Raw genomic sequence first — 143,688 nt, forward strand, 5'->3', positions numbered from 1 at the left:
GATTAGTGATAATAATATATTTTTTTAATAATATAGAGAAATTAAATTATATTAAAATTAAAATATTTTAATTAAATTTTAAAATATTAAAAATATAAAAAAATTATTAAAAATCAAAACCAAAAAAACCGAATCGAACCGAATCAGACCGGTTCGATTCGATTTGATTTATGACTAAAATCGATTCGGTTCGATTTTTATAAACACTACAATTTTAGTTTTTGATTTATTCAGTTCGGTTCGATTTTAAACTGAACCGACCGAATGCGAACCGACCGAATGCTCACCTGATGTTGCAATCCGGATCGGGTCTATCAGGTTAAAGAATCTGGTTGTATTTGAATGTAAGCTTATGTGGGCCTTGGCCCTGTACTTGGCTTCGGCCATTCTTTTGTCGCAAAATATTATACCTTTGAATTTTTTTTTTAAATATTTTAATAATGAACTGTAAATTATAATTAAAAAAAGAAAAATCCCAAAGACCAGAATAACAAAAGAGCAAAATTGCATGTGTCAACTGCCGAGTTATCTTTCCACGCACATTTATTTTTTGCATGATATCAACAGAAAACTTCGGTATTTAAAAGGCGGACAAACGCTTGCAGTAAAGTTTGAACACAACCCATCTCAGAGCAGCATTGCTATTCAAATCTGAGGCTTCCAAATCTATGCGCATTGTCTCCTTCTGGATTTTTGGGGTGTGTCATACTGCCATTCGATTGATATATTTCTTGCATTCTTTCTTTTATTTTTTTATTTTCCGTTGGGTGATCGATGTGAATGTACTTAGGCTCTTGTGGATTTGAGGTGTTGCTTAAAGTGTTCGGGGTTATGATTCAATTGGGGAACCAATTTCGTCTGGAATTGATTTTACTGGAGTTACTTTAAGAGACTGGATTTTCTGAGAAGTAAAAGCGGTTTCGAGGCCGGTTTTGCGGTTAATGGGTTTGCTCAAAGTTGGAAATGAGTTTATGTTGGGATTTTTTTGATTCGATTTGTAGATGGAGACTAGATTTTGGTTGAAATGAAATGTAGTCTGCATATGGATTTTTGTGGTTCATGTGATTTAAATTGAGTTTGCATCCTTATTTTTATAAAGAGATTAGATTGAATTTTTGGGTTTTGGATGTCCAGGAGCTACATTGGATTTGAGACTACATATTTGATAATTGACTGAAATTGAAGAACTGGGTTCAGTCTTTGGAACTAATTTGCTCGTGAGTTTTCTGTTTAGGCCCTAATTTTTGGGTAACACAGGCTATTTCTTCTTTTTGTTTGGGCATTTGTTCTGATATCACATTTTAGATTTCACGAAAGTAGTTTTTACCTGGTGGGATTGATTTGATATTGCCTTGATATGATTTTGGGTTTCTTTTATGTGAATGACAAGGAGCTTCTAGACAAAGTACAGCAAAGGGGGATGGAATTTGAGATTGCCGGTATTCAAGATCATTGGAAGTGTGAAAGAAGCCGGTTATGATTTTTAAGACTGACATGTACTCGGTTTTCACATTATAGTTTCTGGGAGTCCTTTGTAAGAGGGGAGATGAGAACTATGGTTGTGAGTTTGGAAGTACAATGACTGGAGGGTCATTGGGTCTACGGGGAAGCCATGGTTCGTCACAGCCTTCAGCAAAATTTCCAGCCATTGCTCGGAAATATTCTTCCAAAATGCTGGCGTCAAGTCTGAGAGAGAAAGAGCGTGTTCTCCCTGTCATTTGCCGGTACTTGGGACGGAGAAGGGTTGCAATGATTCTATTGGTTGCACTTGCTCTTCTAGCTTTTGTTTGGGGTTCTCTTAAAGTTAGTAAAGGTTTGTTTCAGGCATGTTTTCTATTTTTTTAAAGCAAGTCAAGTAATTTGTTTTAACCATGTCTACTGTTGTTTTTGCATCAAATTAAATAATTTAGGCATCTATTTGTTCTAGATGCAGTTGTCTTTGGTATCAATAGTAATCAGTTATTTACAAGTCCTAACCTCATTGAAAGATTTCAAATAGCAAGGAAATTAATCGTTCATGGAGGATCAGGCATCTATTAGTTTTCGTTTTTTGAAGTTTTGGTAGGAAAACAAAAATAAGTACATTCCCCTGGTTGAAGTTAAACAAATAGATAGTTATAAGTTGGTTACCAACTGATTTCTTTGCAGAAAGATTTAAATTTGAATTATTATTATTATTATTTTTACCTTGCATCAATATATAAAAGGGTTTAATAGTTCTGTTTCTGTGTGAAACAATAACCCAAAAGCTAGGTCTTTGTTTCTTGAATTTAAAGAGGGATTAACCACTACTTTCAAGTTCCGGCCTGGATTCCAAACTTGGAAATGGGTTTATTATAATTTATATGGTTCTGTGCTGACAAAATCCCCAAAATTCTGGAATAGAATTTAGGCTCGTTTTGTTTTTGGTGCAAGCATGCCAGAATGTAGGATTATCTGATTTACTGTTAGACCATAGTCAGCTAATAGTTTTTTTTTCCCTTTAATTATGTTATTATTATCTTCAATTCTAGGGAGATTTACAAAAGGTCCTTTGGTATTGCTATTATCAATAAGTTGATCCCTATATTTTAAAAAGCTCATTAAGACATCCTTAAGTTTTGATTCCATTAGACACTTTAGTCCTTTCCTTCATTTTTTAAACATATTCTGTTAGTCAAATTTCAAATAAATAATTATTTAATCCATAAATTTTATTATTATTAACACTTTCACTCATTTATTTTTGAAAAATAGATTAAAACATCCTTTTCTACTGGGGTATTTTGGTCTTTTCCTTAAATGTTAACCTCAAAATGGATAGAGGGACGAAAGTACTTAATATAATCAAAACTTAGGAATGTTTTAATGAGTTTTTGAAAATACATGGGTGAACCTATTAATAACGACATTATTCATGGACTTTTTTATAATTCACCCTTAATTCTAGTTTAACTTCTTCATAAGTAGATGGAGGAAATTCTGTTCTTGTTCCTCATTCAATTACGGATTGCAGGGTATATAGAGATAGTGATGTAGAACCAATAAAATTAAGAGGAACAAATGGATGAGAAACAAATTCTCAAAGGTAGAGAAACAAATTATTAAGTGAAAAGACAAACAAATTGATACTTTTTTTTAACTCAAATTAATTGTCAAATATTAGTATTGTGATTAGGAACCCTAAATCCAATATTAATCAGGAATCCCAAATTAACACATAATTCCTAAATTTAATAGAATAAAACTCTACTTCCTATTTTTTTTTCCAAAAGTAGGTAGTCCTGCAATCCTTAGTAAATCTTGCATCAAATAGAGCCTATTTTTTTTTATGTTTCCTTCAACTTAAGAAGATAGTTGATTGTAGAGGGTTGCCTGAGGTCATGCATTTTTGAGCCATATAAACAACCTCTTTGCAAAAGCAGGGTGAAGGTTGTGTACATCAACTCTCCCCAAAGCCTAGAATTGTTAGATTGCTTCATAAATTGGGTCATCAATTAAGATAGTTTGAGTATGATAAGCATTGACTCAAATGAAAGAAATCCTTTTAATTAGTTTCATTATTCACCTAACAGTGTCATGGTTCTGTAATATTTGTTACTTCTTGGATTATTTACTGCATTTTGGTTTATATTTTGTGTGATAATGCAACAGAAGGCACTAGTTCTAATGTTAAGAAAAACAATGTAGCTTCTCTCCATCAACACGAGGAGGCAGGTAGTGGTTCATTAGAACATCCATGCCACAGATTTGCACTTCCTCCTCCCCCTCCACTTGGTGGAAGACGGCTTGGACCACGTCGTAAGTTTTGAGTTGCTTTGACAGTGGTTGTTCATCATCTTGTTTTAATTATCTGCCCGTGATTATAGAATGGACTGCACCACAATTTTGAATCAATAATGGAGCATGAATTTGTAAAAGTAATTAAAGCATGAATTTGTAAAAGTAATTAACTTCATGACTAATAATTCTTATGGCAAGCTCTGCTCCACTTTATCTGAAGGTAAATTGGCATAAATGTGCAATCATATATATTATAGCCATAGTCATTTTTTGCACCATAAATACTAACAATCTATTTATGTGATTTTAATAACTCTGTTGACATCTTGACACAATAAAGTACGTCAAACACCAAAATTTGAGTAAACCTACATTTAACATGTTTGATGATCACATAATTTTCATTTTGTTCATATTTGTATGTCATTCAGCCTGTTCGGTTTGTTACATTCCTGTGGAGCTAGCCAGAGCTAGAATGCCAAGTTCTCTATCAGTATCTCCAGTGCTTCGCAATTTGACATATGTTGTTGATGGAAACCCACGCAAAACCGAACTGCATGGTGGTTCTGATTTTGGTGGATATCCTTCTTTAAAGCAGAGGAATGATTCTTTTGATATACGAGAGTCCATGACAGTGCACTGCGGGTAGGTATTATTCTTTTTGATCTTGTTGCTTAAGTAAACTTACAAGTAATGAAGATATCCTGACTTCTGAGTGAATCATTTATGGCCTTTTTTGTCCATTGAATTATGGTGCTTGCAAGTATGGTTTGTTTATGTCAAAAAAGTGTGTTTTTTTTTGTTTTTTTTTTTGGGGGGGGGGAGATGTTGACCACTGAAAAAACCCATTGGTTAAAAGATGAAATGGGGGGAGGCATGGGGGGGAAGAGTAGGTAACGTTGATGGATTTTTTTTTTCCTGTGGCAAATTCCGGGAAAAACTGTAAAAGATACAAGTGAGAGATAAAGGGGAAAATAAGGTGGTAAGTAAACGATGATGAAGTGAATGGAGTTTAATTTAAGTTGGTAGATAAATGATAATGAAGTGAAAGAATATTAGTACTTGATAGGTAAATGTTGTATAAGTGAGGAATGTTCCTTATTATATACGTGCCTGTCTGCTAATTTATATTCTTTTATCAGATTTGTCAAAGGAAATAAACCAGGTCACCATACCGGATTTGATATTGATGAAGCTGACCTTATGGAGTTGCAGCAGTTTCATGAAGTCATTGTCGCATCAGCTATATTTGGTATTGTTGTGAATAAGCCAGTCTACTTAAATATCTTGTTTTATGCATCCTTTCCTCATCATTGCTCTTCTGACAGGGAACTATGACATAATCCAACAGCCCAAGAACATCAGTGAAGAATCAAGGAGAACTGTTCCTTTCTACATGTTTGTTGATGAAGAGACAGAGGCATATATGAAGAATTCTAGTGTCCTGGATAGCAGTATGAAAGTTGGATTATGGAGGATTATTGTTGTCCATAACATTCCTTATAATGACTCAAGACGTAATGGGAAGGTCAGTTTGCTTTCATCTGATGTATTTTTTCTCAAACTTCTTTAGGCATCAACTGGGGGCAAGGATCGCAGCACGCAGGTCCTTAAAGTGGATCTTTCTATACATATGCATGCATGTCTGAAGTTTCTGTATGGCAGCATTATGATTCCTTATTCTTTAATGGGCTTAGGTAGTCATCTTTGACTATTTTACTGATTTTGAACAAGATCCGAGTCCAAGACAACTGTCTAGGTCTCATCTTTGGCATATGTTTGTGTATGATAAATATGTTACCCTTGGGAGCTATAGTCTGCAGAGGTTAGAAATAAATAAATAATCCAAAATAATAATTTATCAGCAATAGCTAAAGTTGCTGATTTTATTAGAAAGGGGTAATAGATAACTATTAGAAGTACTTGGGATATTGTGAAAGATCATGAGAACACTCTATAAGGAGGAAGTTTTGGAAGTAAGGTATGAGTTTTAAAGTATTGGTTTTGATTGGGATGACGGTTTTGTAAAGGAGGTAAGAACTTTGAATGTTTCAAAACCTGTCAGGATTCTTCAAACGGGATTAGAAATTAATGCGGGTTCTTAGAGAATGTATTGTTTCACTCTTTAACTCCATCAATTGTACAATTAGGAATATTAGTGATCTGTATGGTTTCGAAAAGCGCCCCTCAAAGGGCAAGGTGTATTCTTTTGAAGACAGGAATAAGCTTGTTTATACTTTCCGACTCTCTCAAGCATACCAGAATAGTATCCACAGATCATAATGCAGCCCATGTCAAGCAGATTTGAAAATTAATAAATACTTCAATATAAAAGTCGAATTGTTGGTTTTCTAATCAGGGGAGAAAAAAAAGAGAACTCTTCTGTTATAGACGCTTTTATCGGCAAGACTTATCATCGACAGCAGCAAGTAGATCTCGGTTCAAACACTTAATCATCCTTTTTAGAAAAGACTAGTTTCAGATAAGGATGAGTTTTATTAGACTAAGAATATGTTGTCATTATCTTATCTCTTTAAGTGTTTTTGTTATAGTGCTATTTTCAAGTGTTGGGCTGCTACTTGGTTAAGAAAATTATGGGTGCTGCCCGAGTCCACCAACACCTTCATTGGATAGCCCTATAATTTAGCTATCAGTTGCATGGTTCTGGATTTATGCATATTTTTGGGATTCTGCATGTCTATGATTGCATGCAATGAAATTGCCAGATTGTCCTCAAATCCTTCTTCTTCAGGTGCCACATGAGTATCGTTCGATTCTAACCAAAATAGTTTTTTACATTGATGTCCGGAGCTATACAATTCATCGTAGTTGTAACACAATCCTTTTGCCCTCCTATCTGCCATTTCACTTCTGGATGATTTTTTTATAAACAATGTTGCACTCCACTTCCGGAAATAGCTATGGAGCGCTGCCATCCTGACAGTGCCTTGCTGGTGAAAGGAAACTGCATAAGCTTGTGATTCAGCCATATGTTTTTTTGGTGGCCTATATTTCTATCTAGATGCCTTTTCCTTTCAAAGGATCGAGCAAGATTCTTAACTGTGATCAAATTGGGAGGATTCTGCATTTCGATATCTGTTAAATTTGGATCGGGCCTAACTTACCCCAAAAGCTAGCTCAAGGGGAGGAGTGCCTATGGCCCATATAAGGGGCACATTACCCCTTTCCACAACCGATGTGGGATTCAACACACCCCCTCACGCCCAGAATTTTTACTGGTGCGTGAAACATTTATGGAAGGCCCAACATCGGGTGGGGAGGCTCTGATACCATGTTAAATTTGGACCGGGCCTAACTCACCCCAAAAGCTAGCTCAAGGGGAGGAGTTTCTATGGCCCATATAAGGGGCACATTACCCCTTTCCACAACCGATGTGGGATTCAACAATATCCAATGGCACACTTTGGGTTAACCAACAATAAAAAGATTAAAAGATCAACTTGCTTGCCTGCTTGAACGGTATCAGCTCATGCTAAGAAGCATTGAAATTGCTTCTGATATTCTTCTACACTTCCTGATTGTTTAAGGTCGACCAACTCTCCCAAAGGATTTTCTCGGAGGGTGGTCCAAATTTCATATTGCAATAACCCTTAAAAAGTTGTCTAGGACATCCCAGGTTCCTTCTGATTCAATTTGTAGAATAATAGTTGAGCTTCTCCTAATAGATGGAATGCTGCCAACCCCACCTTAACCTCCTCCAGCGTCATTTTTGCACCTGTGCAACCAGCTTAAAGGATCGTCAGAATCATCAAACACAAGAAAATCTAGCTTGGGACACCTTGGCACACTTCCAGCAATTGGACAACCTTCTGTTGGCTCGGAATGGCTTTTCGAGTGATTGTTATGACTGTTGCCGATCCCTACCTCAAGTTCTTTGCCTCGGGTTGGATTCGAGTTCTCCACCAGCTCCTGTATTTGCTGCAAAAGAGCTTGAATTTGTGCTTCCAAATGGGATTCTTTTAGTGCTACTCGAGCTTCATTCTGGGCCTGAATTTTCTAGAGTAATGCTCGGAGATCATGGGATTTTGATAGTGCTACTCGAGCTTCATTCTGGACCTAAATTTCTTAGAGTAATGCCCGCAGATCACTCCTTGATTCTCCCATGACACTTGGCTCTAATACCAAGTTATTGAGTTCTCTGATTAAGGATTTTGTCACGGATCGATGAACTACTGAATCTTCAGCAGTAGCAGCCTTTCCCTTATTCTTGTTTCTTCCTGGCTTAGCTGAACGTATGATTGCTGTGATGGAGCTTGTTGGAAGGAGCTCCGTTATCTTAAGACTCGTTAAAGAGAGAGCCTCTAATCTCGATTTGTATCTTAGAATATGCTTGCTTTATTAATAAAAATTCATCTCTATAGAAATTACAAATTGAGTCCTACTATAAATAGTCCTAAGCAGATCAGAAGTCCTACTTAAAATAAAATAGCAAAATTCTTATCAGAATAAAATAGCACTATAACAAAAACACTTAAAATGATAAGATAATGACAACATATTCTTAGTCTAATAAAATTCATCCTTATCTAAAACTAATTTTTTCTAGAAAGGATGATTAAGTGTTTGAGCCGAGATCTACTTGCTGTTGTGGATGATAAGTCTTGCCGGTAAAAGCATCTAAAACATCTTCATACTAGAAACAAGTTCTAGTGGGGTACTCATGTCATAATTGGGAACTTTTCTAGATTTGTGTTTTTTCAACTTCTTTTTTCCTAAAGAGTAGCAGGTCATAACCATAAAGGCATGTGTAGACAGTTTGGTGTTCTTCGTGAAATACATGTGTGAGTGTAGGTAGGCTCTGTTCTTGTCAATTTCATGTCTGAACAAGTGTAGTGTATATCTGCTGGTGCATGTTAAATACATGTATGATGTAGGATATTGTCTGAAGGAGGGTTAAATTTGATGGTTTGCACATAAGCATAAACCTGCAATGATTCTCTCTCTCCCTCTCTCTCTTTCTCACATTCTCATTCTCGTGAATGACTGAATGCTTAATGTCTTTGGGCTTGACCTAATAGTATTCCAGATTATAAAAATGAGAAAATCTCAGTGTCTTCTTCCTATTTCTACTTGTTATCTTGCTCAAAATGGAGTGGCCAACTTGTTTTGTTTATTTGCAGAATTCGTTTGTGCGCACATCTGTGTGGGCTAAGACTAAATTCTAATTCTTCTACCAATTATAGCGTAGCAATAGGTTTCTGTTTAAAATTTTCTTAATTGATCATCTAAAAGACTTCATTTTGATTTATTTCAACTCTAAGATATTTATTTTATTCTATAAGACCTCTTTTGAATTGATTCTGTATATCTTATGTGATGGTACTCAGTGGTGGAGGTTGTGTGCTTTCATGTAATTGGGGCAGGTTCCAAAGCTTCTGTTGCATAGGATCTTGCCCAATGTTCAGTACTCCATATGGATTGATGGAAAACTCCAGCTTGTGGTAGATCCCTATCAAGTTCTTGAGAGGTATGACTCATTTTCTGTATGAATTTGCTGTACTTAGATTGTCATGAATAATAATCAAGATTTGTACTTCACTTCCCTCCTTACTGCATATTTCTTTTGAATTTCTCAGTACATTGATTTCACAATCCTAGCTAAGATGCTAATAACTAGGCTTCACTTAAATCTGTCTGCCGATTAGTGTTTTCCAGCTTACTGCTTGACATTTGAGGTTTTGATGCTACCTTTTAGGATTATAACAATCCTAGCTAAGATGAGTTTCCTCTGTTCAGGCTCTGCTTAGTCTCCCTAACACAACAACCTTCACATTCTTTATTTGAAATTTGAATGGGCTCCACAAAGCTTGCGGAGCTTGCACTTAGTTTGATGAGCCCATGGAATCAAATATTTAGATCTCTTATTAAGTAAAATGGCCACTGACATTAGTCCTTACGAGGAAAAATATTGCTTCAAAAAGAACTGGGCCGCCCACTGGGGAAACCCAAATTATGGCTTTTTAAGCCACCGGTATGGTGCAAGAAGGATACCTTCCCTTCATGTAAGAAGGACATCGCCCTCTCTCCCTTGCAGCAAACTGATAAGAGACAAAATCTCACATCATCTTCGTCTTGATATGATGCTATAACCTTTTGGTAGAATCTTTTAGTTTAAAAATTCAATTTTATCTTATACATTGCGGCCACCATTGTAAGATCAAATAGAATACCTTAACTTGAGACTAAAATTTCACCACATTTATCATTAAAATTATCTAAAATATAAATAAAAGTGGTAAGCAGGGGAGGAAATAATCAGATAGCCAAAGATAATTTAGTATTTGACAATGAAGAATTTAATTTAATTGGCTGTTAAAATCCAAGCTATTTTAAATTTTAGTATTTAAATTACTTTTAGAGCTTGTATAAATATAAAATTCTTAGCCTTATTTGTAGTTAAATTCTACTTAGTTAAAATTTTTTTATTATAATTTAAAATAAGATTTTACAAAAAAACTAAAATCTGAATTAACAAATTTAAAAGTTTTTTTTATAAAATTATTTTTTACACTAATGGATTCAACAAATTTAGGTTGATTGTTACAAAAATTAACTAAAAGTCAGAAAATTCACTTTATTAAATTTGATCTTCTATAGGAAAATTTAAAAAATCAGGATTTACTTTTTTCTATTAACTTATTTGTTTTCAAAAAAAATTAATAAACATTGTATTGAATTTAATTTTTTTATAACCTTTTTCTTCTATGGCCATTTTTAATTAATTATTAAAATATGTTACTTTATGATAATATATGAAAATATAAATGAAAAAAGTTTATATTACTAAATAAAATAATATATAATTCTATTCACAAAGTTTATAAATTAATTATAAAACTTATAATTTAATTTTTCCTTTAATATAATCTTACTCAAATTCTATTTATTATTCATAAAGTTAATCAATTTATAAAAAATAAATGATATATTTAATTGGTTGTGTAAATTAATATATTTCAAAATTTAAAATAAAAATATTAATTCTAAAATTCTTATCCATTAGAATACAGCCAAACAATAAAATATACTATTATTTTTCTGAGTAACTATTTAATTAGTAATTTTTAATAAATAGAACTCTAATTATAGTGTTAAATTTCGTCTAAAGATTTGTAACTATAGATAGTTAGTCAATATACAACACATTCTTTCCTAAGGCAAACTTTAATCATCAATTAATAAATTCCTTATTTAATTAATCATGTTAAGCGTTTTAAATTAAATAATTTACTATAAATATTAATAAATAAAATGCAGTTAAATAAAATAAATAATAAAAAGTTATCCAAACTTATTCACTGGATTTGAATTTATGCATATTTTAAAATGATTTGTAATTTGATTAAATCTATGTTTAGTTTAAATTTGATTTATTTATTATATCTATTTTTAATTAATTTCTCACATATCGACTAATGTAAAAATTTGTGAAATTGGAAAGAAAAAATCAAATAAGGAAAAATAATAAGAAGAAAATTTATTTAAGGGTTTATGGACATAAGAAATAATTTTTTTTGTTTTATAGTTCCAGTGCTTTATTATTACCTCAACTTACAAATATGAATAAATCAAAATGAAGCCTAATAACATTTGATGGATCTAATTATATAAAAATATGAGTATTAGTTAATAAAATGGTTATCAAAGAATTATAAAGCAAATAAACAAATAAAAACATATAGAATTAAATTTACACATTCACAAAAAAAAATCTAAAATTATTAAATTATATAATCAAGATATTCGTATTTCTATACTATACTTATTTTTTTATTAATTTAATTAACTGAATTGATATGTTTTATTAATTTTATTTTGTTATAACTTTTTTGAATTCGATTCAAATTGAGAGTAAAATATAGTTATGATAGTTTGCTTCTATGATAATGAATGACTAAATTATTTGCTTATCAAGAATATATTATGCTTATATTGTATTATATCTGAAAAATTAACAGAAAATTTTATATAAAGAATTAACTTATGAGTATGTACAAAAAGTACAACTAATTTGGAATGCATGTTTAAAAAACTATTGAATTTGAAAAGCCTGAAGTTGTTGATAATCAACTTTTGTCAAATGTCAAACTACTAACTAAATGAGCCTAAAGGACTTGTTCACAGACATTATCAAACCAAGCTTACTTGTATCTTCTTTGTCCATTTGATTAATCGAGTTTCAAATTCCCCTTCAAACTTGTCAGTTACCTTTATAAACAATCACAGATGGATTATTATAAAGCTTGTACACTAACTATTCACTGAGCTAGATAGTTTTCTCTCATGCTCTTAATTTCTCCCGAAAAAGTATATCAAATAATTACAAGTGCAGACTGTTTTGTTGACTAAATCAATTTGCTTAACTATACTTCTATATTTATTCATATTTTTCCCCTTTAAAGATGATGGGGGTTAATCCATCCTCGTTCCATAAAACAAGCTCAATCTTGGTCAGATTTGTATGTGGAATCCCCCAGTGCTAAAATCCCGAATTGTAACCTTTAGGGCATTCCTTTGGGGATTCAAGCATATGCTTTCGTTGTGTGGGACTAGAGAATCTGTCATCATTCTGTTATTTCATATGAGTGCACATTCTGGCATTGTGAATTTGTGACCTCTGTATAGTTTTTGTGTAAACATTTCTATCATAGACCACCATAAATTTACATGTCTGGACCCTAAAAGTAGGCTGATTTGAAGTCTAGTTTGCTGACCAAAATACACTAGTGTAACTTCTTTTTCTTGGATTTCAGGTTCTTGTGGAGCCAAAATGCTAATTTTGCAATCTCAAGACACTACAGGCGCTTTGATGTGTTTGAAGAGGCTGAAGCTAACAAAGCTGCTGGAAAGTATGACAATGCCTCCATTGATTACCAGATTGAATTTTACAAAAGCGAAGGCTTAACACCATATTCTGATGCTAAGTTTCCAATAACTAGTGGTATGTGAATGATTATGTCAATGTGTCTTTCTGTTTTCCAGGATTTGTATCTCTGAATTTGTCTCTTAATTTGCAGATGTTCCAGAAGGTTGTGTTATTATAAGAGAACATGTACCCATTACAAATCTGTTTGGATGCCTTTGGTTCAATGAAGTTGATCGGTTTACTTCCAGAGATCAGTTAAGCTTTTCAACAGTAAGGGATAAAATTATGAAAAAAGTTAAATGGAGCATTGATATGTTTCTGGACTGTGAAAGGCGTAATTTTGTGATTCAGGTATCTGCTAAATTTGTCACCAATGACTATTTTATGGGATATATTCATTCTAGATAAGTTGTTTATTTGTAGGCATGGTGAAATAATTATAGTAATGAAACCTAATGTTCGGAAGATCTGTAAAAGGACTTTTGATCTTTTGATCTTGTAGTTTATCATATTAAGTTTTGTTTGTGTTTATTGTTGTATCATATTCTCTTTGTGTTTATGTTGACAACTTAGCATCTTGAGCATCAGCACTTTTTGTCTCAAATGATTTGAGTGCCCCATTTAGCTGTGAAGTGTTTAATCTGAATGGCTCCTCTAGTGGGTGTATGTGACAAAGCTGTCAGTTTGTTTCTAACTTTGGTTAAAACGTGTAGGTGGTTTTTTTAATCTTTTTCTGAACATGAGGGTATTATATATGCATCCTGGAAATTTTACTAGCTGTCTCCTTGTCTTTAGCATTTAAAGCTAAAATTCACCTGTGGAATGCAGATGGTGCAAGAAATGCCAACATGGTGCTTAATAATTTTTTGTTGCTCAGCACTTAAATTTTTGACGTACAGGCTTATCACAGAGACTTGTTAGAGCACATGCCATCCCCTGTTGCCTCTGTTATTCGCGGTCGACCATCCCTGAACCATTACAGTTTAACTGGAAGGACTCCAGTGAAGGATACTCGTAGGAATAGGAGATTTAGTGCAAGACATCACCGCAAGTCTGTTGCTGGTACCAGGAACAAGCAAGCCATTTCACAGGCAAGAAAATTTTACCTTATTTCTAATTATGCAACTTGAGGAAGTACGATTTGGTTAGAGTGTTACGAATTGTCAAAGGGTCAAGAGGGGCTCAAAATTTTGTTTCCGAATTGTTGATATCTGTTGATTCATTCATACTTGTAAAGGCATCCAAGCAAATAATTCTCATACAAGCTGCAATGGTTCCATGACATCTTAACTCGGAAGACATTTCCATTTCTTGATGCACATGTATTGCCTTGGATCTCATTATTGTGAGTTTCTTCAAGAGTAATGTAATTAGCTTTTGTCTCAAATACTATAGGTTGAATATGATAATCTCTCTCTTCTATTAATTTTCATGAAAGGACTGATACAGTTTACTGTTTCCACACTAGGCTTAGCCTGATGGTATATTTATATTCCGCACAAAGCTGAAAGATAATTGAATTGGCAGCAAAATCAAACAGCTTTTCTGGTGGTGCTTTATGGTATTCATCTGTGTTTGAGCAATGATTTCTCATTTGTCTTTATGATAGATATAATACTGTGGCTGTATTAGGGATTTTGGTTGGGAAACAGCACAAAAGGGGGTACCATATAAATTTTTTCACAACACAACGTTAAAATTAATTAATAAATTTTTAAGACTCGATGATGTTTTAATATATTTTTAAAATTAAAAAATTAATTAACTAATAAGTTTATTAATTAAAACATATAAATTAATTTAATATTTTAACTAATATATTTTCAAAATTATTTTTAATAGTAATATCAAACTTATCGTATTTTTTATATATATGAAAGAGAAAGCTAAATCATAATGCACACACCCCTGGTGTGACCCACGATAACTAAATTGGTTAGCAAATGAAGCAGGAAAAAAGAATGGCATTTTGTGGATGGGTGATGGTTCAGTTTGGAGTGTCTATCGATAAATAATAAAATAAATATTTAACATTTTTAAATTTAAATAATTTTGACACCTTCATTCCCAACGTATCTTTTTATTTATTAATGTTAGCATTTAAAAATTATTAAATTCTTGACTTCAAAAAAAAAAAAAAATTATTAAATTCTATGCAGCTACCTTTGAATCTATATGAAAAGTTCTTTGTCCAAAAATTAAATCAGGAGGATTAAATTGTCATGATTTTAAAAAAGTGGGAATTAATTTGTGAGATTGAAATTAATGTTATAATTAAAATTTATTATTATTATTTTTGAAATTTTTACAATCAAGAGAATTTGATAATCAAACAGTATCTATCTTTTGTAGTATGCATTGTTTATATATTGGTATTGCATTTTTTATTTAAATCAAATATTTTATTTATTTAATGTTCAAAGTATAGTTTTAATTTTTTAAAGAGTTAATATCTTCAGTATAATTTATAAAATTCTACAAAAGTATAATAATTAAATATGATTACTTTTATTTTTAAATTCATAATTAAAATATTGATTTCAAATATTCAATTTATAAATTTTAATATTTAAAAGATAAAACACAATACTAATTATTTAATTTCTTTTTGAATAAAATTATTAAATAATATATTTTATTATTTTTATTTATAATATACTGTATATACTTTTCCTCCATTTTATATGTTCTCTCTCACTTTACTTTTTTTACGTCTATTAAGAAATATAATTTTTTATTAAATTCTAAATTATATTTATTTTAAATATATTAAATTTATTTAAATATTAAAAATATTTTTAAAATAAAATAAAATTATAATAATCATGATTATAATCTAAAAAACATTATATAATAATTTAGAAAAAATAAAAAGTAAATAAAAATTATATAATATATTTAAAATAAATATATATTTAATAAAAATATTAAAAAATTACTAATCGATCTCGATTTTAAAAAATATATTAAAATATTTTTTATATTTTAAAAAATTTATTAATTAATTTTAATCATGAAATATTATAAAAAAATTTAAAATATTTCTAAGAGAAATTAATTAATAAATTTTATAAAAATTTAAAGAATTAATTGATAAATTTTTTAAAATTATAAAAATTAAATAGTAAAATATTTAATAATAAAATTAATAAAAAATTAATTTTTTAAAATATCAAAATATTTTAATATATTTTTTAAAATTAAAAAATTAATTAATTAATTTTCTCATATCATAAAAATTAAATAATAATTTTTAAAAAATATTAATTATTAAAAATTAAAAAAAATTAATATTAAAAAATTTATTAATTGATATCTCAATTTAAAAAATATATTAAAATATTTTTAATATTTTAAAAATTTTAATAATTAATTTTACTAATAATTGTTATCGTTAAATATTATAAAAAATTAAAATATTTCTGTCAGTTAATTAATAAGTTTTTTAAAAATTTAAAAAATTAATTAATAAATTTTTAAAATATTAAAAAATATTTTAATATATATTTTTAAATTGAGATCTCATGGCACAGGGAGAAGTAAAATTTTTACCTTGAACAAAAAACATTTCCAAACACCACAGCTATCCGTTTTCATTCCTTAGTCTCTTTTAGCTAACCAAATCGCCCAGTTCTGATTCATTTGTTTCATTTTCATTGGTCTTCAGCTCAGCAGCTGTGATTGTGGGGTTTTGAGTCCGAAGGATTTTTTCCATTGATCCTTCTCTGCAACTGGGTTTGGCTAAACTTGAGGTTAGAGCTTAATTTAGAGCTCTCATCGCTGGAACAGTGGGCTCTTGTTGTCGGCTATAAATCGAAATTTGAATCGTTTGTGTGGGATTTTCGTGTTTGATGAATTCTATTTTTGATTTAAAGCTATGTTACAGTCATTTGCATAGATCTTTTTAATGGGTTTTCGTTCTGGTTTGCTGTAAGAATCCTGGGTCAGGATTTTGATCGGTGATCTCCTTTCTCTTTGTGATCACACATTAGAAACAAGCAGGTTAAGGGTTTTATCAATTGGGTTCCTATTTCTCTTTCAGCTATCTTGATCAAATGGGCTCATCTGGGTTTTTCCTTATATGCATGCTTCATTCTTTGATAGCTCTAACCTGTGGAACTCTCATGATATTTTACACAAACGAGGTCTCTGTGTTTGGTCATGGCATTGAGGTAGCTTCTAAACTAAAAGGATCAACACCCCATGACCAACTCTTGATCCAAACATCTGATTCCTTTTCTGGGTTGCTGTTATTTGCCATTGGTTTCCTGTTATTTATGGTGGCATTTGTCAAGGATAGAGAATTCCAAAGCTTTTTTGCAAAGGGTTGTGTTGTGATTCATGTTTCAGTTGCTTTCTGGAGAATTTACTTTGAGTGGAAGCTTGAAGATCTAGCTCATGATTTGCCAAGACAAGTTGTGGGTGATATTGCATTGGCTCTTTCATGGGTTTTCTTTCTTGTTTACTCATGGAGAGAGAAGTATGATTAGCTATATCACAGAATCATTGTGTCATTGAAAGGCCTTACTGAACTTGATCACGATCCTGGGGCTTCTATTGAATAAATTTCAGCTGGAATTGGTGTAGAGCTGGGTTTCACAGGAGGGATCTTTGGTTTTCTGGTGCAGATTGCAGAGTGAATCTGAAGCTAAAGAACAATTGGTGGCAACTATGAAATCTTGTTTAGGAGAGCTTGAAATGCTTGAGTTCTATGAACAGTGGAGATGGGATCTGCTCATGGCTTATTTGCTTTCATTTGGATACTTAATTTGATGTTTAGCTAATATCATCAACTTCTGAACTTCCCCACTAAATTGATCCTGTTCGTGTACATTTGATGATGACAGGAATTGCAGAAGTTCAAAAGAATTTTCTTTCCTCAGACTATTAATTATCTGAATCTGGGATAATGTAGCTCCAATCCTATTTGATATAGAAAATCTCTTTTTATTTGTCATAAAAAAATTCTAAAATTTTCTATTGTGACATTTTCAATGTGCTTTAATGAAATAGTTAATCAACCAAATCAAACAATTTATGCCATGAAAGAATAGTGTAATTAAACTAGTAAACTCCAGAATTGTTGATGATAAATAACTTTTCCCATTTGATGATTTTGCTATAGTTTGAATATATTCAATACATTTCACTACCCAAAAGAGAGGGATAATAATAAAATAAAAATCAAAATATAAATAAGGATCTCACTTGCAATAGAGGAAAGATTTTTTTTTTTTTAAAGGTTTTTTCTGAAAATAAAGGCTTTCCCATATTTGTGATATTGCTGTAGTCTCTTGTTTTCAAAGTGAAAACTCCGTTGGAAAAGGCTTGGATCAAACTGTGGGTAATAAATTATGAAATTGAAAAAGATTTGAATGGTAGACAACTTACCTTTGCTTTTTAAAATAAAGTAAAATTCGTCACAGATTTTAAATTTTTTTTTTTTTTTAAATATCGGGGGAGATTTTTTAATTAACACAATACAAAAAAGGTGTAAACGATATCGTTTTGTAGGCCACTTAAGGCACAAACCACTTTTTTCTTCTTCAGAACGTGTCTTTTCTTCTTCGAGAATCTGCAGAGAACGTGTCTTTGATCTTCGTAGACGCATAGCCCGCTCCAAAATCACCGACAAAACTTCGCCTTCCAGTCTCTCGCCTCTCCTCTTTCAATCAGGTGGGTATCTAGACCTAGGGTTTCTTATATTCATGTTTATTTTCGCAATGGAAGATTTTGCTTCTTGAGGGATTGCTCTTTTTTTTTTTTTTTTTTTTTTTGAAATGGAACTTTCTATGTGTTATTTTGAATTTTACTACTGCCTTATTGAAGATTCAACTAGAGTTTATTGAGTTTTTAGAGATTATTCACAAAGTCGTTCCTTTGAAAAATCCCTTCTTTTCACTTCTTCTATACAACCTTATGGTTCTCAATGAACCACGCAGACCTATTTCTCTTATGATCTCTTTTTTACATTTATTCTTCGCTCATATACATTCAATCACCACGTAAGCCTTACCCACCTGCGCCTCTAAATTCCTATCCCTGTCCCTACTTCTATTGCAGAAAGAAAATTTCCAACGGTGAGTTCTTCCAAATACCGATTATTAATATTATTGTCGCTGCTAACTCGATATCCTGTTGTTCGATGAAATAGCTAAGCTGTTTGATTTCCAATTTCTGTTTACTTGTTCATAGTTGTTACTTCTCCACAGCAATTATTAGCGTCAGTGTTGTATGTATGGGTCGATTTATTTTTTATTTTTTGTTTTTGTTTTCTCTAGTTTCATTATTTTTAGTTGCACTTTTGTGGAATAATCTTAAAGTTCCCGTCAAATTTGAAAATGACAATTAGTTGCTGTGAACATACGAATGAGTGTTGCAAATTGGAAAGATGAAGTGCAGATTGTGAAAGAGGGAAAGGAAAATAAGATTTTAGAAATACTTGACATGCTTTCTTTGCTATAGATTGCTTTGGGCATGGCTAATTAGATTTTGCTAGAGGTAAATAAAATATTCAAAGTTTTGGGTTTACTTGTCTTAGCTCATTCTTTGCAGAGGTAGTAACTCTTTAAGTTGGAATGAATTTTGTATTTCTAAACTTGTTAGTTGTCTCCACTCTTTACTTCTGGTTGTGAAATTAATTGGTAAAAGGTTGATTAATGGTTTTTTATTCTCTTTGTAAATATCAAAGCTTAGTTATATTGAATCCGAAAGTAGTTTAGAAATTCACTTAAGTTTGACTCGACATGCTTTATTAATTTTGAAAGATACATTTTTCAGGGGTGGTTGCCCCTTGTTTTTTAACCAGTGATCATTAGACATACAGAGGCACTCAGATCAATCTTCCATCTGATTTTATCATATAAGTCCATGTATTTTATTTTAAGATATGCAGGTTACTTTGGAATCTCTTTTTTTTTTTTTTTTTTTCCTTTTTGTTTCATATGGAATTATTGGCAGATAAGACAATTTGCATTACTTTTTATGTTGATGTAGTTGGTTAATGGGCCAAACATGGCTGAAATTTTTTGTTTTGTGAGCTGCATTTGATGTGTGGTTCTTGTAGAATAATTTTGTAATAAGAGGTTAGCAGCTTTTTTATTCCTATTCTGGCCAGAGTTGAGAATTGAGATCTATTCAAATGCTCTTGTCTAGTTGATTTATTAGATGTCATACAGCAGAAATAGTCTTTTAAGTCTAGAACACAAGGAACAGAAAATAAAATTGGAATACATTGTCAGGGATGATGTGTTGTCCTGTCCCGGAAATGAAAAAGGCTTTTGTTTATTTGCGTATTGATGTACGTGTGTTCATCGTGTTGTTTGTCTATTATAATTATTTGCTTTAAATCTTATGTTCATCCTTTATTTTTCTCCAGTTCCCCTCTTTCAGTAATATTTTTTAGACTGTAACAATGGGTGGGCTGCCTTTGCAAAATGCTTCCTCTACCTTAGCTCTGCCAGGATCAGAGCAAAATAAGGGTTCAGCAATGACAACATCTGTAACAGAATCAAAGCCAAAAAAGAAGATATGCTGTGCCTGCCCTGAAACCAAGAAGCTGAGAGATGAATGCATTGTGGAGCATGGTGAAACTGCTTGTGCAAAGTGGATCGAGGCTCATCGTCTGTGCCTTCGAGCTGAGGGTTTTAATGTTTGAAGTTGATTCAGATGGTTGAGTGTTGATATATTGATAGTTTGATACTATTTTGGGGCATAGGATACTTGCTTTTGGAATTACATACACAATATTTAAGGAATAAAACAAGAAAAGGCAGCTTTTCTTACGGATTTTATTTCACCTTGCTCCTTTTAATTTTTCTTCTTAAAAAAAAAAAAACCACACTCGTGCCTTTTGTTGAAATTATGAGGCAGGCTTAACAATTCAAATAGACTCGATTTACATGGATGCAACCTCAATTTTGTGCCTTATCCTTTTGTGGGTGATGATTTTCTGATGTATTCCTTCATGTTAAATAGTTATTTTTTTGGTTGAAAGACTTGGGCCTGCGGTTTACTGGCGCAACGCAGGAATTGCAAGTGTAGGGCTGTTGTAGTCATCGCTTGCTAGTTAGCGAACACAAATGAATTGGTGTTTGGGCCCAGGGTTTCTTTTATTTATTTGACAACCTGGGTTTTGTGATTGGTGAACTGTATTTTAGTTCTTCAACCACGATATTTGCAGGCGATTTTACTTTGTTTTAGGAGGAAATTACTATTTGGTTTATGTAGAATTATAAAATTTATATTAGTTTTTTAATGAATTTTATTAGTTAATTTTTAAATTTTTAAAAATTTATTAAAATATTTTTTATATTTTAAAAAATTTATTAATTAGTTTTATTTTAATCGTTAATATTATAAAAAAATTTAAAATATTTTTAATATGAAATCATTAATTAATAAATTTTTTTATAAAACTGAAAAATTAATTAATAACTTTTTTAAATTATAGGAATGGAATATTTTTTTTTTTGAAATATAAGAATAGAATATTTAACCTTTAAAATTGATAAGTCATATTTTAATATATTTTTTAAAATTAAGTGATTAATTAATAAATTTTCAGAATAAAGTAGTAAATTTTTTTTGTCTCATTTGCGCAGGGCTGGAGACCGTTCCTTCCTATTTCGTGTGCAGCATTCTGGAAATCGTGGGTATCGTGCTGTTTTACACTTGATAAATTTAGGCGTGATTTGCTGTATTGATTGTTGCTTTACTGGTAGGTAGAATATACATAGAGTTAGAATAAATTTTTGCTTTTACAGGGACTATTTTTCAATCTACTTCGCTTGCTGGTGCAAACCATTTTGTTGTTTCAACTTCAATTTGCGAAACTGGATTAAAAACAAAGGTTAATGGGCATATCATATATGCCAGACGCATGTATGACTAGTTCCATACTTTGAATAGCCGACCCGACCCGACCCTATCCATCCTTTTGCAGCCCGGGTGGGTTACACCACAAACAAACTGTGGTCGGCCCGTGAGTAGCACTACTTGTGGCTGTTTGGATTTAATTAAGTTGTGTTCAGCAAAACTAGTTGTATTAGTAGAATAAGTGCTATAACGGAGTGTTTTGATACTAATTAAATACTCCCTTAAAAAGTTGTTGTCGAACATGAGAATCAGAACAGATAGAAAACAAAACTATTGAAATGGAAAAGATGATTAAAACAGATGTATACTAATAGCAATTCATTAATTGAGCCACACAAGGCCATATTAGATATGGCCTGTAAACAAACACAACCATGGAAAGAAACACATCACTCCATAGCCACAAGTATTACAACATAACACACACATTATTTAGCTAAATTACGTTATTAGCAACTCCATCACACTATATGTTAAAGAGTTCAGTGACCACAAGTGCAGGTAGTGCAGGTGCAGTTAGCACCACACTTGCACTTGCCATCGTTCTCGGCAGCAGCAGGAACCTCCATCACAACAGTGGAGACAAAGCTGCAAGAAAATCAAACATTCCATCAGTTCTGTGTAAGATCTCAGAGTCTCGACGAAATATAGCATGGAGTTTCAACTCGCAAGTCTTGAATAATATATTATAATCCAAGTAAAATATTGGATGAAATTGGATACCTCTTCTCAGTCTCAACGATGTCAGCGGTGTAGCTGCTGCCCTTCTTCCTGCAAATATCAAAGTGCATAACATCAATAATCAGCATAGAAGTTGCAGACACTGAAGAAATCTTTCAAGAAATGCAATAACAGGCCTCACAGAAACCAGATTTTGAAATAACTCACAGATTTGATCAGATAGCTAACCCTAACATAACATCAATTATAATGAAAATTTGATACTTACACGCACTGGCTCTTGTCAGCGCAGTCGCAGTTTCCGCAGGTGCTGGACATGGCGGTGGATTAACGTAGAAAGAAGCTCTGAAACTTGGAAATCTGGAGGATTGTAGAGTTGTTGATGCGAATGGCTGTAGCATTGAACGAGACTCGTGCATGAATTTATAGAGGAGGAGGAGATCATGGACTGTGAGGGGAGGGGAGGAAAGTGGGGTCCATGAGGAGATGGGTGGGTGGGGGCCCACGTAAGCATGAGAGAAGCACACGCCTCTCGAGGAAGAGTCCGAAGGGAATCTTGATAATGGAGGTGCTTGGCCCTCTATCCTCCTCTCATGTCTATTTCATTTCTCTTTTCTAAGAAATTGTTTTTATTCTTTGAACAATCCAAGAAACTGCTTCTAATATCCTTATTGGTTTATTCAAGAGGATTTTATTAATTCATTTTTGGTTGATTGGTTCAAATAATTTAGAAATATAAATTTTGTTTCAATTATAATTGACTTGAAACATGAATTTTTATGTGTAGTATAATACAATCTCAAATAATGAATTTAAATAATTTTTATTAATATATTTTATAAATTTATTTATATCTAGCAACAAATATTTTTTATATATTATATTAAATAAATTTTGTTCTTACATAATTTAAAGCTAAATTATTTTTATTTTTCAAAATATCATTAATCTAATTAGTTTTTTATGAGGAACAAGTTTGTTTCAATTATATACATTTCCATTTTAAGCGAATATTATTATTTAGTCCGATATTTTAATAAAATTAATTACTTAATTTTTTATATAAAAAATATATATTAGTAAATCAATATCCAATTAAAATCAAACTTTTATTATATTTAAAAATAGGTAAAATATCATTACAAAATTACGTAATATACATAAATTTAAATTAATTGAATTAATAAATTTTAAATACTGAATATTTTATACTAAAAAAATATTTAAAAAATTAAAAAATAAATGAAAGGAAATAAAGAGATTACCTAATTCATTACTTAAAATAACAGGATCAATAGTTAGTTGTTTTTTTTTAACATAGGCTAATTAAATATTAAATTTTTTCCTTATTTCAAATAATGTACAAAAATTAATTTTTTCAAATAATGTTTTGTGGAGGGATATTTATTATATTAAAACAAAATATTTTTTATACCATTTTTCAAAATAAATTAATTTTGCCATTTTGGTGGTATAAATATAAATCACACCATATCATGCAAATATCTAAATAGGCATAGGTTCCCTTAATTTAATTAGATTTGACTACCCAACAGTTGAATAAGATTCTATTTGACAATAATTTCTTAAGATTAGATATATCTCTCCATCTTTGGAATTTTAGATAAAATAAAAAATATAAATATTTTTTCTTATTTATTAAATAGTTAACTTTTTATTTTTCTTTATTTAAAAGATATTTTTTATAGAAACATTTTCGTATTAAGTCTTTTTTATTTTTAAATAATAATTAATATTTCTATTTCCTACTCAAAAACAACTAAACTAACAAATAGGTCTACTTTTATTATTATAAATTTTTTCTAAATCATATGGTGTTCGATTAATTCAGATTCATGCCGGATAAATTTATTAAGAGACAAAACGCTTTCTTCCAAATTTTTAAAAGCGATCCATACTTAAAATTTAAATTTAAAGATAAACTTTTATCATTATAGATTTTTTCTAAATCATATGATGTTGACTACTTCATATTCACACCGGATAAATTTATTAAGAGACAAAACACTTTCTCTCAAATTTTTAAAAGTGCTCCATGCTTAAAATTTAAACTTGAAGATAAACTTTTATCATTATAAATTTTTTCTAAATCATATGATGTTCGATTAATTCAGATTCACGCCGGATAAATTCATTAAGAGACAAAACGCTTTCTCTCAAATTTTTAAAAGTGCTCTATACTCAAAATTTAAACTTGAAGATTATCTTTAATATTAGTCTTTTTCATAGAATATATTCTAATAGTAACAAACTTTATAAAAATAAGTTATATGAGGCTACAGTAGGAACCAAATTTGATATGAGAGCTATCTTTATGGATAGAAAAGCAAGTTCAAGAAAAAGAATTCATTCTTTTCTTTTCTTTTTTCCTAATAAGAAGAATTAATTCTTAGAGAAGTTTTGATGAGGTGATGTGATATAAAGAAGAAACAAAAAGCTAGGGACTGGCATTTAACAATTGCTTGTTCAAATAGCCAATGTTGTTTTTCATGTCAATAAAGTACAGCCTTTAGCCTTGCAATATTTTTATCCAGATTATACAAGTGGGAATCTTTTAGATATCTTTGCTTGTCCTCCTCTTTCCCTCTCCACTTGCTCTTCTTTCCTTTGCATTTCCAAATTAGAGGTGTGCAAATATTACTTGGATTTGGAATTCAATTGAGATCATTTTTTAAAAAAATATGCAAATTAAATTGGATTCATTAATTTTTTTTAATTAAATTGTGCTATTTATTTTCTTTTTAAAAAAAAAAATAAATTAATATATTTTTATTAGATTATTAAATTTTAATCATTTATAACTAATAAAACTCGTAATTTTACTTGCTAGTATAGAGTTTTGATCGATTGAATAAAAAAAATAGTGTTAAAATTTTAAATAATAAAAAATTGCATAATATTTATTATATTACCATTAATTTCACATGTGTTATTTTCAAAAGAAAAAAAAGGCCTTTCCTTATATGGTAGTAATTGTATTAAAACCTACTATTTTTGAAAAAAAAAAAAAAAAAAAAGAAAGAACATGTTTCTAGTATTATCCTTCACAATTGTTTTTTGAAATGGAAAATTTATGACTTTTTTTTTTGAAATAGAGGTAGGGAGGGTAAAATCTGAAATCTCTCAGATTTACATCGTGAGTGTTTCTTTACAAATTATATCGGTGGTATTTTAAGAGGGTTTTTTATTTTTAATAAAATAAAAAGAAAAACTTCTAAATGAAAACACAATTTTTGAAAAATATAATAAGCACTATTTGAAAATGATTGTCGAGATTAAATATATATGTATAATGTATTATAGATAATAGATTTAAAATATATACTATATAATTATAGATAAAAATAGAAAAATTATACCACTAAAAATTTTAATTTTTAACTAATAAGAAATATTTTATATTCGTGTATGTTATAATTACAATTTGAATAAGTATAAACGTAAAAGATAAATTTTTAATTATAAATTCTTTTTTATTCCCTATTTATTTATTATAAAATAAACTGAGATTTTGAAAGATAAGCAATAGAATTGTATAATAATAATAAGGGTAAACTATAGTTTAGTCCCTCTAGTTTAATGAAATGTTTACTTTATTCTATGTGTTTTTAAAAACCTACAATTTAATCTTTCACATTTAAAAAAACTGCAAAATAGTCCCTATCGTCAAATTTTCAGTTAACCTTCCGTTTATTTTAATGAAAATGACTAAACTATCCTTTAAATAAAAAAATCAAATCAAACACTATTCTTCACTTCCAAATCAGCCCATCTCACTACCTCTCCTTCCCGATCCTCTTCTTCCTTTTCTCCTCATCCTTCTTCTTCTTCTTTTGTATTTGATTTCATGCAATTGGAGAAGGGTGAATAAAAAATTCTCCATTGGCAATTAAGGAAGGGTGAGGATTGGAATGAGGAGAAAAAGAAGGAGAGGATTGGGGAGGGGAGGCAATGGGATGAGGAGAAGAAAAGAAGGAGAGTAGTCGCAACTAAGAAGAAGAAGAAGAAGGAGAAGGATGAGGAGAAAAAGAAGGAGAGGATTGGGGAGGGGAGGTAGTGGGATGGAGTGAATAGTGTTTGGTTGAGTTTTTTTACTTAAAGGGTAGTCAATTAAGGAAAGCTGAGGATTGGAATGAGGAGAAGAAGAAGGAGAGGGTTGGGGAGGGGAGGTAGTGGGAAGAGGAGAAGAAGAAGCAGAAGGAGAGCAACCGCAACTAAGAAGAAGAAGAAGAAGGATGAAGAGAAGAAGAAGGAGAAGGATGAGGAGAAGAAAAATGAGAGGATTAGGGAGGGGAGGTAGTGGGATGAGCTGATTTGGAAGTGAAGAATAGTGTTTGATTTGATTTTTTTATTTAAATGGTAGTTTAGTCATTTTCATTAAAATAAACGGGAGGTTAACTGAAAATTTGATGGTATAGACTATTTTGCAGTTTTTTTAAATGTGAAAGATTAAATTGTAGGTTTTTAAAAATACAGGGACTAAAGTAAATATTTCATTAAACTAGAGGGACTAAACTATAGTTTACCCTAATAATAAATATAATATTGATGATATGAGATCCGGTTAAATTAGAAGATGATAATACGTGGACAAGAGTTTGATTTCACAAGAAAATTAATAGATTTGAGTAAATGGTTGAGAGTATTTTTGGTTCGTGAATATTGAGGTTTGAAAAAGAATTTATGTATACTATGTATTAATGGAGTTGTAAAAATCTATCTGTTTATTAACTGAGCTATTTATACCCTGATCATATTGATACATCTATGGCTGGCATTCCATCAAATTAGATAATAACGTGTCGTAACAAGTGTATCAGACGATTCATTAATGATGGACAGTCTGCTAATAAGTATTGAGCTGTTTGACCTATGTCTTATTCATTATACGTATCATGCCTATCATCCCTATGCCTTATTCATTATATGTGTCATGTCTATTAACCCTATCGTATAGACAATTAGATCTCACTCTGATTTTTTAAGAGGTCGGCTTGCTCATTCTGAGTATTTGAGTGGTTAAAAATATTAGGATCACCTTTCATTATTCAGTTATATCAAATAGAATAGACTATTTATTATAATGTATACACGTGTTATAATTTCAATGATCATATTATTATTATATTATCAAATATATATCTCTTATTTTATATTAATATATAATATAACAGAATTTGAACTTAAATAATAATTAATTTAACAAATTAAAGATCTCCAAATATTTTAAAAGGGAGTTAATAGGCCCAAAGAAAAAGGCCCAGTTTAAAATATTAAAAATCTAATGGGCCTATCCAAATATCCAGCATCAAGAAAAAACATGTCTATTTTTTTGATAAACCATTCTTTGCCACGTCCAAGATTTCCTTACCACTTACAATTCTGTCTCATTTCTTCAAAGCATCCACCTCATCGAGGAAATTCTCAGGTAGATCTGTTCACCATGAATGATTTCATTTAACTTTTTTTTATAAAAAATCAATTTATTTGTGTATATTCAATCACATCCAGACAAATATTTCTTCTTTATCAAATTGGTACTTAAGTTGTCTCAATAATTATGTGGTTTTAAATTCAAATTCCATTAAAGCTGATTATAATAAAAAAATATTATTTAATTTTTAAATATTACTATTATTAATAAATTAATTTTTATATTTTTAAAATTTATTATTATTTTTTTAATTTTTTCCTCCATTAATAAAACAATCATTCTATCTATTTTTATTATTAAAAATATAATAAAAAATTAAATTACTCATTTTTTCTTTTTCTTTTAAATACCTATTTTTTTTTTTAACCTCTTCTTCTTTTTTCTTTTTTTTTTTATTTTCATTTCATTTCATCTTTTTCTTTTTTAATGAGGAGAGGCTATTTTCATAATAAAAAAAAATACACTTTTAATAAATTAAAAAAAAATATATATTTTAATAAATTTTTAAAAATATAAAAATTATTTTATTAATAATAATAATATTTAATGACTAAATAAGTAATTTTATTTGAGAATAAAATTAAATTTAAATTTTTTTTATTTTTTTATTTATTTTTAACATAAAAAATAATGAAAAGACTATTTCGTTGACATAAAAAAAAAATAAAAATGTCTTAATAAATTTATAAAAATATAATTTTTAAAAATATAAAAATTAAATTATTAATAATCACAATACTAAAAAATTAATAATAAATCTTTCATAAAAAATTATTTTTTATTATTATTTTTTATTAAATCTAAAATCGTGTTTGATAATAACTATTTTAATGTTTGACAGTAATTTTAGTAATAATTAAAAATATTAATTTTATCTACATTCAAAATTGTTTGCGAACAAAACCCAAATACACTGTAAAAGGATCGTTGCTTATAGAGTATAAGATCTTCATAGCTTATACACATTATTTTAATTTTTATATAATATTAGTATTATTATATTATATTAACTATAAGCTTAGTTAAAATTTATAAAATACTTATAATTTTAACTAAAAAGTACATTTTTCTTAAAATATTATAAAATAAAATATTTTTGTTCTAATTTTATCAAAATTTAGATTCAATCACGTTAATTATTATTTCTTTTTTAAATTAATATTTCAATTATTTCTTGTAGAAATTAATTTAGAATTATAATAAAAATATAATTTAAGTAAAAACAGGATTAAAAAATTTAAATTAAAATAAACTCTATAATTAATTTAATATATAATTTTAATTAGATCAATTTTAATAGCTAATAAAAAATTTATTTTTATTGTAATTACCTACAAAAATAATGATAGAATTGATATAATCTTAATATATAATTAATATAATTTAATTTAGAAATTATAAAAATTATATAAATTATAAAAATTACAGTGGATCGATGTTATCATATTTTACAACGATATTTAAAAAAACTTAATTAAATAAAATTTTATAAATAATAGTAAATTATTTATTATTTTTAATCAATTAAAATAGAGGTAATTTATAATAAATGTAATTAGAAATATTTTAAATAATTTTATTATTTGCTATTCTTTCATTCTTATATATAATATAAATTATATATAAAATAAAAAATAATAAAAATATGATTTATTATTAATAATAATTCAGTTAAATTAATATTTAATTAAATAATTTTTATTTTATTTCTAAATCTAATATATCATAAAATTTTGATTCTCAGTACTAATTTTTATATTTTTATTTGAATTTTTTTTGTTTAATTCATTATTTAAAAATATAATTTAACTTACCATAAATTAAATAAATAGAATTTAAATGTTAAAAAATTATTCTATAATAAAATTTAATAAAAAAATTTTCAATCAATTTAAGTTTAAATAGACTAATAATATAATTAAATAATTAAATTTAAAATATTTAAATAACAATAAATTGTAATTATATTTTTTAAAAAATATTAATTTAACTTATGATAAAATTTCATATTAAGAAAATTCTTCTATAATAAAATTTATCGACTATAATTTAAATGTTAAATGATTTCTTTAATAAATTTAAATTTAAATAAAATATTAATATAATTAAATTATATATTTTTAATTAACAATAAATTTGTAATTAACAAAACATAATCTTTCAATTTTTATATATAATATAGAAATTATAAATTTATAGTAATTAATTATAATTTTAATTAATGTGTTGAACAAATAATTTTTAATATCAATTAATAAAATATTTTAATAGAGATAATAAAATGTTAAAAAAAATATAATATATTTTTTCTTAAAATTAAAATTAAAAATTGAAAAGTAGAATCTGCGAATCCATAATAAATTTTTTAAATTGAGATAAATTTTAATATTTAAAATTTTAAAATATTTAAATAGAGGGTTGACGTTTAATATGTAAATATAATATTTATATAAAAATATAAATGAAAAAAACATTTATTTGTATAAAAAGTGCAAAAATATTCATACCCTCATAGACTTAATTTCATGACGAGTGTATTTGAATAAATTTAAAATATTTTAAATTTTATTTTTTTTAATTTTTAATTTTTATTTAAAAAAATTATTATAAAAATACTTTTTAAATATAAGTTTATATTATGGGAGAAATTAATGAAATTTTACATAATTGAAAAAAAATAAAATTAAATGCAAATCTCGATCAGCAATGAATATTTCTAAATGAAAATGTTTGTCATATTTTGTTTATATGAGTTGTCAAATACTAATTTATTTTTAAAATTGCAAAATATTACTATTTTTCCTACTTTTTATTCTTGTGTACCCTAAAATCAATAAGCAATGTCTCCTTAATCAATGAACTAACGCTCCTTAATCATAAAATATTACTATTATTTATTGTTAAATTAATTATTTAATAAATAAATACCTGATATTTTAATTAAATAGATTAAGTGAGGCTAAAACTTCGAAGGAATTCATTTATTTATATTTTATATTAAGCAGATAAAATGTGTAATTCGCTTTTTTATTTATTTTATAAAAGGTTATTTTACTTTATTTAGTTATTCAAAAATCAAATAATGAATAATTTAATATTGGATATTTCTATTTTATTTTTAATTATAAGATAACTTAATTTGATGTAATATTCACGTATGAAATGACTTAATCACCTTATGAAATGACTCATTCAAAAAGGTGATGAGTAAATTATATATTTGATATTTTTTTTTTACTCTGAAGATAAATTATGCATACATGTTAAGATTACACATGGCACCTCGTCTGACTGTTTAAATATCAAATTTAAACTTTTTTACTTTCATTTATTTATTCTCAGTGTAGTCAAATAGCCTTCGCCACATATTTATTTCAAGAGAAGTATGATTTATTATTTCAAATTGCATCTGCATCACAATAAGCAATCAGTAAATATATTTTAGAAAATTTATATGGCTTTTTTTTTATCAATATATATTTTTCCCATAATTAAGAACACTATCATATTTTTTTATCATTAATAAATAGTTGTTAATGATGGGCAGATCTCTTAATCTACAATACATATCGAAGTTTAAATCTTTCTATTATTAAAAGAAAGTTAGAAAATTCGATTTTTTTTTTTTGGAAAAAGAAAAAGGTTGTATTTTATAAAATAGATGAAAGTTTGGGGTATTTTAGTAAAATAAAGAAGTGCAAGGAAAAAAGAATAATAAAAAAAGACCAGTAGTCCTTGGCGTGTTGGACTCGAATTCTATCTAAAGTAACGACTATGAGACCTCCCTTAACTAAGAACGCGCGAAGCTAAAACTCCCAAATTCAACTCTCTCTCTCTCTCTCTCTCTCTCTCTCTCTCTAAAACGGAGACAACCCAAAGCCAAACCCAAAGCCAAACCCCTCTTTTAAACCGCCCAAGCCGCTAAGCTTCAGTCACTGCCTGCTGGCCGAGCCGCTTCCCTCTCTCTTTTGTAGAGCCGATCCATCTTATGCAGCCGCCGCCGTTAGCCATTCCCCAGAATTCCAGGTCTCTGTCTTTCTCTCTCTTCTCTTGTCCAGTTTCTGTCTTTCTTAAACATTGCTTTGAGATCTCTACTCTCTGTGTCTGTGGAAGCAGGAAGCGGCTGCTGATGGACCCCGAAGTGATCGAAATCCCCCCTCCGGTTTTTCACACCAGCAAACAGTCTAAACTCAAACAGGTATTTCCCTGAAGTATACTCACAAAGGACGAAAAGGGAAAATAAAAAAAACTCTTTTCTGTAGTCCAGTAGTGGTCGATCTTTCTCTTCTGTAATCGTTGCTTTGTTCATGGAAATATCTGCCGTTACTGTCTACTCTCTATTGATCGCTTCTATGTTTTTATTTTTCTTTTTAAATTTTGACCTTTCTATTATTTTAATAATATTTTATGTGTGTTTTGGGGTTTACTTCAGTGGGCAGTAAGACTCTGTCCAATTGTCTTGCTGATTGTAGAAGTCTTCTGATTTTAATTATTAGGTGATTATGCTTTTTACATTTTTTTTTGTATTTTTAAATTATTTCATGACTGATAGTTAGCTGTTGCTGCAATTTGAAATGTTTTCTTTTTTGGGTTTGAGTAGTGTGAAAGGTATGGGTTATCACGTTATTTAGTTCTTTGTTTTTAATGCATGTGTCATGCTGGAGCTACCTCAATCTCAGCTGATGTAAATAGTCCCAGAAGTTGGTATAATTCAGTGTTCCCTTGTATTTATGTGTTTTGGTAATATAAATGCATTTGTATAGTTGCACATGCTGGTGTTATGTCAAATAGGATATTTGATGTAGAAGCAACAGACATGGATCCTTGTGATATGGATGTGAGGAAAGTTTTATGCTCATTTTATTTACCCAAAGATGTTGAAGGGTAATTAAAATAGTTTGTGTGTGTCTATTATAAAATGGCAAAAGTTCTAGCAAGCAAGAATGAGAATATTGAAACTGATGAAGAGAAAAAGGTGAGTGATAGACTTGAGATAATGAGGGTTGAAGTAGTGGAAAATGGTTTGACAGGTTTTCGACCTTTTTGTAAATGTTATCCAAATAATGGGATACTTTAGCTTAGAGAGGTGTTAATGGTTGACCATTTAAAAGCTAAGTGAAACATTCCTATATCTTCTAGATGATTTAAGGAGGTGTAAATGGATGTTCTGTAATCCCTTACCTTAGAGAGATGTTAATGTCTGACTGTTAAAAATCTAAATGAAAGTTTTTCAAGATGATTTAGTTATTCTGAACTAGCATAGAACAAGTGCCTTATCAATATTATTTACAACTTGTGTTTGAGCCTTCTCCATCTCATTTTCACGCAATTATGAATGTTCTTTTTCCCTGCTTTACTGTGCAAGCATCAACTGGTCGACATTCTCACCTTTTTTTTTTTCATCCTACTCAACCACATCAAATCAACTACAATACATATGCTCCTTCATGTCTTCTCTGTTTGACCATACAATATCTTTCAAACTGTTTACCATATGTTGCAAAAATCTCCCTCTCCTTTTTACTGCAAAAGTTGTTTGTCACATTGTGGTTGATGTGGATTTGCTATATAAACATTCTTCTAGTCATTTTTTTTTAAAGTTCAAGGCGAGAGTTTTATGTGGTTAAATTGTTAATGCATGAGTATTATTGTCAAAACATTTCTGACAAAGAGGTGAGAGAAAAAGAGGGAAAATAGATAGAAACAGGAGAAGATTGATATGGCAAAGGAGTAAATCATTTAACAAAGGGAAAAACTTGTTGGCGAAGTGGTCATAGAAGGGTGGGTGTGTGTTTGACAGCTAAGAGGGATTGAAGAAGTGGAACAAAAAACTAAGAAGACAAGCAAAGAAAGTGAGAGGTGGAGAATGCTAGATGGAGATCAAGCGAGACACTGTAACTTGATTTTTTGAGGTCAAAATGGTCCCTGGTAGTTGCTTCTTTCCTCCCACTGATCAGCTGAAAGCGTCTTATACCTTATCTTCATCCAGACTTTGAAGAACTTGTAATGAAAACGTTTACAAATAAATAGATGCAACATTTCACCCTTGAGGTGTGGCTTCTCTCCCCAAGGCCTAAACATATGTATATTACTTCTTGTGTGCCTAATTGATTGCTGCCTAATTCTGATGTGGAGGAATTAAGTGAGAAATTTATGGAGAGGTAGGACCAGCAACAAGTTAAGCATTTAAGGGAGAGAGGAACCAAAGTGCAGAAAAACAGTGCTGAAGAAGACAACCAGCATGTGCCAGGGTGTGTGCAAGGCAGACTGCAGCTTCTGCCTCCAACACGCCCTAGAGTGTGTTGCCAGGCACTCGGCATGCCCTAGAGCATGCTCAACGCATGGGGCAGCAGCTTCTTTTACTTATTTGACCTGGATTTATCTCCTATACATTCTTATGTTATTTAGACTTCCTGTTTAGCTTTACTAATTAATTCTAAATTAGTTTTAAATGTCCTTTTTCTTTATTTAGGAAGCTATGTTTTAAATCTTTTTGTAGTCGGGATTAGTTTATTCCTGTTTTAGTAAATGTTGTCTTCTTATTTTATAGAGTTCTATTCCTATCTTAATTAGGGGAATCAAAACTCTATAAATCCTAATTAGTGCATTGGCCATAGATTTTAAGCATTACCCCTTACGTGTAATTTTACAAACTTTCCCTTGTTTGCTGATTTCTTTTTGTTAACCAGATGTAAATTAAAAAAAATTTCCTTTAGGTTTTACTTCATGAAGTTATCAATGTTGACAATGACGAAGAGTCTCCTGATGTCATGATCCTTGATGAGAAAGTTGACTCAAAGAATAAAGGGATAGCCATAGAAGATATTTCTGAAGTTCACAATCAAGCTAAGGTAAAATATAAATGCATGTAGTCTCCTTGTTACATGTTCTTTGTGCTTTACTTTTTTTCATTTAATGTTTTCCTTGTTTTCAAGGACACTTTGGCCAATCATCTTATCTGTCCTTTCAAAAGCTCTGCTCCAGAATCATATAAAACTAGCATCATAGATGGTGTTAGTTCCGATTTGTATGACAATGATTATATGGATTTCACTTCTGATGACTACATGGAATTTGATGAGTATGCACTACAAGCCCACTTTGATAATGTGGATTTTCCTCCTGGTGTGGAGGCACCAGTTCTTTGGTTGCTGGGTTCTTCTCATAAGACAACTCGTACTCTTGATGAAAATGCTTCTACGCATCTGAAAAATAAAAAGCATTTGCATATTCAGGGTTCAGGATCATCACAACCTGCTGACGTTAGCAAGAATCCAGCTTCAGTTAGTAATTCAGGTTTCCAAATTACAGTGGATTCTGCAAGTCAGGCTTCTGGAGCAGACACATCCTCATCTTGGTCACTTCTGAAAAGTGTTCATAGTATGAAGCAATTAAGTGCTTCACAACATGGAGGGACCTCTATGAATCCCACAAGTCTCCAGAGGAAAAAGATGACACTCACTTCGAGTGGTTCAACTAATTATGGTTCTGTAACCCAATTGCACAATGTGACAAGTATTGAGCCGCCAGAACTCGGACATTATACTTCATTCAATTTAAATAATCTCAATTTTCCAACTTTCCCTGCAAATACATATGGATTAAGTCACCCTTCTGTAATAGGTCCCTCTATGTCATTAAATCACCCTTCTGTAATCGGAACCTCTATGTCTTGGTTCGAATCTCCATTCATGTCTTCCTACACTAACTATACAAGTTACTCAGATTGCTACGATCCGTTTCATGCTGCACATATTCTCCCTGAAGGTGTAACCAGAACTCCCACAGATGTAAATAAAGATGATATTCTAAGGAAATACCAACTTTTTAAGAAGTTTGATACTGTTGAAGATCATTCAGATCATCACTATACTTCCAAAGGTTATTCAACTAACCAGGTAGCTAGTTTTAGCAGATGCAATATATTTCTTCTTTTATACTTCCTGGTCTTCTATTTCTGAGTAATTTTATTTTTTGTCTTTTGATCTTTTTTTTTTCCAGCCACCCAAGAACTGGTCCAAGAGAATTCAGGAGGAATGGAGAATCCTGGAGAATGATTTGCCTGGTAAGTTTTAAGTTCTCCTTTCTAATTGATTGTTTTCTTATGAATACACTGATCACAAGTGCATGTGAATGATTTCCGTTGAAATCAGTAAACCATGTTAAAACCATCTAGGAATCTGAACATGGGAATCTCCTTAAGGATATTTACATGCCGGTTTCTCCAGTTGGCTTCCTATGGAATAGGATTTTTTCCCTTTTTGGATTTTTGATGTTTCTAGTTCAGGTTCGAAAGAGCTACGCAGGTGGGACGCATAAAATATACCAATGAAAGAAATGAAACCATTTGTAGTAACAGAAGAACAAAGAAAACTAGTTCTATGTTAATGTTTAAACTAATTTTACAAGTGATACCTACAAAGATTCCCCTCTTGAGTCTTGATTCATCATTCATTTGTTATTACTATTCTGGACTTTTCAAATGTTATGGAAATGCCAAATAGCTGCCAGTTATAGGATAGGTTTTTCCCATTATTTATTTCTTTCAGGTGAAAAGAAAGCTTTTTTTTTTTGGGATGACATCATTCAACTTTTGCTTGCTAGCGCTCTCATGTCATTTTGATGAGAGAAGATTCTTTAAACTTATTATGAAGTAATTTGTTTAATAACTTTTTACCCATAAATTATTCAATACATTTTACTTTGTCTTGCATTTGTTCGAATGATAACATGTAGTTGTATTTATGCATTTAATAAGTGTATGTATGCCTCCTAAGATGACTGTGTAACTAAGTAGATGCAATGACTTTGGTGGCCTCTATAAGCTCCTTACTTTTTGCAGTATACAACCTTAAAAAAGTAAATAAATGGAGTAAAAACATTGTTCACATGGTGCAGAAGTACCTTTTTTCCCCATGGAAGTTCTGTTTTACTTCTATATCATTATTGATCTTTTTGGGTCAAATTGTTATTATGTCAACAGATACCATATATGTTAGGGTTTATGAATCGAGGATGGACCTATTGAGGGCAGTAATTATTGGAGCCGAGGGTACTCCCTACCACGATGGTCTCTTCTTCTTTGATGTTTTCTTCCCTAGTAGTTATCCCAGTGTACCACCGGTAAGTGATTGAAGTTGTGTAGATAGTGTTTGCATCTTCTGTTCTAAATCTTTGTCTCATAATTTGGCAATCATCTGTGGTAGCTTGTCTACTATCATTCTGGCGGTCTTCGACTCAATCCAAACTTATACAGTTGTGGAAAGGTATGCCTCAGCCTTCTCGGCACCTGGCATGGTAAAGTGAATGAGAGGTGGCTTCCTGGTGTGTCTACTGTACTACAAGTTCTAGTCTCCATACAAGCTCTCATATTGAACCAGAAGCCTTTTTTTAATGAGCCTGGATATGAATACATGAGCGGCTCAAGAAATGGTGAAATACAATCTCAGCAGTATAATGAGAACACCTTTATGTTATCACTGAGGACAATGGTGTATACAATGAGGCGGCCACCAAAGGTATGTTTTAACCATTCATTCTTGCTGTTGCCATTAGCCATTGTTATTATGGGTTTAATATGACTGGAAATATGAAGAATGCATCCACCTCACCAGCTTAAATTATCATTTTATTATTTTATACTAGTTTCAGGAAGAACATCCTTCTTGCTGCAATTTTCTGTATTTGTTATCTGTTATGTGAATTTGTGCACTGTAGGAAATTATAGCTTGATGGGCTTGAAGCTTTTCTTTTTCTAGATTCAAAACCTAATAATTCAAAATTATGGATGAATGCAGCATTTTGAGGACTTTGTTTTGGGCCATTTCCACAAATATGCTAATGACATTCTAGTGGCATGTAAAGCATACATGGATGGTGCTCAGGTGGGGTGTCTGGTCAAGGGTGGAGTTCAGGATGTTGATGAAGGTGACAAGAGCTGCTCAAAGAGTTTCAAGGATTCTTTACCTGGGTGCATTGAACTGCTTCTGAAAGAGTTTTCACTAATTGGAGTCAAGAACACTGACAAGTTTCAAAATTTGGCAAAAGTGGGGAATAATAAATTGGGTAATTTTCCCAAGGCTGCATTGAAAGAGTTCCTGATCTCTGGATAACGAATGAGTTGGCGATTAGTAGTCGATTTTGAGGATTGATGCGAAAGCATCTTAACATCCCTCACATGAAGTATAGGATATATACTCCTCAAAATTTCATATTGAAAGTTTTGAAATTCAATTATGGAGAATTATATCTTTGTTTCTATAAGATGCTTAGGATATATACTCGTGAAATTGTACAGAGGTGTAGATATGGATCAAGATCATAGATGGTTTTCTTATATAATATTATCTGATTATCTTAGTTGCATCTCTGAAATAGCGCCATGTCTTGGGTGTATTTTACTCTGAAAATGCTAGCTTGCTTCTTCCAGTTTCGGCCTTTTCAGCAAAGACTGGTAGCAAAATTTAGTGAAGAAAAGCTCAAGGGCTTGTAAATTCTCATCTTGTATTGCCAAAGTTAATGTCTACTGTTTTAGTATTTTTCATTGCAAGATAGGGGAGAAAACGAAAGGTCTTTTGCTTCTTTGAGCTGCTCTGTCTCATGTTCACTTGTAAACTGGTGCAATTGAATTAATGGCTTTTTTTTTGGCCCATTTCAACAAGTGTACCATAAAACTATGCTGATCCTAAGTTTTATTGTTGCAATCTTGTCAATCGCTGATTTTGTATCAAACTCTTTACCTGTTGAAGGCCGTTAATCTAGTTATACCTTTCTGCCCTTTTCTTGTGTAACAAACCTGTTGATCTTCCTAATTTCTTATGGGTCAATTGTTGCACGCTCCCCATTGCTGCACTAACACCACAATCATTGGCGAAAGTAGCGTTCATAGCTTAGAGAATTTATTGTCATCTGTAATGGGAAGCGATATCCCTTATTTAAAATAATTTTTTTTGGAGAAATTCAACTCATTTCATTTTATTTATATTAACTTTTTTATTTGAAAAAGAAAATTTTATTTATTTTTCAATTTATATTATAAAATTTTTATTTTCAAAGAAAATGAAATCTATGCATAGTTTTATTGGAAATTTATTTGAATTTTTTTTAAATAAATCATATCAAACAGGGGGAGAATTACTTTTATTTTTCTGAGTTTTAGAAAATTAATTAGTCTGTTTTATATTTTTTGAATTAATTAAAAGACGGTTTACTATTTTGAAATATAATAATTTATATGGAAAAAACTAAATTTAGAAAAACATTTATGATATTTATCGAATATGTAATGAAATTTATCTATATATAATAAAAAGATTAAATAATTGTGTTTCAAAATAACAAGAGATTTTTTAACGGGGTTCAAAAACTATAGAAATAAATTAATAAATTTTCAAAACATTCAAGACTTAATAATAATAATAATAATATTATTATTATAACCCAAATTTTATTAGTAAATTCCATTAACTATATACTCCTTTACTTTCTTTTTTTTTTAAGAAAAACTATTTATATTAATAAAATTTCATGAAATAAAGAAAGATATCATTCTAAACAGAAGGACGATTATACCTAATAAATTCTCTAGCCAAAATATGAACAGTTAGAGTAGCGTTACGACAAACTCATTTAACAGAACTATCAGTTTTAGAGTCTAACAAAAATTTATAATCATTTAAAATCAAACCCATGCATAAGATAGTTTGGCAAACATACTCCTCAAGTGTTTGTCTACACCCCTACATAAAATAATTTAGCAAATATATTCATCATTCTTTCTCATCTCTCCCGAGCATAAATTATTAAAATCTCCCGAACAAAGCCACATAAGATAGTTTCTCCGAGATAAAACTCGAATAAGGTTCTAAGATTAACGTCGTCGTTGCAATTCCGGAAACTCATAATAACAAGTAAACCTCCATTGAACATTGCCTTTCAAAACAACCGAATCAATAAAATTTGAAAAAAAGCTAATCCCATAAACTAACACATGACTCTTCCACATCAACGAAAGGTCTCATCCCAATATTTGTCTATTGACTGAGAAGCAATCATCAAAATGTAAAAAATTATGAAAAAATTTCATATGAAAACTAAGAGTTTTTGTTTCCATAAAAAATAAAATGTTCGACTTGTAACTAGTAACCAATCCTTCAATACATTAACTGTCCGAGGATTGTCGAGTTCTCGACAGTTGACGATAATTGCTTTCGACTATCCCGACCTTTGACGGGATGAGCCGTTTCACTGTTGCCTATCAAATTAACATTTGCAGGGGTGTTGTTAGAGGCATCCTGTTAAGAGAAAGGAAAACTTATAATAACGTTATGTTTAGTGTTTCGTGACCTTTTTTTAGCATCGTCGGGCTGCACTCTTTTTATCAAAATTTTCAAAGTCAACATTATTAAAAAACTGAAACAGATATCTTTTTATCTCTAATCCCATAATAGATACTCTGTAAAAGATGTCATAAATCTGTAAAAAAGTCTGCATATTCTAAAAGTTAATTGGATTGTATGTGAGAAACATCCCACCATATAGAAACATCCACACCATATAAAAATTATAAGTGACGATTGAAATATCTATGAATTTCTTAATAGGGGCAAAAATATCTTTTTTTTCATTGATAGTCAATTAATACAGATAGTTTTTCATGAAAAAGGGAAAAAAAAGTTAGATTTAAGAAAGAGAAAAATATGAAAATATTAAAAATAATTTTATTAATTAATTATTATACTATTTTAATTTAAAAGTAATTTTATTTGAGTTAATTATTATTATTTTAAGTACTAATTAATTGAATCAATTTTTTTAAAATTAATTTTATTGCATTAATTTGATTAAGTGTTGTAATTAATACTCTTTTCGTCTATTTTATTTTTCACACATATTAAAAAATATAATTTTTTATTAATTTTTTAAATTATATTTATATGAAATATATTAAATTTTATTAAATATTAATATATACTTATATTTTCAGAATATTTTTAAAAATAAAATAAAATAAATATAAATATAATAGTGAATTTATATGTTCATATAATTTAAAAAAAGAAAATGGAGAAAAAATATAAAAATAATAAAACTAAAAAAATGTTTATATAGAGAAATAAGGGTTACTAGCACAAGGGAAGTATCAGTTTAGTGAGTGGTTACCAGTTTAAGGATATTATATTTTTCCACATCTTATTTCATAAATAATTATAACATAATTAAAGAATGGAAAATAATATACCATTAAATGTATTTAGTTATTTTTTTTAAATATTTAGAAGAAAATTGTTTAGATTAGATTATTGAGTTATAAAAATAAAGCTATATGTTTATATTGAAATAATTCTCCAATTAAAAAGGTGATTTTTCAGTCAACTTACTCATAGAAAATGAAAATAAATCAATTAAGATTTTACAGTTAAATTCAATTTTTTTTATTATAAATAATTAAATTAGAATACTTTTATTTAATGGTTAAATGAGTTTTGATTTAATATAATATTATTTTAATTAATATAAAAATAAAGAATATATAAAAATAATAAATAATTTTTTAAAAATAAAATTTTATTATCAAAAAATAATATTTTATTATTAAAAAATAATATTATATCACATAAATTTATTTAGATCTTATTAAAAATACAAAAATGTAATTATTAAAAAAAAATTGAATGCGATGTATTTAGTTTTGAAAAAATTATGAAATTTAATTGATCTTATATCTTATAAAAAATACTAACTTAAAGGGTTTATATAAATTTTTTTAAAAAAACATATGTAAATTTGTAAAAAAATAAATGCATGAATTTTATATGTATATTAAAAAAAAATCGATATAGATGAGCTCCACGTAAGAATTGCGGTATGCACACATGGTAACTGAAACGTCAACGTCCAAAAGATTTTCCCCTTTTTTTCAATTAAGCAGTTCCCCTCCTCCCTAAATCCTAGCAGCAAAACCCTACGCTGCATTACTCCTTCAAACAACCGCCGTCTCATGGATATGGATTCCCCACCTCAAACTCCGATCCCTCTCTACGAGACCACAACCGCTCTTTCTCTTCCCCCCACCACCCCCAATCGATCTCCTCTCTCCGATTCTCTCGAGCCTTACTCCGTCTTCCGCAATGAGATTTCTCTATCTTCTGCAAATTGCGCTGCCGTAGACTCTGCCGCGCCTGATTTCTTCTCTCTTGATCTTGGCGGCGCTAGTGAACAGGAATCTGAGCCAAAGACACCGAGTCGGGCACCCGAATTCACTCCAAAAACTAAGTTGCAGTCGCCTTTGGAGCCTAGTCTGGAAGGCAGTTGGTTTAGAGGGAACAGTAGGTTTAGGAGTCCTATGCTACAATTACATAAAGGTAAATTGGACTCCTGAATTTGGTTAATTTGATTGTTTTGTTTGTAATAATTTATGTCATTTTTCTGTTTCATGCCGGTGACTTCTCTTGAAATGTTCTAAATTCTAATTTTTGTGTGAGCTGTATTATTAATCATTGTTATTGCTTTTGGTGTGAACAGTAGTTTTTGTTTGTGGCAGTGAAGTTGAAAAATGTTAGTGTTGGTTCTTTCTGAGGAAATTTGATGTGGAAGTTGTAGTTTGTCTTCTGGGTCCAGAGGAAAAATGAATAGTCACATAATTTTTGCCTTTTTTTTTTCTCGTTGAAAGAGACCCAATCCTTCTTTTTTCCTGGGAGGCTTACACTGAGTTCCTCATAACCATTTTATAACGTCACCTTTGGTCTCACTTTCTTCTTCTGCTTTATTTACACTAATAACTTTTATGTGCTCAATCATACTGGCCCATTGCTCTATGCTTTGACGTGTCCAAATCACATGCTCAGAAATTTTTATTGGCATTCTTCTTATTTATATTAGTAACTGGTCCATTTATTGTTCTATGCTTGGACAAGCCTAAACTCTAAACCATATAATCTTTTATATTGGCCAATATGTCCTAATGATTTTTGCTGCACCTCTCAACTTTTTCTCAACAGATGCAACTTCATTTCACATATTTGCATACATCTGTGATCCAAGGCTTCATGTCCTTGTATGCTTATTGCATAGCCCTTTAATTTTGTGGAGATTTTATGTTTGAATAAGACATTTGTTACACTTCTCCATATCAACCAGCTTGCTAAACATGCTGGACCTCTTTTAAACTTGATTAATTTAGCAATACCCATTTTAATGGGTGTTTGACAAGCCAATTTTTGAGTTGTTCATTTGATCATGCTAGTTGGAACAGAAAAAAAATCCATTTTCTTCTCTTTCAATCCCTTGAAAAATGGATTCTTATTTGTTTAATGGGATCCTGATGAGCTATTGATTATTTTTTTGCTTATTGATATTGGTTAAAAGAGCTGCTCAAAGTTGTTTATGGTTTGAATATGCCACGTTTTACTGCAGATAACTAGAACATGCATTTTTTTCTTTGTTTGGAAATTGTGGTAAAATTGGATTCTGAACCTAACTTTTGGTGCTGACTATTGCAGAAATTGTAGATTTCTGTGATTTTCTCTCTCCTACACCTGAGGAACAAGCTGCACGCGATTCAGCAGTAAAATGTGTTTTCAGTGTTATCAAATACATATGGCCTAATTGTAAGGTGATTATGATGTCTCTATCTACATTTCAATGCTATAGATATATAGCAGAAAGGTTTTGTTTTAGGATAGTACTATTATGTTACAGGTAGAAGTTTTTGGTTCGTACAAGACAGGACTTTATCTTCCAACAAGCGATATAGATGTAAGTATGATGAATAGCTAAAAATGCTCATCACATTTTGATAATAACAATGGAGTTGAAGCATTTGACTTTTTCCTATTGGTTGTAGGTTGTGATTCTGGGTTCGGGTATAAAATACCCTCAGATCGGTTTGCAGGCTCTTTCAAGGGCATTGTCTCAAAAGGGTATTGCAAAAAAGATTCAGGTATGGATCCTCTGATGACTGGAATACTATAATGGAGCAAAACAAGACATTTGTCTTATGTTCTTTCTTTAATGTCTTAGGTGATTGCAAAGGCTCGTGTGCCAATTGTCAAATTCATAGAAAGACAAAGTGGTGTTTCATTTGATATAAGGTTTTACCTTTTCTATTGTTGTATTGGTCATATAAGTTACTTTTCCTGTCTTTTATTGATTAATAATGTATTTGACCTAATAGGACTAATAAATCTTCATACTTAGATGAACATTTTGCTGAGTTGGTGATTATTTGCTTATTTTTATGCATCAATTGCATTGTAGGCTGAAGTTTCAAAAAGGTTACATTTTCTTTTTGTGGCTTTGTTAAATTGCCTTTTTCGCTGGTTATATTTTAGTGATTATTACAATTATTACATGAAATGCAGAACGCATGGAGAAACTATCTGAATATACTTTCTTTTATTAAATCATATTGCTTAACATAAGCTTATGAAGGTTGAGAAATTAAATGTAGCAGATGCTTAGTGCAAACCATCAGAATGCTTGTTGACATTTGTCTTCAATAGTTATCTTTTATGTATTCCATACCAGATAAAATTATTAATTCATCTTACTGTTTTAAAACAAATCATTGATGGTTTCTTTATACTGAGTTGTTTTGGAACATAATTTTGCTGGTTGCATAGGAATTATGTGTCTTAGGAAAGAGAAGGCCTTTGCTTTTGGCATTTAGACATCTCTACTTCTGCCTTTTTATTCTGCTTTGCACATTTTGAGAAGTGATTATTTTTCATCCCCTGGAATACAGTTTTGACGTGGATAATGGACCAAAGGCTGCTAAATTTATTAAGGTTTGTCATCTGTCTCTCCTTGGTCTAGTTTTTTGTTTATTAGTATTTGATGCTTTACTAATGAACTGAACATAATCCCTTTACTAGGTATTAGATAGCTTGTTTGCCCTATAACCATACTAGATTACATAGAGTAGGTGCCTTGGATGGTCAATCCTGTGTGTGAGAAACGTAATCTTGTATGTATGGTGCTCCTAGGGTAACTTCCTTTCTACTTTGGTTTCCCTGCATTAGATGGGGCTCGTTTCAATCAACCAATGGAGGTCACTTGTAAAGTAGGGTTTACTGATAAAAAGAATGTTAAGTGTAGAATTTCAATTGTAGATATGTATATAAGTGGATGTATTTGGCATAATTCTGAATTTATTGCTGGTTGCCATTCTCCTTTCAGGATGCAGTGTCCAAATGGCCTGCCCTACGGCCATTATGTTTGATCTTGAAGTTGTTTTTACAACAAAGAGAACTCAATGAGGTATTAATTTTCCTATTCCATTGATTCTGCCAAGGAAAATTATATTTAGGAATTATTTTTATTTAATTTCCAATTATAAAATTATGATATTTCTTTGAGTTTCTATATTATAGTTAGGAAGTTTAGTTTCTATTTTCAATTATTTAGGAATTCTATTCTAGTATTTCCTGGTTAATGTTGTTATTTCCTTATTTTGGGATTTCTAAGCCTTGTATTAGTAGGACTATTATTACACTACACATACTTATTTGGTATTTTATTTTAGCTATTATTATTGATATTGATAATTGAGAATTAATAGAAAATTTAAGATTTGTTTTCTTTCCTTTCGAGTGTTATTTTTTGTTCGTCATCACCTATCTTCTAATAGCTTATACTAATGTAATTTTTTGAACTTTCTTTACTTGTCTCATTCTTTCTTAGTGCTTGAGTGATTCAATAATCCTTCAAAGTATGTAGGTATACTCTGGTGGCGTAGGTTCTTATGCTCTACTTGCAATGCTCATGGCAATGTTAAAGGTAACAAAAAAGGATACATTACATTATTGTCTTTGAAGTTTTGTGCCATTAATGAATTGTTCTTAGTATTTTCAAAATTAAACAAAGTCAATCATATTGTTGGATACAGACAATTTGGGTGTCTCTGAGGAAATTGATATGATTTAACTTTTGTTCTTTTGATGGCTTCTTCAGCAACTGTTGCCAATGGATCCTTAAATATGACAAAATCATGTTATTTGCTATGGGAAATTGTAATAGGTTATATTTCAAGATGAGGAAATTGTTTCTTGTCGTTTGTGGAAAAGGCTTTCCAAGCAATTGTGTTTTAGGACTGATTTGGATCTGCGTTTGTTGCAGATTATTGTTTGACTTTGTTATTTAGGATTAGGGATTAGGGTATTTTGGTTCTAGAATTGATTTTGAAATTGGATCAGATTGAATGATGTTAAAGGTACAAGTGGTTACTACAAGAGCTGGGTTGGGGAAGTTCCTTGCGGCAATTCAAAATTGAGATTTAGGACTAAGAGGTCTAGTTGCTGATGAAAGAGGAGATCCTGTAGGGTTCCTCTTCTGGGTGTAGATTCTACCCCTAGTTGGTCTCATATAGGGCATCTATTATCCACTCATCCTGTGGATGTCCTAAAACTGCTTTTGCCAAAGCCATAATCTCGTTTTGGTTAAACTGTGTAATTAATGAAGTATGGTGTTCAGTCATGAATGAATTACAATTTTGAGCAGTAGGGGTAAGACCACGTACACCGACCCTCCCAAATCAGACAAGTGTTAGATACTTTGGGCACATGGTAACCCCCTTTTGACGAACTAGTAAAATTAACGTGCAATGCACGTTGGCATACTCATTAAATTATTTACTTCGTATAATGATTTTTTATTCTTTTAATTTCAATATTTTTAATGTAATTTAAAAAATATATAGTATCTAACTGTCTTGGCAGTTGAAGTGAAGCCATTTGATTGTGATCTCCAAAAAATGAGTAAAGACAATTAAGCCATAGATATGCTTTCCTTTCTAAAGTTTTTCTACTTTTCCAGCATTTTTTGATTGCTGCTAAGACATCTTTAATCCCTAATTGCTATTGAGTTGCAAAACTTAATGTAGGGCAACTAATTTATAACACTTGTCAATATGGGTTTGATTATTTAAAAGATAAATACAAAGTATGAATTGAGACATTATACGTGCATACTACTCTATAGTGACAATAAAATTCCTTAATTAAAACAAGATCTACAATAAGTTACATCTAAGGATAGAAAACAACATCCAATGAAACAAAGACGAATAAAACTAAAAAAAAATTACAATATATTATTGTATCTTCAATTAATCATCAATTCTCTGAATTAAGAGTATTAACTTAACTAGAAGTTTTGTAACATTGGATTTTTCTGATGTTTTAGTATTAGAGTTGTGTAATTTTTCTTTCTTTATTTAAATAGTTAGTTTTATAAATGATACTTATAATTATGTAATTGGCATATTTCGCATTTTTAATGTTCTTCTCCCCTTTCCCTTTTATATATTGTATAGATGTATAGATATTATAGATATATATTAAGTGGAAGTTAAATGCAAGTAGTATTAATAAACTCTTAATTAATTTAAATGACAAAAAATGATATAATAGTAAATAATATAAAAATGAAAGGGTATTTTTGTCCATCCTATTATTCCCCCCTCCCTCTTATATGTTATTATTATTATTATTATTATAGAATTTATTATAGATATAGATTATATAGTTAGCACAAAAAGCAGGGAGGCTAATGTATACAAGTACCTGTATGGTGCATACCTAATTTCTATGGTTTAGGTAATTGGAATAGCACAACAGCAGTGTTATCCAAGGCACCAAAAGGCTCCGGGTGAGGTGCTAGGCGAGGCGAGGCCGCTTGCAGGAGGCAAGCGCCTTTCCTCACCTAGCTTGAGGTGCTGAGGTGAGGCGTTGCTTTTTAAAAATGACATGCATGCCTTTTTTCTTCTCTTTCTTTCTAAAGACTAAAACCTAATCCATGTTTACTTTGGAAGCAAGCGTAGCTGATGGGAGAAGTAAATTTTAAGTATTAATTAGAGGATATATCCTTATAATTATGCTAACTCTAATTAGTTAGCATGATTGTTGGGATATATATATATATATATCTTAACTAATTAGGAAAGAAGTAATATAATATCTACATGGTTGGATTTCAATATTCAAGTATATTCCAATATTGAGAATGATTACATATTTACACTGTTGTCAGAATCTTACATTCAAATCAATTTCCCAACAAATCGATTTGAATCTATAGGGTAAATCTCAAGTGTACCTGAATCTCACGATTCTCGATTCTCGATTCAATTTCACATCCTAGCAATTCAAATATATAGTATAAATTACAAATGTACCTGAATTGTGACTAAATTGAAAGAATCAATAGTTAATCAATATGAATTGACCGAGTGTCACCCTATTCAACAATTATTTGTAAAGGTTTGTCGAACCTTTTATTTTTAAAATTTAGAATCTCATTCATTTTTACCATGAAAATGTATATTAACTATTTCCTATTTAATGATTTGATGAAATTTAAATAAGAATTTTAGCCTATGTATAATGATAACTATTGTCTACAATTCTAGATTTTATAATTTATACCATAGACTATATAATATAGAAAAGTATATATTATTCTATTATAAAGAATATTTCTAATTATATAAATGATAATTATATATTTATTAAAACATGCCATTATAAGACCTTTTTACTTAGTTTTAGAACATATACTATTTTTATTTATTTTTTAGTATTTTTATTGAATCTTGATTCTTGATTCACCAAATGAAGTTTTCGATTTTTGATACGAATTGATTTGATAACTATGCATATTTATATATAGGTATACCTATAATTCAACAAACTAATTAGGAATATATATATCCTTATAATTATGTTAATTAATTAACTAATTAATAAGGAATTAATACAATATCTATACATTATGCATACGTATATGCACTTATATATATTCATACGTATATGTGTGTGTGTGTGTATATATATAAATTATGACACCTCACTTCAAAAATGCGATGCCTCGCCTCCTATAGTGTGACCTCTCTCCTTGATAGCATTGTATAGCAGCTTGGTTAGCATCATCCATATTTTATATCATATTACTCAATCTACTATATCATGGTTTTAAAAGGCCGTTATTTATGGGTTTTTGGACTTTCTGTTATTGTTATGCCTGTTATTTGAAGGCATAGAAAAATTGGTTCATGTTACAATCGTTATGCCCGTTACTTAACGGTAAAGGCTGTTGTTTACCGTTAAATAATGGTAATAGTCCATTATCTCACCATTTTTTTTGTTAACCAAATGGAAGCAACGACTTTTTTTTTCCCCTCTAGTGTGGGGAGTTTTAAATTGTTTTCTCTCATCTTCTCTCTCAAATTTTTACAAAAGTTAACTATCTATGTGCAAATCTTTCATTTCTTCTCTCTTGAGCTCAAATTATTGATTGTCTTTTTAGTTCTACACATCTATATCTTACAAAAGTTTAGTTATTTATCTCCTTTTTATTTTTGTTTTTTATGTTATTTATCTCCTTTTTATTTTTGTTTTTTACTTATTTGTTGAAGAAAATTATATTTGATGCCTAGTTATTTTATTAAACTTATACCATGAAGAACTATTCTTTACTATATATTATTTTAGCTTTAAATTAAATGATGTCTAACAATAATTGAATTAATGTGTTCTATTTGATGTATTTATGCTCATTGTTTAGTTATGTATCTTAGTTGTACTCATATCATTAAACATCTCTACTTTCTATGAACTTTGGAAAAATAGTGATAGGCCATTACCATTATGTTATGGCTCTTATAGGCCTATTTCTGTTACCAGCGACTGTGACTGAAACTGCGAACGTGGCCGCAATCGCAATATAAATCTATGACTATGATACTATAACAAAGTGATGTGTTCAATATTGTGCTTTCTCTATGATTATGTTGCTTCGAATTTGAAGTGATTTTCATATGATACTTTTCCCTTTTCTATTAATGTTTGGAATGTCTAGTTCTTCGCTTTGGATGGAGTGCTTACTTTTTCCTCTTTTTTTTTACTTCATATAATAACATTGCCTATGTAATCTAATGCATTTGATGTACAGAATCTGAGAAAGTGCCAATCTTCTTTAGAAGATAATTTGGGAGTCCTCTTGGTATGTTGTCTCTGATAATCAGTCTTTGTATAAGTTGTTTTATAGTATTTTCATGAAAAGAAACCAGGATGAGCTTTCTTTGCTTGTATCTATCATGTTACCCATGCCAAATAAACATTACATTTGGTTTTAAAATATTGAATTTTTCTTTAATATCATTCTTATAGTATTGAATTAACAATGTATACTCTTTCATTTAGGAACATGATAATACAAACTTGGTAGGCTTCCATATTCTAAGTAAGTTGTTTTTTGGGTAGCAGTTACACTTTTTTGACTTTTATGGACGCAAATTGAATACCAAAGATGTCGGTGTATCTTGCAATGGGGCTGGCACCTTCTTTTCAAAGCACAGGAAAGGGTAAAAGAGGCAAAACTTTGAGCTTCAGGACACAAATATAAATGTTCATAAACTTGATTGTAAGGTTGTGATTGATTTTTTATTTTCTTCCTTTTTATTCTATGTTAGGTTTATGAACAAGGGACGTCCATTTCTCATCGCCATTGAAGATCCACAGGTCAACTTGCTGACTGGAAATTTTTGTGTATTAATTGAATGTTGGGGCAAATAAAATAGCGGGGTTGTGGACAAAATATATTGTTATGATTCCTTAATATGCCTTTTACCTGATTTTAATGGGTTGGCTGATGTCCATCTATAACTAAGGCGTTGATTGGTTCAAATGTGTTATTTCCTGGGAAGTCACCTCCCGGAGTTGCTGCCCCTCTCTTAATAGTGCACTCACCCAAAAGGGAAACATGTCAAGATAACCTGGTTTGCCTTTACACTGGTTATGGGAAAGTATTCTGCACCTTGATGTAGCAGACTGATTAGGATGAGATCATAATAATGAATTAGATAGGAATTGACCCCTACCGTAATAACGTCCTTATTTATTTATTATTTAATTTGGTTGGCTAAAGCTCTTCTTTTTTTTTTTTTGATGAATTAGGCACCAGACAACGACATTGGGAAGAACTCATTTAATTACTTTCAGGTTTGTTCAATGGTCCAGAATTTTTTTTTCTTGTTGCTTTCACTGCAAAGAACCAGCAATCATGATTTATAAATAGATAGAATACAGTGTTGAGTGTGATTGCAGCACATTATGTCAAAGTATTCCATTGAATAATGTTGGGGTTGCAATCTTTTGATGTGATTTGTGGACATGAATGAAACCCTGTGGAAGCCTCTTTGAGCGATATCTGGTTGACCCGTTTAATAGAATCAATGACCCATGATTTGACATCTTCCACATTAGCCTGCTTTTTCACCAAAATTTTTTTAGTTAGCCTGTTTAATCTGTAAATGGGAATTTGTTAATTCTATAATTTCACTTTCTAGAATTGCAAAGCTACTGAATATCTTGTCCCCAATATTGCTTTTTCAAGCTGTTACTGAGTTGAGTTTTTGAAGTGATGCATGATGTTTATTGAACTGAAAGATTCAGAACTTCAGATGTGAGTCTTATACAGATCTAAAATTTGCTGGGCTTGAGTAAATATAGATGATGTCCAGTGTGTAGAACCAGCCATGTTCCAGTTCAGAACTGGACCAGAACCAGCTGGCCAGGTTCTGTGCCAAAGCAGATAGTTCCTTTCTTTCTCTTAGAAACAAAAGAAAAAAGTTTCTGTTGAATTAGATCAAAACCATACTGAAGTGGATCGAAACTAGAAGTGAGGGGACCTTTTGGGTTCTCCTTAACCTTGAATAACAGGCCTGGCTCAGCATGGTGCGTACTCCAATCTATTTGATTGTTTCATGCTCAGTTCCTTCTCTCCAGTCAGACCCTATATTTTCTAGTTAAGGCCGTTTGTCTCAGTGACTAACTAAAAAAAATGCAATTTGCTAGATTGTTAAGGAATGAAGTTCTTAGGCTGTTAGTCATATGCATTTTGTTTTATTATTCATTGACCTGTAAGTTATGGTACTTGTATTGAGTACATCTCTTGCCAAGCTAGTATAACCTAGTGATGACTGGTATCGTCAGGGTTTTGATTGTCTTGCCAAGCAAAGCTCTAGGGTTGATTTTTCTAGAATTTGTTGTGATTTCCAATTCTGCATGCACAAGAGCACCTCACTTGTCAAATGTTGCAGTTTTGGACTGTGGCGGATGATTGGTATCGTCCAATGCTGCATTTGAAGTTGAAACTTGTTATGGTGTCTGTGATGTAATCATGTCAACAACAAGCTATGTATCTTTGATCTGTACGAGGCTAGGTGGAAATTGGAATCATACGGAATGTGTATTTTGAAGATTCCCCAGATTCTTATGTTTCAGCAAAAGTCAGATGATAAAAATTATTTCTTCCTTTGTTAATGTAAAGATTATTAATTAGGTATCAAATCCTTGTCGCAGATTAGGTCAGCCTTTTCTATGGCATTTTCAACATTGTCGAATCCAAAGACCATCTTAAGCTTAGGCCCAAACAGGAGCATTCTCGGCACCATAATTAGACCAGACCCTGTTTTGCTGCAGCGGAAAGGGGGATGCAATGGGGAGGTGACTTTCACTGCCCTGCTGCCTGGAGCCGGGGAACCGGTACAGTCACATGATGACGATCACCAGGAGATTTTGGGTAACTGGTTGTTAGATGATGAAGAAGAACTGCCACGGGGAGGGGGAGAAACGGGAGATGGTGATGCACAATCGTCTGGGAAGAAGAGGAAATCTTCTTCCAAAGGCAAGTCCTTTAAGAAAAAAGAAAATGGTGATGCTGGGAATCTCAGACGTGAAGAAAGTGGGTCAAGAAGAGAAAGGAAGAAACAACGTTGGAGACATAACCGAGATGATGCCAATGGATTTAGCAATAACATTGGAGCTCCGTGGCGCCATTAAAAACACATTCGCTGCAAGGTATTGGGATGTCTGTGGTGACATTATTACTCATCAACCATCTATGCTGTGGTTTATTTTCTCCCCTGCACAGATGGTTCTCTCATAACCCATGTAATCAGTGTCAGGGACCGTTCACTGTTCAAACTTGCTGCTAATGGCGTGTCAAACACCGGCGGAAGTGAATTACACCAGTGATTGTCTGGTGGGTACAAAGCTCTATTTTATTAGAAACTAGCTGGATCAATTCATTAAATTCAACTCAATTCAAATCAACAAAATTGATTATTAATTAGCAATCGGTTAAATAGAAATGCTGAATTTATTTAGATGTTTGATTCACTTTGTATAGACTTTTATTAGTAAATTAATAAATAATTATTTTATATTCAATTATCACATTATAATTCTGATTCTATCTTTTAAATTTTTCTCTTCGTCAATTTGGATACAATATTAATTAAATTTTATACATATTTATATTTGACAGTTTGAAAAAGTTAGTATGACGTTAATCAGATAAAATTTTAGTGTACTTTTAATTGATTAATTGACAAATCATCCTGCTTAGCTTCTTAAAAGTTACTTTGCTTTGTCAGATTGGTTCTGAAGTGCTCACTAACGTTCTGATCATTGGACATTGATAGAACCCTTCAAGTATTGGATGGGCAAATGCTGCTGTGCATAAGTGATAAGTCCATGTTAAGATGTGCTCAAACCATTGGATATCTCTGCTGCACTTGATATGGATCAAGTAATGGCATTCTTAAAATATTTGCATCAGCCGGAAATCCTTTATTGTACGAAAGCTGCCATCGGAGCAATTGCTGAAGTAATACCCGCCACATGTTATAGATTAATTGCTGGAGCAAGCAGAAATTCAACTGCCACCCAGAGGCGGGGCTAGCATGGGCCATCCCTTGAAAATCTTCAAAGGTGTTTAGATATTTTTATATAAAGTATATAAAATTAATATTAAATTTTTATATGTTTAAAAATTTTATTAATTGATTTTTATTTTAAAATTATTTAATTAAAATATTTTATAATTTATAAAATTAAACTTTTTAATTTTTTTATTAAATAAATTTGACGTATTTAAAATTTAAATGCAATTAACCTTGTATGATGAAGAAAAATTGGTATTTTTTTTAGCCAGCCAAGTCTATTGTTACCGGAAAGTATCACGGCTTTAATTTTGTTGAAAATTTCTCTTTCTTTGGTAGTATTTGTAAAAAATTTATATCTATAAATATTGACCAAAAAAATTGTCTTGAATTAAATTTTTATTTAAAATTAATTGTTTTAAAATTATATTATATTTTGTCTTAAATGAAAATTTATATTTAAAATAAAAAACAAAATATATAAAATATAAATGTACTTTATTTTATAATTTTTTGGGTATTAACTCAAATTTGGATAACGTAATTAAAAATATATAAATACATTTAAATGATAAGTTTTATTCTATATTCAAATAATTTTAGATATAAAGAATAGTTGAATACTTTATAAATATACAATTATTTAAGTATAATTAATTAATGATTTAACATAAACTTTAATTTTATGAATTTTTTTAAAAAAATTAAACGATTAATTTAAAAATTAATGTTGATGGAACTAAATTTTAATTTATTTAGTTAAAAAAAAAGAACTAAATTTATTTATCTATAAAAAATACGGATTATTGTTTTTGACAGTCAACTAATATTATAGAGCCCCGCAGTTACAATAGCCACCTGCAGCCGCAGTTAGCAGATCATTCGACCAATGTCGATGTGCTCTTCTTCTTCGTCGTCGTCGTCGTCGTCGGCCAAGTTATGGATTGTGCATGGTATTGTGGCTGGTGCTGCGATAGCTGCTGCTTTCGGTGCTCGTGCTTATCTTGGTAGATCCGGAAAGTTCCGAAGCCGGGTTGTTGGAATCATTCCTGCCCGTTTTGCTTCCTCTCGATTCGAGGGCAAGCCACTAGTTCAAATTCTAGGGAAACCTATGATTCAGGTACTTAATTTGCTTCATTTTTCTTTTCATTATTTTTCAAATTTTTCACAAAAGATTTTATATGAGTTGAATTTTGCCTTTCGTGTTCTTTTCTTTAGTTTAAAGTAGAGTTCAATGATTTGATACAAAATCTGGGAATCATCAGTTCACATTTTTGCTGATCCGATGTTGTGCTAAATGGCGTCAGCCAATTTTAGTTAGCAGTGAAATGCTTCAATAGAGGTTCAAAGAATTGCAGAATGAGTGTAATATTGAATTTCTCAATTTTTTTAAATGTAATTTAAATCGCTTATCAGAATCTTATCGTGCCAATGGCCATAGTGTGAGGTCTTCAATACTTTATCTCGGAGGATTTGTTGATCCTCACTCTGATGAATCAACATTTCTTTGGGTTAAGCTCAATAAAATGATTATGGGAAATTATGTATTCAGTTGATTTACTGTGAGAACCATGATTTCACTTCAAGAAGTGAGAGAATCTTTTGTTCATCTTTAGTAACAAAAAAAACTGAGATCGTGCACTTCCTGTTTCTAGATTATTAATTCCCTTTTGGAGGTAGATTTAATTTCAACAAATTATTTACAACCACATGAACACATAATTCATTTTATTTTCAGATAAATCTACTTGAGATAAAAGAATTATATGGTAAATGCTTAGAGACCTACTGAAAATTCAATTGTTGGTTTTATTTATTGATTTATTATGATTACCATATCTATACAAGGCCCTAGTTCAATATTTTATGTCTGAGAGAAATAGGAAGAGCATTGACAGGGAGAGAGAGCATTAATCCAGAGACTATGTACTGATTCATTTGAAAATTCTGTCAATTTTTATAGAATTTGCTACAAGTCAAATTCCATAGAATTAACAGTGTCAACTTGTAAATTTCTTAATAGCTTCTGACATAAGAACATAGAGCTAAAAAATAAAAACCATAAATTTTTATATTCCAAACATGGAATTATAGAATTACTAGTGAATTTTATAAAATTTTGTGCAATTCTTTTGTTCCCAAACAATATTAGTAGTTTAATTGAAAAATTGCCTAGTGGACATGCATGGATAACATAATAAATGTACTGTCATATGTGTTTGCTTATGCATTTTGTTGATGATCTACAGAGAACTTGGGAAAGAGCAAAATTAGCTACTACCTTGGATCGCATAGGTAAATCGACTTTCTGGAGATTAGTCAAATTTATTTTCTGCTTCATTTGAGCAATACCTTTAGAAATGCATTTAACTACATATCTTTATTGTAGTATAAATGCAATGCTATTTTATGTTCATTAATCTGGGTTTAGGTCACATCATGATGCTTCTAGATGTCATGTGGAGAATTCTGGATTTGGGGCAGGGAGCCCCATGAAAAAGTTAATTATCATTTATGGTTGGACTTGTCCATCCAGCTTGTTTGGTACTGGAGGTTTTTGGTTTGTCCATCCCTAAGGAGGAAAAGCTATTTTAATGAAAAAAAGGGAGTTATGCCAATGAAATCAATGATACAGTTTCTGAGATAAATGGTATTCCCATTTTTTGAGCCGTAGCATGTGCTTATGTTCAACATGGAGTTCTTGCTCTAGTTGTTTTAAAATGTTGTTGGTTGATATCTTATTCCTTGTTCTTCTTCTTCTTCTTCATAATTTCTCAGAGGGTAGGCTTGTGGGTTATGGACTGAGATTTTAGATGTGGCCATGAAAAATGTTGAAAATGTCATCCATAGGCTGCACTTTGTAGTTGACCACCTATCTGATTTGATAAATGTTCGTTTAGCATTGTGATTAATATGTGTGTTCCAGTTTCTTGTAGGTTTGCATTTTATACCTTTTCTTTTTCATGATTTATGCAGTTGTGGCAACGGATGATGAAAAGATTGCAGAGTGTTGTCGTGGATTTGGGGCAGAAGTGATAATGACTTCAGAATCTTGTAGAAATGGTAAGGTCACTTGGTCAATGTTTGAGTATAAGATATAACTGGATATTGGAGTTGCTGAGCATAACAATCTGTATAATATACAGGCACGGAGAGATGCAATGAAGCACTTGGAAAGCTAGAAAAGAAATATGACGTTGTTGTCAATATTCAGGGGGATGAGCCTCTCATTGAACCCGAAATAATAGATGGAATTGTTAAAGCACTGCAGGTAAATTTGTTTACCATTCTACACATGCACCTCTCATAAAATGTGACTTTTACATCATATAATGAATTCATGTTTATCCCCTTTTTTTCAAAAAAAAAAAAAAAGAAATGGGGCCTACTTTGCATACCAATATCTTGTTAAACTCAATTATACTCATGAAGAAAGGATGTTGTGGAGCTGGAAATCGATTTGCATTGACATTTATCTTATTTTGAAGCTCTCCACTTGTTTAATGCATCTGTTTGGTGAAATTTACATATGATTCAGGCATCCCCAGATGCAGTGTTTAGTACTGCTGTAACATCTTTAAAGCCTGAAGATGCATTTGATCCCAATAGAGTGAAATGTGTGGTGGACAATCGAGGTTATGCTATTTATTTTTCAAGGGGACTCATTCCGTATAATAAGTGAGTTCACTGATATTGATAACTTGGCTTTATTTTCTCCTGTGCTTTCAGTAATTTAATTGTGCTGCTGCTGCATGATGGATTTATTTTTCATTTGATATAGGTCAGGAAAAGTCAACCCACAATTTCCATATTTGCTTCATCTCGGAATTCAGGTGTGCAGATGGCTTATTTTCCTGATAATTGATATGTTTGGGTGGTAGTCTCTGGGAGCAAGTGTGTTTTTGCTCTGTTCTTATGGATCACCGACTGCTTTTCTGATCAGAGCTATGATGCAAAGTTTTTGAAGATATATCCAGAACTTAAACCTACTCCACTACAACTGGAGGAGGATCTGGAGCAGCTGAAAGTCCTTGAGAATGGTTATAAAATGAAGGTACGGTGAATTTCACCTGCCACTCTTTTTTCCTTTGACTGCTGGATTTATCCTAAACTTCTAGCACAATACTTTTGACATTGCTATGATTTCTAAAATTTTTCTAGCTTCTTCAGGGAACTATGCTATTCTGCCCTTGCTCTTTCTAATACTTTAAAAATTTAATTTTGTACTTCTTTTAAAGAGCACTTGCAAGGCTCCGTCTCTCTTGTCTCTCAATGCTGATAACTTGAGAATCTGGAAAAAACGAGAGATGAATAAAGTTGATGGTGTTTGCTTGCTGAAATGTTCCGATGCCATAACTTGTACAAAAACGTTTTGCAGGTGATAAAAGTTGACCATGAGGCACATGGTGTTGACATTCCAGAGGACGTTGAAAAGATTGAAACTTTGATGCGTGAGCAAAATTTGTCCTAGTTTATACAAACCAAATTAGACCATTAAGTTGGATTAGATTATATGCTTCTGCTTGTATGAATCCGGTATAAGTTGGAATAGCTGGCATTTGGTTCTTTGAACATTCCACATACTTTTTCTTTTTTCTTTTTTTCTTTCTTTTTTTTCCTCTGTTTGTTTTGATATCATATTTACATAGCAAGTATTATGAAGTAGGATGCAACTTTTTGCATATTTCTACCAATTGCCACACTTGGAGTTGTGTGATTTTGTATGCAGCAATATTTTTCTTATTGCAGTTGGACCCTCATTTCTTTTTACTTTGTTATCTAAGCCTTTCAAATTCAATTGGTCAATCAAATTTCTTACCGTCATTGTTTCTTGAGAAATTATTTATTGTATGTACAATAAATTTATCAGAGCAATTGATCATGGCAGTCTCATATGGTGTAAACATTGTACATACAACAGTTACATTGAATAACGCTATACATTTCATTGCTTTATGTTTCTCAAACATTTAGTAGAGTTTGAAAGAGAGGCAAACTGAGCAAGTATAGGGAATCTGTTGGCCTACTTAACCTTGTGATTATACATGTAACCTTACTCGATTACTTTCAGTCGATCATTATATTATTAAGGACTGATACTGCCATTGCCTTCGGTTCTACAGTGTGATCCATTACTTGCAGTGGGATTCAAGTGCAAAATCAAGGACTGAGGTGAAAGGATTTCCATCAAGCATTGGTTTACAGTAGTAGACTTGTGATCATCAACACTTGTAGTTCTAGGCCAATCGGCATCAGAATAAGCCAACACCATTTGCTAAAAGAAGTAGCCAGCAATGCATGATTAATAATAACTTATAGATAGTGTGTTAAATCTGTTGATTGCAGTCTAATGCGTCTCTGTTGGAGCGTGTCTAAAGTAGGAAACCTTGTAAAACAACACAAGAGAGCTCCTAACCAAATGTGTTGATGAGAGGTTCTGAAGGGTGAAGGCCTCCAGCCATCTTTCCATAATTCGGTGGATTTGGGCCTTATTTGGTTAAATAGTTTGTTTTTTAAAAAAGTTAACTGACTTAAAAGTTAAATGCTTTGAAGTTATTTTAATTTTTTTAGGATATTTAATAGTTTAAATTAAAATAGAGATTAATTAATATATTTTTAAAATATTTTAAAATATTTTTTAAAATATTTTTTTAAAATTGATGTATTGCTAATAATTTTATATGAGGGACCAAAAAGTAATATTTTTTAATAATAATCGGGATTTTTCTCGGGATCGGGTGATTCCCATCCTGCCTTCGGCCCTTGGCGGCTGCGCTCGTCGTGTCTCCCTGTAATTGCCATATTCACTAATAAAGTAGTAATTCACTTTTATCTTTCTCAGTCTATCGCCATATTCCCCTGATTACCATAGCTGTGCTCCCTCCCGGTTTGTCTGTATCTCTCATCGCCAGTCTCGCCGTACCATAACTGCTGTAGTGCAGATTCACGGGTGAGTGGATTTTAGCTCTTTGGTTACTTAACTTATTAATGCTCGACCAAAATACAAAATATTTAACTTATTAGTACTTTTTTCTAGACTGATCTTCTGTTCCACTTTCCACATCATATCTGGTTAATCGCAAATGGCAGTACAGCTGAAACTGGGTGGCTGAGAGGTGGAGAAGAGGAAAAAAGGAAGATGTAGCAGAGGAGGCCATCTGGAACTGATGGCTCAGATTTCTCGTATAGGATGGTCGTTGATTCCCGTAAGCTCTCGTCTTTCTTTGGTTCAAATTAAAAGGGTTAGGGTTTTTTGGAGTTGTAATTACATTTACATGGCTTTAAGGTTTTCTTTCTGCTCATTTTGCTTTTCCAGTTACTTGAAAGTGCTGTATTTTACTTCTCATGTGGCAATTTTAAATTTTAGGTTATACAAAGGTAGCCAAAGGAAAGTCTCGTCTCTGTGCACTGATCTTAACTCAGGTCCATTGTTTGGATAACTTATTTTAGAATTATAACCAATAATTTGACTCGATAATAATCAATTTATTAATGTCATTTGGTCTATCCATGGGATTAAATTTGTTTCTTCATTAGAAACTGGAATAAAGATCGATTTCTATTATGGATGCTAGTGTGTTACTTCTTTTCAGAGATGATGAAAAGCAGCCTTGAGAGCCATTACCAATTCAGAGGATGAGTTAGCTACATTCTGCGCAGTGCAGAATATTGTCAGAGAGTTGGTTTTTATTATTATGTACTCACTGATTTTATTGTACTTCAAGAATTAAGGGAACAAATGATCAAAAGAGCATCAAAGAACTTGCTCTATTTGACTACCTAGTGCTGAACTTCGTTTCAACTTCTTGGGCTTCCAAGTTCACCAGGACCATCCTTTGTAATATAAATCCTTGGTTCCTATTTAAACTTGGTTTCAGATAAACATGACTAGTCGAACTGTTTTAAATTGTATTAACATAATGTCCAAAGGTGTTGCATTACTCTGTAGGTCACAAATTGCAGATGTACTAAAACCAACGCTAGATTCAGACTCTGATCTATAATTCTTAATCATGATGATTTCAGCTCTAAGATTTTGTGTGTCAACAGTCAACCTCCTTCAAGTTGATTGTGATCCACTGCATTGATTTCTTTTATTTTTCTCTTGATAGCGTTTTCATTTCAATGCAGGTTGTCATTCAATTGATAAGACTCTGATCTATAATTCTTAATCATGATGATTTCAGCTCTAAGATTTTGTGTGTCAACAGTCAACCTCCTTCAAGTTGATTGTGATCCACTGCATTGATTTCTTTTATTTTTCTCTTGATAGGGTTTTCATTTCAATGCAGGTTGTCATTCAATTGATAGGACTGCTATATATTGTTTTATAAATACCAAAGGAGAATGGTCCAAGAATACTTGCTGTTATGTCTTCCATCATTGGGCTGATTTCTCTTGTTATTGGGGAATTAGGTTGATGACCAAATCCTTTTCTGATTTTCTTGAATGAGTTGAAGTTTATGCATCTTTTAATGCTAGTTAATTTTCAAATGTTGAAGGTCGAAGACGCAGTAGAGTAGGTTTCTTGAGAGTTTAAGTCATCATGTCATCTATTGCAATACTTTTCTCTGTATTTTGTGCCATTGGCAACAATTCAGAGGTAAGTTTGTTTCATTACTTTTGAGAGCAAACGTTGGTTTAGTATTGATTATTCCTTTTGACAAGAAGTTAGATTGGAATATCTTCCACCCTTGGAAAAAACAGTTATATGTAGGTCCCAAATCTGCTAACGATTCTTGTTAAATGTTACTAAATATTAGAATGTCCGATTGTGCCAAGTCAAGATGCTATTAGGTGCTTTTTTCTGGATGAACTATATGTAGCAACCTGAAGTAGATTGAATTTGGCATAAACAGGAAAAGCATTTGGTGCTTCTTTTTGTCCCTCCATTTAAACATTGCATTTTGTCAGGTGGGTATGTAACAGCGTCCATGTTAAAAAAATGAACACATTGGAGCTGTGTTTAACCCTATAGTTCTGAAGTGGTGATTGCCATAAAAAAATCTAACAGAATTTTTTTCTGCCTAAGTTATTTGGAACCTGAGTGAAATGGAAAGAAAGAAGTGACTTGTTGAAGCAATTCTGCGTGTGCTGGGTAAGATACATTACCGCTATGTTTTACACGTGCTGACTTGATTAGCCTTATTTATATTGCAATGATCTCGCTTTCTGTTGACAGGATTGCTTGTGCAGATATTTACTATTGGCACTATAATTGCACTAATTGGTAATATTTCTCCTCCCAAGAAAGCTTATTAACAGTTTCCTGTTCGACAAAACAAAAGTATGAGATAAAATGATTGGCTAGTTTCCATATTATGAACAGTTTCCTGTTACATATTTTAGAGATATGCATATAAATATAATGCACACAAATTAACATTTATATTTTGAATAATATAAATAATAAATATATAATAAAGAATTATTAATAAAATAAGATAAATTGCATTTTAGTCCATTGATTTTAACATAATTAACAGATCAGTTCTTTTATTTTTAGAATTGAACACTTAAGTTTCTGTATTTTTATTCTGTTCATCTGAGGTCTTTCCATCCTAAAATTCTGTTAAAAAGGAGAGAAATAATTTAAATTTCATAAACATTCTTATTATGCATAAAAAAATCTCTCAATCCCTCACAAAAAAAGGATTTCTCTCTCTGATTCTCCTTCCTCCAGCTGGCGACTTCCTAACGATCGGTGGATGACAAATGAGCACCAGCGACTCCTTAAGGGTATCGACAGCAAGCAAAAGCAGTATTGAGGGCTGGTAGTGGCACACGAGAGAGGAAATATGACCGAAGTTTCTCCGGTCATTTTTTATCGTTTCTGGTGTAGCATCAGTATAGCTCGTCGGCGTTGGACTTTTGATGACTTCATTTTCATTTTTTTATTTTCATTTTTCGATTGGTGGTGCAACTAGAGGTAGCCAGAAATGACAGATTGATGGTAGATTTCTAAATTTGTTTGGATCGAGTATGTTTTCTTTTTGGTATTTATTTAGATCGATGGAATTTTCCTAGATTTATTGTTGATGTAATTTACCATTGCAATTTTACGGGTTTCAAAAGTTTACAGCTAGAATTTTCTATGTTTCTATTATTTGGATTAAATTCAAACAAGCAAATAAGCTTTGATTATCTTTTTACTGTTAATGTAGATTTAAAGCTCTAAAATTTAATAAGGGTATTTATCTCCTTTTTAACAGATTTTAAGATAAAATAATTTTTACTTTGAACGAAATAATAACAGATTTTAAGATAAAATAATTTTTAATTTGAACGGAATAAAAATGCAGTGGTTTAAGTGTTCAGTTTTAAAAATAAAGGGACTGATTTATCAATTATGCAAAATGAAAGGATTAAAATATAATTAATCTGGTAAAATATAAAATAAGTCTATTAAATACAACTATTAGCCTAATTTATTATTTAATATTTATTGAGATTTTAAATATAAAATAAAGTATTAATAAATATGACTAAGAAATAAATTAAACATAATAATTCAATGTAATAGCAAGTATCAAAAGTATAAAATTAAAAGTAAACTCCAAAGTAAAAGAATAAAAGATACTCCGGTCTCTGTTCATAATCATCATCGTCGAGATCAAAATTATTTAATTCATCATCTTCATTCTTGATAGTAGTCATCACATATTCTTCTTTCTTTTCAATTGCTTGTCATTGTAGTGGTGCAACTAGAGTTAGATCTTGCACCTTTATTTGAATTAGACTTGAATGAAGTTGATCTTGCAAGTGATCTTGATTCATAATAGGATTCAGAAACTCTAGCATCCTTAGCAACGTTTCTCCAAGTCAATACATCATTCGCAAAAATAAATTCATCATCATCATTTTCATTGTCCTTTTCTAATTCACCAATCAATCACTCATTATTTTCATCAATATTTTTCAAATCTACAGATGTAATTCTATATCTAAAGGTGTATCAATGCAGCAATGCTCTATTATATTTAACATGCACCAAACTATTACATCATTTTTGAACAAATCAATTTCTTTTTTTATTATGAAACTGTCATTAAATTGAAAATAATAATTATAAATAACAATTATGTTAAAATTTTAAAAATTTGATAATAACAATTTGTTTAAATTTAATATTATTACTTAAAATACCTCTAGTTTCCCTCCAATTATTTGCACTGCATGTGAGACTTAACACTCTTATAACAAACTTTTAAATATTTGGATAAGTTGATCCAAATGTTCACCATCAATAAATTATTAAAATTTAGAATCAATATTATAAAATTATAGCCAATAAATTTTTAAAATAAGTGAGATAAAAAAATTTAATAAAAATTCAAACTAATAAGGAGATTTAGTTGTTCTTCCTTATCTAAAAGAGCCTATACCTTTATTGTACTTCTCAATCTCATAGATAAGTTTTTTAAACTATTCTTTCTCAATCATACCAGCTAGTAAAACGCTCGTCTTTGATGCATTAGAAGCATCTATTGACTTTATAATATGCTTTCCTTTGGATAGTTAACTAAAAAATTAATTAAAATTCTTCCCCTTCTATCCGTCCGTCCATCACATATCAAATAACATTCATAATTTTTCCATTCTTCTTTATGAGACTCTAAAAGCTCATTTGTGTCCTTCACTTCCTTATTGAGTAATCGAACTCGAACTTCATAATAATTTAGAGGTTTCATGTCTCTCCGATAATTACCAATAGCTTAGATCATTTCTCCAGAACTATCATAATTTACAGCATTGAAATATATGCATGTACCATACATTCAACGTGCTACGGCAATACAAGCTCTCTCTCTCAACTCTTTCTTAGCCGAGTTGTTTTCATCAACAGTTCATCAATAGTTGCTTGCTTCAAAATTTTTTCTAACACAGTTGACTTGGAAGAAAAATAAGAATAGAGTGGTCCTTAATTATTACTGCTTTGTGGAACTTTGAACTTTTTTTAAGCACTACCATCTTGTTCTTGTTGTGCTTCCTCTTTTTAGGGTAACAAATTGCATTTTTCTCTTCCTCATTTTCACTTGCTCCTAGCACTTCAAAATTCTCAAAATTATTAACATTCTCTGTATGCATAAAGCCTTTTTGCTCTCTTTTTTTACTCATGAACTCTGGAATCTGATCTTTTGACGCTTTTTGGATATTTAGGACAACGGACCACATTTTTGTGACCTCCAGTAAGATGTTGTTTGATTTTATTAACAACTCCTTTAATAACTCTCATACAATAAATGTATTGAAGATCATTCGTATTGCTCTCACTGAGTTGTATCATATATTTATCACCCATTTAATCTAACTAAACAAAATAAAATTAACAAAGCAACAAAACCAATTATAATATTATATCATCTAATCAAATTAAATAACCAACAAGCTATTAGACATACTACTAGTATCACATTAAATATTCACATAGCCATATTTATTATTCATATGATCATATCTCCTTAACTAACTTCAACATCAATCCCACCAAAATAAATTATAAATAAGCAACGATTTAAAATCAATAATTGCCGTGACCCATTCTAATTTATAAATAAATAAACAATAATTCATTTATGATTTCTAACAAATAAATGAGCTACAAATCAACAACTTCTATTCTAATTTCTTAATAAAAAAATAAAAATTAACAAATCATAAATCAACAACACCCATTATAATTAATTTCTAAATAAACATTGACATTTATGATTCATCACAAGATTCACAACAACCATTCTGTTTAGAGATCGGTTGGAGAGTGGAGACAATGATATGGAGAAGAAAATAATAAGAGGGAATGGAAGGGACCGATCTCGAGATCGGGAGAAGAAAGGCGAAGAAGGAGAATGTCGATCGACAGTCAGGTATGGAGAGTGTAGAGGAAGAGAGGAGAGGAAGAAGACGAAACTAGACGAGACGAGACGAGACATAACTGTGGTGTCGGTCGGCTCTCGGCTGGCTGCTGCTGTTTGGAGAAGGCAAAAAGTATCGAAACCATATAGTTTGTAAGGGTTTTAATTTTAAAACCCTTTAAAATTAATAATAATAATAAAAAGATGCAGCATCAGGCAACGCGTCGCCTGCCTGGCACCTGGCACGTTGCGAGGCAAGGCGAACGCCTTAGTAGGAGACGCCTCGCCTGTCGCCTTTAACAACACTGATTATAATATTAAAAAATAAAGAATATTAATAAATTTATATATAGTATCCATATTATAGAAAATAATGTAATTTTCTTTTGATAAAATTTTTTTACTATTTATCATTATTTCTAATCTTTTTAAATATTAGAAAATAGAAAAAATTACTATGGAATCCCTAGATTTTGGCAAAATTAACTAGTTAGTCCTTATAATTTTTAAAACCAATTAAACTGTCCTCCATTATTTCAAAATACAATTATTTGATCCTTCTATCAATAATTGCTTTAAATAAAAAGTTATAAATACCCCTCTTAATTGAAAATTTAAATTAAGGGTGAATAATTAAATTAGAAATCAAACCATTCGAATTCAATTACCTATACATATATATAATCTTAAAGAAAACGCTATTTTCATCAATCCCCGCACAACTTGCTCTCATCTCTCTCATCATTAAGTTCTTCCCATCCTCTCTATCTTTGTTCAGCTCTCTTAAATCTTTTCATTTTCGTTATATCCTCCAAATATTTTCATATTCATTATCGTCTTTGCTGTTTGGTTAATGGTTGATAATTACTTTATTTACCGATGATTGTCGTCTTCTCCAAAGGTCACTCTCTCTTATTATGATGGTTGCCCTTTCTTTCAATTTGATTGCAAGTTTTTGGGTTTGTAAGGACTTTGGAATATAGAGTTTTTTAGTGTGATTATTTAGGTGTGCAATGAGTTTATAAATTATTACTTGTAGAAGTTTATGTGTTGATGGGAATTTGGCTTGAATGGGATTTGATTATGGTTGTTTCTGCATTTGATTTTTCAGAAATTTATGGATTTTTTACTTGTATTTAATTTATCTATAAAATTTAAAGTTTAGTTTCTTAGATTATTATTTGTGTTGATAATTAATTCTTAGTTTCTGGGTTTGATTTAATCTGGATCATTTTTTTTTTTTTTTACATGATTGAATGTTACTTCACATTTGAAGTTTAGCTTTTTTGGGCATAAATGTTTCTTGGTTTTTGTTGTTCATTTATGAAATTAATTTTAATTAATTAAATCGGACCAATCCATGGTTATTTTTAAAATTTATAATTATTTTTTTTAATTGATAATTTCCTTTACGGAAGAACTAAATAATTATATTTTGAGATAATGGAAAATATTTTGATTGGCTCTAAGAATTATAAAAATTAATTAATTAATTTCGCTAAAATTTAAAACCATAATAATTTTTTTAGAAAAATATAAAATATATTTTTTCTGTGAAATCATCTTTTGTGAGACAATCGGAGTCAAAGGTAAATCGAGCTTAATGGTGTGACTGCATGCTAGATAGAGTTATTTTGGCCATAATTGTTATGTACGAAGAAGAATTCCAGGAAAATTACCCTTTACTTGGTTGATGATATAGCAGTTATTTCATGCAGATAACCTTCTAAGGCAAATTGTAAAATTCAGAATTGCATAGGCTGCATTTTGAGTTGAATTTTCAAGACTACAACAACAAATCATTTGAGAATCAAATTACTAAAAAATAAATTAGAGACTGATTTATGGATTTTGCTATAAATCGAACACTAATTTATTAAATTATACATTTTTTTATAATCTTTGTCAAATTATAATTAAGCACGAAACTTACCATGCATAAACTATTTGTCAATTTTATTAATTTAAATTAGATAATTTAAGCTTATATCAGAATAAATTATTCAAGTATCAGAATTCAACTATATGAAGACAACATATGAGACAAGACAAGAAGTGATAGATACTGTGACTGCCTGTATTGATGGTTGCCACAGAAAATAACTTCATTGTTGTTGGTGGATTCTCATTCTTCTCTCACATCATTACAGTTCTCTGGTTCACATCACCATCATCATAGTATTTACCAATCTTCTGACCCAAACAATTTTGAAGTATATTTTGGTGCTTAGTGGGAGTGGAGGATGGGGCAAATCGAAGTCAGATGTGTACTTGGTATTCTGGGCAATTATCATTTCATACAGGCAGGAACTTGCGAATCAGAATCAGAATCTCACTTTGCATTCGGCTGTCTGTCCAAAGATCTTCCAGTTGAAGCTTTAACAGTATCAGATAATTTTGGCAGAAGCATACAACTATTTTCTTCAGTGAACTTTTTGCAGATACTTATTATTATTATTTTTTTTAAAAGCAAGAATGATTTTGATGTCTGTTTTAGTGTTTATAAAAGCCGAATCACATTGGATATTAAGCTTATTAACGTTAGATTCTCCTCAAACTTGGTGACTTAACAGAACAAACATAAGACATGTTCAATCCCAACTAATGAGCTCCCTTCGATTTTGGAAAAAACTAAAAAGAATTTGGGGCTTTTAACAAATCTTATTTTATCTCTAAAAAAAACACCTTTTGTTTTATAACTTAAGAACTAACACATTAGAATTCCAGCTCTTTCTCTCTGTTTGTCAGTGGAAGAAAATCCTCTCATTTTTTCCCTTTTACCTAGGGTTTTCAAAACCTTTGGTTATGCCACTTTCTTGGTTTCTTTTACTCCACCAGAGAGGAGAGGTCTTACTCCTCTAATCCAGCTATAGGTTTCCTTCCCATCGTTGGGATGAGTTATGGATTTTTTATTTTTTTTTTATTTTGTTTAACGTTAGTGCTTAACTTTAAGACATTGGTTTAATGTTATTTTGTCTATTTCTTGGGTTTAGCTTCTTTTCTTTCAGCTGGTGCTCCTTTTTTTATCCGGCTAGATGGAGGTAGCTCGTGGGATCAAAATGGTTTCAGAAGGCACAAGTGAGTTACCAATTATAGTTGTACCGCCTCCATTTTCTGACTTCATTTGAGTTGGTCTGTGTTTCTCACCATGATTTGTTATTCTCCAGGTTTTAGGATCTGCTTCAACATTTTAGACCGAGAGTTGTCTAATTGTGCTTTTGAGTTGTAGATTCTACCTTTGCATGTAGGCTTTGAGGTTCCCTGTTCTCATACTAGTTGATCTATGAAGCTGAAGTGCAGTAATTCTTCTCTGTCTTAGATGATGTGCTTTGATAGCTTTTTCTTTTTTTTTCATCTGGTTTTTTTCTAGTATTGGGTCTTTTTTTCATTATCAGAATTATAGTCGGCAATTTGGAAGGTGTTATCTTGTATTTCTATAAGAAATTTCCAGATCATGAACCCATTTTTGTATTAGTAATCCAATAAAAAAATTTTGATAAATGATTTATCAATGATTGGTAAATTTTTACCAAATTCATCAGTAATATTGTGTCATTAGTAATTTCAACAATATTACCAATGGATTTCAATTTTTGGTGAATTAACAACGAAATTTTAGTAAATTTTAACGTGAATTATTTTATAAACTTATAAATTATTATTAGTAATATTAACAATTTATCAACAGATTTAAATCCTACATAAAATTTTTTAAATCAAAGATTATCAATAGGTTTTAAAATTTATTTATATTATTAACGGATCAAAATTTATTAGACTACTAATAAATTTTTTATTTCAAATAAAAGAATTAATAAATAAAAATTGAATTTTTCTCAAAATTTTTATTCAAAAATTCAATGAAAATATCTCTGGAAAAATCTTCATAACTTAAAAAATTCGTTGGTTTCTTTCAGTTACCGACAATATTCCATATTATAAATATCATATTTGATTAATAAATATTAAACATACATATATATTTAGTTATTTACCATAAATTCAATATAATATAAAAATATTTTTTTGAAAGGTATAAATATTTATATTTATATTTATATATTTATTTATACGTTTTAATTAATTTCATATATAATAATAATAATAATAATAATAATAATAATAATAATAATAATAATATTTAATTAATCAATTGAAAATATAAAATGCATCTTTTTTTTAAATCCCCTGCACTCTCGTACATAGCACTCAGGTGTACTGCTCCTTTGTTGACGAGTCATTAGCCAACTGCCCGTTTAAAGCTCCAATTCCGGCAATAACTCCACCTCGCACTCAGGTGTACTGCTCCTTTGTTGACGAGTCATTAGCCAACTGCCGTTCAAAGCTCCAATTCCGGCAATAACTCCACCTCTGTTTTGAACAGTAGAATAGAAAGCCTCTCCGTACTGAAATACACGAATCCACCCACCGTGTGAGTCACAAACGATCCATAACTCGTCCCCACCACACAGTGCCAAGCTAGTCCGTAGACCGAGTCAAACTCCTGTACTCAAAACAGTCCAAATACAGCAGTTTAATTAGACGATGACTCACCCCCAAGAGGAATATAGATACATAGATAGAGAGAGGGACGACGGACCTTCTTAAGGACTCGAGCAAGATGGGCTGGATTGGGTCTGGAAGTTGATTCAAGAAACGATCGTGCATAGCGAAAAGCATACTCTTGCATGTCGAGGGGCATATCGAATGATCTGGGCCGCACGTTTAAGCTGATTGCAATGGCAGCTAGCTTCATCAGTTCCTCCGTTGGAGACTTACCATCGGTGGCCGTCGTTGCTTCTCGCGCGAAAATTCTACGCTCAGAGGATGGCTTTTCTTTGCATCTTGTTGACAACACCAAGGAATAAGATAGAAGCGTTTCATCAGGTCTGATTGCTGTGGCAGCTAGCTTCATCAGGTCCTCTGTTCCAGACTTACCATCGGCTGCCGTCGTCGCTTCTCCTGCGACAATTCTACTCTCGGAGGATTGCTTTACATTGCATCTTTTAGCCAACTCAAGCTTTTCATCAGGTCTGATTGCAGTGGCAGCTAGCGTCATCAGGTCCTTTATAGGAAACTTACCAACGGTGGCAGTGGTTGCTTCTCCTGCGACAATTCTACTCTCAGAGGTTGTAGGCAACTCCATGGAATAAGATAGACGCGTTTCATCAGGTCTGATTGCAGTGGGAGCTAGCTTCATCAGATCCTTTGTCGGAGACTTACCAACGGTGGCCGTGGTTGCTTCTCCTGCGACAATTCTACTCTCAGAGGATTTCTTTCCATTGCTTATTGTAGACAACTCCATGGAATAAGATAGATGCGTTTCATCAGGTCTGATTGCAGTGGCAGCTAGCTTCGTGAGGTCCTTTGTCGGAGACTTACCAACGGTTGCCGTCGTTGGTTCTCGTGGGACAATTCTTCTCTCAGAGGATCGATTTACATTGCATATTGTAGACAACTCCATGGAATAAGATAGATGCATTTCATCAGGTCTGATTGCAGTGGCAGCTAGCTTCATCAGGTCCTTTGTCGGAGACTTACCAACGGTGGCCGTCGTTGGTTCTCGTGGGACAATTCTTCTCTCAGAGGATCGCTTTACATTGCATATTGTAGACAACTCCATGGAATAAGATAGAAGCGTTTCTCTGAAAAATTGTACTTACATAGAGGTTGGAGAATTCACGAAACGCCTCTTCATCTTGATTCTTGACTGCTACGAACACTGATGTTCAATTTGTTTTAGGAGCACCCACCAATAGCATTTGTACAAGTTTTATACGTTGAGGTGTTTTGCTTATCGTGATTGGACAGTCCTTTCACGTGTGAATGTTATAAAATGTGGCTGTAGTCTATGCCGCTACATTGATGGTCTGGGAAGAATAGTGGAGCACACTGTACTGACACGAGGAAAGCATGAAATTCGGCATATTTAAATAGGAAAAATTCTTACTAAACACTCGATTATTATTGTTAAGTATTAATGTCTCCATAATAATTTTTATTTATTTTATTTTTGATATATATTTAATTAAAAATAAATTCAATTATATTCTTATATATCCATTAACATTAAGTAAATTTAATTTAAAATTTTAAATCAATTAAACTCCATAATTTTATTAAGGGCCAAATAAATTCTAAATACAATATTATTTTTATAATTTAAAATATCAAAAATTTAGTATTTTAATTATCATAAAAATTTGAAAATATATATAAAATTACAAAAATAAAGTTTTATTATATAAAAATATTTTTATTATTAAAAAATAATATTATATTATTAGAAAGATAATATTATATTATTAGAAAGATAAAAATACAGGGACTTAATTAGACTTATATTCATATTCAATTATATCTATATTAAAAATAATAAATTTTATTAAATGTTAAAAAATAAAATAAAATAATAATAATTAATTTATATTATATTATAATATAAAAAAGAAGAAGAATAATTTTAAAACTATTAAATAAGAAAAAATAAATAAAAATTATAAAACAGAGGAAGCATTATATTTTTATAAATGAACCTATCATAATTTTAATATATATCACAATTTAATTAATTGAATGTATAAAATTTTTCATCTAAATGATTTTTTTTTCTGCAATTAAATTTTAATATAATAAAAAATTGATTGTATTATTTTATTACAATATAACTTTAATACGATAGACAATTTATGCTAAAGGATTCAAGTTTAAGAGTTATAATATTAAAATATATATATTTTTAATCAAATATATATCTAGTTCACTAGATTAAAAGTAAATCTTATCTGCATATGGTCGGCTCATAAAAAATAAGATATGTTTAATAAATATATACTTTATTTATAAATATAGATTTTAATTTATATGACATATGCAAAAACTAATTCTAATATCCATTTATTAAAATATCTTATTTTTAATTTATAAAGGTATGTATTTTTATTAAGATTTTAGATATTTTTTTAAATTAATTTTTAAATAAATTTAATTTAATTTAAATTTTATAAATAACTCTAATATAGTTCTGAGTGTGAAGAGATTGTATTAAATTTTATATCGATTTAACGTTTAGATGAATTCCAGTATGGTTATCTCATTTAGTCTAAATGAGTAATTTAATTTTAGTTTTTTAAATGGTTTTTTAAATTTTTTTTTTTATTTGTATCGTGCCCAACAAGCTATGAAAATACAATACTATTGTAAGGTAAAAAGAAAAATAGAATAAGAAACGAGATGAGTTAAAGAAAAGGAAAATAACAAGAGTCAAAAGTAGGTTTGAGAATGAAAAAGAATATATATTTTTTATAAACGTTGTATGGACAAAATAAAAGAAATGAGATATAAAATTTATTTATTACATGGAAAACTCACATCACCAGTAGCAATTAACTTAGAAAGAAGGCCCTAAATGTCAAAAAGGAATTCTATATATATTTATATTTTAAAAAATAATTACTTATAATACTGTATATTTAATACGTAGCAAGAAATTTATATATCTTAAATTTCTGTTTATACTAATAATAATAAGATAAAATAAAAATTGAAATGTCAGATATATTTAGTCAATTTAAATATTTTAAATTTTATTATTCTCAAATAATTATAATATATTAAAATTTACTTATAAAAACTAAAATTATAATACTATTAAAATATAACATAAAAATAAATATCCATAATATTTTTACATTATTACAATAAAGACTAAATTTAAGTGGCTGTTAAAATTAATTTTATTTTAAATTTTTACTAATTAAATTATTTATAAATTTTATTCAATTTAAAATCCTGATTTTTTTAATTTAGTTTTTATTTTATTAGAATTCAATTGGAATAATAAACGTTATTTTCGCCTTAAATATTAAAATAATAATTTAGTATGTGATATAACATTCAATAATTTTTTTAAAGTAAACTTAAAAAACATTTTCTTCCTTTTAAATTTATTTATATGAAAATAAATTAAAAAAATAAGAAAAATTTAAAAAATACATTATTTCCAGCTTATAAAGTTGAAATTTTAAAATAATAATTTTAATATGTAATGTCACATTAAATATTTTTAGAAAATTAAAAAACTAATTTTTATAAAAATTTGTTAAAAAATAACTCCATTTAATTTATTGAGAATTATAATAATCTATACTATCTATCACTCACTAATTTTATAATTTATAAATCTACCAATGGCATAATTGAGCATGAGAATAAATTTTATTACAATTAAAATAAAAATTAATGCTAAAAAAATTATACTTTTAATTTTATTATAATTATATTCTATATTTTTTGATCAATTAAATTCTAATATTTTAATATTATTCTAATTATACATGCTGTTATTTATATCATTTAAAATTAACAAAATTATCATATTACTCGTTATGTAAATATACTATGTTAATAAATTTTAAAATAAATTTAATAGTAATTTAAAAATGTAAGATAGAATTATAATAAAACTAAAAATAATAAATTTTTTGATAATTATTTATTTTATTAATAATCTAAAAAAAATAAAAAGTAACCTTCGAACTTATGATTTCTGATGAATTTTATATTTTTTAACCATTTAAATTACACAATTAATCTATACATTATTAATTTTTTAAATTTATTCTAAATATTAGTATAATTTAAAAAATAAATAACAAATTAACATTACGCTTCGAGTTAAAAGAATAATTAAAAAAATTAAAAATTATTTTATTATTTTTGATATTATTAAGTTAAATTATATTAAATATTATTTTAAATTATTTTTTAATATTTTATAACTAATACACGTTATTTTTTTAACAATTATTTTAAAACTAAGGTTAAATAATAAATATATTATACAGATTTAAGAAAAGTCAATCAAAAATAATTTTAATTATAATAAAATTATGAAAAATTATTATTATAAAATTATTAATAAAAATAAAAAAATAAATAATAATATAAATAAGAATTTTTAAATATATTTAATAGTAAAAATTTATAATTTTATAAATTTTTATTATATAACGTAAGTTTCATTTGATTAGATACTAAAAAATAGAGTTTAAGTGATAAAAAATGAGAATATAGAGTGCAATTACAATAAAAATAAAATATAAATTTTTTTAATAATAATTTTAAATTTTATTGACATCGCGTTTATATAATATTAACGTGGCGAGTGATGTGATAATTTTATTAATTTTTAATAATATAAAGTAATAATTAGATATATTTAAAATAAATTTAAAATATTATGATTTATTTAAAAAATATAAAATATAATTATAACAAAATAAAAACACATAATTATTTAGCGATTAATTTTTAAAATAAAAAATAATAACTACATTGAATATAAGCTAAAAAAGAAATTAATACCTAATAAAATTTTCACCTCGAATAAAATCTTTAAAAAAATTATAATTACTAAAAGACAAATTTTAATAAATTTTTTTTTTTATAACAACTTGAAATTTTTATATTAAATTTAGTTTTTTATTTTCTACAAGGGTATAAGTGTAACTTTATATTTACTTCATTTTTAATTTATTAGATCTAATTTACTCACAAGTATTTAATAAAATCTTTTTCAATTTCAAACTACCCATTACTTTGAGTATGAAATTGAAAATAAAAAACTAATTTACTTGTGAGTAAAACATAGTGTTTTTTTATTTAATTAAAATCAATAATTTTTTATGTTAAAATTTAATATATCATTTAAAAGTAAAAAATAATAATAAAATTTATCAATTAAATTATAAAAACAATCATCGTTGAAATAAATTATAATACAATACATATTTGCATACCTATATTTTTAATATTTTTATTTATAAAATATCTCATTAACTTTAATCATATTTAATAAACACTTAAATTTTAAAAGATATTATTTTTAAATATCTAAATTTAATATATATATTATTTTAAACCCCTAAACTTTTAAAAGAATATACTTTTAAACACGATTTTAAAATTATAAATTTAAAAAATTACTTTTAAATATAATTTTAAAATTATTGATTTAACTATTTATTTAAAAAATTACTTTTAAACAATTTTAAAATCATAAATTTGATAAAATTATATTTAAAAATAATATTTTTTTATAATTTAAATATTTATTAAAAATTAAAATTGAAGTGTTTAATATTTTTTAAAATATTAAACTATATATATTAAAAATATATTTAACTAATAAATTATCGATCATTTATCAATTATCTAAAAATATCCATAATTATTAAACTCTAGAATGATCAATAAAACAAAATCGTAGAGATTACATTAAATTAATGGGGATGAGAATAATTAGAATTTTGAAATTTAAATTATTTTTGCAAGTAGTTTACATCACATAATAGTAGATGTTTTAAATTATTTTAAAAAATTATTTTGAAAAAAAAATATATAAGTAAATTGAAAACAAATAAAGGATTCGTATTCGATTTAAATTGAAAAAATTGTAAAAATTAAATATTTGAAAAATATTTTAAATAATTATTTTAAAAAATAACAATTAATAAAAAGTTATTTTAAAAATAAAATAAAATAAATTATAATAATTAATTTATATGTTATTATAATTAAAAAATAATTGAAAGTAGCGCCTCTACTACCCGCTTAAGTTTTTGGTAGAATGGTATGCGCTCTTATGGTATCAAAGCCAGATCGCGGGTTCAAGTCACGGGGAAGAAAAAGGTATTTAATATAGCCAAGGATAGCGCCAGAAATGGGGCCGGTCCCCCATGTAGCACCGAACATGTTGTTTGCATGGGAAAGAGTCCATTATTAAAAATTTTGATGAATCCGTTTAAGTCAAGGTTTTAGGCGCCATAGGGTATAACAAGCAGTGACCGCGACATAATTCAAAATTTTTGAAAATGGATTCTTTTTTGTGTAAATCGGCTCGTACAATAAAATTCGATGATTTAGAATTTTCAAAAATTAAAAGAATAATAAATAAAAATGAGTTAATATTGGAAGATTTTGTAAAAGTCATAGATGAATGGGAAATTTCTAAAGTATATAAGGAACTGATTTATAAAATTCCAAAGTTTAATGTTTTTAAAACAAATTATGTAACGACTCGAAATCGGACCGCTACCGGCGCTAGGATCCAGATCGACTTAAGGTCGCCGGGACCCGTAGCAAGCCTAACATACAACCTGTCATACCTGATAAAATCACATACATGATCATACATTTATATAAAAATTTTAAACTTTTCATCTACCAAACTTGACCTGTGCATGCACCATAACTATAAACATAAAACCCCACACTAGAGTCCTCATCAAATGCTCTAGTGGGGCATCATATCATACATCAAGCTTGGTTTATCATTTCTTAACATTAAAACATTTCATAATGATCATGAACAAAAGGGATTAACCAACACATTAGGGTCAAGCACAATGCTAATCCTTAATACAAAACTGTACAATACTTTACATTACATTATCTTTCATTATCTTTTCATATCCACAACTAACTATCACATACATAAAACCTTTACTCTTGCTGACTTCCTGGTTTATTCCGAACCTGCAAACCTGGGGGTTAAGGGAAATGGGTGAGCTACTAGAGCCCAGTGAGCAGAATAGTAAAACAATATATTGAAATCTATACTTTCATGAAATACATCACATCACAAACAAATCACATCAAGGATGGACTTGTCACCAATAGCCCTCTACCATATCCAATGTGCCAGGGGCGTAGAATGGGCCTCACTGGTATTTCTCTTAACATAACATAACATAACATTCCAATGTGCCAGGGGCATAGAATGGGCCTCATTAGTCTTTCTCTTACTCTGTGCCAGGGGCGTAAAATGGGCCTCACTAGACTTCCGTACCGTATCCTCGTCTTCATAACATACCGAGGGCTAATGGGTCATCCAACATCCATCCACATCAACATCATAGTATGCAATGCAACATATTCGTGAATTCTAATGCAAACAACCTAGTATATATCATGGCATTCGTGATGCATGAACATGCCCAAAATTTATTTGTTTTGAAACATAAAGATCCATTCTACTCACCTCAGGCTGACTCTGAACAGACTCTGAAGCAGCTATCTCACTGCTGGGGTCCTCGGTTCCTCGGGTCCGAACCTACACAGGTGGACTCAAATGAGGGACCAAACATAGACTAACATGACTCTAAACATCTCCCCAAAACCCCCCTAAAACATCATAAAACATTCATAGAAAACATGCAAAGGAAGGCTGAACAGGGCACTTTTGACGGCCGAAAGTCCCTCTAGAACTGAAACTCAGCCACTTTCGGCGGCAGGTTCGGCGGCCGAAAGTGCTTCCAGAGCCGAAACTCACCAACCTTCGGGGGCAGGTTCGGTGGCCGAAACTCCCCTCCAGAGCCGAAAGTCCAAACTTTCGGGGGCAGGGTTCGGCAGCCAAAACTGCCTCCCCAGGCAGGTTCGGTGGCCTAACATGGCTTCGGCTGCCAAACCTGAGTTCATCCAGAATGGCAGAACTCAAGCCTCTCTCACACATTCAGCCAACCAAACCTCTCAACTCAAACCAACTCATGCAAAAACATGCATACACACATTCTTAAGCATATAGGGGCTTAAAACTAACCTATACCCCAACAAATATCACATAGCATACATTAAACATACAATTCCTCATTTAACTCACACAAACCCTAACATTTTACAACTACTCTAATCATGCATCCAACACCCTTCAAACCCCTCAAAACTTACTAAAAACATAAAAGAAGGGTAGGATCTCCACTTACCTCTTGAAGATCGAGAGGAGAGGCGATTCAAACTCGGAGATAGGGAGAAATCGAGCTCCGGGGTCTCCAAGCTTCAAAACTTTGATTTTTAGCTTAAAAACTTCAAAACAAGATGAAGCTTGTTAAAAGCTTGAAAGATTTGAAGGAAAACATCAAAACTAACCATGGAAGGGTATGGACTCACCTTTGCCCGAAAATGGAGAAGAAAACTCGCCCATTTTCGGACATGGGGCCCTTTATAGGTGGCTGGCCAGACCACCTTTGGGGGCCAAAGGTGCTCCCTAAACTTCACCATGTTCGGCGGCTGAACATGAGGTTCGGCGGCAGAACCTGGCTTTCCTTCCTTGGTGCTTTTCTTTCAAAAACTCAATTTCTTTCTTACTTAAAATCTTAAAAACACATAAAAACATTTAGAAAAACATGATTTTACCATTCTAGAGGGTTCTGACATTCGAGATTCTGCCGGAAAGCAGGAATTCCAATGCCGGAGTCTAGCCGGGTATTACATTCTCTCCCCCTTAAGAACATTCGTCCCCGAATGTTCAACAAACAAACATAGCATGGCATAACACACATAAACACATAAAAACACATAGATACTAACCTTAAAAGAGATGAGGATATTGCTGGAGCATAGACTTCCGTGTCTCCCAGGTACATTCTTCTACATTATGGTGATTCCAAAGGACTTTTACCATCGGGATTTCCTTGTTCCTCAGCTTTCTGACCTGCGTGTCTAAGATCCGCACTGGCTGCTCAATATAGGTGAGATCTCCTAGGATCTCCACATCAGGCTCACTAAGAACCTTGCCCGGATCTGACACAAACTTTCGTAATATGAAAACATGGAAAATCGGATGGATTCTCTCCATTGAAGCAGGTAGGTCCAGCTTGTACGATACATTCCCAATCTTTTGCAAGATTTCAAAGGGTCCGATGTACCGTGGAGCTAGCTTACCTTTCTTTCCAAAACAAATCACCCTTTTCATAGGAGACACCTTGAGCAACACCATATCTCCCTCCTGAAACTCTACATACTTTCTGCGAACATCTGCATAACTCTTTTGTCTGCTCACAGCAGTTTTGATCCTTTCTCTGATAATGGGCACTACTCTGCTGGTGATCTCTACTAACTCAGGCCCTGCCAAGGCCCTTTCTCCCACTTCTTCCCAGTAGACAGGTGACCTGCACTTCCTTCCATACAAAGCTTCATATGGAGCCATCCCGATGCTAGCATGATAGCTGTTATTGTAGGCAAACTCCACCAAGGGTAGATGCTGCCTCCAAGAACCGCCAAAATCTAGCACACACATCCTGAGCATATCTTCAATTGTCTGGATGGTCCTCTCTGACTGTCCATCAGTCTGTTGATGGAAAGCAGTGCTAAAATCTAGCCTAGTACCCATAGCATTCTGCAGACTCCGCCAAAACCTGGAGGTGAACTGGGGGCCTCTATCAAATACTATTGAAACGAGAGCCCAATGCAGTAGGATTAAATACTAGTATATTAGCAGTAGTTAGAGATACAAGATTCTTAAATTTTCAGGATTCTTTATTAGGATCGGTTGAAACCAGTCTTAGTGAATGACCTATATCCTTTGAAGTATATCCAGACATGACAATCTCATTAAATGACTTAAATATTTTAGAAAGCATAGTTTTAGAAATAAAAACTCATAATTATAGGATGAAATAAGGTTCCATTCCAATAGCAATAATATATAAAATTCATTATAAAGCTATGAATTCAGCATTTGGAACAAAGTATTAGTTACAACCTAAATTACGAGAAACAAGATTTTTACAGACGGATTTAAGTAAAACAAATACGGTAATTCCTAAAACAATTTAGTGGAAGGATATAACCTTGTCAGATGAATGGATATTAGAAGGCATAGTACCTCCTCCAGAACAAGAAAAAGTAAAGCCAAATATAAGTTTAAGTAAAATTGAGGAGTTTGAGGATGGTAAAGTATCATTAAAATTTAATAGAAGTGTAAGTAGTAGATATACAGGACCATCAGTAATATATGCAACCTATAAAAAAGATGAATTTAAACCTGTAATCCAAACTATAGTAAAACCCATATATTCTACATTCGATATTCCAGATATACATCTTAAAATGAAAGGAGTAGACTATAGTTTTTCAGTTCCCCAGGCAGTATATAATCCGGTAGAAAATTATTTAAATCAGCAGGATGAAATAGCACCCTCTTCACCATCATCACCATCAGCATCTGCTATAACAGAAAATCTAGATAATATAAATAGGGAATTAAATGTTCTTAGTAAAGAAAAAATTGAAAAGAAATTTTTAAAAGAAATAACTAAGACAAAAAATTTAAGAAGATTAAATAAAATTGTTAAAGAAAATAATTTTGAAAAATTAAAAGAAGAATATTTTGAATATGTTAGTAAAATAGAAAAAATAAAATTCTTTGAGTGGTTTGAATTAAAAAAGATAAAAAGTATAAATCCAATAATAGTAAGAGATAAGAGGTCAGAATGAATTGTAAATGATAAAGTAATTCAAAGTGATTTTCCACCTAAGACGATTAGTAAAATAAAACATGGAGAAAATGAAATAATTTGTGCACCATACAAAATAGCTAAAGAAAATGATACAGATAAAAAGGTCATAGAACAGAATAATTTTAATAATGCAAGTTTAATATGTATTGGTACTCAGTTAAAAAAGATAGAAAAAATGATAAAAGAAAAAGAGGTAGAAATAGAAGAGAAAAAAGAAATAAAACCACATATTTTTAAACCATACTAGATATCAAGTTCAAGTCAAAAGGAATTAAAAACAAATAAAAATTAATTTTTGCAAAGTCTGAAAGACCAGTTAAGTAAAATAGAAACTTCAGAATCTAGTAAAAATATAATTCCAGAGACACCTCAGTTTAGAAATATAAATGTAATAGAGGAAGAATTAGGATATGAAACTGAGCAAAGTCAGTCAGATTCAGAAGATATAAAACAATTTGAAATAAATCTCATATTCTATAGAGAAATAGTAAGTAGAGCACCAAATCTAGGACTATTAGATAAACCAATTAGTACCTCCCAGTTCAAGTATAATGCCTCGACAGTTTATGAATGGAATATAGATGGATTGTCTAAGTATAATATTTTAAGTTTATTACAGCAAATGACTACGGCAACTAATACATATAAAACTCAGTCTTTTGCCTCAGATAGGGCAATAGCTGAAATAATTATAGCAGGTTTTACAAGACAATTAAAAGGATGGTGGGATTACCACTTGATGATCGTTGGATTTCACCATCCCGGTTTGAGGTCGGGCCCATGATCAAAGCCCTTTATTTGAAGGCCTTTAAGTCTCCCGCATGAATCAGATCCAGCCTACTCGGCCTTAGATCGGACCCCTCTAAAGCCTCCCAATCGGGCCGGCCCGGTCCTTTCGGCCCAAAGATCAGACCTTCCCTGGGCTTCAGTCTTAATCCCACCCTCAGGCCCAGTCCGGAGGAGAAGAGGTGGCCAGTCCATTCGCCTAGTGGGTCCATCCGCATGCGTGCCAGGGGGAATTAAATGGCCGTTACGCATGGAGTAGAGATCTGATATTCTCGTACGTCCGTATCCGTATGACAGAGATAGGTGTCCCAATGACAGTGAGGTCGTTACACGTCATTGGCAGACAAAGGAAAAGAATAAAAAGGAGAGAAGTATTCTCCTCTAGGACTAAGCTTACAAACCCCTTGAAAAACCCTATTTTCTAGATCTCAGATCATCAATTGGCGCCATCTGTGGGAAACGAAGGAGATCTTTTCATCGCCGGAGTTTCACTTTTACAAAACCCACTGAGATCCACAATGGCGAACCATAACGAAAACAACATTGTTAACACCCCTAATGACCTGAGTTCTGCCCAAGAAGGGCCGCAGTTCTCTTTCTCTAGCCCCACAACTCCCAACAACCAACCACAAATCCCTTTCAATCCCTCGCCGAGCTTGGCAGAGAATGTACCCGGAGCTACCTTGTCCAACCAGGACCTCCAAGCCATGGCCCTGCAACTGTAAAACACCGCTCACTGGCTGGGGCAGATGATGCAACAGAGGGGCCTAAATACCCCAATGAACGTGTTGCCGGTGGTAGAAGAACCTCGAACCAATGAACCTCAGCCTACCTTTAACCACCCTCAAACAAACTGTAACGACCCGAAAATTGGACCGCTACCGGCGCTAGGATCCGGGTCGACTTAAGGCCGCCGGGACCCGTAGCAAGCCAAACATACATCCTGGAAACCTGTTTAATCCCATACATGATCAAGAACATACATAAAAATTTAAAACTTCTCTTTCATGCATTCTATCATACGCCAAACTCAACCTGTGTATGCACTGAACATATACATAATCATAAACTTGACCCCTCTGTGGGATCTCATCAATGCCCCCAATGGGTGGCATAACATGTGTTGAGTTGGCAAAACATGGACATCCATAAACATTAAGATCATGTATCAAAAAGGGATTACAATAACTATGGTCAAGCACACTTCTAACCTCAACATCGTTACATTACATATCTATACATCATTATACAATTTGTCATGTCCACATTCTAACTATTACATACACAAGACTTCTTTACTCTTGCTGACCTCCTGGTCTACCCTGTACCTGCAAACCTGAGGGTTAAGGGAGAGGGGTGAGCTACAAGAGCCCAGTGAGTAGAATAATAAAACATTTAAAACACATGATAACATGAAATGCATCACATCACAGCTAATCACATCAAGGATGAATTTGTCACCAATAGTCCTCTACACATTCCAATAGTGCCAGGGGCGTAGAATGGGCCTCACTGGTCTTTCTCTTACATACATAACAAAACATAACATTCCATAGTGCCAGGGGCGTAGAATGGGCCTCACTGGTCTTCCGTACCGTATCATCATCATATCATAACATAGGAGGACTAAAGGATCATTCAACATTCATCCGCATCATCAACATAATATGCAATGCAACATATTCGTGAATTCTAATGCAATCACCCTATTATATCTCATGGCATTCATGATGCGTGAATCATGCTAAAACTGATTTCTTTATTTAAAAGCATAAGAGTTATTCCACTCACCTCTGGCTGAAGCTCTACTGACTCAGAAGCAGCTGAACTCACTGCTGGGGTCCTCGGTTCCTCGGGTCCGAACCTACACAGGTGGACTCAAATGAGAGACCAAACAACTAGAACATAACTCTAAAAACATCCCCCAAAAACCCCTTAAAACACCCTAAAACAATCAGGTAAAAACATGCAAAGGAAGGCTGAACAGGGCAGGTTCGGCGGCACCTTCGGCGGTCGAAAGTCCCTCCAGAGCCGAAACCCAGGCAGGTTCGGCGGCACCTTCGGCGGCCGAAAGTCCCAGACAGAGACGAAAGTCTCTTTTCAGGGGCAACTTCGGCAGCCGAAAGGCTTGCCTCCCCAGCCATGTTCGGCGGCCGAAAGTTCCTTCGGCTGCCGAACCTGGTTTCTGCCAAAGGGCAGAAACTTGGCTCCTTTATGCACAAATGCCTCCCAAAACTTCCAATCATGCATTCAGCTCAACCAAAACATGCAAATATACATACATTGGCTCCTAGGGGCTTCAAACTAACTTAAACCCCAACTACAACACACAATAACAACACAAATCCAACATACATTGCTCAAAACATAACATTAACTCAAAAACCTAACTATGAGCTAAACATGCATTCTACCCCATAGATCTTGCATAAAACTTACTTTAAACATGAAATGAGCTTAAGATCGGCTCTTACCTCTTGAAGATCGAGAGAGAGACGTCCTAAACTCGGAGGTGGGAGATTTTGAGTTCTTGAACCTCAAAGCTCCAAAACTTGCTTTAAACTCGAAAATCTTCAAAACCACGTAAAAACTTGTGAAAATCAAGAGAGATTGGAAGGAAGGAACTCAAGGATGGTGAGGAATGGCAGAAGGACTCACCTTGGCCGAAAATGGGGAAAAGCTCGCCCGTTTTCGGCTAAGGGACCCTTTTATAGTGGCTGGCCAGGCCACGTTTGGGGGCCGAAAGTGCCTCCGCATGCATGCCATGTTCGGCGGCCGAACTTGAGGTTCGGCGGCCGAACCTGGACTTCCCTCACTTATGCCTTCGGGGGCCTAAGGCACACCCGAAACGCATGCATGTTCGGCGGTCGAACTTCGAGTTTCGGCGGCCGAACCTCGAGTTTCGGCGGCCGAACCTGAGTTTTTCCTTAAGGTTGTTTTCATTCAAAACTCATTTCCTCTTTACTTGAAATCATCAAAAACATTAAAACATTTCATGAAAACATGGTTTTACCCTTCTAGAGGTCTCCAACATCCGAGATTCCACCGGACGGTAGGAATTCCGATACCGGAGTGTAGCCGGGTATTACATTCTCCCCCCCTTAAGAACATTCGTCCCCGAATGTTCCTCAACTAGCACATAGCAGGAACACAACATAGCATACACACAAAACACATAAGAAACTAACCTTAGAAAAGATAAGGGTATTGCTGGAGCATGGACTCCCGTGTCTCCCAAGTGCACTCTTCCATATTGTGGTGGTTCCATAGGACTTTCACCATCGGGATTTCCTTGTTTCTCAGCTTTCTGATCTGGGTGTCTATGATCCGCACTGGCTGCTCAACATAGGTGAGATCCTCTTGGATCTCCATATCAGGCTCACTAAGAACCTTGCCTGGATCTGACACGAACTTTCTCAACATGGAAACATGGAAAACCGGATGGATTCTTTCCATTGAAGCAGGTAAATCCAGCTTGTACGACACATTCCCAATCTTTTGCAAGACTTCAAAGGGTCCGATGTATTGTGGGGCTAGTTTACCTTTCTTCCCAAAACGAACCACTCCTTTCATTGGAGACACCTTGAGCAATACCAGATCCCCCTCCTGAAACTCTATCTGCCTTCTGCGGATGTCTGCATAACTCTTCTGTCTGCTTGCAGCAGTCTTGATTCTCTCTCTGATTATGGGTACCACCCTGCTGGTGATCTCTACTAGTTCAGGCCCTGCCAAGGCCTTTTCTCCAACTTCCTCCCAGCAAACAGGTGATCTGCACTTCCTCCCATATAAAGCTTCATATGGAGCCATCCCGATGCTAGCATGATGGCTGTTATTGTAGGCAAACTCCACTAAAGGTAGATGCTGCCTCCAAGAACCGCCAAAGTCCAGCACACACATTCTAAGCATATCCTCGATAGTCTGGATGGTCCTTTCTGACTGTCCGTCAGTCTGGGGGTGGAAGGCAGTGCTGAAATCCAACCTAGTACCCATGGCATTCTGCAGACTCCGCCAAAACCTGGAGGTGAACTGGGGCCCTCTATCTGACACTATCGAAACAGGGACCCCATGCAGCCTGACGATCTCATCCACATATACCTGCGCCAACTTGTCCACAGAGTAGCCACTCCTGACAGGGATGAAGTGAGCAGATTTGGTGAGTCTGTCCACAATCACCCATATGGAGTCCAATCTGTTGGACGTCGTCGGTAACCCCACTACGAAGTCCATAGCTATATTTTCCCATTTCCATTCTGGAATAGGTAGCGGGTTAAGCATTCCAGCCGGCTTCTGATGTTCCAGCTTCACCCTCTGACATACTTCGTAGGCGGACACAAACTGTGCCACTTCTTTCTTCATCGCTAGCCACCAATAAACTTTCTTTAGATCTTGATACATCTTGGTGGCTCCGGGGTGAACGCTGTATCTCGCATTATGAGCCTCTCTCATAATGTCTCCTTTTAGCCCTATGTCATCTGGTACACACAATCGACTCCCATAGCGGAGGATCCCCTTACTGTCAAATCTGAACTCGCTGTCCTTGCCTGACTGAACAGTCCTGGCAATCTTCACTAACTCTGGGTCCTCATGCTGTTTCTGAGCCACCTGCTCCAGAAATACGGGTGTCACTTTCATCTGAGCAACCAAGGCACCTGTACCAGACAGCTCCAACTGTAGACCTTCATCAATGAGCTTGCAAAACTCCTTCACCACTGGTCTCCTCTCTGCCGTGATGTGGGATAGACTGCCTAGTGACTTCCGGCTTAGGGCGTCTGCCACGACATTTGCCTTACCCGGATGATACTGAATCTTGCAATCATAGTCACTCAGCAGCTCTACCCATCTCCTCTGTCTCAAGTTCAAATCTCTTTGACTCAGGATGTACTGTAGGCTTTTATGATCTGTAAAGATCTCACATTTTACCCCATAGAGGTAGTGCCTCCACATCTTGAGTGCAAAGATTACTGCTGCCATCTCAAGGTCATGTGTGGGGTAATTCAACTCATGCTTCTTCAGTTGTCTAGAAGCATAAGCAATCACCCTCTCATTCTGCATCAGTACACAACCCAGTCCCACACGGGACGCATCACAAAAGACTGTAAAGTCCTCATCACTAGATGGCAGAGCTAAAACTGGTGCTGAAGTCAACCTCTTCTTAAGCTCTTCAAAACTCTCTTCGCACTGGTCGGTCCACAGAAACTTCTGATTCTTCCTGGTTAGTCTGGTCAGAGGAGCTGCTATTCTCGAGAAGTCCTGAATGAACCTCCTGTAGTAACCTGCCAAACCCAAGAAACTCCTGATCTCCGTCACTGAAGTGGGTCTAGGCCAGTTAGCCACAGTTTCTGTCTTCTTGGGGTCCACCTCAATCCCATTCTCTGACACTACATGCCCCAAGAATGAAATGCTCCTCAGCCAGAACTCACATTTAGAGAACTTGGCATACAAGCCATGTTCCCTCAAGGTCTGCAAGACCAACCGCAGATGATGGGCATGCTCCTCTGCATTCCTGGAATACACTAAGATATCATCTATGAAGACAATAACGAAGTGATCCAGGTACTGGCTAAACACTCTGTTCATGAGATCCATGAATGCTGTAGGGGCGTTGGTTAACCCGAACGGCATTACAAGGAACTCAAAATGCCCATATCTGGTCCTGAAGGCTGTCTTCGGCACATCCTCATCCCTTATCCTTAGCTGATGGTACCCCGATCTCAGATCTATTTTGGAGAAACAACCTGCTCCAGCTAGCTGGTCGAATAGATCGTCGATCCTTGGCAATGGGTACTTATTCTTGGTAGTGACTTTGTTCAACTGCCTGTAGTCGATACAAAGTCTAAGGGATCCATCCTTCTTTCTCACAAACAAAACTGGAGCACCCCATGGTGAGGTACTCGGTCGGATGAAGCCCTTTTCTACCAGTTCTTGCAACTGTTCCTTCAATTCCTTCAACTCGGCTGGAGCCATCCTGTAGGGAGGGATAGAGATCGGTCGGGTTCCAGGCATCAGTTCTATCTCGAACTCTATCTCCCTAGCAGGTGGTAAACCTGGTAGCTAGTCTGGGAAGACGTCTAGAAACTCTCTAGCCACTGGCACCGAGGCGGGCTCTCTAACCTGACTGCTAAGCTCTCTCACATGAGCCAAATACCCCTGACATCCCTTCCTAAGCAACCTACGAGCCTGAAGAGCTGATATCAGACCTCTAGGTGTACCCCTCCTGTCTCCTCTAAAGACAACCTCTGACCCATCCTGAACTCTGAACCTGACTACCTTGTCCCTGCAGTCCAAGGTAGCACCATGGGTCCCTAGAATGACGTCAAAATCGGTCAAATCTAGAACCACCAGGTCGGCGGACAAGCATCTTCCCTCAACAAACACAGGACTACTCTGGCAGATTGACTCTGCCACTGATGGATCACACTTGGGTCCACTGACCCAGAGAGGACACTCTAACTCAGAGATCATCAACCCCAACCTCTGAACGGCTCTCGGAGCAATAAAAGAATGAAATGCACCAGGGTCCATCAAGGCATACACATCTGAACAACCAATGACTAAATTACCTGCCACCACGGTGTTAGATGTATCTGCCTCCTGCTGAGTCATTGTGAAGATCCGTGCTGGAGCTGATGGACCTTCACCTCTGAAACCCGCTGAAGAAGAGGCTGCCCCTCTCCCTTTGCCTCTGCCGCTGGCCTGAGTCATGGCTGGAGCTGCTGGCTGAGCCACACTGCCAGAAGCTGTCTGCTGAGACTGTGCTCCAAAAGCTGCCCTAGGACACTCCCGAGCCATGTGTCCCTCTTGCCCGCATCTGAAGCAGGCTGCTGTCCCAGCCCGACATACTCCCCTGTGTAGCCTACCACACTTTGCACAAACTGCATTATCCGCGCCAGAGCTTGAGCCACTACCTAATCCCAGACTGGACTTGACCTTGTTCCAAAACTTGTTCTTCTTCGACTTCTTGGTGGTACTGCTCCACGTCTTGCTGCCTGAAGCTGCTGCACTAAAAGAAGAAGAGCTTGGGGTCTTAAAACCAGAAGGCTGTGCCACTGACTGCTTGACTGTCCCCTGAACGATGGCACTGGCCTCCATTTTCCGAGCCATATCCACTATGGCATGGAAGCTCTCCCTATCTGCTGACTGGATCAATGAGGAATATCTGGAGTGAAGTTTCATGATATACCTCCTTGACCTTTTCTGATCCGTGTCAAGATTTTGCCCTGCAAATGGCAACAGCTCCAAGAATCTGTCTGTGAACTCTTCTACACCCATCTCATCGGTCTGCCTCAACTGCTCAAACTCTATCATCTTCAGCTCCCTTGAACTATCTGGGAAAGCCCATCCTGCAAACTCGTTTGCAAACTCTTCCCAAGACATGCTGTCCACCCTCGGGTTCACATAGTTCTTGAACCACTCTCGTGCCTTCTTGCACTTAAGAGTGAACCCAGCCATCTGAATGGCTCTACTGTCATCAGCCCCAATCTCATCTGTGATCACCTTAACCCTTTCAAGATACACAAATGTGTAACACCCCGGAAACCGGTACCTCTCTGTAACGGCCCAAAGTGTTCGGCACTAGGATCCAGATCGGCTTAAGGCCGCCTAGACCCGTAGTAAGCCTGCTATGAACTCTGTGTACCTGGTAAAATCCCATACATGATCCAACTCGACTACTCATTGTACTTTCTTTCTCTGTAAAAACTACCAGACTTACCCTTTAAAACATCAGACATCTCGGTCTGAAATAGCCCTCAGGGCTAAACCAGTGATACTTACCAAGTAACCTCCATGCACTATGCTCTGAAACATAGAACCCACTCTATAGGGTCAGCATATCATAAGTTAACCTTGGCTACCATAGAGTCACAGGAATCAAACCTGGTCTTCTCTAATGGCCTTTCTATGGGTCACAGGAATCAAACCTGGTCTTCCCTCTGCACTGGTCTTGGGTCAAGGGAATTAACCCTATCTTCCCTCACAGTTATAATTCACTGGGTTTTCGAAACACAACATTGATTAAGTCTGTTTTGACACAGTTCTCATCAAGAAACTGAAAACAGGATACATGCATATACAAGGGATAAACAAACACTAGGCAAAGCACATTCTAAACCATCTCATACTGACTTACTAGCTATTACATGCCTTTACATATATTTCTTTAATTTCCATCATGTCCATACTAGTCTAGTACACAGGCAGTCTTCTAATCAACACTCTGCTGTTGCTGACTTTCCCTGCAATACTGAACCTGCAAAACTGGGATTAAGGGAAAGGGATGAGCTTCTAAAGCCCAGTGAGTAGAAACACCGAAAACAGTTCATTAAATACACTCTGTCATGAAATGCGTCATAACACAGACAGTCCACATCTTGGATTAGACATGACCTCAAAACTCCCTCGACGGGCTATTGATGTCGCCTTGGTCCAATCCTCATAAACAATGATAATGCAAGGCACCATATTCGTGATTCTAATGCAATCACCCTAATACATATCATGGCATCCATGATGCATGAACTATGCTAAAAGCATTCTGTTTCTTTAATAAAAGGATTAAGTTTAGTTCTACTCACCTCTGCTCCTCAAGCAGAAAACTGAACTGACGCTGTAACCACGACTACTGGTGACCTCCTCGATCTCTCGGGTCCAATCCTACACAAATGGACTCGAATGAGGCGTCAAACATACTCTTAACAACTCTTAACCCACTGCCCAAAACCCCTTAACAAGCTCGTAGAACAATCACATAAAGCATGCAAAAGAAAGGCTAGACAGAACACATTCGGCAGCAGGTTCGGCGGCCGAATGCCCTGTCCAGAGCCGAACCTCGCATACTTTCGGCGGCCGAATCTCTACTTTCGGCTGCCGAACCCTTTCGGGGGCAGGCTTCGGGGGCCACAACACACTCCAGAGACGAAAGTCTCTAACCTTCGGCGGCACCTTCGGCGGCCGAAACCCCTAAACAGAGCCGAACCTTAAAACACTCGGGGGCAAGCTGTGACAGCCTAAGCCACCATGCAAGGGGTTCGGCGGCCGAATGCTCCTTCGGCTGCCGAACCTGAGTTCTTCAAGAACTCAGCTTCACCCGCAACCTAGCTCCTCCATCCTTTTCACCTCTCTAAACATGCATAACACAACTCCTCAACACACATATACTCAAGTATATGAACAAAGGGGTCTAAAACTAACTTACAACCCCAACAAAACAACAAACATAACACATAGACAAGCTTGCATACATAACTCATCAATAACTAAACTTAAACTCCATACATGCCACTCTACCCTTAACTTCTTTCAAAGCTGGTATAAATCAGTAAAACAAGTTAAAAAGCTATCCTTACCTCCTGAAAACAGAAGCTAATCAACCTGAACCTAAGAAGCACCACCTTCCCTTCACCTTCTCCAAACTACCAACCCTCTCCTTTGCCCTTTACAAACCACAAACCAACTCATTAACACTTTACAAAGTGAGAAAAACAAAGCAAGTGACTCATGGAGGACGTGGCCTCACCTCAGGAAGTGAAAGGAACGGAAATCCATCCAATTCACCGACTGGAGGCGCTGAAATAGAGGGCTGGCCGACTCACCTTCGGCTGCCAAACCTGCATGCAAAACCATGCAACGTTCGGGGGCCGAACATGACCTTCGGAAGCCGAATCTATAACACTTTCGGCGGCCGAACATTACCTTCGGCGGCCGAACATGGCAAAAGTCCCCATAGTCTTTTCTCTTCAAACCTTACTCCAAAACTCATTCAAAACACATTAACGACTGAAAACAGTTTAGAAATCATTCTCTTACCCTTCTAACAACACTGACATCCTCGAATTCCACCGGACGGTAAGAATTCCGATGCCTGATCGAGCCGGGTATTACAAAATGGGTCATCCCCTTTTTCATACTGAGGAGCACCCACTTTCATGTAGTCAGTCATCTTGACCTTGCTCCCACTGGCTGAGCTAGGTCTAGAAGGTTGGGTAGCTGGGGCTGCTGGTTCTGTAGGTGGTGGAGGTGGTGCAACATTTTTTGAGGTAGGGTTTGCTGGATTTGGATAGTAAGGTGGGGGTGGATACATTGGGTATTGTGAATATGGTGGGTAGTATGGTGGGTATGGCATCTGTGTGGGATAAGGAGTGAAGCTAGGGTAATCCGATGTGCCTCCCATCGAATACCCGGGGTCTTGTGAGAAGGGTGGGTAGTAAGGTGGCTGAACAAATTCTGAGGCCTGAGTGCCTCCTTGGGACTCTCCCATTCCCTCTTCTGACATACTAACTCCCAAACTGCCATCCCTCCTCTGCTCTACATCCATTTCATCCCCCATGTCCTCTGACGCTCCTCCCTGAACTGTTCCTCTGACTGATCTGCTTCTACCCAGATCCAAAGACCTTCTAGGGTCTCTTACTGTTCTGTCCCTGTTGGACCTGCTTGACATTGCCCTAGGCAATGTAGGAGGACGGGCGCTAATGCCCTCATCCTCAGGTGGCACTCCAGTCAATCGCGCAGATCGACGAGTTCCTCTCATCCTGTTTTCTGAAAGGCAGCACATAACAAGCAAACATTAGCATCATATGGTTCATGTGGGCACACATGAACCCTTATCACATACATCTCATATCATTAATGCACATGCATATTATCATGGCATTTCACATCATCATACAAGACAGGACTCCACATCCTATCCTAGTGGACATGATCTTCCTATTGTGCTTGACCTTCTATAACATCTATGAGCCCAACACTCTAGGTCCGACCATATGAACCTAGGGCTCTGATACCATTCTGTAACGACCCGAAAATCGGACCGCTACCGGCGCTAGGATCCGGGTCGACTTAAGGCCGCCGGGACCCGTAGCAAGCCAAACATACATCCTGGAAACCTGTTTAATCCCATACATGATCAAGAACATACATAAAAATTTAAAACTTCTCTTTCATGCATTCTATCATACGCCAAACTCAACCTGTGCATGCACTGAACATATACATAATCATAAACTTGACCCCTCTGTGGGATCTCATCAATGCCCCCAATGGGTGGCATAACATGTGTTGAGTTGGCAAAACATGGACATCCATAAACATTAAGATCATGTATCAAAAAGGGATTACAATAACTATGGTCAAGCACACTTCTAACCTCAACATCGTTACATTACATATCTATACATCATTATACAATTTGTCATGTCCACATTCTAACTATTACATACACAAGACTTCTTTACTCTTGCTGACCTCCTGGTCTACCCTGTACCTGCAAACCTGGGGGTTAAGGGAGAGGGGTGAGCTACAAGAGCCCAGTGAGCAGAATAATAAAACATTTAAAACACATGATAACATGAAATGCATCACATCACAGCTAATCACATCAAGGATGAATTTGTCACCAATAGTCCTCTACACATTCCAATAGTGCCAGGGGCGTAGAATGGGCCTCACTGGTCTTTCTCTTACATACATAACATAACATAACATTCCATAGTGCCAGGGGCGTAGAATGGGCCTCACTGGTCTTTCTCTTACATAGTGCCAGGGGCGTAGAATGGGCCTCACTGGTCTTCCGTACCGTATCATCATCATATCATAACATAGGAGGACTAAAGGATCATTCAACATTCATCCGCATCATCAACATAATATGCAATGCAACATATTCGTGAATTCTAATGCAAGCACCCTATTATATCTCATGGCATTCATGATGCGTGAATCATGCTAAAACTGATTTCTTTATTTAAAAGCATAAGAGTTATTCCACTCACCTCTGGCTGAAGCTCTACTGACTCAGAAGCAGCTGAACTCACTGCTGGGGTCCTCGGTTCCTCGGGTCCGAACCTACACAGGTGGACTCAAATGAGGGACCAAACAACTAGAACATAACTCTAAAAACATCCCCCAAAAACCCCTTAAAACACCCTAAAACAATCAGGTAAAAACATGCAAAGGAAGGCTGAACAGGGCAGGTTCGGTGGCACCTTCGGCGGTCAAAAGTCCCTCCAGAGCCGAAACCCAGGCAGGTTCGGCTGCACCTTCGGCGGCCGAAAGTCCCAGACAGAGACGAAAGTCTCTTTTCGGGGGCACCTTCGGCAGCCGAAAGGCCTGCCTCCCCAGCCATGTTCGGCGGCCGAAAGTTCCTTCGGCTGCCGAACCTGGTTTCTGCCAAAGGGCAGAAACTTGGCTCCTTTATGCACAAATGCCTCCCAAAACTTCCAATCATGCATTTAGCTCAACCAAAACATGCAAATATACATACATTGGCTCCTAGGGGCTTCAAACTAACTTAAACCCCAACTACAACACACAATAACAACACAAATCCAACATACATTGCTCAAAACATAACATTAACTCAAAAACCTAACTATGAGCTAAACATGCATTCTACCCCATAGATCTTGCATAAAACTTACTTTAAACATGAAATGAGCTTAAGATCGGCTCTTACCTCTTGAAGATCGAGAGAGAGACGTCCTAAACTCGGAGGTGGGAGATTTTGAGTTCTTGAACCTCAAAGCTCCAAAACTTGCTTTAAACTCGAAAATCTTCAAAACCACGTAAAAACTTGTGAAAATCAAGAGAGATTGAAAGGAAGGAACTCAAGGATGGTGAGGAATGGCGGAAGGACTCACCTTGGCCGAAAATAGGGAAAAGCTCGCCCGTTTTCGGCTAAGGGACCCTTTTATAGTGGCTGGCCAGGCCACGTTCGGGGGCCGAAAGTGCCTCCGCATGCATGCCATGTTCGGCGGCCGAACCTGGACTTCCCTCACTTATGCCTTCGGGGGCCTAAGGCACACCCGAAACGCATGCATGTTCGGCGGCCGAACTTCGAGTTTCGGCGGCCGAATCTGAGTTTTTCCTTAAGGTTGTTTTCATTCAAAACTCATTTCCTCTTTACTTGAAATCATCAAAAACATTAAAACATTTCATGAAAACATGGTTTTACCCTTCTAGAGGTCTCCGACATCCGAGATTCCACCGGACGGTAGGAATTCCGATACCGGAGTCTAGCCGGGTATTACACAAACAGCAGAGAAACCAGAGAAAGGGTGAGAATAGCCGGGGAAGAAGAAGAACCAGAAGCCAGAGTTCATGGAAGAAGGGTGAGGGAGTTGATAGAGAACGACGAGGCTGTAACGACCTGGAAACCGGACCGCTACCGGCGTTAGGATTCAGATCGACTTAAGGTCGCTGGAACCTGTAGCAAGCCTAATATACATCCTGTTATACCTGATAAAATCCTATACATGATCATACTTTTGCATAAAAATTTTAAACTTTCCATATACCAAGCTTAACCTGTGCATGCACCATAACTGTAAACATAAAACCCCACACTAGAGCCCTCATCAGATGCTCTAGTTGGGTCCACATTTCATATATCAAGTTTGGTTCATCAGATAACATCATTAAAAACATTACATAGAGATCATGTACCAAAAGGGATTATCCATACATTAGGGCCAAGCACAATACTAATCCTCATTACATTACTTTACATTACATTACATGTCCACTACTATTCTATTACATGACATAGTCATAATCTTGCTAACTTTTCCATAGCTACCTGTGCTCCTGCAAACCTGGGGGTTAGGGGAGAAGGGTGAGCTACAAAAGCCCAGTGAGCAGAACTATAAAAAAAACATTAATAAACATATGCTTTCATGAAATGCGTCACATCATAAAAAATTCACATCACGGATGGACTGACCCAAAAATCCCTCTATTTTGTGCCCGGCCCTCGATGGAGCTCCTCAGGACTTCTATTACATACATAAGCTCTGTGCCATGGGCGTAGTGCAGGCCTCACCTGGTCTTTTCTGTACTCTATGCCCGGCCCTCGGTGGAGCTCCTTAGGACTTCTATTACATACATAATATCTAGAGGGCTAATGGGTCGTCCTGTTGTCCATCCACACCCATAATGAATAATGCAATGCGTCATATTCGTGAATTCTAATGCCAACAACCTATTATATATTATAATGCATGAACATGTTTAAAACATTTGATTTCTCGAAATAAAAGATTAGTTTAGTTCCACTCACCTCTGGCTGACTCTGAACTAACTTTGTAGCAACTATCTCATTGCTGATCACCTCGGTTCCTCAGGTCCGATCCTACACAGGTGGACTCAAATGAGGGACCAAACAACTCTAACATGACTCTGAGCAACTCCGTAAAAACCCCTTAAAACATCATAAAACATGTCTAGAAAACATGCAAAGGAAGGCTGAGCAGGGGACTTGCGGCGGCAGGTTCGGCGGTCGAAGGTCCCTACAGATCCAAAAGTCAGGCACTTTCGGGGGCAGGGTTCGGCAGCCGAAAGTCCTTCCAGAGCCAAAAGTCCAAACTTTCGGGGGCGAGCTTAGGCGGCCAAAACTGCCTCCTTTGGCAGGTTCGGCGGCCGAAACTGGCTTCGGCGGCCCAACCTGGGCTCTCCCAAAGGTCAGAACCCGATTCTGCCTCTCACATCCAGCCACCAAAAACCTCACAACATGCATTCAACTATTCTAAAACATGCATAAACACTTATTCAAGCATATAAGGGCATAAAACTAACCTATACCCCAACAACCATCAACATAGCATCACATAAACATGCATTTATCATTTAACTAACATAAACACTAACATTTACAACTAGCCTAAACATGCATCAAAACTCTTAACCCCTTCTTAAAACTTACTTAAAACATCATAAAAGGCATGGATATATACTTACCTCTTGAAGATCAAGAGGAGATGTGATCCAAACTTGGAGATTGGGAGAAATCGAGCTCCGGGGGTCTCCAAGCTTCAAAACTTTGATCTTTAGCTCAAAAATCTTCAAAACAAAGTAAAACTCGTCAAAAACTTAAAGGATTTGAAGGAAAATATGAAATCAACCAAAAGAGGGCGAAATCTCACTTATGCCTAAAAATAGAGAGAGAAAACTCGCCCATTTTCGGACAAGGGGCCTTTTATAGGTGGCTGGCCAGACCACCTTCGGGGGCCAAAGGTGCTTCCGCAAGAGCCCAATGTTCGGCGGCCGAACCTGGGTTTTTCCTCTATGGCTTTTTCTTTCAAAACTCAATTTCTTTCTTCCTTAAAACCATAAAAACATATAAAAACATTTTAGGAAACCTTTATTTTACCCTTCTAGAAGACTCCGACATCCGAGAATTCCAGATTCCAACGGAGATTCCGCTGGAAGGTAGAAATTCCGATGCCGGGGTCTAGCCGGGTATTACAGAGGCGGACAATCATTCTGCCAGAACAACCAGGAGGACGGAAAGTAAAGCATGGGTGGAGTAATATTGTCTGGGAAAGAGACTCAGACCAGAGGAAGAAAGTGTAGACCAAAAACTGCAGAAGATGAGGGAACAACTCCTGACCGAACTAGGGGTGAAGGACCCCAAACAAGCCCTCTTACCTATGTCCTCACCCTTCTCAAAGTGGGTACAACAGGAGACTATCCCCAACAAATTCATGATGCCGTCTATGGCAGCCTATGACGGAATTGGAAACCCAAGGGAGCACGTCCTCAACTATAAGACCTTCATGGAGCTGCAGACTCTATCGGATGCCTTGATGTGCAAGGTATTCCCCACGACACTCTCAGGACCTACACGGGCGTGGTTTAATAGCCTAGAGGCTGGAAGTATCAAAAGTTTTGGAGATCTGGCCAATATCTTCATCAGCCGGTTCATTGCCGGAGTACCAGCGGACAGAAAAACGAGCTATCTGGAGACAGTCAGGCAGAGGAGGAACGAATCTCTGAGGGAATATGTCGCCCGTTTCAATACGGAGGCTTTGCAGATCCCCGAGCTGGATGAGAGCAGAGCGGTGAAGGCCATGCAGAAGGGGACGACCTCCCCCGAATTTTTCGGCTCATTGAGTAGAAAGCCCCCCACCACGCTGGCAGAACTAATGAAGAGGGCAGAGAAGTACATAAGGCAGGATGATGCCTTGGTAACGAGTAGATTTGCTAAGGAGTCAGCAGACAGGGGAAAAGCCCCGGAAGAAAGGAGTCTAGAAAGGCATGATAAAAAGCAGAGCAAAAGACCTGAGTCGTACAGACAGCCCTGGACCGAAGGGACCAGAGACCCTTCTCCCCTCGGGCTCCGGAACAAAGAACGCTCCCCCCGCGGGTCCCAGAGAACCTGACTCCACTCAACGCCTCTAGAGCCGAAGTAGAGCAAGGAGTTCCTCCAATGGCCAAAACCAATGAGGGCCGAGGTGAACTAGCGAGATCCTGACAAATATTGCCAGTATCATCGTACACATGGCCACGACACCAATAACTGCTACCAGCTGATCAGTGAGATCGAAAGGCTGATTAAGAGAGAGGCCTCAGCAGAACCCAGCGACAGAACGGCCTCGGAGGACGGGAGCAGGACCAGTGAATGATGGTTCCACTGGAACCATCAATATGATCGTCGGAGGAACCGGAGGTCGGATGAGCAGGAGAGGAAGAAAAAGGGGCCGAGATGGGGAAGGTAGCAGTGCCGAGGTCATGCAGATAGTTGACCATTCTCCAATGACCATCTACTTCTCTCCGGAGGATGCTCAGGGCGTTCAGATGCCTCACGATGACGCTCTTGTTATTGAAGCCGTCATCCACAACTACCGGGTTAGGAAGATCTTGGTGGACAATGGAAGTAAGGTGAATTTATTGCCGTACAGAGTCTTCCAGCAGATGAGCATCCCCTAGGAACAGTTGGTTCAGGATCAGGCCCCAGTCAAAGGGATTGGAGGAGTCCCAGTGCCTGTGGAAGGAAAGGTGAAGCTGGCTCTCACCCTCGGGGAAGCACCCAGAACTCGAACTCACTACGCGATGTTCTTGGTAGTAAAACTCCCCCTGAGCTACAATGCAATATTGGGAAGACCTATGCTGTTTGACTTTGAGGCCGTGACCAACATAAGGTACTTAGCCATGAAATTCCCCACGGAAGCAGGAGTGGGAGTAGTCAGAGAAAGTCAGGAAGAGGCGAGAGCAGTATACCTGGCCACGATATCAGAGCCGAGCTTGGCAGGGGAAAGGTTTGACTCAGAGGTCCTGGAGGTCCGAGATGAGAAGAAGGAGGCCAGAACAGAGCCGGTTGGAGAGCTGGAAACCTTCCCCTTATCAGAAGCAGAGGCATACAAGGTTTTCAGCCTTAATGTTGGCCTAACTGAGGAGCAGAAAACTGAAGTAATAGCCCTGATCCGAGGTCATGCGTCAAGCTTCGCCTGGAAGCCGTCTGTCATGCCTGGGATAGACCCGAAGGTGATGACTCACAAGCTGAACGTCCTCCCAGAAGCCAGGCCGGTGAAACAGAAGAAGAGGGTGGTGGGAATAGAGAAGCAGCAGGCCACCAGGGAGGAGGTGCAAAAGCTAGAAGAGGCAGGGTTTATCAGGGAAGTGATGTACCCCCAATGGCTAGCAAATCCTGTATTAGTCAAAAAAGCCAGTGGCAAATATAGGATGTATATAGACTTCACTGACCTGAATCAGGCATGTCCCAAAGATTGTTATCCCCTCCCCGATATTAATAAAATGGTGGATTCGACGGCCGATTTTGATTATATGTCGTCTCTGGATGCAATGTCGGATTATCACCCAATTCCAATGGACAGGTCGGATGAAGAGAAGACCTCGTTCATAACAGAAGATGGAACCTATTGTTACAGAGCTATGCCTTTTGGGCTAAAGAATGCTGGGGCAACATACCAGAGACTAATGAACAAAATCTTCAAAGATCAAATCAGTAGGAATGTCGAAGTATATGTGGATGATATGGTGGTGAAGAGTCCGACCTTTCAACAACACTTAATAGACTTGAGGGAGGTGTTTGAAGTACTGGAGCAATATAGAATGAGGTTGAACCCGGCTAAATGTGCTTTCTTCATCAGGGGAGGAAAGTTCTTGGGATACATGGTAAGTGGAAAAGGCATTGAGCCCAATCCAGAGAAGGTAGAAGCTATCTTAAAAATGCCTGAGCCGACCTGCGTGAGGGATGTCCAAAGACTTATTGGAAAGGTAGTAGCGCTCAATCGCTTCATGTCGAGGTCGGCCGAAAGATGCCTGCCGTTCTTTAAAAAGCTGAGAAAAGTTCTGAACTTCGAATGGACCGAGGACCGTCGAGAAGCTTTCAAAGAGCTCAAAAGCTATCTTAGCTCGCCACATGTGCTCAGTAGCCCGTTGGAAGGAGAAGAGCTCCTGATTTACTTGTCAGCCTCAGAACAAGCTGTCAGTGCTGTGTTGGTAAGAGTAGAAGGAGGAGAACAAAAGCTAGTTTTCTACGTCAGCAAAGTGCTCAAGGATGCCGAAGTAAGATACCTGAACATTGAAAAGATAGCATACGCCTTGTTGCTAGCGGTCAGAAAGTTCAGAGTGTATTTAGAAAGCCACCAAGGGGTAGTGATGACAGACCAGCCGTTGAAGAAGATTCTCCACAGGCCGAAAATGTCAGGTCGGATGCTTGCCTGGTCCATTGAGATTAGCCCTTACTGCTTAGAATACCGACCTCGGACCACCATAAAATCTCAAGCTCTGGCTGACTTCATAGCAGAGTGCTCTTTCAACAAAAAACAAGCAAAACCGGGTGAGTCATCTGCAGAAGCATTAGAAGGCGAAAGAGAGGGGCAGCCCTCACAAGAGTTCAGTTGGAAGTTGTATGTGGATGGGGCATCCGGGGCTAGGGGCAGTGGTGCAGGAATAATGCTAAAAGGACTTGAGGGTTTCAAAATCTGTTATGCTCTGTGCCTGGAATTCAAAGCCTCTAACAATGTAGCAGAATATGAAGCCCTGATAAATGGGATGCTAATTGCAATGGAGGTAGGGGTAACTGACCTTGAAATAAATAGCGACTCCCAGCTAGTGATAAATCAGATAACAGGGGCATATCAGGCGAGAGACCAAACCATGCAGAGCTACTTGGCGAAGGTAAAAGCCATAGAGGCCGAGCTCGTCGAACAGGGGATTATAGTACGATACCAGAGGATACCCCGGGAGGACAATGAGGAGGCAGACCTGCTTAGCCGATTGTCTAAAGAGGAGTTAGAACAACTCCCTGACGAGGTATACATACAATACATTAGCATACCCGTTTTTGAAAAAACGGCCACTATAATGCAGGTTGAGCAAGGCCAAAGCTGGATGACCCCATACCTGAAATACCTTGAGAAGGGAAAGCTCCCTGAAGACAAGGATGAAGCAAAGAAAATAGCTGCTCGAGCTGCCAATTACCAAGCAATAAGGGGAACCCTATACAGAAGAGGAAAATCCACTCTATGGCTTTGATGTGTAGGTCCAGACGAAGCAGTCAAGGTGCTGGAAGAGATACACCAAGGAACATGTGGGACTCATGAGGGAGCAGGGACTTTGGCGAACAAAATTTTTAGACAAGGCTATTACTGGCCCACTGTCAAGAAAGAAGTTGAGGAATTCGTCCGAAGATGTGACATATGCCAAAGGTTCACTAATGCCATCTACGTTCCAGCCACACCTCAATCCAGTATATCCAGCCCGTGGCCGTTCTCACAATGGGGCATAGACATCCTGGGTCCCTTCCCCAAGACCACAGGCCAGAAGAAGTTTGTGGTAGCAGCTGTGGAATACTTCTCAAAATGGCCTGAAGCTGAGGCCATCCCTACTATCACAGCGAGGAAAATGATAGACTTCATCTGGGGCAACATCATATGCAGATTCAGAATACCAAGAGTGCTCATATAAGATAATGGCAATCAGTTTGACTACAGAACCTTTAAGGAGTACACAACGAATATGGGTATATGGCACAAATTCTCTTCAGTGGCTCACCCCCAAACCAACGGCCAAACAGAGATCACTAACCGGGCAATTCTCCAAGGACTGAAGAAGCGGTTGGATGGTGCAAAGGCAAATTGGGCAGATGAACTCAACAGCATCCTGTGGGCACTCTGAACTACCCCCAGGACCAAAGAGACACCTTTTGCACTAGCGTTTGGCATCGAAGCTGTGGTTCCAATCGTGCTGCAGGTCCCTACCCATCGAGTCCAATTCAATAGCGAAAGCACCAACGACGACAAGTTAAGAAGTAACTTAGACGCCCTAGAAGAAGTTAGAGAAGAAGCTCAGGTCCGCACGGCCGCATATCAACAGACGGCAGCTCGTTACTATAATCAACGAATCAGAGAAAGAAGTCTGAAGGTGGGAGACCTAACATTGAGAAACTTGGAAGCCACGGGAAAAAGAGCTGCCGTGGGAAAGCTAGCGCCGACCTGGGAGGGCCCGTTCAGAGTAGTCAAAGTGGTCAAGCCCGGGGTATATCGAATTGAGGATATGCAAGGAAACCCTGAGCCTTATGCTTGGAATATCCAGCATTTAAAGAGATATTTTCCTTAAATTCCTACCAAATGTAAAGCGAATCGCTGTATTTTGAAATGCATAAATAAAATGAATGTTATTACCAAATCATACTGTGAGATATAACTTGCCTTGCTTCCATTTAAAGAAAAAAGAAAAAAGAACAGGCACAAAGGCCCAAGACCTCAGCTAGGTAGGTGACCGGGCTCCCCAAGCGCCCCCGGCACCATAAAACTAGCTGAGATGATGAAGCGACAGTAAGGCCACAGTGCCTGAATCTTACGCAAGACCTCAGTTAGGTAGGTGACCGGGCTCCCCAAGCGCCCTTGGCACCATAAAACCAGCTGAGATGATGAAGCGACAGTAAGGCCACAATGCCTGAATCTTACGCAAGACCTCAGTTAGGTAGGTGACCGGACTCCCCAAGCGCCCCCGACACCATAAAACCAGTTGAGATGATGAATCGACAGTAAGGCCACAGTGCCTAAATCTTGCGCAAGACCTCAGTTAGGTAGGTGACCGGGCCCCCCAAGCGCCCTTGGCACCACAAAACCAGCTGAGATGATGAAGCGACAGTAAAGCCACAGTGCCTAAATCTTGTGCAAGACCTCAGTTAGGTAGGTGACCGGGCTCCCCAAGCGCCCCCGGCACCGCAAAACTAGCTGAGATGATGAAGCGACAGTAAGGCCACAGTGCCTGAATCTTGCGCAAGGCCTCAGCTAGGTAGGTGACCGAGCTCCCCAAGTGCCCCTGGCACCGCAAAACCAGCTGAGATGATGAAGCGACAGTAAGGCCACAGTGCTTGAATCTTGCGCAAGACCTCAGCTAGGTAGGTGACCGGGCTCCCCAAGCGCCCCCGGCACCACAAAACCGGCTAAGATGATGAAGCGACAGTAAGGCCAAAGTGCCTGAATCTTACGCAAGACCTCAGTTAGACCAAAAGGGCCGACCTAAGATACACAAACCCAAGCTTGGAGAAACCAAGCGAAAAGAGAGCTGGGCCCGTGAATCCCAATGGCAAACTAGACTGACAAACAAAGCCACTGTAACGACTCTAAATCGAACCGTTACCGGCGCTAGGATCCAGATCGACTTAAGGTTGCCGGGACCCGTAGCAAGCCTACTATACTCTCTGAGTACCTGTAAAAACCCCATACATGATCAACATAACCTGTAAAACTGAAAATCTCCTACTAGCTCATACCATGGTTCAACCTGTGCATGCATTAACTCTGTACACAGACTCCCCGTGCCAGAGCACTCATCAAAGCTCTAGCTGAGTCCACACAGTAAATGTCAAACCTGTTCATCCATACTCATCAACTAGCCATATACATAATAAACTATGTATACAAAAGGGATTTACATTACATCTCCTTATATCATTACATGTCCACACTATGCTATTACATATCTCTTACTCTTTCTCTTCCTGTACCCTGCTAGACTTCCCCTGTACACTGAACCTGCAAAACTAGGTTAGGGGAGAGGGGTGAGCTATAAAGCCCAGTGAGTAGAAACAATGAACTGTAGTTACATGCTCTTATGAAATGCGTCACATAACAAACATTTCACATCACGGATGGACATGACCACCAAAACTCCCTCCAGTATCAGTATGCCTGGCCCGGCCAGGTCTTATAACATCTATATGCCTGGCCCGACCAGGTCTTACAACATCTGTATGCCTGGCCCGGCCAGGTCTTACAACATCTCTAGGGCTATTGGGGTCGCCTTGGTCCATCCACATCCTCAACATATTATGCAATGCGTCACATTCGTGATACTAGTGCAATCAACCTATTACATATCATCATGATGCATGAACATGTTTTAGGCATATGATTTCTCAATTTAAAGAATTAAGTTTAGTTCCACTCACCTCTGGCTGAATCTGAATACTCTGAGGCAGTGCTCACTGCTGCTCTCTTCGGTTCCTCTGGTCCGTTCCTACACAGGTGGACTCAAATGAGGGACCAAACTAGCGCAAGAACAACTCTATAAAACTCCCCAAAAGCCCCCCTCAACATCCTAAAACAACCACAGAAAGTATGCAAAAGAAGGCTGGACAAGGCACTTTCGGCGGCAGGTTCGACGGCCGAAAGTCCCTTCCAGAGACGAAACTCAAACACCTTCGGCGGCCGAACGTCACTTTCGGCAGCCGAACCCTTTCGAGGGCAAGGTTCGGGGGCAGAAAGGCACTCCAGAGATGAAAGTCTCTAACCTTCGGCGGCACCTTCGGCGGCCAAAACCCTGCTCTAGAGCCGAAAGTCCAAACTTTCGGGGGCAAGCTTAGGCACGCTTAGGCAGCCGAAACCACCTCCTTAGCATGTTCGCCGGCCGAACCCTCTTTTGGCGGCCGAAACTGGATTTTCCCAGTTAGGCAGAAACTTGTTCTGCTTCATGCAAACGTGCCCAAACTTCACTCAAACTTGCAACCAACAAAACCACAACCTGCATATACTCAAGTATAGGCACAAAGGGGTCCAAAACTAACTTAAAACCCCAAACAAACAACACAACACAACACAAATACATGCTTTGACCAAAAATCAACCAAAACCTCAACTTACCCTCAACATGCATCTCTACCCAAAACCTGCATGAAACCTTCATAAACCATGGAAAGAAGTTCAGGATCTTCACTTACCTCACACAAACAAGGAGATAAACGATCCCAATGTGGAGATATGAAGAAACTCTCCCTCAAAGTCTCCAAACTTCAAAACTTTGGTTAACTTGCTCAAAAGCTTCAAAACACCATAAAACCCATGAAAACTTTGCAAGATTTGAAGAAAACGTGATAAATCACCCAAAGAAGCTCATGATCTCACCTAGGTCTGTGAAAATGAAAGACACTTATCCATTTCCCCGACCTAGGGCCTTTTATAGGTGGCTGGCCAGACCACCTTCGGTGGCCAAACGTGAAACTAAAACTCATGCATGTTCGGCGGCCGAACTTCACTTTCGGCGGCCGAACCTTGCATTTCTCCCTTGGCTCTTTTCTTTCAAAAACACTCATTTCCTTTGATACTTAACACATAAAATCATAGCAAAACACTTTAGAAAAACATATCGATACCCTTCTAGAGGGTTCCGACATCTTGGATTCCACCGGAAGGTAGAAGTCCGATGCCGGACTCGAGCCGGGTATTACATTCTCCCCCCCTTAAGAACATTCGTCCCCGAATGTTCCGCAAACAAATAAACACATAAAGAAGAAGGAAACTAACCTTAAAACAGATATGGATATTGCTGGAGTATAGACTCCCGTGTCTCCCAGGTGCACTCTTCTAGATTGTGGTGGTTCCATAGGACTTTCACCATTGGAATTTCCTTATTCCTTAGCTGTCTGATTTGTGTGTCCAGGATCCATACTGGCTGCTCTACATAGGTGAGATCTCCAAGGATCTCCACCTCAGGCTCACTAAGAACCTTACTCGGATCTGACACAAACTTCCGGAGCATAGAAACATGGAAAACCGGGTGAATTCTCTCCATAGAAGCAGGTAAATCCAGCTTGTACGACACATTCCCGATCTTCTGCAAGATATCAAAAGGTCCAATGTACCGTGGGGCTAGCTTACCTTTCTTCCCAAACCGAACCACTCCTTTCATTGGAGACACCTTTAGCAATACCATATCACCTTCCTGAAACTCTATTTGCTTTCTGCGGATATCTGCATAGCTTTTCTGTCTGCTCTGAGCAGTCTTGATCCTCTCTCTGATCATGGGCACCACTCTGCTGGTGATCTCAACTAACTCCAGCCCTGCAAAAGCCGCCTCTCCTACTTCTTCCCAGAAACAGGTGATTTGCACTTCCGCCCATACAAAGCTTCATAAGGGGCCATCCCGATGCTAGCATGATGACTGTTATTGTAAGCAAACTCCACCAAAGGTAGATGCTGCCTCCAAGAACCGCCAAAGTCTAACACACACATTTTGAGCATATCCTTTATGGTCTGGTTGGTCCTCTCTGACTGTCCATCAGTCTGTGGGTGGAAAGCAGTGCTAAAATCCAACCTTGTACCCATAGCACTCTGCAGACTCCGCCAAAATCTAGAGGTGAACTGAGGTCCTCTATCTGAAACTATAGACACTGGGACTCCATGCAACCTTACAATCTCCTCCAAATAAACCTGTGCTAACTTATCCACAGAGTAGTTGCTCCTAACAGGGATGAAGTGAGCAGATTTCGTCAGTCTATCCACAATCACCCATATGGAGTCTATTCTGTTGGACGCTGCCGGTAAGCCCACTACAAAATCCATAGCTATGTTCTCCCATTTCCACTCTGGAATCAGCAGTGGGTTAAGCATTCCAGCCGGCTTCTGATGTTCTAGTTTCACCCTCTGGCAAACTTCACAGGCGGACACAAACTGTGCCACTTCTTTCTTCATAGCTGGCCACCAATACACCTTTTTCAGATCCTGATACATCTTGGTGGCTCCTGGGTGAACACTGTACCTTGCATTATGAGCTTCTCTCATAATGTCTTCCTTCAGACTTTTGTTCTTTGGTACACATAGTCGATTCCCATAGCGGAGGATCCCTTGTCAAATCTAAACTCTACACTGTTGCCTGACTGAACAGTCCTGGCAAGTTTCACTAACTCAGGGTCCTCATGTTGTTTCTGAGTCACCTGCTCCAGAAACACTGGTGTCACTCTCATCTGTGCTATCAACACACCTGTACCAGACAACTCTAGCTGTAGCCCTTCGTCGATGAGCTTATAAAACTCCATCACCACTGGTCTTCGCTCTGCTGCTATATGGGACAAACTGCCAAGTGATTTCCGGCTTAGGGCGTCTGCCACAACATTCGCCTTACCCGGATGGTACTGGATCTTACAATCATAGTCACTGAGCAGTTCTACCCACCTTCTCTGCCTCAAATTCAACTCTCTTTGACTCAAGATGTACTGTAAACTCTTGTGATCTGTGAAGATCTCGCATTTAACCCCATAAAGGTAATGCCTCCACATCTTGAGTGCAAAAATAACTGCTGCCATCTCTAGGTCATGGGTGGGGTAATTCAACTCGTGCTTCTTCAACTGTCTCGAAGCATAAGCAATCACCCTGTCATTCTGCATCAGAACACAACCCAATCCCACTCTGGATGCATCACAGAACACTGTGAAGTCCTCATTACTGACAGGCAGAGCTAACACCGGTGCTGATGTTAATCTTCTCTTTAACTCTTCAAAGCTCTCTTCACACTGGTCTGACCATACGAACTTCTGGTTCTTCTGGGTCAGTTTGGTCATAGGAGCAGCTATCTTTGAGAAGTTCTGAACGAACCTCCTGTAGTAACCTGCCAAACCCAGAAAGCTTTTAATCTCTGTCACTGAGGTGGGTCTAGGCCAGGTAGCTACAGCTTCTATCTTCTTGGGGTCTACCTCAATACCTTCGGCTGATACAATATGCCCCAAGAAGGAAATGCTCCTCAACCAAAACTCACTCTTAGAGAACTTGGCATATAAACCATGCTCTCTCAGAGTCTGCAGAACTATCCTCAGATGCTGGGCATGCTCCTCTGCATCTCTGGAGTACACTAAGATGTCATCGATGAAGACAATCACAAAGTGATCCAGATATTCGCTGAAAACTCTGTTCATGAGATCCATGAATGCTGCAGGGGCGTTAGTCAACCCGAACGGCATTACTAAGAACTCATAATGCCCATATCTGGTCCTAAAAGCTGTCTTTGGCACATCTGCTTCTTTGACTCTCAACTGATGATACCCGGACCTCAGATCTATTTTAGAGAAACAACCTGCTCCAGCTAGCTGGTCGAATAGATCATCGATCCTAGGCAGGGGATACTTATTCTTGGTAGTGACCTTGTTCAACTGTCGATAGTCGATACAAAGTCTGAGGGATCCATCCTTCTTTCTAACAAAAAGCACTGGAGCACCCCAAGGTGAGCTACTAGGGCGGATGAAACCTTTATCTACCAAGTCCTGCAGCTGCTCTTTCAACTCTTTTAACTCTGCTGGCGCCATCCTGTAGGGAGGAATCAAGATAGGTCTGGTACCAGGCAGCAATTCTATTGCAAACTCTATCTCCCTATCAGGTGGTAGTCCTGAAAGCTCGTCTGGGAAAACGTCTAGAAACTCTCGGACTACAGGAACTGAGGCTGGTTCCCTACCCTGTCTATCTAGCTCTCTCACATGAGCTAGAAACCCCTGACAACCCTTCCTAAGCAAACGACGAGCCTGAAGGGCTGAGATCAAACCTCTCGGAGTGCCCCTCCTGTCTCCTCTAAAGACACATGCTGACCCATCCTGGTCTCTGAGACTAACTACTTTGTCTCTGCAGTCCAAAGTAGCTCCATATGTAGATAGCCAATCCATCCCTAGAATGACATCAAAATCCGTCAAATCTAGAACCACTAGGTCAGCTGGAAGGCATCTACCCTCGATGAACACTGGACTGAAGCGACAGACTGACACTGCCACTGAGGGGTCACATTTGGGTCCACTGACCCAAAGAGGACACTCTAACTCAGAGATCATCAGACCCAATCTCTCCACGGCTCTCGAAGCAAGAAAAGAGTGAGAAGCACCGGGGTCCATCAAAGCATACACATCAGAACACCCAATTATGAGATTACCTGACACCACTGTGTTCGACGTGTTTGCCTCCTCTTGAGTCACAGTGAAGATCCGTGCTGGGGCTACCGGACCTTCACCTCGGGAACCTGCCGCTGAAGAAGAGGCTGACCCTCTCCCTCTACCTCTGCCACTGCTCTGAGGCCTGGCTGGAGCTGCTGGCTGTGCCACACTGCCTGAGCTCATCTGCTGGGATGGTGCCATAAAGGTCAACTGAGGACATTCCCGTGCAAAATGTCCCTCTTGCCCACACTTAAAGCAGGCTGTAGATCCCATACGACAAACTCCTTTGTGCGGCCTTCCACATCTCATGCACACTGTACTGCCTGTGCCAAAGCTTGAGCCACTACCCATTCCCAGACTAGACTTGATCTTATTCCAGAACTTGCCCTTCCTACCTTTAAACTTTTCTCCCTTCTTGCTGCTGCCAGAAGCTGCTGCACTGGGGGTCTTAGAACCCGAAGACTGTGCCACTTGCTGTTTCACTGTTCCCTGAATAATGGCACTCGCCTCCATCTTCCTGGCGGCATCCACTATAGAGTGGAAACTCTCTTTCTCTGCTGGAAGAATCAAGGAGGAATACCTGGGATGAAGTCTCATGGTATATCTTCTTGCCTTCTTCTGGTCAGTGTCATAAGCCTGACCCACATACTGTAACAGATCCAGGAACTTATTTGTGTATTCCTCTACACTCATTTCTTCAGTCTGTCTCAACTGTTCAAATTCTATCACTTTCAGCTCCCTGGAACTGTCAGGAAAAGCCCACACTGCAAACTCATTGGCGAACTCTCCCCATGACTATAACGACCCGAAAATCGGACCGCTACCGGCGCTAGGATCCAGGTCGGCTTAAGGCCACCGGGACCCGTAGCAAGCCTGACATACAACCTGTAAACCTGATTAATCCCATACATGATCAAGAATATTCATAAAAATTTGAACTTTTCTTTTACCAAGCTCAACCTGTGCATGCTCATAAACATATACATAGTCATAAACATAAACCCCACACTGGAGCTCTCATCAAATGCTCCAATGGGGCATCTCATCATACACAAGCTTGGTGGAACACATACATCATAAAGCATAGATCATGTATACAAAAAGGATCTCCATACACATAGGGTCAAGCACAAACTCTAATCCTCAATATCATTTTTACATAACATAACATAACTATTCATAACTTTTACAATTTATCATGTCCACATTCTAACTATTACATACACATGAATTCATTCATCTTGACTTCTCTGCCTAGCCCGTACCTGCAAACCTGGGGGATTAGGGAAAGGGGTGAGCTACTAGAGCCCAGTGAGCAGAATACTAAAAACATTTAAATCATATGCCATAATGGAATGCAACACATCACAGACAAATCATATCACGGATGGTATTGTCACCAATAGTCCTCTACATTCCAAAGTGCCGGGACGTAGAATGGGTCAACCGGTCTTTCTCTTACATAGTGCCGGGACATAGAATGGGTCAACCGGACTTCCATACCATATCATGCCGTATCATCATCACATCATATCATATGAGGACTAAAGGGTCATCCAATAACCAATCCACATCAACATCATAGAATGCAATGCAACATATTCGTGAATTCTAATGCAAACAACCTAAATCATCACATGGCATTCATGATGCATGAACATGCTCAAAACTTTATAATTTATTCGTTTTAAAACGTAAAGGTTTATTCTACTCACCTCAGCTAGCTCTGACAATGACTGAAGCAGCTGACTCACTGCTGGGGTCCTCGGTTCCTCGGGTCTGAACCTACACAGGTGGACTCAAATGAGGGACCAAACATACTAGAACATGACTCTAAAAACATCCCCCAAACATCCCCTAAAACACCTCAAAACAATCATACAAAACATGCAAAGGAAGGCTGAACAGGGCACTTTCGGAGGCGGGTTCGGCGGCCGAAAGTCCCTCCAGAGCCGAAAGTTAGGCAGGTTCGGCCGCACCTTCGGCGGCCGAAACTCCCAGACAATGACGAAACTCATGCATGTTCGGCGGCACTTTCGGCGGCCGAAACTGCCCTCCAGAGACGAAAGTCCTCTTTCGGGGGCAGGCTTCGGCAGCCGAAGGCTGCTTCTACAAGCGGGTTCGGCGGCCGAAAGTTCCTTCGGCGGCCGAACCTGAGTTTCTCCAAAGTGGCAGAAACTCAGCTCCAACATGCACCAACGCCTCCCAAACCTTTCAAATATGCATAAACCTATTCTACAACACTCCCATTCATACACAATCAAGCATACAAGTTCATAGGGGTCTCAAACTAGCCTAAACTCCAACTACAACACATCAAACATACCCACATTGCTCAAGAACACACATTAAATCCATAAACTCAAAACAACCTAAACATGCATTTTTACTTCATGAAACAACTTAAAACTTGTTTAAAACATATAGTGAGCTCAAGATCGACCCTTACCTCTTGAAGATCGAGAGGAAAATGACCCTAGCTCGGAGATGGGGGAGATTGAGTTTCTTGAACCTCAAAGCTCCAAAACTTGCTTTATACTCGAAAATCTTCAAAACAAAGTGAAAACTTGTGAAAATCGTGAAAGATTTGAAGGAAGAAACTCAAGATCGGTGAGGGACGGCGGAGAGCTCACCTTGGCCGAAAATGGGGAGAAAAGCTCGCCTGTTTTCGGCTAAGGGACCCCTTTATAGGTGGTTGGCCAGACCACATTCGGGAGCCGAACGTGCCTCCGCATGCATGCCATGTTCGGCAGCCGAACATAAGGTTCGGCGGCCGAACCTGGACTTCCCTCACTTATGCTTTCGAGGGCCTAAAGCACTCCCGAAGTGCATGCATGTTCGGCGGCCGAACCTGGGTCTTCCTCCAAGATTATTTTTCATGCAAAAACTCATTTCTTACTTGGTTAAAATCATAAAACGCTTTAAAACATTTTATGAAAACATGATTTTACCCTTCTAGAGGTCTCCGACACCCGAGATTCCACCGGACGGTAGGAATTCCGATACCGGAGTCTAGCCGGGTATTACAATGACATACTGTCCAACCTAGGGTTCACATAATTCTTGTACCACTCTTGCGCTTTCTTACATCTCAGTGTGAACCCTGCCATCTCAATGGCTCTGCTGTCATCAGCTCCTAACTCGTCGGTTATCATCTTAACCAACCTAAGGTACTCAAAAGGGTCGTCTCCCGTGTTGTACTTGGGAGCATCCAACTTTAGGTACTCTGTCATCTTCACCCTACTTCCCCTAGATGAGCTAGGCTGAGGTGCTTGGACAACTGGGGCTACTGGTTCTGGTTCTGATGGTGGAGCAGAAGGTGCTGAACTTGACTCTGGGTATGCTGTACTGGGATGGAAAGGTATGGGTGGATACATGGGATATGGTGGGTAAAAAGGAGGATAAGGCATATAAGGCATGTAGGTAGGATATGGGGTAAAATTAGAGTAATCCGACGTACCCCCCATCGGATACCCTGGGCCCTATGGAAAGGGTGGATAACCGAACCCCGAGGCCTGAGCACCTCCCTAAGACTCTCCCATACCCTCTTCAGACCTGCCCATACCCATGCTTTCCTCTCTTGCCTGGTCCACATCCATAGCCTCCCTCACTTCCTCTGCGCTCCCTCCTCTATCTGCTCCTCTTCTGCTCTCGTCAAAAGACCTTCTAGGGTCCCTTGACATACCCTCCCTACTTGATCTCTAAGACCTTGCCCTTGGCAATGCAGGAGGACGAGCATCTGAGCCCTCATTCACTGGTGGGACTCCAGTCAATCGTGCAGATCGACGAGTTCCTCTCATCTTAACTTTCTGGAAAACAGCACATAACACATAGCACATTAGCATACATCACATATCAAGAATGCACATGCATAAAAGCATAGCATTTCACATCACCATATAGACAGGACTAACATCCTATCCAAGTGGACATGTTTTCCTCTTGTGCTTGACCTACTATAACCTCTATGAGCCCGACACTCTCTCTATAGGTTCGATCATATGAACCTAGGGCTCTGATACCAATCTGTAACGACCTGAAATCGGACCATTACCGGCGCTAGGATCCAGATCGACTTAAGGTCGCCGGGACCCGTAGCAAGCCTACTATACTCTCTGAGTACCTGTAAAAACCCCATACATGATCAACATAACCTGTAAAACTGAAAATCTCCTACTAGCTCATACCATGGTTCAACCTGTGCATGCACTAACTCTGTACACAGACTCCCCTTGCCAGAGCACTCATCAAAGCTCTAGCTGAGTCCACACAGTAAATGTCAAACCTGTTCATCCATACTCATCAACTAGCCATATACATAATAAACTATGTATACAAAAGGGATTTACATTACATCTGGGTCAAGCACAATACTAGATACAAACTCTATATAGATCCATTACATCTCCTTACATCATTACATGTCCACACTATGCTATTACATATCTCTTACTCTTTCTCTTCCTGTACCCTGCTAGACTTCCCCTGTACACTGAACCTGCAAAACTAGGTTAGGGGAGAGGGGTGAGCTATAAAGCCCAGTGAGTAGAAACAATGAACTGTAGTTACATGCTCTTATGAAATGCGTCACATAACAAACATTTCACATCACGGATGGACATGACCACCAAAACTCCCTCCAGTATCAGTATGCCTGGCCCGGCCAGGTCTTATAACATCTGTATGCCTGGCCTGGCCAGGTCTTACAGCATCTGTATGCCTGGCCCGGCCAGGTCTTACAACATCTCTAGTGAAATACCCGGCTAGACTCCGGTATCGGAATTTCTACCGTCCGGTGGAATCCCGGGTGTCGGAGACCTCTAGAAGGGTAAAATCATATTTTTATAAAATGTTTTAATGTATTTTATGGTTTTAATCAAGTAAGAAATGAGTTTTTGCATGAAAAATAATCTTGGAGGAAGACCCAGGTTCGGCCGCCGAACCTCAAGTTCGGCCGCCGAACATGCATGCACTTCGGGAGTGCTTTAGGCCCCCGAAAGCATAAGTATGGGAAGTCTAGGTTCGGCCACCAAACCTTATATTCGGCTGCCGAACATGGCATGCATGCAGAGGCACGTTCGGCTCCCGAATGTGGCCTGGCCAGCCACCTATAAAGGGGTCCCTTAGCCGAAAATGGGCGAACTTTTCTCTCCATTTTCGGCCAAGGTGAGCTCTCCACCGTCCCTCACCGATCTTGAGTTTCTTCCTTCAAATCTTTCACGATTTTCACTAGTTTTCACTTTGTTTTGAAGATTTTTGAGCAAAGAGCAAGTTTGGAGCTTTGAGGTTCAAGAAACTCAATCTCTCCTATCTTCGAGCTAGGGTTGTTTTCCTCTCGATCTTCAAAAGGTAAGGGCCGATCTTGAGCTCACTATATGTTTTAAACAAGTTTTAAGTTGTTTCATGAAGTAGAAATGCATGTTTAGGTTGTTTTGAGTTTATGGGTTTAATGTGTGTTCTTGAGCAATGTGGGTATGTTTGATGTGTTGTAGTTGGGGTTTAGGCTAGTTTGAGACCCCTATGGACTTGTATGCTTGATTGTGTATGATTGGGAGTGTTGTAGAATAGGTTTATGCATGTTTGAAAGGTTTGGGAGGCATTTGTGCATGTTGGAGCTGAGTTTCTGCCACTTTGGAGAAACTCAGGTTCGGCCGCCGAAGGAACTTTTGGCCGCCGAACCCGCTTATGGAGGCAGCCTTCGGCTGCCGAAGCCTGCCCCCGAAAGAGGACTTTCGTCTCTGGAGGGCAATTTCGGCCGCCGAAAGTGCCGCCGAACATGCATGAGTTTCGTCTCTGTCTGGGAGTTTCGGCCGCCGAAGGTGCCGCCGAACCTGCCTGACTTTCGGCTCTGGAGGGACTTTCGACCGCCGAACCTGCCACCGAAAGTGCCCTGTTCAGCCTTCCTTTGCATGTTGTACATGATTGTTTTGAGGTGTTTTAGGGGGTTTTTGGGGGATGTTTTTAGAGTCATGCTCTAGTTGTTTGGTCCCTCATTTGAGTCCACCTGTGTAGGTTCGGACCCGAGGAACCGAGGACCCCAGCAGTGAGTCAGCTGCTTCAGTCGTTGTCAGAGCTAGCCAGAGGTGAGTAGAACTAAACTTAATCTTTATTTTATGAAATCAAATGCCTAAAGCATGTTCATGCATCATGATGATATGTAGTAGGTTGATTGCACTAGTTTCACGAATATGACGCATTGCATAATTTGATGACTATGATGATGTGGATGGACCAAGGCGACCCCAATAGTCCTAGAGCTGTTGTAAGACCTGGCCGGGCCGGGCATACAGATGATGTAAGACCTGGACGGGCCAGGCGTCCAGATGTTGTAAGACCTGGCCGGGCCAGGCATACGGAGGTTGTAAGACCTGGCCGGGCCAGGCATACCGACCCTGGAGGAATTTTTGGTGGTCATGTCCATCTTTGATGTGAAATGTTTGTGCTGTGTTGCATTCCATCAAAGCATGAGATTTTAATATATGATTTAAATGTATTACTGTTCTGCTCACTGGGCTCTAGTAGCTCACCCCTCTCCCTAATCCCCTAGGTTTGCAGGTACGGGCTAGGCAGAGAAGTCAAGATGATTGAAGTCATGAGTATGTAATAGTTAGAAAGTGGACATGATAAATTGTAAAATGATGTAAAGTTATGAATAGTTATGTCATGTAAAATGTTGGTTTTGAGATTGAGGTTTAGAAATTGTGCTTGACCGAGTTTGTATAGTAATCCCTTTTGTAAACATGATCTATGTTTTATGATGTTTATGTTCCACCAAGCTTGTGTATGTTGAGATCCCCCATTGGAGCATTTGATTAGAGCTCCAGTGTGAGGTTTATGTTTATGTTTATGTATATGCTTATGTGCATGCACAGGTTGAGCTTGGTAAATGAAAAGAAAAGTTCAAATTTTTATGAATGTTGTTGATCATGTATGGGATTAATCAGGTTCACAGGATGCATGTCAGGCTTGCTACGGGTCCCGGCGGCCTTATGCCGATCTGGATCCTAGCGCCGGTAGCGGTCTGATTTTCGGGTCGTTACAGAATGGTATCAGAGCCCTAGGTTCATATGGTTAGACCTAGAGTGTCGGGCTCATAGATGTTCTAGAAGGTCAAGCACAATAGGAAGATCATGTCCACTAGGATAGGATGTAGAGTCCTGTCTTGATTGATGATGTGAAATGCCATGATTGCATGCATGAGCATTAATGATATGTTATGATATGTGATGTATGTGATGCGGGTTCATGTGTTGACACATGAACCATTTGATGCTAATGTTTGTGTGATTTGTGCTGTTTTTCAGAAAACAGGATGAGAGGAACTCGTCGATCTGCACGATTGACTGGAGTGCCACCTGAGGATGAGGGCATGAGCGCCCATCCTCCTGCATTGCCTAGGGCAATGTCTAGTAGGTCTAGCAGAGAAAGAGCAGTAAGAGACCCTAGAAGGTCTCTGGATCTGGGTAGAAGCAGATCAGTGAGGGGAACAGTTCAGGGAGGAATGTCAGAGGATATGGGGGATGAGATAGATGTGGACCAGAGGAGGGATGGCAGTTTAGGAGTGAGCATGTCGGAAGAGGGAATGAGAGAGTCCCAAGGAGGCACTCAGGCCTCGGGATTTGTTCAGCCACCCCACTACCCACACTTCTCACAAAACCCCGGGTATTCGATGGGAGGCACATCGGATTACCATAGCTTTAACCCTTATCCCACACAGATGCCATACCCACCTTACTATCCACCATACCCACAGTACCCAATGTATCCACCCCCGCTCTACTATCCAAATCCAGCTAACCCTACCTCAGAAAATGTTGCACCTCCTCCACCATCAGCAGAACCCACAGTTCCAGCAACACATGTACCTAAGCCTAGCTCATCTGGTGGGAGTAAGGTCAAGATGATTGACTACATGAAGCTGGGTGCTCCTCAGTACGAAAAAGGGGATGACCCGTTTGTGTATCTTGAAAGGGTCAAGGTGATCACAGATGAGATTGGGGCTGATGACAGTAGAGCCATTCAGATGGCTGGATTCACACTTAAGTGCAAGAAGGCCCAAGAGTGGTTTAAGAATTATGTGAACCCGAGGGTGGACAGCATGTCTTGGGAAGAGTTCACAAACGAGTTTGCAGGATGGGCTTTCCCCGATAGTTCAAGGCAGCTGAAGATGATCGAATTTGAGCAGTTAAGGCAGACAGAAGAGATGAGTGTAGATGAGTTCACAAACAGATTCTTGGAGTTGTTACCATTTGCAGGGCAAAATCTTGACTCAGAGTAGAAGAAGTCAAGGAGGTATATCATGAAACTCCACTCCAGATATTCCTCCTTGATCCAGTCAGCAGATAGGGAGAGCTTCCACGCCATAGTGGATATGGCCCGAAAGATGGAGGCTAGTGCCATCATTCAGGGGACAGTTAAACAGTCAGTGGCGCAGCCCTCTGGTTCTAAGACTCCAGGCTCTTCTTCTCTGAGTGCGGCAGCTTCAGGTAGCAAAAGGTGGAGTAACACCTTTAGGAAGCCGAAGAAAAATAAGTTCTAGAACAAGATCAAGTCCAGTCTGGGACTAGGGAGTGGCTCAAGCTCTGGTGTGGATAATGCAGTTTGTGCAAAGTGTGGTAAGCCACACAAGGGAGTTTGCCGGGTTGGGACAGCAGCCTGCTTCAGATGCGGGCAAGAGGGACACATGGCTCGGGAGTGTCCTAGGACAGTACCTATGGCTCAGTCCCAGCAGACAGCTTCAGGCAGTGTAGCGCAGCCAGCAGCTCCAGCCACGACTTAGGCCAGTGGCAGAGGCAGAGGGAGAGGGTCAGCCTCTTCTTCAGCAGGGTTCAGAGGTGAAGGTCCATCAGCTCCAGCACGGATCTTCACGATGACTCAGCAGGAGGCAGATGCATCTAACACCGTGGTGGCAGGTAACTTAGTCATTGGTTGTTCAGATGTGTATGCCTTGATGGACCCTGGTGCATCTCATTCTTTTATTGCTCCGAGAGCCGTCGAGAGGTTGGGTCTGATGATCTCCGGGTTAGAGTGTCCTCTCTGGGTCAGTGGACCCAAGTGTGATCCATCAGTGGCAGAGTTAGTCTGCCAGTGCAGCCCAGTTTTTGTTGAAGGGAGATGCCTTTCCGCCGACCTTGTGGTTCTAGACTTGACAGATTTTGACGTCATTCTAGGGATGGACTGGTTATCTACCCATGGTGCTACCTTGGACTGCAGGGACAAGGTAGTCAGGTTCAGAGGTCAAGATGGGTCAGAGGTTGTCTTCAGGGGAGACAGGAGGGGTACACCTAGAGGTCTGATATCAGCTCTTCAGGCTCATAGGTTGCTTAGGAAGGGATGTCAGGGGTATTTGGCTCATGTGAGAGAGCTTAGCAGTCAAGTTGGAGAGCCCGCCTCGGTGCCAGTGGTTAGAGAGTTCTTAGATGTCTTTCCAGATGAGCTGCCAGGTTTACCACCTGCTAGGGAGATAGAGTTCGAGATAGAATTGATGGTTGGAACCCGACCGATCTCTATCCCTCCCTACAGGATGGCTCCAGCTGAGTTGAAGGAATTGAAGGAGCAGTTGCAAGAGATGGTAGACAAGGGTTTCATCCGACCGAGTACCTCGCCTTGGGGTACTCCAATTTTGTTTGTGAGAAAGAAGGATGGATCCCTTAGACTTTGTATCGACTACAGGCAGTTGAACAAAGTCACTACCAAGAATAAGTACCCATTGCCAAGGATCGATGATCTATTCGACCAGCTAGCAGGAGCGGGTTGTTTCTCCAAAATAGATCTGAGATCTGGGTACCATCAGCTGAGGATAAGAGAGGAAGGTGTGCCAAAGACAGCTTTCAGGACCAGATATGGGCATTTTGAGTTCCTTGTGATGCCGTTCGGGTTAACCAACGCCCCTGCAGCATTCATGGACCTCATGAACAGAGTGTTTAGCCAGTACCTGGATCACTTTGTTATTGTCTTCATAGATGATATCTTAGTGTATTCCAGGAATGCAGAGGAGCATGCCCATCATCTGAGGTTGGTTCTGCAGACCTTGAGGGGACATGGCTTGTATGCCAAGTTCTCCAAGTGTGAGTTCTGGCTGAGGAGCATTTCATTCTTGGGGCATGTGGTGTTGGAAAATGGAATAGAGGTGGACCCCAAGAAGGTAGAAGCTGTGGCTAACTGGCCTCGACCCACTTCAGTGACAGAGATTAGAAGTTTTTTGGGTTTGGCAGGTTACTACAGGAGGTTCGTTCAGGACTTCTCAAAAATTGCAGCTCCTCTGACCAGACTAATCAGGAAGAATCAGAAGTTTGTGTGGATTGACCAGTGCGGAGAGAGTTTTGAAGAGCTTAAGAAGAGGTTAACGTCAGCACCATTGTTAGCTTTGCCAACTAGCAATGAGGATTTCACAATTTTCTGTGATGCATCCCGAGTGGGATTGGGTTGTGTGTTAATGCAGAATGAAAGGGTGATTGCTTATGCTTCTAGACAGCTGAAGAAGCATGAGTTGAATTACCCCACACATGACCTGGAGATGGCAGCAGTAATCTTTGCACTCAAGATGTGGAGGCACTACCTCTATGGGGTTAAATGTGAGATCTTCACAGATCATAAGAGCCTGCAGTACATCCTGAGTCAAAGAGATTTGAACTTGAGACAGAGAAGATGGGTAGAGCTGCTGAGTGATTATGATTGCAAGATTCAGTACCATCCGGGTAAGGCGAATGTTGTGGCAGACGCCCTAAGCCGGAAATCACTAGGCAGTCTATCCCACGTCACGGCGGAGAGGAGACCAGTGGTGAAGGAGTTTTACAAACTCATTGATGAAGGTCTACAGTTGGAGTTGTCTGGTACAGGTGCATTGATTGCTCAGATGAGAGTGGCACCCGTGTTTCTGGAGCAGGTGGCTCAGAAACAGCATGAGGACCCAGAGTTAGTGAAGATTGCTAGGACTGTTCAGCCAGGCAAAGATAGTGAGTTCAGATTCGACAACAAGGGGATCCTCCACTATGGGAGTCGTTTGTGTGTACCAGATGACATAGGGCTAAAGGGAGACATTATGAGAGAGGCTCATAATGCAAGATACAACGTTCACCCTGGAGCCACCAAAATGTACCAAGATTTGAAGAAAGTTTATTGGTGGCCAGCTATGAAGAGAGAAGTGGCACAGTTTGTGTCAGCCTGCGAAGTGTGTCAGAGGGTAAAGCTGGAACATTAGAAGCCGGCTGGAATGCTTAACCCGCTACCTATTCCAGAGTGGAAATGGAAGAATATAGCTATGGACTTCGTAGTGGGGTTACCGGCGACGTCCAACAGATTGGACTCCATATGGGTGATTATGGACAGACTCACCAAATCTGCTCACTTCATCCTTGTCAGGAGTGGCTATTCTGTGGACAAGTTGGCGCAGGTGTATGTTGATGAGATCGTCAGGCTACATGGGGTTCCCGTTTCAATAGTGTCCGATAGAGGACCCCAGTTCACCTCCAGGTTTTGGCAGAGTCTGCAGAATGCCATGGATACCAGGTTGGATTTCAGTACTGCCTTTCATCCACAGACGGACGGACAATCAGAAAGGACCATCCAGACAATAGAGGATATGCTCAGAATGTGTGTGCTGGACTTTGGCGGTTCTTGAAGGCAGCATCTACCTTTGGTGGAGTTTGCCTACAATAATAACCATCATGCTAGCATCGGGATGGCTCCATATGAAGCTTTGTATGGAAGGAAGTGCAGATCACCTGTTTGCTGGGAAGAGGTTGGAGAAAAGGCCTTGTCAGGGCCTGAGCTAGTAGAGATCACCAGCAGGGTGGTACCCATAATCAGAGAGAGGATCAAGACTGCTGCAAGCAGACAGAAGAGTTATGCCGATATCCGCAGAAGGCAAGTAGAGTTTCAGGAGGGGGATTTGGTATTGCTCAAGGTGTCTCCAATGAAAGGGGTGATTCGGTTCGGGAAGAAAGGTAAGCTGGCTCCACGGTACATCGGACCCTTTGAAGTCTTGCAAAAGATTGGGAATGTATCGTACAAGCTGGACTTGCCTGCTTCAATGGAGAGAATCCATCCGGTTTTCCATGTTTCTATGTTGAGGAAATTTGTGTCAGATCCGGGCAAGGTTCTTAGTGAGCCTGATGTGGAGATCCATGAAGATCTCACCTATGTTGAGCAGCCAGTACGGATCCTAGACACCCAGATCAGAAAGCTAAGAAACAAGAAAATCCCGATGGTGAAAGTCCTTAGGAATCACCACAATATTGAGGAATGTACCTGGGAGACACGGGAGTCCATGCTCCAGCAATATCCCCATCTTTTCTAAAGTAAGTTTTATGTGCTTTGTATGTATGTTATGTGTATGACATGTTGTATGCCATGCTATGTGTTGTTTGGTGAACATTCGGGGACGAATGTTCTTAAGGGGGGGAGAATGTAATACCCGGCTAGACTCCGGTATCGGAATTCCTACCGTCCGGTGGAATCCCGGGTGTCGGAGACCTCTAGAAGGGTAAAATCATGTTTTATAAAATGTTTTAATGTATTTTATGGTTTTAATCAAGTAAGAAATGAGTTTTTGCATGAAAAATAATCTTGGAGGAAGACTCAGGTTCGGCCGCCAAACCTCAAGTTCGGCTGCCGAACATGCATGCACTTCGGGAGTGCTTTAGGCCCCCGAAAGCATAAGTGAGGGAAGTCCAGGTTCGGCCGCCGAACCTTATGTTCGACCGCCGAACATGGCATGCATGCGGAGGCACATTCGGCTCCCGAATGTAGCCTGACCAGCCACTTATAAAGGGGTCCCTTAGCCGAAAACGGGCGAACTTTTCTCCCCATTTTTCGCCAAGGTGAGCTCTCCGCCGTCCCTCACCGATCTTGAGTTTCTTCCTTCAAATCTTTCACGATTTTCACTAGTTTTCACTTTGTTTTGAAGATCTTTGAGCAAAGAGTAAGTTTGGAGCTTTGAGGTTCAAGAAACTCAATCTCTCCCATCTTCGAGCTAGGGTCGTTTTTGTAATACCCGGCTAGACTCCGGTATCGGAATTCCTACCGTCCGGTGGAATTTCGGATGTCGGAGACCTCTAGAAGGGTAAAACCATGTTTTCATAAAATGTTTTAATGTATTTCATGGTTTTAAGTAAAAAGGAAATGAGTTTTTGCATGAAAATAACCTTGGAGGAAAACACAGGTTCGGCCGCCGAACCTCAAGTTCGGCCGCCGAACATGCAGGCATTTCGGGTGTGCCTTAGGCCCCCGAAGGCATAAGTGAGGGAAGTCCAGGTTCGGCCGCCGAACCTCAAGTTCAGCCGCCGAACATGGCATGCATGCGGAGGCACGTTCGGCCCCCGAACGTGGCCTGGCCAGCCACTATAAAAGGGTCCCTTAGCCAAAAACGGGCGAGCTTTTCTCCCCATTGTCGGCCAAGGTGAGTTCTCCGCCGTCCCTCACCAATCTTGAGTCTTTTCCTTCAGATCTTTCAAGATTTTCACAAGTTTTTACTTTCCTTTGAAGATTTTCAAGTTTTGAGCAAGTTTTGGAGCTTGGAGGTTCAAGAACCCAATCTCTCCCACCTCCGAGTTTTAGGTCGTCTCTCTCTCGATCTTCAAGAGGTAAGAGCCGATCTTAAGCTCATTGTATGTTTTAAGTAAGTTTTATGAAGATTTTTGGGGTAGAATGCATGTTTAGCTTATAGTTAGTTTTTTTGAGTTTATGTTATGTTTTGAGCAATGTATGTTGGATTTGTGTTGCTTGATGTGTTGTAGTTGGGGTTTAAGGTAGTTTGAGACCCCTAGGAGCTTGTATGCATGTTTTGGTTGAGCAAAATGCGTGATGGCATGAGTTGAGGCATTTGTGCATGTTTGAACCAAGTTTCTGCCCTTCGGGAGAAACCAGGTTCGGCAGCCGAAGGGACTTTCAGCCGCCGAACCCTCGTGTGGAGGCAGCCTTCGGCTGTCGAAGCTTGCCCCCGAAAGGAGACTTTCGTCTCTGTCTGGGAGTTTCGGCCGCCGAAGGTGCCGCCGAACCTGCCTGACTTTCGGCTCTGGAGGGACTTTCGGCCGCCGAACCTGCCGCCGAAAGTGCCCTGTTCAGCCTTCTTTTGCATGTTTTGCATGATTGCTTCATGATGTTCTAGGGGGTTTTTAGGGGATGTTTTTAGAGTTATGTTCTAGTTGTTTGGTCCCTCATTTGCGTCCACCTGTGTAGGTTCGGACCCGAGGAACCGAGGACCCCAGCAGTGAGTTCAGCTGCTTCTGAGTCAGTAAAGCTTCAGCCAGAGGTGAGTGGAATAACTCTTATGCTTTTAAATAAATAAACCAGTTTTAGCATGATTCACGCATCATGAATGCCATGAGATATAATAGGGTGCTTGCATTAGAACTCACGAATATGTTGCATTGCATAATATGTTGATGATGCGGATGAATGTTGAATGATCCTTTAGTCCTCCTATGTTATGATATGATGATGATACGGTACGGAAGCCCAGTGAGGCCCATTCTACGCCCCTGGCACCATGTAAGAGAAAGACCAGTGAGGCCCATTCTACGCCCCTGGCATAGTCGGAATGTTATGTTATGTTATGTTATGTAAGAGGAAGACCAGTGAGGCCCATTCTACGCCCCTGGCACAGTTGGACTATGTAGAGGACTATTGGTGACAAATTCATCCTTGATGTGATTAGCTGTGATGTGATGCATTTCATGTTATCATATATTTTAAATGTTTTATTATTCTGCTCACTGGGCTCTTGTAGCTCACCCCTCTCCCTTAACCCCCAGGCTTGCAGGTACAGGGTAGACCAGGAGGTCAGCAAGAGTAATGAAGTCTTGTGTATGTAATAGCTAGAATGTGGACATGGCAAATTGTATAATGATGTAGAGTTGTGAATAGTTATGTAATGTAATAACATTGAGGATTAGAGATTGTGCTTGACCCTATGTGTATGGTATCCCTTTTAATACATGATCTTAGAGGTTTTGTAATGCTTATGTAAACCAACTCAACACATGTTATGCCACCCATTGGGGGCATTGATGAGGTCCCACAGAGGGGCCAATGTTTATGATTATGTTTATGTTCAGTGCATGCATAGGTTGAGTTGGTGTATGAGAGAATGAATGAAAGAAAAGTTTTAATTTTTATGTATGTTGTTGATCATGTATGGGATTAATCAGGTTCACAGGATGCATGTTAGGCTTGCTACGGGTCCCGGCGGCCTTAAGCCGACCTGGATCCTAGCGCCGATAGCGGTCCGATTTTCGGGTCGTTACAGAATGGTATCAGAGCCCTAGGTTCATATGGTCGGACCTAGAGTGTCGGGCTCATAGATGTTATAGAAGGTCAAGCACAATAGGAAGATCATGTCCACTAGGATAGGATGTGGAGTCCTGTCTTGCATGATGATGTGAAATACGATGATTATACGCATGTGCATTAATGATATGTGATGTATGTGATGAGGGTTCATGTGTGCCCACATGAACCATATGATGCTAATGTTTGCTTGTTATGTGCTGCCTTTCAGAAAACAGGATGAGAGGAACTCGTCGATCTGCACGATTGACTGGAGTGCCACCTGAGGATGAGGGCATGAGCGCCCGTCCTCCTACATTGCCTAGGGCAATGTCTAGTAGGTCTAACAGAGAAAGAGCAGTAAGAGACCCTAGAAGGTCTCTGGATCTGGGTAGGAGCAGATCAGTGAGGGGAACAGTTCAGGGAGGAATGTCTGAAGACATGGGGGATGATATGGATGTAGAGCAGAGGAGGGATGGCAGTCTGGGAGTTAGCATGTCAGAAGAGGGAATGGGAGAGTCCCAAGGAGGCACTCAGGCCTCGGGATTTGTTCAACCACCCCACTACCCACACTTCACACAAAATCCCGGGTATTCGATGGGAGGTACATCGGATTACCCTAGCTTCACCCGTTATCCCACACAGATGCCATACCCACCCTACTACCCACCATATTCACAATACCCAATGTATCCACCCCCACCTTACTATCCAAACCCAGCAAACCCTACCTTAGAAAATGTTGCACCACCTCCACCACCTACAGAACCAGCAGCCCCAGTTACTCAACCTTCTAGACCTATCTCAGCCAGTGGGAGCAAGGTCAAGATGACCGACTACATGAAACTGGGTGCTCCTCAGTATGAAAAAGGGGATGACCCATTTGTGTATCTTGAAAGGGTTAAGGTGATCACAGATGAGATTGGGTCTGATGACAGTAGAGCCATTTAGATGGCTGGGTTCACGCTTAAGTGCAAGAAGGCACGAGAGTGGTTCAAGAATTATGTGAACCCGAGAGTGGACAGCATGTCTTGGGAAGAGTTTGCAAACGAGTTTGCAGGATGGGCTTTCCCAGATAGTTCAAGGGAGCTGAAGATGATAGAGTTTGAGCAGTTGAGGCAGACTGATGAGATGAGTGTAGAGGAGTTCACAGACAGATTCTTGGAGCTGTTGCCATTTGCAGGGCAAAATCTTGACTCGGACCAGAAACGGTCAAGGAGGTATATCATGAAACTCCACTCCAGATATTCCTCCTTGATCCAGTCAGCAGATAGGGAGAGCTTTCATGCCATAGTGGATATGGCCCGAAAAATGGAGGCCAGTGCCATCGTTCAGAGGACAGTTAAGCAGTCAGTGGCACAGCCTTCTGGTTCTAAGACCCCATGCTCTTCTTCTTTTAGTGTAGCAGCTTCAGGTAGCAAGAGGTGGAGCAGTACCACCAAGAAGTCGAAGAAGAACAAGTTTTGGAACAAGGTCAAGTCCAGTCTGGGACTAGGGAGTGGCTCGAGCTCCGGTGTGGATAATGCAGTTTGTGCAAAGTGTAGTAGGCCACACAGGGGAGTTTGCCGGGCTGGGACAGCAGCCTGCTTCAGATGCGGGCAGGAGGGACACATGGCTTGGGAGTGTCCTAGGGCAGCTTTTGGAGCACAGTCTCAGCAAACAGCTTCTGGTAGTGTGGCTCAGCCAGCAGCTCCAGCCACGACTCAGGCTAGTGGCAGAGGTAGAGGGAGAGGAGCAGCCTCTTCTTCAGCGGGTTTCAGAGGCGAAGGTCCGTCAGCTCCAGCACGGATCTTCACGATGACTCAGCAGGAGGCAGATGCATCTAACACCGTGGTGGCAGGTAACTTAGTCATTGGTTGTTCAGATGTGTATGCCTTGATGGACCCTGGTGCATCGCATTCTTTTATTGCTCCGAGAGCCGTCCAGAGGTTGGGGTTGATGATCTATGAGTTAGAGTGTCCTCTCTGGGTCAGTGCACCCAAGTGTGATCCATCAGTGGCAGAGTCAATCTGCCAATGCAGTCCAGTCTTTGTCGAGGGAAGATGCCTGTCCGCCGACCTTGTGGTTCTAGACTTGACAGATTTTGACGTCATTCTAGGGATGGACTGGTTATCTACCCATGGTGCTACCTTGGACTGCAGGGACAAGGTAGTCAGGTTCAGAGGTCAGGATGGATCAGAGGTTGTCTTCAGGGGAGACAGGAGGGGTACATCTAGAGGTCTGATATCAGCTCTTCAGGCTCGTAGGTTGCTTAGGAAGGGATGTCAGGGGTATTTGGCTCATGTGAGAGAGCTTAGCAGTCAGGTTAGAGAACCCGCCTCGATGCCAGTGGTTAGAGAGTTTCTAGACGTCTTCCCAGACGAGCTGCCAGGTTTACCACCTGCTAGGGAGATAGAGTTCGAGATAGAACTGATGCCTGGAACCCGACCGATCTCTATCCCTCCCTACAAGATGGCTCCAGCTGAGTTGAAGGAATTGAAAGAGCAGTTGCAAGAGCTGGTAGAAAAGGGCTTCATCCGACCGAGCACTTCACCTTAGGGTGCACCAGTTTTGTTTGTGAGAAAGAAGGATGGATCCCTTAGGCTTTGTATCGACTACAGACAGTTGAACAAAGTCACTACCAAGAACAAGTACCCTTTGCCAAGGATCGACGATCTATTCGACCAGCTAGCAGGAGCGGGTTGTTTCTCCAAAATAGATCTGAGATCTGGGTACCATCAGCTGAGGATCAGAGATGAGGATGTGCCAAAGACAGCCTTCAGGACCAGATATGGGCATTTTGAGTTTCTTGTAATGCCGTTCGGGTTAACCAATGCCCCTGCAGCATTCATGGATCTCATGAACAGAGTGTTTAGCCAGTACCTGGATCATTTCGTTATTGTCTTCATAGACGATATCTTGGTGTATTCCAGGAATGCAGAGGAGCATGCCCATCATCTGCGATTGGTTTTGCAGACCTTGAGGGAACATGGCTTGTATGCCAAGCTCTCTAAGTGTGAGTTCTGGCTGAGGAGCATTTCATTCTTGGGGCATGTCGTGTCAGAAAATGGAATAGAAGTGGACCCCAAGAAGGTAGAAGCTGTGGCTAACTGGCCTAGACCCACTTCAGTGACGGAGATCAGGAGTTTCTTGGGTTTGGCAGGTTACTACAGGAGGTTCGTTCAGGACTTCTCGAAAATAGCAGCTCCTCTGACCAGACTGACCAGGAAGAACCAGAAGTTTGTGTGGACCGACCAGTGCGAAGAGAGTTTTGAAGAGCTTAAGAAGAGGTTGACTTCAGCACCAGTGTTAGCTCTGCCATCTAGTGATGAGGACTTTACAGTCTTTTGTGATGCCTCCCGTGTAGGACTGGGTTGTGTACTAATGCAGAATGAGAGGGTGATTGCTTATGCTTCTAGGCAGCTGAAGAAGCATGAGTTGAATTACCCCACACATGACCTAGAGATGGCAGCAGTAATCTTTGCGCTCAAGATGTGGAGGCACTACCTCTATGGGGTAAAATGTGAGATCTTTATAGATCATAAGAGCCTGCAGTACATCCTGAGTCAAAGAGATTTGAACTTGAGACAGAGGAGATGGGTGGAGCTGCTGAGTGACTATGATTGCAAGATTCAGTATCATCCGGGTAAGGCGAATGTCGTGGCAGACGCCCTAAGCCGGAAGTCACTAGGCAGCCTATCCCATGTCATGGCAGAGAGGAGACCGGTGGTGAAGGAGTTTTACAAGCTCATTGATGAAGGTCTACAGTTGGAGTTGTCTGGTACAGGTGCTTTAGTGGCCCAGATGAGAGTGACACCTGTGTTTCTGGAGCAAGTGGCTCAGAAACAGCATGAGGACCCAGAGTTAGTGAAGATTGCCAGGACTGTTCAGTCAGGCAAAGATAGTGAGTTCAGATTTGATAACAAGGGAATCCTCCGCTATGGGAGTCGATTGTGTGTACCAAATGACATAGGGCTAAAAGGAGACATTATGAGAGAGGCTCATAATGCAAGATACAACGTTCACCCCGGAGCCACCAAGATGTATCAAGATCTGAAGAAGCTTTATTGGTGGCCAGCTATGAAGAAAGAAGTGGCACAGTTTGTGTCAGCCTACGAAGTGTGTCAGAGGGTGAAGCTGAAACATCAGAAGCCGGCTGGAATGCTTAACCCGCTACCTATTCCAGAGTGGAAATGGGAGAATATAGCTATGGACTTCGTAGTGGGGTTACCGGTGCCGTCCAACAGATTGGACTCCATATGGGTGATTGTGGACAGACTCACCAAATCTGCTCACTTTATCCCTGTCAGGAGTGGCTATTCTGTGGACAAGTTGGCGCAGGTATATGTTGATGAGATCGTCAGGCTGCATGGGGTTCCTGTTTCAATAGTGTCGGATAGAGGACCCTAGTTCACCTCCAGGTTTTGGCGGAGTCTGCAGAATGCCATGGGTACTAGGTTGGATTTCAGTACTGCCTTCCACCCCCAGACTGATGGACAGTCAGAAAGGACCATCCAGACTATCGAGGATATGCTCAGAATGTGTGTGCTGGACTTTGGCGGTTCTTGGAGGCAGCATCTACCTTTGGTGGAGTTTGCCTACAATAACAGCCATCATGCTAGCATCGGGATGGCTCCATATGAAGCTTTATACGGAAGGAAGTGCAGGTCACCTGTTTGCTGGGAGGAAGTTGGAGAGAAGGCCTTGGCAGGGCCTGAGCTAGTAGAGATTACCAGCAGGGTGGTACCCATAATCAAAGAAAGGATCAAGACTGCTGCAAGCAGACAGAAGAGTTATGCAGACATCCGCAGATGGCAAGTAGAGTTTCACGAGGGGGATCTGGTATTGCTCAAGGTGTCTCCAATGAAAAAAGTGGTTCGGTTCGGAAAGAAAGGTAAACTGGCTCCACGGTACATCGGACCCTTTGAAGTCTTGCAAAAGATTGGGAATGTGTCGTACAAGTTGGATTTACCTGCTTCAATGGAAAGGATCCATCCGGTTTTCCATGTTTCCATGATAAGAAAGTTCGTGTCAGATCCGGGCAAGGTTCTTAGTGAGCCTGATGTGGAGATCCAAGAAGATCTCACCTATGTTGAGCAGCCAGTATGGATCCTAGACACCCAGATCAGAAAGCTGAGAAACAAGGAAATCCCGATGGTGAAAGTCCTTTGGAACCACCACAATATGGAAGAATGCACTTGGGAGACACGGGAGTCCATGCTCCAGCAATATCCTTATCTTTTCTGAGGTTAGTTCCTTGTGAGTTTTATGTGCTTTGTATGTATGATATGTGTATGCCATGCTAGGTGCTAGTTGAGGAACATTCGGGGACGAATGTTCTTAAGGGGGGGAGAATGTAATACCCGGCTAGACTCCGGTATCGGAATTCCTACCGTCTGGTGGAATTTCGGATGTCGGAGACCTCTAGAAGGGTAAAACCATGTTTTCATAAAATGTTTTAATGTATTTCATGGTTTTAAGTAAAAAGGAAATGAGTTTTTGCATGAAAATAACCTTGGAGGAAAACCCAGGTTCGGCCGCCGAACCTCAAGTTCGGCCGCCGAACATGCAGGCATTTCGGGTGTGCCTTAGGCCCCCGAAGGCATAAGTGAGGGAAGTCTAGGTTCGGCCGCCGAACCTCAAGTTCGGCCGTCGAACATGGCATGCATACGGAGGCACGTTCGGCCCCCGAACGTGGCCTGGCCAGCCACTATAAAAGGGTCCCTTAGCCAAAAACGGGCGAGCTTTTCTCCCCATTGTCGGCCAAGGTGAGTTCTCCGCCGTCCCTCACCAATCTTGAGTCTTTTCCTTCAGATCTTTCAAGATTTTCACAAGTTTTTACTTTCCTTTGAAGATTTTCAAGTTTTGAGCAAGTTTTGGAGCTTGGAGGTTCAAGAATCCAATCTCTCCCACCTCCGAGTTTTAGGTCGTCTCTCTCTCGATCTGCAAGAGGTAAGAGCCGACCTTAAGCTCATTGTATGTTTTAAGTAAGTTTTATGAAGATTTTTGGGGTAGAATGCATGTTTAGCTTATAGTTAGTTTTTTTGAGTTTATGTTATGTTTTGAGCAATGTATGTTGGATTTGTGTTGCTTGATGTGTTGTAGTTGGGGTTTAAGGTAGTTTGAGACCCCTAGGAGCTTGTATGCATGTTTTGGTTGAGCAAAATGCGTGATGGCATGAGTTGAGGCATTTGTGCATGTTTGAACCAAGTTTCTGCCCTTTGGGAGAAATCAGGTTCGGCAGCCGAAGGGACTTTCGACCGCCGAACTCTCGTGTGAAGGCAGCCTTCGGCTGCCGAAGCTTGCCCCCGAAAGGAGACTTTCGTCTCTGTCTGGGAGTTTCAGCCGCCGAAGGTGCCGCCGAACATGTATGAGTTTCACCTCTGTCTGGGAGTTTCAGCCGCCGAAGGTGCCGCCGAACCTGCCTGACTTTTGGCTCTGGAGGGAGTTTCGGCCGCCGAACCTGCCGCCGAAAGTGCCCTGTTCAGCCTTCTTTTGCATGTTTTGCATGATTGTTTCATGATGTTCTAGGGGGTTTTTAGGGGATGTTTTTAGAGTTATGTTCTAGTTGTTTGGTCCCTCATTTGAGTCCACCTGTGTAGGTTCGGACCCGAGGAACCGAGGACCCCAGCAGTGAGTTCAGCTGCTTTTGAGTCAGTAAAGCTTCAGCCAGAGGTGAGTGGAATAACTCTTATGCTTTTAAATAAATAAACCAGTTTTAGCATGATTCACGCATCATGAATGCCATGAGATATAATAGGGTGCTTGCATTAGAACTCACGAATATGTTGCATTGCATAATATGTTGATGATGCGGATGAATGTTGAATGATCCTTTAGTCCTCCTATGTTATGATATGATGATGATACGGTATGGAAGACCAGTGAGGCCCATTCTACGCCCCTGGCATAGTCGGAATGTTATGTTATGTTATGTTATGTAAGAGGAAGACCAGTGAGGCCCATTCTACGCCCCTGGCACAGTTGGACTATGTAGAGGACTATTGGTGACAAATTCATCCTTGATGTGATTAGCTGTGATGTGATGCATTTCATGTTATCATATATTTTAAATGTTTTATTATTCTGCTCACTGGGCTCTTGTAGCTCACCCCTCTCCCTTAACCCCCAGGCTTGCAGGTACAGGGTAGACCAGGAGGTCAGCAAGAGTAATGAAGTCTTGTGTATGTAATAGCTAGAATGTGGACATGGCAAATTGTATAATGATGTAGAGTTGTGAATAGTTATGTAATGTAATAACATTGAGGATTAGAGATTGTGCTTGACCCTATGTGTATGGTATCCCTTTTAATACATGATCTTAGAGGTTTTGTAATGCTTATGTAAACCAACTCAACACATGTTATGCCACCCATTGGGGGCATTGATGAGGTCCCACAGAGGGGCCAATGTTTATGATTATGTTTATGTTCAGTGCATGCATAGGTTGAGTTGGTGTATGAGAGAATGAATGAAAGAAAAGTTTTAATTTTTATGTATGTTGTTGATCATGTATGGGATTAATCAGGTTCACAGGATGCATATTAGGCTTGCTACGGGTCCCGGCGGCCTTAAGCCGACCTGGATCCTAGCGCCGGTAGCGGTCCGATTTTCGGGTCGTTACAGTTTTCCTCTCGATCTTCAAGAGGTAAGGGCCGATCTTGAGCTCACTATATGTTTTAAACAAGTTTTAAGTTGTTTCATGAAGTAGAAATGCATGTTTAGGTTATTTTGAGTTTATGGGTTTAATGTGTGTTCTTCAGTAATGTGGGTATGTTTGATGTGTTGTAGTTGGGGTTTAGGCTAGTTTGAGACCCCTATGAACTTGTATGCTTGATTGTGTATGATTGGGAGTGTTGTAGAATAGGTTTATGCATGTTTGAAAGGTTTGGGAGGCGTTTGTGCATGTTGGAGCTGAGTTTCTGCCATTTTGGAGAAACTCAGATTCGGCCGCCGAACCCGCTTGTGGAGGCAGCCTTCGGCTGCCGAAGCCTGCCCCCGAAACAGGACTTTCGTCTCTGGAGGGCAGTTTCGGCCGCCGAAAGTGCCGCCGAACATGCATGAGTTTCGTATCTGTCTGGGAGTTTCGGCCGCCGAAGGTGCCGCCGAACCTGCCTGACTTTCGGCTCTGGAGGGACTTTCGGCGGCCGAACCTGCTGTCGAAAGTGCCCTGTTCAGCCTTCCTTTGCATGTTGTACATGATTGTTTTGAGGTGTTTTAGGGGGTTTTTAGGGGATGTTTTTAGAGTCATGCTCTAGTTGTTTGGTCCCTCATTTGAGTCCACCTGTGTAGGTTCGGACCCGAGGAACCGAGGACCCCAGCAGTGAGTCAGCTGCTTCAGTCGTTGTCAGAGCTAACCAGAGGTGAGTAGAACTAAACTTAATCTTTATTTTATGAAATCAAATGCCTAAAGCATGTTCATGCATCACGATGATATGTAGTAGGTTGATTGCACTAGTTTCACGAATATGACGCATTGCATAATTTGATGACCATGATGATGTGGATGGACCAAGGCGACCCCAATAGTCCTAGAGCTGTTGTAAGACCTGGCCGGGCCGGGCATACAGATGATGTAAGACCTGGCCGGGCCAGGCGTCCAGATGTTGTAAGACCTGGCCGGGCCAGGCATACCGACCCTGGAGGAATTTTTGGTGGTCATGTCCATCCTTGATGTGAAATGTTTGTACTGTGTTGCATTCCATCAAAGCATGAGATTTTAATATATGATTTAAATGTATTAATGTTCTGCTCACTGGGCTCTAGTAGCTCACTCCTCTCCCTAATCCCCCAGGTTTGCAGGTACGGGCTAGGCAGAGAAGTCAAGATGATTGAAGTCATGAGTATGTAATAGTTAGAAAGTGGACATGATAAATTGTAAAATGATGTAAAGTTATGAATAGTTATGTCATGTAAAATGTTGGTTTTGAGATTGAGGTTTAGAAATTGTGCTTGACCGAGTTTGTATAGTAATCCCTTTTGTAAACATGATCTATGTTTTATGATGTTTATGTTCCACCAAGCTTGTGTATGTTGAGATCCCCCATTGGAGCATTTGATTAGAGCTCCAGTGTGAGGTTTATGTTTATGTTTATGTATATGCTTGTAACAGTCAGCAGGTTGAGCTGCTAGCTTGGCGGATTTGCGGCGCAAATCTGTCCCACATCGGCAGAGAATGAGAAATTGAATTTGTATATAATAGCTAGCATGAAACTACTAAATAACTTGGGTTAACCATTTTGGGCCAAGTGGAAAAGTGGGTTCAAAAGTTATTTGGGCCAGTTCGGGCCCGGCTATTTCAATTGGTATCAGAGCCACCCTGGGTCAGAAAAATTGTGCGGAGCTAGTGGGCCTGCGAGGAAAGGGCTACCCGTGAGAGACGAGGTGGAGCCACCCGAGGTACTAGCGAACCACAATACCCAAGGGTCCGGTCCTGATTAGCAATTGTAATGGATTCAGTTGCGACGAGGACGTCGCAAAATTTAGCGGGACCGAGTGTAACAGTCAGCAGCTTGAGCTGCTAGCTTGGCGGATTTGCGGCGCAAATCTGTCCCACATCGGCAGAGAATGAGAAATTGAATTTGTATATAATAGCTAGCACGAAACTACTAAATAACTTGGGTTAACCATTTTGGGCCAAGTGGAAAAGTGGGTTCAAAAGTTATTTGGGCCAGTTCGGGCCCGGCTATTTCAATGCTTATGTGCATGCACAGGTTGAGCTTGGTAAATGAAAAGAAAAGTTCAAATTTTTATGAATGTTGTTGATCATGTATGGGATTAATCAGGTTCACAGGATGCATGTCAGGCTTGCTACGGGTCCCGGCGGCCTTATGCCGATCTGGATCCTAGCGCCGGTAGCGGTCCGATTTTTGGGTCGTTACATCTAGGGCTATTGGGGTCGCCTTGGTCCATCCACATCCTCAACATATTATGCAATGCGTCACATTCGTGATACTAGTGCAATCAACCTATTACATATCATCATGATGCATTAACATGTTTTAGGCATATGATTTCTCACTTTAAAGAATTAAGTTTAGTTCCACTCACCTCTGGCTGAATCTGAATACTCTGAAGCAGTGCTCACTGCTGCTCTCTTCGGTTCCTCTGGTCCGTTCCTACACAGGTGGACTGAAATGAGGGACCAAACTAGCGCAAGAACAACTCTATAAAACTCCCCAAAAGCCCCCCTCAACATCCTAAAACAACCACAGAAAGTATGCAAAAGAAGGCTGGACAGGGCACTTTCGGCGGCAGGTTCGGCGGCCGAAAGTCCTTTCTAGAGATGAAACTCAAACACCTTCGGCGGCCGAACGTCACTTTCGGCAGCCGAACCCTTTCGGGGGCAAGGTTCAAGGGCTGAAAGGCACTCCAGAGACGAAAGTCTCTAACCTTCGGCGGCCGAAACCCTGCTCCAGAGCCGAAAGTCTAAACTTTCGGGGGCAAGCTTAGGCACGCTTAGGCAGCTGAAACCACCTCCTTAGCATGTTCGGCGGCCGAACCCTCTTTCGGCGGCCGAAACTGGATTTTTCCAGTTAGGCAGAAACTTGTTTTGCTTCATGCAAACGTGCCCAAACTTCACTCAAACTTGCAACCAACAAAACCACAACCTGCATATACTCAAGTATAGCCATAAAGGGGTCCAAAACTAACTTAAAACCCCAAACAAACAATACAACACAACACAAATACATGCTTTGACCAAAAATCAACCAAAACCTCAACTTACCCTCAACATGCATCTCTACCCAAAACCTGCATGAAACCTTCATAAGCCATGGAAAGAAGTTCAGGATCTTCACTTACCTCACACAAACAAGGAGATAAACGATCCCAACGTGGAGATATGAAGAAACTCTCCCTCAAAGTCTCCAAACTTCAAAACTTTGGTTAACTTGCTCAAAAGCTTCAAAACACCATAAAACCCATGAAAACTTTGCAAGATTTGAAGAAAACGTGATAAATCACCCAAAGAAGCTCATGATCTCACCTAGGTCTGTGAAAATGGAAGACACTTATCCATTTCCCCGACCTAGGGCCTTTTATAGGTGGCTGGCCAGGCCACCTTCGGCGGCCAAACGTGAAACCAAAACTCATGCATGTTCGGCGGCCGAAGATCACTTTCGGCGGCCGAACCTTGCATTTCTCCCTTGGCTCTTTTCTTTCAAAAACACTCATTTCCTTTGATACTTAACACATAAAATCATAGCAAAACACTTTAGAAAAACATAACGATACCCTTCTAGAGGGTTCCGACATCCTGGATTCCACCGAAAGGTAGAAGTTCGATGCCGGACTCGAGCCGGGTATTACAGCCACAATCTCAGTCCCACTCAACACAAGACAAAACAAATCCAAAAAGACAGATTCATCATTCTAAGAAGGTACATTACCTCACCTACTTTGGTTGTGCAAAAATTATACATCCGAGCTTGATTCATTGATAGGTCACCAAAGTAAAAAATAGGGATGCTTTCCCAAGATTATAAAAAAATTTTATAAGTTAGAAGCCCAATTTATCATTGAAGTTTCAGCCCGGATTAACTCAAGGGTGAAAAAGTTGATAACTGAGCTAGTCAATCCAGTATGGCTGATTCCTTGGGGAAATCATTGAATAAGCATATAGCTTAAAGGTTTAGTCCTTAATGTATATTGACAGACTAAGCAAATTAGGTTTTTAACAGATTACGTAATTTGATAAGGCCTGAAAAATAAACAAAGGCAGGAATAATTCAAATATGAACAACAAATAAAAGTTAAACTTCATTAAGCCAAAAGAAAATAGATTACAACCTACTTTAATCATCTACAACTATGGGAGGAAAAATTGTTCGTAAAGGACTTACATGTCTAGGTACATCATTATTTACATCACTAGCTACACTACTATCTTTAGGGGGGCTAGTATTCTACTGTTCTGACCCCCCATCACCCACAAATGGCACGATTTCTCTACTGGAGGGTCCGGCGTCCTCAGGGGATTTGGCACCTTCTTCTTGAGGCCTGGCACCACTCTTTTCCTGCTCACCTCCCTCTTTAAGCCTGACACTCTCTTCATGAGACCCAGTGGCAGTATGAGGAGCTCCTTTTGGCAAGGGTCTGTCGTCCTCCCTGTAGCTGTAATACCCGGCTAGATTCCGGCATCGGAATCCCTACCCTCCGGCGGAATCCCCATTGGAATCTGGAATTCGGAAGATGTCAGAGTCTTCTAGAGGGGTAAAATGTGTTCCTAAAATGTTTTTACTGATTTCATGGTTTTAAATGAAAAAGAATTGAGTTTTCAAAAGTTTAGGCTAAGGAGGCATTTGCCAGGTTCGGCCGCTGAAAGTCAAGTTCGGCCGCCGAACATGGGACTATTTTGGGAGTGCTTTAGGCTTCCAAAAGTGTGAGGGCAGAAACTAGGTTCGACCGCCGAACCTCAAGTTCGGCCACCGAACATGCATGAGTTTAGGAGGCATGTTAGGCTGCCGAAGGTAGTCGACCAGGACACCTATAAAAGGCCCTTAGACCGAAAATGGGCGAGTTTTCTCCCCATTCTCGAGCTCAGGTGTGTTCATGTCCTCCTCTAGTCATTTTCATGCTTTTTCTTCAATCCTTCACGTTTTTATAAGTTACATGGTTGTTTTGAAGAAGTTTTAAAGCTTGGATCAAGGTTTGGAGAGCTTAGAGACTTTAAGAGTTTGGGTTCTCCACATCTCAAGCTTTGGGTCGCACCAACCCTCGATCTTCAAGAGATAAGTGTAGATCCTTGCTTTCCTTGTGTTTTAATGAGGTTTTATGAAGTTTTAATGCTTGAGTATGGGTAGATATGCATGTTAGGGTTTATGTGGGTTTTGTGCCCAATGTGTGTTTATGTGATGTTATGTTGAAGGTTTAGGCTAGGTTATGCATATGGGAGAGTGTATGCATGATTGGGAAAGAGCAAGTGAGATTATGGGTTGTTTTGATGGTTTTGGCCTATGTGGGTCATAAGCTATCTATGTATGCTTTTGATGTTGTTTTTGGAGTTTAATCAAGTTGTTAAGCTCCTTTGTGCATGGTTAAGAGTTTATGCATTTTTTTAAGAAGTTGGGTGCTTGTTTTGGGGTGTTTGGAAGGTTTGGGAGGCGGATATGCACGAGGGCTGAGTTCTGGAAGAACCTAGGTTCGGCCGCCGAAGGTAGTTTTGGCCGCCGAACCTGCCTATGGATGCATGGTTTGGCCGCCTAACCTTGCCCCCGAAAGTTGTGTTTCGGATGTAATACCCGGCAAGATTCAGACATCGGAATTCCTACCGTCCGGTGGAATTCAGGGATGTCAGAGATTTCTAGAAGGGTAATAGAAATCTTTCCACATGTTTATAGTTTTGCATAAAAGGAATTGGGTGTGAGAGAAGGAAAAGGCCAAAGGAGACAAAGAGCAAGTTCGGCCGCCGAACCTTGCAGGGTTTCAGCCCCCGAAGTTAAAGTTCGGCTGCCGAACGTTGCATGGTTTTGCACGCGATTCGGCAGCCGAAGCTGAAACGGGCAGTCACCTATAAGCACTCCTCAGTTAGTAATTTGGACAGGTGTTGCCTCCAGATCATTGCCAGAGGGTTAAGCCACGTCTCCCATGACTCATCTGCAAAGTTGTATCAACTTATGCAGAGGTTTGGCTTTGTTCAACTGGTTTTGAAGGTTTGGAGTCAAAAGTGAGCTTTGATGGTTTGGTGAAGGAGAAGAGGTGTTGGTGCATAGTTTTGAGTTCAGGTTGTTTAGCTTCTAGTTTCAAGAGGTAAGGGAAGTTTTTAAACTTGTTTTAATGATTTATGACAGCTTTTAAAGAGGTTAAGGGTAGAGTTGCATATATAGGTTTGGTTTGATGGTTTTGATAGTTTATGCATGAAAGCTTGTATATGTGTTATGTGTGCTGTTTGTGTTGGGGTTTTTAGGTAGTTTTGGACCCCTGTGTACATATACATGAGTATATGTGTGTTGAGGAGTGGAGTTATGTGTGTTTAGAGAGGTGGAAAGGATGGAGGAGCTAGGTTGCGGGTGAAGCTGAGTTCTTGAAGAACTTAGGTTCGGCAGCCGAAGGAGCATTCGGCCGCCGAACCCCTTGCATGGTGGCTTTGGCTGCCACAGCTTGCCCCGAGTGTTTTTGAGGTTCGGCTCTGTTTAGGGGATTCGGCCGCCGAAGGTGACGCCGAAGGTGCCTGAGTTTCGGCTCTGGAGAGGACATTCGGCCGCCGAACCTGCCGCCGAAAGTGTTCTGTCCAGCCTTCCTTTGCTTGTTTTGCATGCATGTTTTGAGGGGTTTTGGGGGAGTTGTTTATCAGTTGCATAGAGTATGTTTGGTGCCTCATTTGCGTCCTCCATTGTAGGATTGGACCCGAGGAACCGAGGTGTTTAGCAGTAGTAACTGCGTCAGAGGTAGAGGTAGCCCAAAGTTAGCCAAGCAGAGGCTACAGGTGAGTGGAACTAAACTTGCTGTTTTAAATTCAGAAATGACACACTTCTAGCATGATCCATGCATCATAAAATGCCATGTTTTTGTATTAGGTTGTATTGCATTCGATTCACGAATATGACGCATTGCATAAGATGATATTTGTATGGATGAATGTTGGATGATCCTTAACCCTTGATAGAGAGCAGATACAGAGTTATGGCTTGTGGTAGCCATACCAGGTCGCTCCTGGTACTATGGGTTAGACAGACAGTCTGTCAGATCAGAGATCAGAGTAGTCCAGGTGAGGCCTAATCGCCCCTGGCACAGTTGGACATATTATGATATCTTAAGAATAGTCCAGGTGAGGCCTAATCGCCCCTGGCACAGTTGGACATACTACTGTGTATGTAGAGGGCTATGGTGACAAGTTCATCCGTGAGATGATATGTTTGTGATGTGATGCATTTCATGAGAGCATGTAATTAATGGACTGTTTTTATTGTTCCTCCTCACTAGGCTCTAGAGCTCATCCCACTCCCTTGACCCCAGTTTTGTAGGTTCCGAGATAGCTATGGGAAGTCCCAGTCAGCAAGAGTAAAGAAAGATATGCATGAATGTATGTTTGTACTAGCATAGTGGACATGATGTAAATAAAGATTAGTTGTAATGTATAGATAAGTACTGTCATATACTGGATAGACTTGTGCTTTCCCTAGTGTCATTGCTATAGTGTGATGTATGATTAATCCCTTGTACATGAATCCTGTTTTACGTTTCTTGATGAGAAATGTGTGAGTTAGGCTTAATGTATGGCTTGGATGAGATACCAATGGGATGTGTTACAGATTAAAAGGGTTTCAATCCCTTGAGCCACAGCAGATAGTAGTCCCTGGTATAGGCCCTGAGGGCCATTTCAGATTGACATATCTGAGTAGCAGTAGTTAAGCCTACAGAGTTTTACAGGTTTGTTGAGTCGTTTTGTATCATGTATGGGATTTATCAGGTACACAGAGAGTATAGTCGGCTTGCTACGGGTCCCGGCGGCCTTAAGCCGATCTGGATCCTAGTGCCAGTGATGGTTCGGACCATTACGGAGGGGTACCGGTTTCCGGGTCGTTACAGATTGGTATCAGAGCATAGGGCCTCATGAGTACGATGTGTTGAGCAAAGATGCTCAAGGACTAGAGATATCCCACATCGGATAGAGGTGTTGTCTGGTATAGGAGGGGAAGCACAATAGGTAAAATCATGTCCACTAGGATAGGATGTGGATTCCTGTCTTGCATGCTGCTATGAAATGCCATGATGAGATGATGCATGTGCATTATTGATACGTTGGATATGTGCTGAGAATTCACGTGTTCTCACATGGAGCAATTGCTGATATTTGTGTGTGTGATGTTGTTCTTTTCAGAGGCAGGATGAGAGGAACTCGTCAATCTGCTAGATTGACTGGAGCTCCGCCGGAGAATGAGGGCATGGATGCCCATCTCCCTGTTCTGCAAAGGGCAACATCAGATAGTTTAAGCAGAGAAGGTACATCAAGGGACCCTAGAAGGTCTGTTGATGAAAGTAGAAGGGGAGTTGTTCAGAGTGGTATGTCAGGGTTTATGAGAGTCGTCGAGGAGGATGAGCAGAGCAGAGATGATAGCTTTGGCATGAGCAGGTTAGGAGGAGATTTGGGTGAGTCCCAAGGAGGCACTCAGGCCTCGAGATTTGGTCCACCTCAGTATCCACCTTATCCGTGGGGGTCAGGGTATCCGATGGGTGGTACATCCGATTTCCCTAGTTATAACCCATATCCCACCCTTATGCCCTATCCTTCCTTTTACCCGTCATATCCACAGTATCCCATGTTCCCACCCTTCTTTGGTTATCCAAGTTCAGCAAAGCCTACCCCAGGGAATGTTGCACCTCCTCCACCACCAGTAGAATCAGTAGCCCCAGTTGTCCAAACACCCAAGCCTAGTTCACCTGGAGGAAGCAAGGTGCAGATGACAGACTATTTGAGGTTGGATGTTCCCACATTTGAGACTGGTGATGACCCTGTTGAGTATCTTAGAATGGTTAAGCTGATAACTGATGAACTGGGAGCCAGTGAGAGTAGAGCCATTCAGATGGCAGGGGTCACATTGAAATATAAGAAGGCAAGGGAATGGTTCAACCAGTATGTGAACCCGAGGGTAGAAAGTTTATCCTGGGAGCAGTTTGCTCATGAGTTTGTAGGATGGGTTTTACCAGACAGGTCAAGGGAGAGTTTTCATGATATAGTAGATATGGCACAGAAGAGGGAAGCTAGTGCCAAACTTGCAGGGACAAGTGATGTTAATCTCTCCCCTCTGCATGAGGCTGGTATAAAGAGTAAGAAAGGAGGTAGAGGCCTCAGGAGATCCAAGAAGAATAAGTTCTGGAAGCAGATAAAGTCTGGTCTGGGAATAGGTGAGGGAGCGAGCTCTGGTGTGAATAACTCCAAATGTCCAAGGTGCGGTAGGCCGCACAAGGGAGTCTGTCTAGTAGGGACAACAATATGTTTCAGGTGCGGACAGGAGGGGCACATAGCACGTGAGTGTTCCACCGCGACTTTGAGACCACAGTTCCAACAGACAGCCTCAGACAGAGTGACTCAGCCAGGAGCTCTAGCCATGGCGTTGGGCAGAGGCAGAGGGAGCGAGATCACTCCTTCTTCCACAGGTTCCCCAGGTGAAGGTCCATCAGTACCAGCACGGATCTTCACTTTGACGCAGCAAGAGGCTCACACATCGGACATGGCGGTGACATGTACTATTCACTTCCATATGTTTGATGTGTCTGCTATTAGAGACTCTGATGTTTCGCTTTCCTTCGTGCTTTAAGAGCCATAGAGAGTAGGGGTTTGATAGCTTATGGGATTAGAATGTCCTCTTTGGGTCAATAGACCCAAGTGTGATCCGTCAGCGGCAGCGTTGAGTGCGAGTGGTGAGTAGGTGCCTTCTAGCTGACCTAGTGGTTCTAGAGTGACTGTTTGATGTCATTCTAGGGGTGGATGGGCTAGCTACTCATAGTACTGCCTTCGATAGGCAGAGTGGTCAGGCTTAGAGAGCAGGATGGATCACAGGTAGATTGTTGAGGGGACAGTGTAGAGAGGCCTGGAGTTTGATATCAGCCCTATAGGCTCTTAGGCTGTTCAGGAGAAGTTATCAGAGGTTTCTTGAGAGTATAGCAGTTAGTTAGATCAGGAGGGGAACCAGTTTTAGTGCCTGTAGCCAGGCAGAGAGACGTTTTAGATAGTGACCCAGACAAGTCATCAGGTTTACCACCTGCGAAGAGAATAGAGTTGGAGATAGGAATGGTGTCAAGACCCATCATTCCTAGTCTTCTCTGCAGGATGGCACCAGTAGAGTAAGCGAGATGGTAAAAGCCAAACGAGTAATAACTAGAGGTCAGTGAACCAGAAAGGATGCTCGAAAGTGTTGCTATGAGATGCTATGGCCTTGGATTTTATCCAGATATAGGGAGAGTGATCTCTCATCTCCGAGTGCGGATATGTCAGAGAATAGAGTAAGAAATAGAAGAGTAAGAAAAGAATAAAAGTAAGAGAAAAGTAAGTCAAATAGAACAGAGAAAGAAAAGAGTAAGAATAAGTGTAAGTTCGGGAGAAGATTTCAGTTTAATCTGGGATTAAGTGGTAGATGAGGCAAAGGAAAGGGTTAGCCTTCCCATTAGTAAGTTCCTGAGGGAAGTTCCGTTAGCGTTAGCTCGGATCTTCACCCTGACTCAGTAGGAAGCTATCACATCGAACACAGTGGCGTTAGATATGTTCACTTGTGGATGTTCGGATGTGTATGCTGTTTGTTTTGAACCCGCGTGTTTCTACTTCCTTGTGGCTTAGTGAGCTGTTAATCGAGTGGGTTTGATGACTTCTAGGCTTAGAGTATTTTCTCTGGGTTAGTGGACCTGAGTATGATCCATCTGAGGCAGAGTCAGTCAGTCAGTTCAGTTCAGAGTTTGTGGTGAGTAGGCGCAATCCAGCTGACCTTATGGTTCTAGATTTGACTGTGTGATGTCAATCTAGGGCGGATTGGCTAGCTACTCATCGTACTACCAGTGTCTGCAGAGAGACCAGGTAGGAGAGTTCAGAGGCTAGGATGGATCAGAGATAGTCCTTGGACGGGACAGCGTATAGGTGCCTAGAGGTTTGATGTTAGCCCAGCAGGCTCAAAGGTACACAGGAAAGGGTATCAGAGGGTGCTAGCTCTTGTGAACGAGTTTAGTAGTCAGATCGGGAAATTAGCCTCAGTGCCCGTTGCTAGTGAGTACTAGATGTTTCCCAGGTGAGCTGTCAGGTTTACCATCTGTCAGGAAGTCAGAGTGTGGAATAGAAGTGGTGTCTGGACGCGGAACCATTTCTTTCCTTCTACCCTACAGGATGGCACCTGCAGAGAGAGAGCATAGTTAGGGTATGATAGAGAAGCTGGTAGAGAAAGGTTATATCCGACCTAGTACCTCCCCCTAGAATGTTCCAGTGTTGGTGTGAGAAACGAAGGATGAAACCTTGAGATTTTGTAACAACTGTGAGCAGTTGAACAAAATCACTACCAAGGACAGGTGTTCCCACGCAAAATTAATGATCTGTGGAGACAGCGAGTAGGAGCTGTGTATTCTCCACGATAGATCTAAGAGTTGGGAACTAGATGTTGCGAGGTAGAGAGAGAGTTAAAGAAAACAAAAACCAGTATAGGAAAGAAGAAGAAAGGCGGGCAAGGATTAGAGTGCGCAGCAAAAGCGGAGAATAGTTCAGAAAAACAGAGAAGCATGCCCATTATCTACTAAGTGGTGTAGATTTTAAGAGAACACGGCATAGAGGCCAAGTTCTGTAATATGAGTTCGATTTCGGGGCATGTCTGTATGAATTGTGAAGTGTCACAATCTTAAAGTAAAGCTATAGCCAAATCATCTAGCATGTCCTTAGAGTTGTTACTCCTCTGATCGGGTTGAGGAAAGAAAAGCAAAGGTTAGTATAACCAGAGTAATGTGAATAGAGCTGAGAAAAGTTAAAGAGAAAAGAAAGTCAGTGGGTAGCGAAAAGAGTCACGTTGACTGTGTACAGGCAGGAGTAGTGTGGACACAAATGAAATAGTTAAGAATCAGCAGAGTCAGGAAGTATAGCAAACCCAGGAGTTCTACTCCCGTAATATCTGTGTCTCGTCTCAGAGGAAAGTGTTAGGCTTCCCGTAATTGCTTCTTTGCATATGTGTTTGTTGTGTGAACATTCGAGGACGAATGTTCTTAAAGGGGGGAAGAATGTAATACCCGGCTAGATTCAGACATCGGAATTCCTACCGTCCGGTGGAATTCAGGGATGTCAGAGATTTCTAGAAGGGTAATAGAAATCTTTCCACATGTTTATAGTTTTGCATAAAAGGAATTGGGTGTGAGAGAAGGAAAAGGCCAAAGGAGACAAAGAGCAAGTTCGGCTGCCGAAGGGTAAGTTCGGCCGCCGAACCTTGCACGGTTTCGGCCCCCGAAGTTAAAGTTCGGCCGCCGAACGTTGCATGGTTTTGCATGCGATTCGGCAGCCGAAGCTGAAACGGGCAGTCACCTATAAGCACTCCTCAGTCAGTAATTTGGACAGGTGTTGCCTCCAGATCATTGCCAGAGGGTTAAGCCACGTCTCCCATGACTCATCTGCAGAGTTGTATCAACTTATGCAGAGGTTTGGCTTTGTTCAACTGGTTTTGAAAGTTTGGAGTCAAAAGTGAGCTTTGATGGTTTGGTGAAGGAGAAGAGGTGTTGGTGC

The 143,688-nt window shown here is 37.5% G+C and overlaps 8 protein-coding genes across 30 annotated transcripts; 6 read left to right on the forward strand and 2 right to left on the reverse strand.

Moving 5' to 3' along the window:
• The first annotated feature begins 506 nt into the window (after positions 1-506).
• On the forward strand, positions 507-14,108 carry LOC110612290 (probable hexosyltransferase MUCI70). 2 transcript variants are annotated; one of them, XM_021753031.2, is made up of 9 exons: positions 508-1,813; positions 3,634-3,780; positions 4,194-4,407; positions 4,905-5,014; positions 5,091-5,290; positions 9,147-9,250; positions 12,537-12,724; positions 12,801-13,000; positions 13,549-14,108. In XM_021753031.2, exons 1-9 carry the CDS (start codon positions 1,579-1,581, stop codon positions 13,777-13,779), a joined length of 1,629 nt encoding a protein of 542 aa, XP_021608723.1. In that variant the 5' UTR covers positions 508-1,578; the 3' UTR covers positions 13,780-14,108. The 2 variants fall into 2 exon arrangements, with proteins under 2 accessions (XP_043811196.1, XP_021608723.1); XM_043955261.1 differs by lacking the exon at positions 3,634-3,780 and having other exon boundaries at positions 507-1,813.
• A 2,086-nt stretch (positions 14,109-16,194) lies between these two features.
• On the forward strand, positions 16,195-20,447 carry LOC110611098. Its single transcript, XM_021751223.2, has 2 exons — positions 16,195-18,325; positions 20,028-20,447. Exon 1 carries the CDS (start codon positions 16,705-16,707, stop codon positions 17,137-17,139), a length of 435 nt encoding a protein of 144 aa, XP_021606915.1. The 5' UTR covers positions 16,195-16,704; the 3' UTR covers positions 17,140-18,325; positions 20,028-20,447.
• LOC122723337 (cytochrome c oxidase copper chaperone 2-like) lies at positions 20,064-20,447 on the forward strand. Its single transcript, XM_043955328.1, has one exon. It carries the CDS (start codon positions 20,064-20,066, stop codon positions 20,304-20,306), a length of 243 nt encoding a protein of 80 aa, XP_043811263.1. The 3' UTR covers positions 20,307-20,447.
• A 1,382-nt stretch (positions 20,448-21,829) lies between these two features.
• Positions 21,830-22,633, reverse strand: LOC110610524 (metallothionein-like protein type 3). The gene is made up of 3 exons (XM_021750483.2): positions 22,476-22,633; positions 22,250-22,297; positions 21,830-22,114 (listed from the first exon to the last, which is right to left on the reverse strand). The coding sequence occupies exons 1-3, from the start codon at positions 22,523-22,525 to the stop codon at positions 22,009-22,011; spliced, it is 204 nt and encodes a 67-aa protein (XP_021606175.1). The 5' UTR covers positions 22,526-22,633; the 3' UTR covers positions 21,830-22,008.
• Positions 22,634-31,470: 8,837 nt separating this feature from the next.
• Positions 31,471-38,313, forward strand: LOC110611441 (probable ubiquitin-conjugating enzyme E2 26). Of its 4 annotated transcripts, none has more exons than XM_021751788.2 (8): positions 31,472-31,688; positions 31,779-31,860; positions 34,379-34,513; positions 34,598-35,560; positions 35,664-35,727; positions 36,646-36,785; positions 36,869-37,180; positions 37,460-38,313. In XM_021751788.2, exons 1-8 carry the CDS (start codon positions 31,651-31,653, stop codon positions 37,772-37,774), a joined length of 2,049 nt encoding a protein of 682 aa, XP_021607480.1. In that variant the 5' UTR covers positions 31,472-31,650; the 3' UTR covers positions 37,775-38,313. The 4 variants fall into 4 exon arrangements, with proteins under 4 accessions (XP_043810947.1, XP_021607480.1, XP_021607481.1 ...); XM_021751789.2 differs by having other exon boundaries at positions 31,674-31,688; positions 34,352-34,513; XM_043955012.1 differs by having other exon boundaries at positions 31,471-31,860.
• Positions 38,314-41,548: 3,235 nt separating this feature from the next.
• On the forward strand, positions 41,549-53,284 carry LOC110610922 (terminal nucleotidyltransferase 4B). Of its 5 annotated transcripts, none has more exons than XR_006350194.1 (15): positions 41,549-42,025; positions 43,163-43,275; positions 43,362-43,418; positions 43,507-43,602; positions 43,683-43,753; positions 44,407-44,449; positions 44,841-44,921; positions 45,381-45,440; positions 49,611-49,661; positions 49,925-50,022; positions 50,131-50,179; positions 50,615-50,659; positions 52,022-52,519; positions 52,621-52,703; positions 53,146-53,284. XR_006350194.1 is itself a non-coding variant. In XM_021751003.2 (14 exons), the coding sequence occupies exons 1-13, from the start codon at positions 41,662-41,664 to the stop codon at positions 52,499-52,501; spliced, it is 1,608 nt and encodes a 535-aa protein (XP_021606695.1). In that variant the 5' UTR covers positions 41,549-41,661; the 3' UTR covers positions 52,502-52,519; positions 52,621-52,891. The 5 variants fall into 5 exon arrangements, 3 of the variants coding, with proteins under 3 accessions (XP_021606695.1, XP_021606694.1, XP_021606696.1); XR_006350195.1 differs by having other exon boundaries at positions 53,098-53,235; XM_021751003.2 differs by lacking the exon at positions 53,146-53,284 and having other exon boundaries at positions 52,621-52,891.
• A 10-nt stretch (positions 53,285-53,294) lies between these two features.
• LOC110612326 (3-deoxy-manno-octulosonate cytidylyltransferase, mitochondrial) lies at positions 53,295-62,473 on the forward strand. Of its 14 annotated transcripts, none has more exons than XM_043954839.1 (16): positions 53,296-53,434; positions 54,205-54,505; positions 55,635-55,680; positions 56,362-56,448; positions 56,532-56,656; positions 56,924-57,063; positions 57,167-57,218; positions 57,329-57,439; positions 57,764-59,335; positions 59,423-59,591; positions 59,753-59,808; positions 60,678-60,801; positions 60,888-60,988; positions 61,418-61,483; positions 61,568-61,615; positions 62,069-62,473. In XM_043954839.1, exons 2-9 carry the CDS (start codon positions 54,275-54,277, stop codon positions 57,854-57,856), a joined length of 885 nt encoding a protein of 294 aa, XP_043810774.1. In that variant the 5' UTR covers positions 53,296-53,434; positions 54,205-54,274; the 3' UTR covers positions 57,857-59,335; positions 59,423-59,591; positions 59,753-59,808; positions 60,678-60,801; positions 60,888-60,988; positions 61,418-61,483; positions 61,568-61,615; positions 62,069-62,473. The 14 variants fall into 14 exon arrangements, with proteins under 14 accessions (XP_043810772.1, XP_043810774.1, XP_043810778.1 ...); XM_043954843.1 differs by lacking the exon at positions 59,753-59,808 and adding an exon at positions 61,245-61,299; XM_043954841.1 differs by lacking the exon at positions 59,753-59,808 and having other exon boundaries at positions 60,888-61,299.
• Positions 62,474-69,365: 6,892 nt separating this feature from the next.
• On the reverse strand, positions 69,366-71,028 carry LOC110610970. Of its 2 annotated transcripts, XM_021751052.2 has the most exons (3): positions 69,841-71,028; positions 69,610-69,744; positions 69,366-69,526 (listed from the first exon to the last, which is right to left on the reverse strand). In XM_021751052.2, exons 1-3 carry the CDS (start codon positions 70,861-70,863, stop codon positions 69,497-69,499), a joined length of 1,188 nt encoding a protein of 395 aa, XP_021606744.1. In that variant the 5' UTR covers positions 70,864-71,028; the 3' UTR covers positions 69,366-69,496. The 2 variants fall into 2 exon arrangements, with proteins under 2 accessions (XP_021606744.1, XP_021606743.1); XM_021751051.2 differs by having other exon boundaries at positions 69,366-69,744; positions 69,841-71,026.
• Positions 71,029-143,688: the final 72,660 nt, after the last annotated feature.

The sequence above is a fragment of the Manihot esculenta genome, chromosome 3 (assembly GCF_001659605.2).
Source record: "Manihot esculenta cultivar AM560-2 chromosome 3, M.esculenta_v8, whole genome shotgun sequence".
NCBI classification, from domain to species: domain Eukaryota; kingdom Viridiplantae; phylum Streptophyta; class Magnoliopsida; order Malpighiales; family Euphorbiaceae; genus Manihot; species Manihot esculenta.

Excerpts from the sequence above, each read along its gene's own strand:
- LOC122723337 (XM_043955328.1), top strand. The coding sequence starts at position 20,064 with ATGGGTGGGCTGCCTTTGCAAAATGCTTCCTCTACCTTAGCTCTGCCA.
- LOC110611098 (XM_021751223.2), top strand. The coding sequence starts at position 16,705 with ATGGGCTCATCTGGGTTTTTCCTTATATGCATGCTTCATTCTTTGATA.
- LOC110612290 (XM_021753031.2), top strand. The coding sequence starts at position 1,579 with ATGACTGGAGGGTCATTGGGTCTACGGGGAAGCCATGGTTCGTCACAG. Across the intron at positions 5,015-5,090 it reads TGTCGCATCAGCTATATTTG|GGAACTATGACATAATCCAA; the intron begins GTATTGTTGTGA and ends CTCTTCTGACAG. Across the intron at positions 13,001-13,548 it reads GGCGTAATTTTGTGATTCAG|GCTTATCACAGAGACTTGTT; the intron begins GTATCTGCTAAA and ends TTTGACGTACAG.
- LOC110612326 (XM_043954837.1), top strand. The coding sequence starts at position 54,275 with ATGTCGATGTGCTCTTCTTCTTCGTCGTCGTCGTCGTCGTCGGCCAAG. Across the intron at positions 55,681-56,361 it reads TACTACCTTGGATCGCATAG|TTGTGGCAACGGATGATGAA; the intron begins GTAAATCGACTT and ends TGATTTATGCAG. Across the intron at positions 56,449-56,531 it reads TTCAGAATCTTGTAGAAATG|GCACGGAGAGATGCAATGAA; the intron begins GTAAGGTCACTT and ends TATAATATACAG.
- LOC110611441 (XM_043955012.1), top strand. The coding sequence starts at position 31,651 with ATGCAGCCGCCGCCGTTAGCCATTCCCCAGAATTCCAGGTCTCTGTCT. Across the intron at positions 35,728-36,645 it reads CCTGGAGAATGATTTGCCTG|ATACCATATATGTTAGGGTT; the intron begins GTAAGTTTTAAG and ends TTATGTCAACAG. Across the intron at positions 36,786-36,868 it reads GTTATCCCAGTGTACCACCG|CTTGTCTACTATCATTCTGG; the intron begins GTAAGTGATTGA and ends CATCTGTGGTAG.
- LOC110610970 (XM_021751052.2), bottom strand. The coding sequence starts at position 70,863 with ATGGAGTTGTCTACAATATGCAATGTAAAGCGATCCTCTGAGAGAAGA. Across the intron at positions 69,745-69,840 it reads TTGCTCGAGTCCTTAAGAAG|GAGTTTGACTCGGTCTACGG; the intron begins GTCCGTCGTCCC and ends TTTTGAGTACAG. Across the intron at positions 69,527-69,609 it reads TTCTACTGTTCAAAACAGAG|GTGGAGTTATTGCCGGAATT; the intron begins GTGGAGTTATTG and ends CCTGAGTGCGAG.
- LOC110610524 (XM_021750483.2), bottom strand. The coding sequence starts at position 22,525 with ATGTCCAGCACCTGCGGAAACTGCGACTGCGCTGACAAGAGCCAGTGC. Across the intron at positions 22,298-22,475 it reads GCTGACAAGAGCCAGTGCGT|GAAGAAGGGCAGCAGCTACA; the intron begins GTAAGTATCAAA and ends TGATATTTGCAG. Across the intron at positions 22,115-22,249 it reads ATCGTTGAGACTGAGAAGAG|CTTTGTCTCCACTGTTGTGA; the intron begins GTATCCAATTTC and ends ATTTTCTTGCAG.
- LOC110610922 (XM_021751003.2), top strand. The coding sequence starts at position 41,662 with ATGGATATGGATTCCCCACCTCAAACTCCGATCCCTCTCTACGAGACC. Across the intron at positions 44,450-44,840 it reads AGGCTGCTAAATTTATTAAG|GATGCAGTGTCCAAATGGCC; the intron begins GTTTGTCATCTG and ends TTCTCCTTTCAG. Across the intron at positions 50,023-50,130 it reads TTTTCAAAGCACAGGAAAGG|GTTTATGAACAAGGGACGTC; the intron begins GTAAAAGAGGCA and ends ATTCTATGTTAG.